At 49.7% G+C, this 127,335-nt stretch overlaps 35 protein-coding genes across 35 annotated transcripts; 16 read left to right on the forward strand and 19 right to left on the reverse strand.

Moving 5' to 3' along the window:
- Window positions 1–1,395: 1,395 nt before the first annotated feature.
- On the forward strand, window positions 1,396–2,649 carry T069G_02863 (uncharacterized protein; the record flags this gene model as incomplete). The annotated part of the gene is made up of 1 exon (XM_056170073.1): window positions 1,396–2,649. The coding sequence occupies one exon, from the start codon at window positions 1,396–1,398 to the stop codon at window positions 2,647–2,649; it is 1,254 nt and encodes a 417-aa protein (XP_056030965.1).
- A 5,508-nt stretch (window positions 2,650–8,157) lies between these two features.
- T069G_02864 (ABC-2 type transporter domain-containing protein) lies at window positions 8,158–12,640 on the reverse strand (the record flags this gene model as incomplete). The annotated part of the gene is made up of 2 exons (XM_056170074.1): window positions 8,158–8,187; window positions 8,249–12,640. The coding sequence occupies 2 exons, from the start codon at window positions 12,638–12,640 to the stop codon at window positions 8,158–8,160; spliced, it is 4,422 nt and encodes a 1,473-aa protein (XP_056030966.1).
- A 4,455-nt stretch (window positions 12,641–17,095) lies between these two features.
- On the reverse strand, window positions 17,096–17,512 carry T069G_02865 (lysine methyltransferase domain-containing protein; the record flags this gene model as incomplete). The annotated part of the gene is made up of 1 exon (XM_056170075.1): window positions 17,096–17,512. The coding sequence occupies one exon, from the start codon at window positions 17,510–17,512 to the stop codon at window positions 17,096–17,098; it is 417 nt and encodes a 138-aa protein (XP_056030967.1).
- Window positions 17,513–20,961: 3,449 nt separating this feature from the next.
- Window positions 20,962–21,668, forward strand: T069G_02866 (subtilase family domain-containing protein; the record flags this gene model as incomplete). The annotated part of the gene is made up of 2 exons (XM_056170076.1): window positions 20,962–20,973; window positions 21,042–21,668. The coding sequence occupies 2 exons, from the start codon at window positions 20,962–20,964 to the stop codon at window positions 21,666–21,668; spliced, it is 639 nt and encodes a 212-aa protein (XP_056030968.1).
- A 190-nt stretch (window positions 21,669–21,858) lies between these two features.
- T069G_02867 (thioesterase superfamily domain-containing protein) lies at window positions 21,859–22,691 on the reverse strand (the record flags this gene model as incomplete). Its single annotated transcript, XM_056170077.1, has 6 exons — window positions 21,859–21,931; window positions 21,983–22,061; window positions 22,115–22,180; window positions 22,241–22,355; window positions 22,534–22,549; window positions 22,612–22,691. 6 exons carry the CDS (start codon window positions 22,689–22,691, stop codon window positions 21,859–21,861), a joined length of 429 nt encoding a protein of 142 aa, XP_056030969.1.
- A 254-nt stretch (window positions 22,692–22,945) lies between these two features.
- On the forward strand, window positions 22,946–24,479 carry T069G_02868 (transcription factor tfb2 domain-containing protein; the record flags this gene model as incomplete). The annotated part of the gene is made up of 2 exons (XM_056170078.1): window positions 22,946–23,160; window positions 23,216–24,479. The coding sequence occupies 2 exons, from the start codon at window positions 22,946–22,948 to the stop codon at window positions 24,477–24,479; spliced, it is 1,479 nt and encodes a 492-aa protein (XP_056030970.1).
- A 584-nt stretch (window positions 24,480–25,063) lies between these two features.
- On the reverse strand, window positions 25,064–26,353 carry T069G_02869 (uncharacterized protein; the record flags this gene model as incomplete). The annotated part of the gene is made up of 1 exon (XM_056170079.1): window positions 25,064–26,353. One exon carries the CDS (start codon window positions 26,351–26,353, stop codon window positions 25,064–25,066), a length of 1,290 nt encoding a protein of 429 aa, XP_056030971.1.
- A 936-nt stretch (window positions 26,354–27,289) lies between these two features.
- T069G_02870 (transport and golgi organization 2 domain-containing protein) lies at window positions 27,290–28,339 on the reverse strand (the record flags this gene model as incomplete). Its single annotated transcript, XM_056170080.1, has 2 exons — window positions 27,290–27,540; window positions 27,598–28,339. 2 exons carry the CDS (start codon window positions 28,337–28,339, stop codon window positions 27,290–27,292), a joined length of 993 nt encoding a protein of 330 aa, XP_056030972.1.
- A 1,577-nt stretch (window positions 28,340–29,916) lies between these two features.
- T069G_02871 (uncharacterized protein) lies at window positions 29,917–30,438 on the forward strand (the record flags this gene model as incomplete). The annotated part of the gene is made up of 1 exon (XM_056170081.1): window positions 29,917–30,438. One exon carries the CDS (start codon window positions 29,917–29,919, stop codon window positions 30,436–30,438), a length of 522 nt encoding a protein of 173 aa, XP_056030973.1.
- Window positions 30,439–32,364: 1,926 nt separating this feature from the next.
- On the forward strand, window positions 32,365–35,972 carry T069G_02872 (glycosyl hydrolase family 47 domain-containing protein; the record flags this gene model as incomplete). Its single annotated transcript, XM_056170082.1, has 2 exons — window positions 32,365–35,588; window positions 35,654–35,972. The coding sequence occupies 2 exons, from the start codon at window positions 32,365–32,367 to the stop codon at window positions 35,970–35,972; spliced, it is 3,543 nt and encodes a 1,180-aa protein (XP_056030974.1).
- Window positions 35,973–37,122: 1,150 nt separating this feature from the next.
- Window positions 37,123–38,157, reverse strand: T069G_02873 (ca2+ regulator and membrane fusion protein fig1 domain-containing protein; the record flags this gene model as incomplete). Its single annotated transcript, XM_056170083.1, has 4 exons — window positions 37,123–37,492; window positions 37,558–37,885; window positions 37,943–38,011; window positions 38,076–38,157. 4 exons carry the CDS (start codon window positions 38,155–38,157, stop codon window positions 37,123–37,125), a joined length of 849 nt encoding a protein of 282 aa, XP_056030975.1.
- Window positions 38,158–40,429: 2,272 nt separating this feature from the next.
- On the forward strand, window positions 40,430–42,920 carry T069G_02874 (RINT-1 / TIP-1 family domain-containing protein; the record flags this gene model as incomplete). The annotated part of the gene is made up of 3 exons (XM_056170084.1): window positions 40,430–42,016; window positions 42,069–42,369; window positions 42,424–42,920. The coding sequence occupies 3 exons, from the start codon at window positions 40,430–40,432 to the stop codon at window positions 42,918–42,920; spliced, it is 2,385 nt and encodes a 794-aa protein (XP_056030976.1).
- A 373-nt stretch (window positions 42,921–43,293) lies between these two features.
- T069G_02875 (mitochondrial carrier protein domain-containing protein) lies at window positions 43,294–44,348 on the reverse strand (the record flags this gene model as incomplete). The annotated part of the gene is made up of 2 exons (XM_056170085.1): window positions 43,294–44,102; window positions 44,249–44,348. 2 exons carry the CDS (start codon window positions 44,346–44,348, stop codon window positions 43,294–43,296), a joined length of 909 nt encoding a protein of 302 aa, XP_056030977.1.
- Window positions 44,349–44,989: 641 nt separating this feature from the next.
- On the reverse strand, window positions 44,990–46,197 carry T069G_02876 (IBR domain, a half RING-finger domain-containing protein; the record flags this gene model as incomplete). The annotated part of the gene is made up of 2 exons (XM_056170086.1): window positions 44,990–45,150; window positions 45,225–46,197. The coding sequence occupies 2 exons, from the start codon at window positions 46,195–46,197 to the stop codon at window positions 44,990–44,992; spliced, it is 1,134 nt and encodes a 377-aa protein (XP_056030978.1).
- A 1,285-nt stretch (window positions 46,198–47,482) lies between these two features.
- T069G_02877 (sulfatase domain-containing protein) lies at window positions 47,483–49,451 on the forward strand (the record flags this gene model as incomplete). Its single annotated transcript, XM_056170087.1, has 4 exons — window positions 47,483–47,690; window positions 47,762–47,848; window positions 47,905–48,974; window positions 49,038–49,451. 4 exons carry the CDS (start codon window positions 47,483–47,485, stop codon window positions 49,449–49,451), a joined length of 1,779 nt encoding a protein of 592 aa, XP_056030979.1.
- Window positions 49,452–49,616: 165 nt separating this feature from the next.
- Window positions 49,617–50,720, reverse strand: T069G_02878 (uncharacterized protein; the record flags this gene model as incomplete). The annotated part of the gene is made up of 5 exons (XM_056170088.1): window positions 49,617–49,943; window positions 50,003–50,195; window positions 50,252–50,298; window positions 50,358–50,432; window positions 50,493–50,720. 5 exons carry the CDS (start codon window positions 50,718–50,720, stop codon window positions 49,617–49,619), a joined length of 870 nt encoding a protein of 289 aa, XP_056030980.1.
- A 765-nt stretch (window positions 50,721–51,485) lies between these two features.
- On the reverse strand, window positions 51,486–54,000 carry T069G_02879 (sec34-like family domain-containing protein; the record flags this gene model as incomplete). The annotated part of the gene is made up of 5 exons (XM_056170089.1): window positions 51,486–52,067; window positions 52,125–53,066; window positions 53,119–53,458; window positions 53,510–53,817; window positions 53,875–54,000. The coding sequence occupies 5 exons, from the start codon at window positions 53,998–54,000 to the stop codon at window positions 51,486–51,488; spliced, it is 2,298 nt and encodes a 765-aa protein (XP_056030981.1).
- Window positions 54,001–55,428: 1,428 nt separating this feature from the next.
- On the forward strand, window positions 55,429–57,216 carry T069G_02880 (regulator of chromosome condensation (RCC1) repeat domain-containing protein; the record flags this gene model as incomplete). The annotated part of the gene is made up of 1 exon (XM_056170090.1): window positions 55,429–57,216. One exon carries the CDS (start codon window positions 55,429–55,431, stop codon window positions 57,214–57,216), a length of 1,788 nt encoding a protein of 595 aa, XP_056030982.1.
- Window positions 57,217–58,733: 1,517 nt separating this feature from the next.
- T069G_02881 (protein-tyrosine phosphatase domain-containing protein) lies at window positions 58,734–60,265 on the forward strand (the record flags this gene model as incomplete). The annotated part of the gene is made up of 2 exons (XM_056170091.1): window positions 58,734–59,112; window positions 59,226–60,265. The coding sequence occupies 2 exons, from the start codon at window positions 58,734–58,736 to the stop codon at window positions 60,263–60,265; spliced, it is 1,419 nt and encodes a 472-aa protein (XP_056030983.1).
- A 1,002-nt stretch (window positions 60,266–61,267) lies between these two features.
- T069G_02882 (uncharacterized protein) lies at window positions 61,268–64,288 on the reverse strand (the record flags this gene model as incomplete). The annotated part of the gene is made up of 3 exons (XM_056170092.1): window positions 61,268–63,980; window positions 64,057–64,122; window positions 64,194–64,288. The coding sequence occupies 3 exons, from the start codon at window positions 64,286–64,288 to the stop codon at window positions 61,268–61,270; spliced, it is 2,874 nt and encodes a 957-aa protein (XP_056030984.1).
- A 1,871-nt stretch (window positions 64,289–66,159) lies between these two features.
- Window positions 66,160–69,250, reverse strand: T069G_02883 (uncharacterized protein; the record flags this gene model as incomplete). Its single annotated transcript, XM_056170093.1, has 3 exons — window positions 66,160–68,682; window positions 68,862–69,076; window positions 69,169–69,250. The coding sequence occupies 3 exons, from the start codon at window positions 69,248–69,250 to the stop codon at window positions 66,160–66,162; spliced, it is 2,820 nt and encodes a 939-aa protein (XP_056030985.1).
- A 411-nt stretch (window positions 69,251–69,661) lies between these two features.
- On the reverse strand, window positions 69,662–70,977 carry T069G_02884 (prefoldin subunit domain-containing protein; the record flags this gene model as incomplete). The annotated part of the gene is made up of 6 exons (XM_056170094.1): window positions 69,662–69,772; window positions 69,833–69,958; window positions 70,011–70,109; window positions 70,165–70,276; window positions 70,335–70,485; window positions 70,929–70,977. 6 exons carry the CDS (start codon window positions 70,975–70,977, stop codon window positions 69,662–69,664), a joined length of 648 nt encoding a protein of 215 aa, XP_056030986.1.
- Window positions 70,978–71,312: 335 nt separating this feature from the next.
- T069G_02885 (vanZ like family domain-containing protein) lies at window positions 71,313–72,050 on the reverse strand (the record flags this gene model as incomplete). The annotated part of the gene is made up of 2 exons (XM_056170095.1): window positions 71,313–71,899; window positions 72,026–72,050. The coding sequence occupies 2 exons, from the start codon at window positions 72,048–72,050 to the stop codon at window positions 71,313–71,315; spliced, it is 612 nt and encodes a 203-aa protein (XP_056030987.1).
- Window positions 72,051–73,135: 1,085 nt separating this feature from the next.
- T069G_02886 (bromodomain-containing protein) lies at window positions 73,136–76,682 on the forward strand (the record flags this gene model as incomplete). Its single annotated transcript, XM_056170096.1, has 3 exons — window positions 73,136–74,210; window positions 74,270–75,429; window positions 75,495–76,682. The coding sequence occupies 3 exons, from the start codon at window positions 73,136–73,138 to the stop codon at window positions 76,680–76,682; spliced, it is 3,423 nt and encodes a 1,140-aa protein (XP_056030988.1).
- Window positions 76,683–78,332: 1,650 nt separating this feature from the next.
- Window positions 78,333–80,018, reverse strand: T069G_02887 (serine hydroxymethyltransferase domain-containing protein; the record flags this gene model as incomplete). The annotated part of the gene is made up of 4 exons (XM_056170097.1): window positions 78,333–79,323; window positions 79,388–79,752; window positions 79,851–79,901; window positions 79,983–80,018. The coding sequence occupies 4 exons, from the start codon at window positions 80,016–80,018 to the stop codon at window positions 78,333–78,335; spliced, it is 1,443 nt and encodes a 480-aa protein (XP_056030989.1).
- A 1,219-nt stretch (window positions 80,019–81,237) lies between these two features.
- On the forward strand, window positions 81,238–83,161 carry T069G_02888 (ferric reductase NAD binding domain-containing protein; the record flags this gene model as incomplete). Its single annotated transcript, XM_056170098.1, has 2 exons — window positions 81,238–81,640; window positions 81,798–83,161. 2 exons carry the CDS (start codon window positions 81,238–81,240, stop codon window positions 83,159–83,161), a joined length of 1,767 nt encoding a protein of 588 aa, XP_056030990.1.
- Window positions 83,162–83,661: 500 nt separating this feature from the next.
- On the reverse strand, window positions 83,662–86,400 carry T069G_02889 (uncharacterized protein; the record flags this gene model as incomplete). The annotated part of the gene is made up of 5 exons (XM_056170099.1): window positions 83,662–84,836; window positions 84,925–85,030; window positions 85,085–85,104; window positions 85,188–85,379; window positions 85,437–86,400. 5 exons carry the CDS (start codon window positions 86,398–86,400, stop codon window positions 83,662–83,664), a joined length of 2,457 nt encoding a protein of 818 aa, XP_056030991.1.
- A 779-nt stretch (window positions 86,401–87,179) lies between these two features.
- Window positions 87,180–87,904, forward strand: T069G_02890 (RF-1 domain-containing protein; the record flags this gene model as incomplete). The annotated part of the gene is made up of 3 exons (XM_056170100.1): window positions 87,180–87,424; window positions 87,502–87,762; window positions 87,811–87,904. 3 exons carry the CDS (start codon window positions 87,180–87,182, stop codon window positions 87,902–87,904), a joined length of 600 nt encoding a protein of 199 aa, XP_056030992.1.
- A 1,033-nt stretch (window positions 87,905–88,937) lies between these two features.
- T069G_02891 (protein kinase domain-containing protein) lies at window positions 88,938–90,309 on the forward strand (the record flags this gene model as incomplete). Its single annotated transcript, XM_056170101.1, has 2 exons — window positions 88,938–89,114; window positions 89,233–90,309. The coding sequence occupies 2 exons, from the start codon at window positions 88,938–88,940 to the stop codon at window positions 90,307–90,309; spliced, it is 1,254 nt and encodes a 417-aa protein (XP_056030993.1).
- Window positions 90,310–91,719: 1,410 nt separating this feature from the next.
- On the reverse strand, window positions 91,720–93,148 carry T069G_02892 (PAP2 superfamily domain-containing protein; the record flags this gene model as incomplete). Its single annotated transcript, XM_056170102.1, has 2 exons — window positions 91,720–92,677; window positions 92,745–93,148. The coding sequence occupies 2 exons, from the start codon at window positions 93,146–93,148 to the stop codon at window positions 91,720–91,722; spliced, it is 1,362 nt and encodes a 453-aa protein (XP_056030994.1).
- A 7,151-nt stretch (window positions 93,149–100,299) lies between these two features.
- On the reverse strand, window positions 100,300–102,420 carry T069G_02893 (DNA-directed RNA polymerase I subunit RPA34.5 domain-containing protein; the record flags this gene model as incomplete). Its single annotated transcript, XM_056170103.1, has 2 exons — window positions 100,300–101,198; window positions 101,262–102,420. 2 exons carry the CDS (start codon window positions 102,418–102,420, stop codon window positions 100,300–100,302), a joined length of 2,058 nt encoding a protein of 685 aa, XP_056030995.1.
- A 453-nt stretch (window positions 102,421–102,873) lies between these two features.
- Window positions 102,874–105,349, forward strand: T069G_02894 (mRNA cleavage and polyadenylation factor CLP1 p-loop domain-containing protein; the record flags this gene model as incomplete). The annotated part of the gene is made up of 5 exons (XM_056170104.1): window positions 102,874–102,922; window positions 103,002–103,245; window positions 103,310–103,436; window positions 103,498–103,788; window positions 103,841–105,349. 5 exons carry the CDS (start codon window positions 102,874–102,876, stop codon window positions 105,347–105,349), a joined length of 2,220 nt encoding a protein of 739 aa, XP_056030996.1.
- Window positions 105,350–105,763: 414 nt separating this feature from the next.
- On the forward strand, window positions 105,764–108,494 carry T069G_02895 (FAD binding domain-containing protein; the record flags this gene model as incomplete). The annotated part of the gene is made up of 9 exons (XM_056170105.1): window positions 105,764–105,915; window positions 106,003–106,082; window positions 106,165–106,465; window positions 106,556–106,669; window positions 106,732–106,766; window positions 106,825–107,041; window positions 107,126–107,199; window positions 107,275–107,555; window positions 107,778–108,494. 9 exons carry the CDS (start codon window positions 105,764–105,766, stop codon window positions 108,492–108,494), a joined length of 1,971 nt encoding a protein of 656 aa, XP_056030997.1.
- Window positions 108,495–110,452: 1,958 nt separating this feature from the next.
- T069G_02896 (uncharacterized protein) lies at window positions 110,453–113,273 on the forward strand (the record flags this gene model as incomplete). Its single annotated transcript, XM_056170106.1, has 6 exons — window positions 110,453–110,587; window positions 110,869–111,132; window positions 111,178–111,301; window positions 111,412–111,819; window positions 111,871–111,961; window positions 112,022–113,273. 6 exons carry the CDS (start codon window positions 110,453–110,455, stop codon window positions 113,271–113,273), a joined length of 2,274 nt encoding a protein of 757 aa, XP_056030998.1.
- A 717-nt stretch (window positions 113,274–113,990) lies between these two features.
- T069G_02897 (tetratricopeptide repeat domain-containing protein) lies at window positions 113,991–116,430 on the reverse strand (the record flags this gene model as incomplete). The annotated part of the gene is made up of 4 exons (XM_056170107.1): window positions 113,991–114,790; window positions 114,980–115,267; window positions 115,328–116,120; window positions 116,194–116,430. The coding sequence occupies 4 exons, from the start codon at window positions 116,428–116,430 to the stop codon at window positions 113,991–113,993; spliced, it is 2,118 nt and encodes a 705-aa protein (XP_056030999.1).
- Window positions 116,431–127,335: the final 10,905 nt, after the last annotated feature.

Raw genomic sequence — 127,335 nt, forward strand, 5'->3', positions numbered from 1 at the left:
TGGTGGACTCCCCAGCCGCAGCGGAAGCTAGGATTCATTACCCCTAGGCTCCATCATTTCGCTTATCCAGTCCCGGTAAATTGGACTGGGGAGCGCTCAGTCGCATTAGAGCCAGGGCCACGAGTCGTCTGTCTGCAATCGATTCGAGATACGGTACCAGCACGAAGCACACAGCTAGGGCAACCATCGTCAAACCCTGGCACATCCCAAGGCCGCACAGCGTGCAAACCCGGAGCATCTTTTCACGCCACTCGGAGTGCTCGTGCTTTTCTGGGTGAGCGATACGAAACCGAAAGGCTGGCTCGGTGGTTGGTCGTCCACTAAAGAGTCATACTCGCAACGGGCTTCTGGGAGCCCCTAGAGCCCGTTCAGCTGCGCAAGCCGGCTGAATCGCCCCCGAGCAAGATCCAACGCCGGCAGAGTGCCGTCAAATCAAGGCCAGGAAGCGCAGTCGGGCTGCCTCTTGTGCGCGGAAGCTGCTGGAAGCAACAGCTCGCTGGCCCCGGTCTGCGCTTGGGTGCAACCATACAAAAGTGCAGTACGAGCGAGGAATCCAGTCCAGGTCCAGTCAGCAACATCCATCATAGGCTCCGTGTCGGGCGACGCTTCGAGCACTGTGTGGCATCCACGGGAAGGTTCCACAGTGACTAAGCCCCGATAACACCACGCCCCCTCCACCTCCCACCGACCTCGTTCAGGCCCCCTGTCCCCTGTCGCATGCCTGTGGCTGCCCTCGTCTCTCACTAAGAGGCCTGCTCCCTGTCTGGTTCTGGCTCAACGCCCACCAAGGCAAAATTTGTTGCGGCCACAATATATACCTCGAATGCATGCCCGCACACCCGACTCTTGCTTCTTCCTCTCTCCGACTTACGCATCTGATCGTTTTGGTTCTGGCATCTGCCAATGAACCTCATCTCCACCTGCAGCATTGCATCGTCCAACGCCGACGACATCCACCATCACCTCACCAGCTGTCACGCTCTTCACGGGCCCCCAACAATTGCCACAGCGCTGGCATTACCACTACCACCCAAGGGGGATACGATAAAAACGATCCTGTTGTAGATTGGTCATGTTTGACGCAAGACGTAATAACTCTTTCAACTTTTACTCTTCCGACTACATACCAAGGTGACGGGCTTTTTTTTATTGCTTTCTCTCTCTCACATCTTAATATCATACACCCATAACCTCCCACGTCCCCCATTCCCTCACCGAGAGCAGACAAGGCTTTGAGCAAAGGAGTCTCGAATCTTGTCCACTTTCAGTCTTACCTTGCGTTTCGAACGAAGCACAGAAGCATATCCATTCAACGATACGTCGCCAGCTCCTTCATTGGAGGAGAGGTTGAGGAGCGAGTGTCACAGTGGACATTGCAAGAGGAGACGTCACAGAATGAACTACCCATCACCACGAACACCTGGATCGACTCCGATCCACGAGTGGGAATATACACGAATGTCATCCGCCACTCCAACCCCATCACCGCGGCCAAGCTGGCTCGAGACGACGCCTCGACGCCCGGCAACGCGTGCAGCTCACAGCCGGGCCAGCAGCTATTCTCAGGCCGGCGCATCTACGCCTCGGGCTCCAGTAGATTCGCCCCGATACAACAGCTCCGGCCAGTATGCCACGGTTGATGTGAGTCCCAAATATTTTTCGTCGTCGCGCGGGCCCTCCGGGTCGTTTCAAATTCCTGCCTGGCACGACCGCCGATTCTCTCACACCTATGTCCGGGCTACAACTCCGTTTGGAGAATCCGACGAGGACGAGATCTTCGAGGCTTCGGGGCGCACCTATGTGTTGCTTGCCGAGTCTCGAACAAAGGGTCGCAGGAATTCGCATCATGTTCATGATTATGAAGGGATACGGTACACTAATCACGACGACTACCCACAGGGTACCGCCGCTTACTACGCCGACTACAGCCGTGATGCCTACGACTCACCGCAGTCGCACATCCCCCCTACACATGTCCGACCTCCCACCAGCCACGGCCACGCCCGCCGCTCGTCAGCGGCCAATGTTCCCCAAAGACCATCCACCGTCCGTCCATCGACTCAGGCCTACCGCACAAAGGCGGCTGCTGCCGCCGCGACGACACCCAAGGCTACCGAAGCTGATGCTCGAAAGCACCGGATTCCCACGGGCTACTCCCTCAAGAACTGGGACCCCTCAGAGGAGCCCATTCTGCTCCTCGGCAGCGTCTTTGACGCCAACAGCCTGGGCAAGTGGATCTACGACTGGACCGTCTACCGAGCGGGTGCCAACTCTCCCATTGCCGACATGGCGGGCGAGCTCTGGCTCTTGCTGATTCAGCTCTCTGGCAAGGTCAAGCGTGCGGAGGACATCGTTGGCCGCGTTCGCAGCACCGAAAACCGAGAGATTATGACCGACTTTATTGACGCCGGCGAGCGTCTCACAGAGAAGCTTCGCGGATTGCTCAAGGCCTGCGAGGCTCCTATGCTCAAGGCTGCGAAGAAGAAGCAGTCGGGTCTGGGCAAGAACTCTGGCGTTGAGTTCGTGGACACCCTCTTCGGTCGCGACCGAGAGCTTGCCAAGACCGAGAAGTTTATGCAGAGCGTGAGACTCTTCAGCCTCAGATTCGATGCCAACTGTGAGGGCATTCTGCAAAACCCATCTTCCTAAAGGCCATTTGCTGGTTATTATTTTACTTTCACTATCTTACTGTGAGGACACTATCAATTCCCACAATCCAGGATAATCGATCCCCCTACAGAGGACTGTTCCGGGAGCGACCCATTAAAGAGGAGATGCATATGAATTTGCCCTGGACTATGTTTTTCATATGACCAAGCGTCTCACGTATCCTTTTTAATATTTCCTTTAATTGTTATCCAATTGGCAACTTCCCTAGGATCCCGGACCATCGAAGTTGAATAATGGCCCACTCCACCGGATGGAATGGCCCAAGAAAGACGCAAGACTGTACACTAATACTATTGCCTGTTTTTGTTCTCGTCCGGAGATTTCCTATGGATACCCAATCTTACGGACTCTTTCATTTCTATTTCCTATGTTCTGAAACTCGGTCTCGGAGCGATGAATGGCTTTCCTTTCCTTTCTTTTCGGTTATTCAAAAGACAGATTTCTTTTAAGGGCGACCTGTACTACCACCAATGCACACGGGGAGGAGACACCGAGACACGGGGCATTTTTCCATCTAGAGATACCCAGCGTTATCATTTCGGGCGCGTCGCAAGCAAGCGGGAGGAGACGAGGCGGGAGGAGCAAAAAACAAAAGCGACAGCAAGGTGGCGAGGTTGTCTGTTTTACATGACTTTTATTGACTGATTATCTTTCTTTCTTTTTTTATTTCTTTTCTTGGGTTTAATGTGCTGCGGCAGCAACGATTTTACAGAGTGTTTTTTTATTGAGAATTTTGAGATTGGGAATACTAGATGGAGGACTTTAGTTTACTGCAAAATGATGATGGCTTTGATGAGCTCGAATATTTATCCCCCTCTATATGAACTTTTCAGGCTCCATTCGTGTGATACTGTGTATGTCTACGACGTGTCTTTTTTCCCACTGCAGCCTTTTGTGGAGTGATGCGGTAGGGGTTTGCCCTGCATGTATGTAGGTAAGAGTGTGGATAGCGGTCTATGTCCCCTTCATGTCTCAATGTAAATTGTAAAAGCCAACGGCTTGTTAATATGAAACTGGAGGCCACACGATGTGTATCCATCCCCATAGGGCGATAAAGCTCCGTAGAAGAGACGTGTTGGAATACGGCATCAGCCCGCCGTTACAATGCTGAAGAGATGTCTTGGCGATGACGTCTGTCCACGTCTCTCCAAGGGCGGTTTGCCACGTCTTTCGTCTTTTATTTTACGTGTACTCATGTTTTTAACTCACTACGTGGAGTTGTATAACGAAGGGGCTTTGTAGGTGATAGGTAATGATGCTTTTAAGATGGGTTTTGTGCTATTCTATCTTTCTGGGGAATGGAGCATGATTTGGGATTAGGCAGACGAATTGAATGCTACAGGATTCTCTTTAGGTATACGCTGTTGCTGCTTTTCGTTCTGGTTTTTACGTTGCTACTGGGTTGGGTTGGGGGATACAAGTACGAGGATTGGTTGGGAACGTTGTGTGTACCTGTATGTGGCTTTTATGGTGTAAGTTGGCGGTATAATGAAGGTTTACTGCTTGGGAAGGCTTTAGATGGATGCTGTAGAATGGCTGGTGTATTTGGTGGTAGGTCAGGTCTTGGGATGAGCTGCTTCGTGCAGATCTGGTCTCAATCTGTGACTAACCATACGCTGAATTGAGCACCTGAGACGTGCTTAGACGACACACAGCAGTAATGACAAAGAAGAAGGTTGGTGAATTGCTTGAAAGGCGGCATGAACTCGTCGTGCTTATTCGGAGGCTGTGCTTGTCTCATCTTCATGTCTCATAGTAAGGAGCTACAAGTGCCCGTCTTGTCTCGCGGGCAATGGCCAAGTCAAGTATGACAGCTGTAGACGTCCCCTTCAATAATTTTCTTTCTCTGTCTCTCTCTCTCTCATGTCTCGGGGTTTCAACTGGAATCATCACCATGGGGGTTTTCTTAGCTACGGTACGACAGTCCATGGCGCAGAACCAGCCCCCCATGTCTCAATCATCAGCCTCGTAGTGCGCATCAGGCTGGAATGCCGGCTCAGCAAGAAGCTATCCATGCGTGCATAATGGATTCCCGTCCTCAGCCTCACTTGACTCATTTTTTTCTTCCTATCGAGTGGCAACCTATCAATGCAGCTTCTGTATGGTCGACGTCTTTTGGGGGAGAAAAAAGAAAAAAGAAAAGGTAGCAGGTTTCAATCGAATGAAACTGGCTAATCCAGCCGCCCACGTCCGAGCCGAAAGAGCCCTGCACTGTACGACGGGAAGATTGAAGCGGATCCCATGTCGTTTTTTTTTTTTTTGCGCAACAGAAAGAGGGGAGAGGAGAAGAGTCTTGCATTAAGCACACTCCCCCTCCAAGTTTGTTGTGTTTGCTTTTTCTTCTTTTTTCCTTGATGGTGCTGGGCTCTCGTGCGGAGAAGAGCATGCGTTTGCCTAGGTGCGTAATGCGGTAGGCAGTGGGTTTTTTGTGGTGTTCTTTGTCTCCTCTCTACTAGGATGTTTTTCCTTGTTTTCTTTTCTGGGCGTTTAGGTGTGCCCAGCTACTATTACTTCGGGGCCATGTCATTAGGACAAGCAGGAATGGGGCTGCATAAGGCGGCGGAAGAAGAGACGAAAGGCCTCTTTGTCCTTTGCGTATCACCAAGAGCTGCGTACAACAAAGCGTCTGGTTCTATTTCTGTTGGAGCCACAGGATTGTGTCACCGAGAGACACATCACATCACATCACTCTACATGGCACTGGCCGCTGCGCTGGCTGAGTATCACAGGGTCTCAAGCGGCTCACTCTCAGCCCTGTCTTGGGCCCACGGAAAGATAGTGGCCACGGCATGAGATGAATGTGAGAGTATTTGCGCATGGCATGGGGGGCATGGCGTGTGTCTCTTCTTCTTCTTTTCCTTCACCTTGTCGAGACCCCCTCACTTTCAGCCCGATTTGGGGCCTGAACAATTCCCACTAGCCATGTCATAAAAATGATGATACAGTTGTTACCTGGCTAAGGTAGGCAAGGGCGGCGCTTTGATAGGTCGTTGGCTCCCAAAAGGCAGATGCATAAGTTAGGTTGGGCATCTGTATAAAAAAAAAAAAAACCGACTGGGATGGGTCCATTTGGATTCGGAGCGCCCCGAAAGCCGCGATTAACCAGCGCAGCCACCACGCGGTGCCTCAATAGCGTGGTTTGCAGTATTGCTGAACTGCAAACTGTTTGGGCGCTTAGGATTGGACCGTGGAGGATGACTTGCATAATCCGACTCACCTGACGGGCTCTGCAGCAGCGAAAGAGGGATTTGCGACTGGCAAGGCCAATCACGGCCGGGGGGTGGTTTAATGGCATGCATGTGTACGGTGGGAGTTGTTCTGGGGACAAAAGTCTTCTCTCGTCATCATTGCCTTTTTCTCTGCTTCTTTGCTCCATCTGGCGGGAGGAGAAAAAAACAGGGCTGCGGCCGTGGTTCATGCCGGGGGCTGTGTGTTACATGATGACAGGAATCCCAAGACATGGAATGAGAAATGCAGGTCCATGTGCGCCGTAGGGCGATGGGACGAAAGGCCGGAAGCACGCAAACTGCCCCAAACGGTGCTGTCTTCCATGCGTGACTGCGTTGAAGGAGTCTGACGTCTTACGTGCTCACTGGCTGAGCAGACATGTTGCATGTAGTCATCCTCAAGATCACCATCCCATACAGTAACGCATTGTCAGCTCTCGACTAGCACACGCACAAGCGGGGGGGAAGAGAAGCACGGTGTATTCCATATCTCCCCCTCCTTCTCCCCTCGCCCGCATTCGACTGGGAATGTAACCTGGAGATACCGATGTTGCACAGATGCCAGATTTGCTGAGAAGCCCTTTCGACTTGGGACGCATATGCGCACGACACGCTGCATATATTGGCCTCAGCCTGGCGCAGCACATGTCTGTCGCTCGATGCCGCTAAACTGCTGCGGCCAGCCAGACAGGGCCCCCTTTTGCGTCGCCCAGCTGCAAAGATGATGCTGAGCGATTGTCCTGCGCCTACCCGTATCCAGGCCATTATTGACGACCGACATCAATTTAATGTGGTAAGCAAAGCGAGTGGACGCTCCACTTGTTCGGCTCTTCTCTCTCTCTCTCTCTCGCTTGTGCGCCTCGTATTCCGTGATACTGCTTCCTTCGTGTATCTTTACGAGCGTCTGTAGTGTCGAAAGAGCCGAAATTGGAGCGAGCTATTGAGCAATGCCCCGGCGCAGATCTTCGGAGGTGCCGGTGGGCGGGGCCGGATCGGAGGTGAAGGCGCCGGCTGAAGTCGGACGTAGCCGAGATGGGAATTGTGACGCAATGGAGCAGTTGTAAGAGTAGAGCGGCATTGACTCATATCAGCAGATATGTACTATAATCTTGTATCACAAGAAATGACTCTCTAGTAGGGTCTATCTATTAACCACATTTTTTTCAGACTTGGACTGTCAGCAGAATGTGTGGTACAGCCTCCATTGAGTTAGGTAGTATTGGCCAATCGACTAACAACTTCACAATCTACTTTTCAATCGCCTTACGAGTCTATCGGGGTATAAGTTTGAAGCCAAGGGACTTCTCTTACTTCGTGGATGATATATCATAAGTAAAATTCGTGAGCTTCAAGGCGCATATATAGTGAATGCAATCAGCTCGCAGCGAAATTACTTGGCCTGTATACTTGTTGATCTTCTTCCAACTTCTTCAGTCTCCCAGTTTGGCTTAAAAATAAGTATTCTTGGATAGTTCTCGCAATTATGTTGTGAACTCCTATTAGTAACAGAGTAATATGCAAAAGCAAGATTGAAGTCATTCTCAGTTCCAGGGAGAAGGGTTGTAGACTAGCCTTACATTTGTACGCAATCCCTTTGTTCCCAAATAGCTTTCCTAAATCTACCAGTAGTTATCCATAATATCTGGTATTTGTTTTCGTCACACTCTCTTACTTCTATAAGAACTTGCTCATATGAGTACACTCTACTTTCATTGTCGCTCGGGAGGGAAATTCTTGGAGGTATCATATAACTGAAGTGTGTTGATATGGTTAGTCTTGCGAAGTGTGCTATGACTAACCGTTATAGGGTTGATCACGTCTGCTACTTATATAACTAGATTTAGCTCACGCTCTCAACATAGACGTTTGTCCTTGTAGTCAATGGCTATAGGGTCCTGATATCTAAGCAATACTCGAGACGAACAGGAAAGACAACCTCGTTCCATCAACTAGCGAACAGAGGAATTCGTCCCTTCTATTCCACAAATGTTGGGAGTTGAGATAAAAATGGTAGACATTTACTAGACATCTAGGTAGACTTAACCACATATTGAACTCATTCTTTGCTTCATTATTAAACTATTTACATCTAATTGATATCATTTAATTTCAAGATCTAATGGCTCCAGAAAGCATAAATCATGGGTTCTTGATAACTTTTGAAACTTTTCTTCATGCGATGCGAAATTCCTTCACTCATGTGCTTCAAATCGTACATGCGCAGACATGCAAGTCGTCGCAAATATCTTTCCCATCCCCTTTACCTCTTGTTGTAGTTGACGAATCGGCTCTAAAGAAACAGAGTTAGCAAACTGGATCAAATCGTAAAACGGAAAATGAGGAAAACATACACCCAGATAGAGAATGGTAATGTTGCTGACGACGAAGCAGAGGAAGATACCCAAGTCTCTCCAGCGATGGTCAAAGCTCAAGCTCAATGGTGTGTAGAACTCATCGCCAACCTTGTATGAGCAGTACTCGCAGTCTGAGGTGCTGTTGGAAACGAGATATCCCGGGGCACCCCTTTCGAAGAAAGGCTGCATGTACTCGCCGCAGGTTGTACCGTTAGGGGCGGTGAATCTGTTCAGCTCGCTGGGCTTGCAAACGACTTCGAGTCCATGTAGTGCAGTGGTAACACAAGCACCGATGAGACGAGTGAAAGGATCGAGCTGGTAGAGCCAGACACGCCAGCCCTTGGGCATCTGCGCATACGGAATGGTAACACCACAGAAGAGAGCGAAGACAATGGTAATGAAAGGATCAAACTGGGTAGAGACACGAGGTGAGGGAGTAAGCGCGGAGAGACCTTGGCCCAGGGTGACAGCGAACAGTTCTGTGATGAGAACCATGAAGAACTGGAAACCGGCACGCGAGGGGTCGGTTTGGAAGCCAGGCATGAAGTACAAGGGCAGGTAGAACGAGACCGCACAGAGGACAGAGTAAGGCATCTCAGCGAGAATGATGGCCGTGACGAACGAAGAGGTTGAGTACATCTTGGACGAGGATTCGCGGAAGAAGAGTGCACGCTTCATGGCGTACATGATTTCGACCTGCGACATGATGATGGCGGGCAACACTGTGATCTGGAACATGACGAAGACCTTGTACTGAAGAGAAGACTTCGAGTTGTCCAAGTTGAGATACGTGAGACCAGTGATAATGGCGACAGCAATGTGGGCAAACAGGCGAGTAAACAGGTAGTTGGGCGAGCGCCAGAAAGCTCGGAACATGCGTCGGACAACAACATTCATCTGGTGGTAAAGAGGAGAGGCGTACTCCTTTTCAAGTCCGGGGCTTGCCTGGTTAGCGGCCATGCGCTCTCGCTTCAGCTCGATGATGACATCCTTGGTATGAGCAAATTCAGGGCTGTCTTCCCAGATATCAGCCCAGTCACGGTCACCAATTCGGGGCATGCTACCGGCACCGACGGCATCAAGCATATACTCTGCAACGTTGTCGGTAGGGGCAGCTTCGGCACCATAGCGTGCCAGGTAGGCGCGCAGAACAGCAGCATCCTTGCCAATATCGCCAAAGTAGACAGTGCGTCCTCCTCGCTGCAGCAGCAAAAGACGGTCGAAGTTTTGGAAAAGCGCAGCGTTGGGCTGGTGGATGGTGCAGAGAATTGCCTGCCCAGCGGCAGCCAGCTTCTTCAGGAAACGAACAATATTGAAGGCACTCTGACTGTCCAAACCGGAAGTAGGCTCATCCAAGAACAGGAGCAATTCGGGCTTGGCGGCAAGTTCAACTCCAATGGTCACACGCTTGCGCTGTTCGACGGTCAAGCCAGCTTCAGGGGATCCGATGATGCAGTCGGCAATGTTCTCCATTTCCAACAGAGAGATGATCTCTTCCACATATGCATGGCGCTCGGGGATAGGGGTTTCGAAAGGTTGGCGGAGTTCAGCAGAAAATCGAAGAGCTTCACGGACTGTCTGAGTGGGCTCATGAACATCGAGCTGCTCAGCATAGGAGGTGGATCGTTGGAATTGCTTTCCGGGCTTGGCACCATCTACCAAAACGTCGCCATAGATGACACCAATGTTCTTTCTAGATGCCAAGACATCGAGGAGTGTGGTCTTTCCAGCGCCAGACGCTCCCATCAAGGCGGTAAGTTCACCTGGCTTCACATATCCAAAAACGTTGTTGAGAAGACGTCGGGTACCACCGGGGACAGGCACATCGTAGTTGAGGCTCTCCCAAGTCAAAACGCTAGTCGAGTTAATGATCAACTCAGAACCTTCCTCGTTAGATCTATCCTTGCGCTTGGCGTCGCGCTTGTCGGCCAAGGCTTTGTTCAATTCTTCTCGCTCCTTGTTAGGCTTTGCGTAAACCTTGAAGCTGTTTCCACCCATGCCAAACTTGACGATCTCACCAAGGAGCACGTTTAGGAAGAGGAAGAACACAATCAGCGCCATGACAATACCCCAGTTGCGCCACAAGTCGCCAGGAAGGTAATCGAAACCCTGAGAGATGTAGTCACGGCCTCGGACAAAGGTTGTGCCAGCGTTTGAACCAGGCAGAACACAGACTTGATGGTTGATGTCAGTATATCCAGGACCGGATGGAATAAGCGATTCGGCGGTACAGGTGAGATCAATTCTCTCAAACTCATTCTCCATCAAAGAGCTAAATGCGAGGCCCAAAATATTGATCCAATAGATCCAGCGAAGCCAGACTTTTTCGGATTGATACTGAATGAGATATCCGGACGTGGTGATGAAAAGCGTGATAATAACGACGGCAAACTTGATGGCAGAGTCGAAATCAGGGCTGACACAGCCAAGAATTCGGAAAAAGAGCGTCATTCCAATGTTACCAGAGAGAATCATCAGATAGAAGGTGAAGAATGCGCCGGCATCTCGAACTAGGCCTGTCATGAAATAGACGATGATGGAGAAGACAAGAATTTGACTGGCTGCAAACGCTTGATCCACAAAGATTTGGGCAATCCAGAGAGCCGAAGGTCGATGGAATGCGTATGCCTTGTGTCTTGCGACCAGTGGACGCCCCAACATTGTTCCTCCTAATTCTGAGAAGGCCTGGAAAGCGTTAAACAGGAGTGCTACAAACAACAAACCACCCTTGCTGAAAGCACTGGCGGAAGTTTGACCGAGATTCAGATACAGGGTTCCGAGAACGATGGCGACGAGGATACTGCGACTCCAGCCCACGATCAGGTTAAATCGATCCTGGAGCTTGAGAATAAACTGTCGTTTCATGATAGACCAGACTTGGATATGGAAACCGACTTGATAGGGGCTTCGCTTAGATGTGCCACGTTTGCCTTCCTTAAAGGCAACCAAGAAATCGTCGTGCTTCTGCTTTTCATGCTCAAGGTTTGCCTTGTACTCGGCAATTTCATCTTCAATCATTTTCTGGTAAGGCGATGCCTTGAATGCATCCCTGAGTGAGTCTGGGCTGTGAGGGGCGTTTTCTGCAGATCTTCCAGGTTGATATTCACGCTCGAATTCGTCAGTACAGCCAGTAACATAGTCAGGAGTCGTCTGTCTTGGCTGCGGCAGGAAACCAAGGCCTTCGAAATAGGCACGTGCATCCTTTGCAGGGCCAAAGTAGACTTGTCGTCCCTCATCAATCACCATGACCTTGTCAAAGAGCTTGTAGATGTTCTCGGAAGCTTGGTACAGAGAGACAAAGGTGCAAGTTTTGTAGAGATCCGTCTGAATCCTCAAACTCTTTGCAAAGTCAAGGGCAGTACTGGCATCGAGACCACGAGTGCTGTTGTCCCAAGAGAGAATGCAAGCGTTTGTGATCATCATTTCCGCGATGGAGACACGCTTTCGCTCACCACCAGACACACCACGAACGAAGGCATCACCAACAATGGTCTTTCTAGTGTGTTCAATGTTGAACATCTTGAGTAGCAGAGTGATGATGTGCTCCTTGAATTCAGTCTTGGACATGTTGCCAGGTCGCTTAGCAGGCATCTTGACATCCAAAGCGAATCCCAGAGTCTGCTCAACAGTCAACGTAGGGTGGTGCACATCGTCTTCAGCATTGTAGACGGCTTCACCACGGTATCGCTTGAACTCTTGCGCAGTCCATGGACCATAAAAGACATCTCCATGGACTCCAGTGTATCCATATCGCTGGTTAGCAATGGCCTTGAGGAAGGTGGTGCAACCAGAGCCTGGAGTTCCCAGAACCAGAATCATCTCTCCTGGCTTGCACACGCCCTGAAAGCCATCAAGCAGCGTAGCCTCAGTAAACTTCGGGCCTAGGCCGACCATGCTTAGCAGTGGAGAGATGACGTTGAAGGTGTCGATGATGGCATCGGGGAAGGTTTTGACAAAGTTGGTGAAGCCGCCGATACCCTTGACGGTCAGACCATCCCAGCAGGTTCCGATATGTTTCGATCGAATTCCGGCCTCGGTGCTGGCGTCAAGATCGCCTCGGAGAGCAGTCTCTAAGTCGAAGAGAGAGACGTCATCATCCTCTGCTGTGACAGTGGCCCCCTTTTCGGGGTCGGAAGTAGATTGGTGCTTGTTCTTGCGACTCGCTCGAGAAACACCAGTAAACTCGCGCTGCAGACCGGCAAAGTGAGCCTCAGCTTGCTCAACAGAGACGCCCGTCTGAACTCTGGCAAGTTCCTTAGAAGAGCGATCACCTTCAACCTGAGTCTCCACAGAGTTTGAATCCAATTGCTCACCAAGCTCCTTTGCCGTCGCCGAGTTTGCCGTGCTAGGCAGCGACTCCTCCTTGAGAGGAGGCTGCTCCCCAGCCATTGTGGTTACTTTTTGGAGAGTTGTACGAAGCTGCTATTTGTATAGATGCTTGAAAAGATGAAAGTCGTTGTCGGTATTATAGTTGTCCAAAAAGGATCGTCGCCGAGAATTGGTGAACGAAGGATACTTTGGACGTAAAGTATGGTCAAGTTCCAATAGTCCAGACAGAATTATTATTGAGGTTCTAACGACGAGTGAATGCAATTATTTCTTTGGTCGTTTGTATGGTGAGATCAGATGAAGCAAAAAGAGTAAGCGGTGGGCTCGAGCGGTGTGATTCTACCAGACGAAAGAAAAAAAAAATCACAATGCAGAGATTAGTAGAGAAGGAGGATATCAAACAACCCCAACAGAGAAAGACTCTCGATGACAACCAAAATTGGTTATCAAGCGATGACCAAAACAACAGCTGAGCAAAAAGTAGGACGCCTAGAGTTTTTATTCATTTCCTCACGGCTAAAGAAAAGCGCAAAGCAAAAAAAAAATCGGGGGCCTGCGGAGCTCCAAGGGGGTTCTTTTGGCCTGCCAAGATTTCTGGGGCCAGATAACGGCATCCAACCTCGCCCTATGACAAGGACAAAGCTCTCTGACATACTTCCCACTTCCCGGCCAACAGACTCATGGCCCACCTGCAGGGCGGCAGCTCGAGTTTGCCAGCACAGCTTGACCGTCAAAAGTCCGAAGGCGAGGGGCAAAGCCGGAGCTACAGCCGTTCACCAGGTAAAACCCGGCCAAGCGGCGACAAGAATCCACTCTGGATGCACAGATTGGGGGTACCGGAGGCAGTGGGGCATTCCAGGAGAGCTACTGGAAGTTCTTGTACAGCTGGACTATGGATCATTGCTACGATGAGTATCCGATTGCTTACTCCAAGTACGTACGAGTACATATGACTAACTACGACGATGTTGCTGTTTGTTCATGGAGGCAATACAGACAGTCACGCAGACGACAGGTATCCGGAGGAGGAATATTCAGCCATCGCTGTGACCGATACAAGTTCCACAGGCCAAGCTGTCAGACTTTGACGTTCTTCTCCAATATTGGGGCCGATGAGATGACCAGTTCCCTATTTCATGCTCTGGAGCCGGAATAACATGTTGACGCATTCTTATTAATAAGGTTCATTTCCGGAAATCGGAAATACGGAGTTAGAGCCGCAAGCCTCTCGTCAAGCTGACTCTTCTATCAAAGCAACAATGGCGGCAGTGGCCAGCCGTGACAATCTCATCGGTGGCAATCTGTTGAATATTCAACTGATGGGCTTCTGTGTTTCTGTGATTGTACAGCACAGCGTTGAACTGAATTGCTATACGCTGGTGTGAAAGAACGGATAGAACATGGCATCAATCGTGTTCGGGCATTTTGAGGATGCCTAAAACGGCAATAAGCCAATAAGCCAACAGCACGATGGATCATGGCGTGCGACCAGTGGCGCTGCGCTTGGTCAGAATCATGGGGCGTTTGGTGCTAGAACGACTCAGCAACTCCGAGTTTTAGGATTACGGAGCCCCGAACGCAAGGGTCGTGCTCAGCTGGAGAGATTTCGATGAGAAAGTTACCCATAGCAAATCCGTCGATAAACAGCTTACTCCCCAGACTTTTTTTTCTTTCATTCTCGTTTTTCTGATGCCAAGCATACAGCTCCCTCCTGGTGGTGGTCTGGTCCAAGAAGCGGTCGAAACGACCTCAATACATCACCGCTTCTCTATCTCTAGCCCCCATCATGTAGGGGTTGACAGCCCATACTACAATCGATCCACAACTCTCCTTTGATCGGCTACGAACGACATAGAACACAGGTTCAATCACCGCCTATCTTGATTCGCGACATCCCCTCTCTTGTCACTTCTCAACTTGGAAATGTCACCGGATGTAACACGGCACCACTGATATTTCACGGCGCGCGTGCCAATATAAAATCTTTTGATATGGGATGAAACAGACCAGCACGGACTGTTAAGCCCGCCTCACGGCTTGGAGGGTGCGGCGCTCGGCGCTCGCTGACTTTTCTTTTTTTGCCCACTTCTTCTTCCTACAACCGGGGGGTTGCGGCCCGCGCCCCTGTTGGCCACGCCGTTCGTTGTTTGCCCCGTTTCGGTCCGCACTGGTACAATGTGGTAAGTGGTCACAAACTGCCATGAGGAGACTGAGACACTTTTCAGCCATCCCGTCCTTGTCGCAGCAAAATCCATTGTTTTGATTGTCTTATACAAGCGCATGTTGTCTATGACATACATACGAGTACGAATCACCGTTAATACGCCAACTCTCGTTTGTGGCTTACGAATTCGGCCTCCTCCGAGCTAGTTCAGCATATGGGTCTTTCATCAAGCCGGCGGGCGCGGCACCCGCCGACCCTGGGCTCGTTCCTTGGTTCCTACAGGCTGAGATTGCCGATCCGAGAACTGAAAATTTCGACGTTTGGGTGGCGAGCCTTCCCTCAGTGGGAAATTGCAATTCTTGGGATTCAGCCCCCGCCATCACCTCCGCATCAAGAAAACATGCTCAACGGCGTGTTGAGGTAAACCGACCGTGTTTGCGTGTCAGGATTTAGAACATGTGCGAATCAACGCGTGGAGAAATAGTCGGCCTCTCTCTTTGCACTAGCCTTCGTAATACGCCCTCCACCCACCGTCGGTCGGTTAATATGCAACTTGCTCGCCGGATGACTCCCACTCAAAAGGAGGCGCAATCCGGCACAGCGTTATCCCGCTTGTTACTAATAACAACACCTCAGTCGTATAAGTGGCTCCATTTTGCTCAAGACAAGGGAGCACACCAGCTCCGATGCAGACACTACTCGGCAATTATCATTACAAGTATGTCTGCGTGTCATCAGAGAAACGGACCGCAAAGAGCGCTTTTCGCTTTATCCGCAATATCGTATCGTTGTCGGATTTGGGATATTTCGAGAAAGACATCAGGCATCAACTCTCCCATTTGATAGGCGAAGTTCCGACTTACTGCACAGCAGCCCTTCCCATGTCTGGGGCATCTAGATGGAGTAAGGCTTCCGTATCTCGTAAACGCTTAATTCCATTCTTAATTCCGTAAACAATCACAATCTCAACCACAGGAAAGACCCTCTCAAAGATCGACCATACCAGCCCCCACACGGCAGAAACAAGCAGAGGAATGGAAGAAATGCTGCCCCTGTAATAACACATCACGAAATGAGAATTTGTACGGTACGGAAACAGAGTGTCTATTCGAGGTAGTAGTAGCAGTTCTAACAGCACCCTGGCACCAAGAAGATTACATCCTTGAACCATCATCCTGCTTGGGTATCAAACGAACAAGGAATGAAGGCCAGGATTATCAGCGCTGAAGCCCCAAATGCCAAGATTACGCCACATCACCAACCATCACCGAGCAATACTACATGCAGACGGCTGTACTCATACTTACACGTGCAGGTACCTCCTTCATTTCTCCGTGAAAGCCAAAGTACATGTAGAAAGCGGATAATGGCACAGCTTCGAAAGCAAACAACGGCGCTACGATCCCTTGCATCCCTCAACCTGTACCATCATATCTCAATTACTTGGACAAGGCAATCAAATCGTCAAACTCCGCAGCCCCAGTGGATCGAAATATTCCGCAGATACGGAGCCATCAAGTCACATTACGCTCATTCCTCACCGCAACCTATCCACAGGTCAAGGAGCCACCCGGAGACATAAAGTAAAAAGACAAACGCAAATCTCCTGAGGGGGCGAGTAGTTGTTGCGTGTTTCGGCATTCGCTTTTGCCTTGTGTGATTGAGCGGGTGCTTCAATTCCGTCAGAATTATTCAGATCTTCTTCGGAGTATTGAACATCGTTATTATTCAGCTTCTTTGTTGGGTAACTAATGCTTAGTGATCTACTCTGCGGAACTCCGATAAAGCATGACAATGTGACCAAATACAGAATTCATTAAGTGCGTTTGTCGTATAATCTTATGGCGCCATCTTTGACTTTTACGCAACGGGCGGTGCTGAAAGATCCACGGCCAGGTGCCATCGCCTTCTGCCTCGCTACAAGCTGGGCGCTGTCATCACGAGAGAAACTGAGGTCCTGACCCCTTGCTTTGGCTAAACAGACCGAAACTCATGTTTTGCCTCGTAGTGTTACTATTCATATACATGTGTGGGGTCCTTAAATACTCCAAGAATGCTAGAGTCAGCAGGACAACGATGCTCCCTTGCATTGCGACTGCATCCAATAGATGGGTATACTCCAAAATCACTCACGAATAGCCCCCAAAACACTCTGTATCGTTTGTAACAATTACTTCAGAGCAGAACATAGAACACAAAAGTCAAGAATCTCAACCAATCTTTGAAGAGGCAGCAGTTAAGGGGACGCAGATTAGCAATCCCGTCTAACCATGACACGTTGTATCCGGAGGTGTACCGGCTTAAAGGGGGAACTGCCAAGTCACCAACTGCATTTGCTTCAGTATTTGTTATCACGCCTTTTCGTAGAGATACAGTTCCACACATTGCGTCTCAGCTCCAAGAACGGGCAGTGGCAATGTCTGCCTGTGTAACTCCGTCCACCCCTGATCTGATAAGAGGCCAAACAGCGCTTCCTCCGAAACATGCCGCGGGTTTGTCGCCAGAAAGACTTTTGTAAACTGCGGCTGCTCGCCGGTCTCTGCCGTGTTGGACTCGTGCAACGCGGAAAGCGTCCCGAGCAGGGCGGGAAGCATGTCCACGTTGTAAATGCAGTCGCTGAGTAGGACAAGGTCCCAACGGTGACTTTGTGCTTCCGGGCCAAACACTCCCTCTCGTCCTTGCTCCCAGTCGAGATTTTCGGAGAGAAGCCTTGCAGGAGGAGCAGTGTTGGACTTGTGCCCCTGTCGGGCTTGAAGAAGCTGGGACATGTTTGATCTAGTCCGACTTTCTGCTTCCTCCAAGTCCGTCATGAGAATGATACATCTACGGCTAGGGGGCGGTCGTGTCATTGGAAAGACGACACTCAAGCCTCCCCCGAGAATTCCCACGCCGCATTCTCGTTCTAGTGCGTTGGTCGGTTTTCGCCCTGTGGGTAACCTCTTTAAGACTTTTAACTCAGAGGGCTCTGTATCCGCTGGCGTCAGCAATGTTCATGACTCTTCAACTGCACACAATGCAGGCACACCAGCATCCCAAATATGCCTCGCAATGCTCTCGCCAATCTCCTCTTCAAACTCAATGTAGAATTTCTGCTCGGAGGTGCCGGGTAGTGACAGTCTTCTTGTAGAAACTTAGATGTTGGCCTCATCATGGCTCAGAGTGATCCAGACTGGCATCACTTGTCCAGCCAGCCCCTCTTCTGAAGAACTGTAGTGGCAAGAATATCGCGTATGCTAAGCGCAGAATATTTCTCTGTACTAATACATACGTTGACCTTGAATTCTGCTTTCGGTGTTTGTTGCTTAACTGCGGTCGACAGAAGGCTTTGCAACACGCATCCCAGATCGCCGTCGTAATTCGCTGTGCCGGACAATGGACCTTCTTTTTGAGCCCGGAGCTAATGTCTTTCTGGCATAAAATGTCAAGTCAATTGGTTCGTCTGGATATAGAAATGAGTCGCCCAGAGCTGTAACTATTGTAGATGAGATCTAGCGTTTCTTTCCAGACTGAGATTAAGCCGCGGATTTGAGCAGTCGTATATGTATGTAGTACTAGGTACCTGTACGTTATCGCCAAGTACCTTACTACTTATTTCGAGCACCAAATATCTCTACCTATTATCTCTTGGCACCAGAGCGCACTTTACTGACAAGGATATGTATACTGATGCTAAGTATGAACTCGAATGAAGTTCGTCATCTTCAACAGAATTTTATTATTTGCTTACCCAGTCACCCAACAATTATCACAACCACGGTTTCAGAAGGACATAACACGTATTTGGGTATATTGAAATGAGATCGCGAGAAAATATGTAATATTAAGAAAGGAAACTTCGAAATTACAAAAGTTAAAGAAATAGCCTATGTGAAGAGAAGAACTAAGTATAACAAAGGAAACAATGCCTTCTCAGTATTATAATGCACTCAATAGCTTGGTGACCACAATGTAAGTACGCCTCTTCTCTTCACTCAACGTCCACTCGTTTTCATCCTGCGTAAATATGAAAGAGAACGGTGCAATGAAATATCTCCTGAATTATGTACAGACAGATAGTGCTGATAGCATTCCACTTCTTTCTGCTACTCTAGGTGCTCTTCGTAACTGGGTAGAGATACGAGAGCAAGGTGAAGCAAGTGTCTCGCTACGTGGTCTGCCCTGTTGCCATCGATTTCTTCAATGCCGCACAAAGGACAATGTTGGAACATAGAGATCGATGGTCGCGCAATTCTGATGGCTAGGACACTGAGATGAGTATCTGTAAATTTGTTCTGGTGAACAATTTTCATGTGGTCAATGTATTCACTCTTCGTGGTGCTTTGGAATTCTGCGTGAGATTTAGAAGCACAGCGCCATCGCATATAATGTGAGGACATATGCTTGAGCCATGCTTTTTTATGGCTATACACTTCTTCGGGTGAGTCGCAACCTTCAAATAGGCAGACATAGGAATCGAGATCATTCTCAACATGTAATTCGCTGCGATAGTTAGCACCTAGATACAACGAATCGGGGTTGATTGGAGTGTTATGATGTCAACATGTTGCTGATATAAGACTTACTCCCACTTGCTCTCATCAACGAGGTCCCCGGCTGATAAATTTAAGCAACAAAAAGGACAATCAATTTCCTCAGCAGCTTCCAAAATTTCATCACAGTCCTTTTCCAAAATCTCCTTGTGTTTTCTCACTGCTTCAGGACCAGAATCTTCGTTTTCAGGTCGACTTGCTTCATTGCGGCCCAATGATTGTGCTATTTCCACAGGATTTGACGGGCTTTTACTTCTTTCCAAAACTTTACCGCAGCGAAATTCCCGATAGAGAGCTTTTTTGTATCGCAAAATCATGGTGCTGATGAGACGTTGTTGGATAACATTGCTCACCCCAGGAAATTGAAAACGTATATACTGGGCAAAGTCGTCTTTTAAAGTAGGTTCTAAGTCGTGTCCCTTGTCGTCTGTAACCTTGAAGTCTGAGATAGCTTGAGGATCTTGAGTCTCTCTGCCCATTCTGAGAATGATGAGTGAGAACTTGCGAAGGAGTGCAATTTGTTTCGTTATGTCTTGAAGAACTGAACTTGGCATTTATAGCAGCCAATGGCCTAGCTAATCCCACCGGACTGGATGTCTCGAGTATCGAAGTGCCTAAAAGAGTCATTCTCAGTACTTTTCTATTGTTTGTGAAAGTATGGTGACAATGATTCGCTAGAAATACACTTACAGTTTAGAACGCTGTAGTCTAATGCCTCCATAACTCCTATAATGGCGTCTTGGAGATCGGATGACCCTTGCAGACGGTAACCCCACGATTCTCGGCCCGAAGCAAAAACTCCATGAAGGGAGTTCAGAGGGAGAATTCTCCGAGCTGCATTTCTACCTTGATCATCTCCCGGTCATGAATATATGCTGCTTTTGTGCGGCACTGTTGAAGAGATTGGATGCATCGGGTGGCACAGTTAGAAATGATCAACCTTGTGGATTCCGGATCCGATGAAGCCATGTCTGGCTTCATATTGATATCAAGCTCTTTCCAAAGTAAGAAACCGCGTTCCGAGTGCTCAGGCTAGATTAACGTGCGTTCGAGTGAGGCCTTTTGGTGATATCGATCTCGCCCGAATTCTGCAATGTCGCATCTATTATCTGCTTTGGGTAGATATACTCTGAACCCCATACTACGACTGAACACTTAGGTAGCAAATTTCAGGTATAGAGACAAGTGTTCGGTATTGTTAGTGAGGCTGGAGATGTTTTGTAGCAAGCATTTGTTGAACCTTCCCCGCACATGTTTTGATGCCTTACGGACAAAGCATCTCTGAAGGCAAAGTTTGCATTGCTACAAAATTCGCTGTACATTCAAATTGACACAAGTACTGTAATATAATGGATCAGCAAGCTTACCAGATAGTGGACGTTGAAATCCCATCTGGATAAGGTCCACTGGAGGCGAGATGTCTTCGTCTTCTGTGTCTGCTGACCCTTTTAGTTCATGTAGTGTTCATTTGTTGACTACGGCATCTGAAACAATCATGGGTGCTGCTAGGGTTCTATGGAAAGGGGAAACTCATGGCGAGCTCAAGTCATTCTACGAAAGCATCAAAGCCCTTTGTTTTATCATGAACTCCCCATTGGAAGAACGTAAGCGAGGTGGCGAATGGATTATGCACCTGATGCCCAACTTTTGTTGCCAAAATAACTGAAAAGGCACCATCAAAGGCCATCATGATCGCCAAAGTAAGCTTCCGATGCCAGATACTGTTGAGATTCGCCACGAGTGAGCCTCGTTCTAAACCGTACCCTAGGCCATTAATTATGCAGTCTCTACTTGGGAAGTGGACATCATCTCAATGTCATTTGGATTTCCTACGTGTAATATGGATGATTACCAAGAACTTGAAGATGCTCTTGCAAATGCTCATGCGAAACGTGTATTGCTTTTTGCCGCTGCCTCGAATAGCGGAGGGAAGCTGGGCCGCGCATATCCAGCTCGCGATCAGAATGTCATTGCCATTCATGCGACTGATACAGATGGTAATCGGTCAAGATTTAGCCCTACGGCTTTGTCTCACGATATTAACTTGGCGACGGTCGGCGAAGCTATTGAGTCGGCGTGGCCAGTGTATCTTTCGGATAACTCCAATTCCAAGGCTCTTAGATGCAAATCTGGCACATCGTTTGCGACTGCTATTGCAGCCGGGATTGTTGGCTTCCTCTTGTTGTATGCAAAGATACACTTGCCAGAAAAAGCTGACGCACTGAAGAGTCGGCGGAGGATGCAAGCGTTGTTGAAGCGAGTGGCCGAGAAAGAGGTGGGACAGACGGCGAGAGACGGTTATTATTTCGTCGATGTGAGCTTATATTCAGACAGTTTGTTCGGCAAGAGCAAAGAGCTTATTAATGAGACGATACGGGATGTCTTGAATACATAATATGTAATTGATACTGAAGGAGGTACTGCATCTTGAGTAGCGTTACGACAAGCTCTAATGATAAATGTATTCGAAATGTAAAATATCGAATATAAAATATCATACATGGGAAGTGATGAGTCTAACATCGTATTCGATCTCATATTTATCTGTCTATATCTAGGTTCTATCGCTGGGTCTACGCCCTCGTCTAATCAACCTCATCCGCCCACTGCGCGGGGGCTACAAAAGCCCCATCCGGACCCAAAGTTCCCGAAACAAATCTTGAGTCATAGTCAGTAACGGCACTTGAGAAAGGGGGTTGGGTTACATGCTTGGTATGACTTCCTCTCGCAGCGAGCTGGCCCTTGCTATTGTAAAACTGTACGGTTGTGTACGCGAGCGTCTTTCCGACTATTTGAACTAATTAGAATCATTCATCATTTAATTTTTCGGTCATTACATACTCTTTTCACAGATAGCCGTTCCCTTAAGGATATCTCCTGGTCGGCCTCCGGGGCTGAGATAGGTGACTGAGTGAACGAAGTCAGTGATGTGAGCACTTACAGCTAAAGAAGTGAGCATGTCCTTACCATTTAAGTCGGTTGATACGCCTGTTGCGAATCGTCCAGTAGAAGCAACTGCCAGGGATCCCCCGAGATCGACGAGACTAGCTATAGTTCCTCCATGTATGGTTTGGAGTCGGTTCTAAAGGTAAAAGTCAGTGAGGAGTCTTGAGCGATATGGAGGGTCAACTTAAAGTGTGGTCTTTATGGATGTCAACTTCAAAGTCGACTCTGCCCTCAGAAGCATCTATTAATCGAAACTAAAATGTCTTGTCAGCACCAACTGAGGTTGCTGGCCGATCTGGAATAACTATGCATACTCGATTCTGCAGGAGTCTTATATCCCGTTGTTAGTGGCTTTGCCTCGGCAAATGGCCCTCGTGGGACTCTACTCATACCTGGGTTCCAGGCCCGATTCGGCCATGAAGGACCGCATGACAGCCTTTGTAAAATTGAAAGGAGAAAGCTTTTTAGTCATGATTTCCCTCGAATCGATTCAATTGATTGAATATTCCAATATGTTGGTCTCGGGAACTGAGATGGCCTCAACTGCTCGATGGGCGACGCTATCCGCTATCGCTCCCGTTACCCGATAATGCGCCGAGAAGGTGTGACGTAATCTTCACGCGCCGCGCTTCAAGATCGTGAACTTCTCAAGATCGAATCATGAGGCAGCAGCGCCAAACATCATAACCGCCCTTTGACGGCTCACGACCCTCGCATCCGCCCAACATGTCTATAAATCCCTCCCTTCATCTCGCCGAATACCTGGAGAGGCTGCCTGGTACAACGTTCAAGAAGTTGTACCAGCAGCCCTCGACGACGTTTGCAATCTTCCGGCGCATGCTGCCTCACCTGGCAAAAACATTCGTTATGAGAATGCTTTTCCTGCCTCACCCGATGGCTCTCACGGATCTAGACACATGGGTGAAGCCGGAAGCCAAACGGTTCGATTAGCACTGCTCTTGTGGCGGCAATGCACAGCATCTAATAGTGGCACAGGAAGAAAGACCAGTCCCTCTCCATCTTGCGAAGCCTTCACATTGTCCAGATATCAGCCCCGTCAAAAGAGAAACCGCAGGAGATTCAGCTCATGTCAAATTTCAAGAAATCTCTACGACTAGCCCTCACAGGAGGCGGAAACCACAACTCGTTTGGCGTGCCTTCTTCGCTACTCGTACCGCCCGAAATTGACTTGGCGTTCCTCGATCGATACGCGCGTAAGAAGTGGGAGGATGTGCTGCATTTCGTCGTATCTAGTGTCGGTTACAAAAGCAGCTTAGGCGACGGATCTGGGCCCAACAAGGGCGTCAAGGAGCTTCTCATTGCAGGGCGGTTGGTCGACAGGCGGCCGAATGGAAGTTTAGGCATCACCCAGGCGGGCTTCACCTTTTTACTGCAGGAGGCAAACGCGCAAGTTTGGACACTACTTTTGCTATGGCTGGAGGTTCTGGGCAATAACAAGAGCTCGGGGCTGGATCCCGTCGACATGCTTTCGTTCCTGTTCATGCTGGCGAGCTTGGAGCTGGGGCGGGCCTACGATACGAATGCGCTGACTGAAGAGCGACGGAATATGCTTCCATCTCTCGTTGATTTCGGCCTCATCTACATCCCCCAACATAAGCGCTCCATGTTCTTCCCAACCCGACTGGCAACAACCCTTACCAGTGGAGGAAACAGCCTGCGGACAATCAGCGAGGGCGTCACAGCTGCTACTCAGTCCGCCCAGACCTCGCAGCAGTCCCTCGGCCCTCTGGGCGGCGGCGGCGAGCAGCAGGCTGGGAGCGTCGTTATCGAGACCAACTACCGTCTCTATGCATATACCCAATCTGCCCTCCAAATTGCAGTCCTCGCCCTCTTCGCCAAGCTCAACATGCGATTCCCCGACATGGTGGCCGGCCGCCTCTCCCGCGCATCTATCCGCCAGGCCATTAACTTTGGCATTACTGCCGACCAAATCATATCCTACCTTGCCGTCCACGCCCACGAGCAGATGCACCGCACTGCTGCGTTGACCAACAAGCCCGTCTTGCCCCCCACCGTAGTCGACCAGATCCGCTTGTGGCAGCTCGAAAACGAGCGGATGAAGACGACGAGTGGGTTCCTGTTTCGGGACTTCACCGATGACAAGGATTACCTCGATACCGCGCGTTTCTCAGAAGAAATTGGGGTGCTGGTCTGGAAAAATGACCATGCACGGATGTTCTTTGCCAATAAGCATGAGCAAATTAAAGATTTTTTGAAGACGAGGAAGAGAGCGGAATGAGCCTTTCTTTTTTTTCCCCCTTTATTATTTATAATTACGGAACTTTTCTGCCTTTCCCCCGCTTATCACCGACTGGCAGTTGAAGATTGATAACATGTTGTGAATTGGCGTTTGGCGCGTGGAAATATGAAAAGTATAGTTGGAAGCAACCTAAAGCATAAATCATTCGGAGCTCCCAGATGGGCGCTGTTACAAACATCAGCATAGATACGAAATAGTCAATCAAATGAATCAAACATTTCATATTAGAGTACCTCGAGACCTGTCTATACAGTAGTTCTACATCATCTGCCATACCCTTGTGACTCTCGTATCTCTCCAATTCAAGCAACAGCTACTTCATTCAAACCATTAGACGCAATATTTTCCACGTATACATTCCAGAGTCCCATTTCCAGTTCCATTCCAACATGCTTCCAAAGCCATTAGTATATCCCAGGCTCATTATCCCAAGGCTTCATTGGGTGGAGAAGGGGGAAAAAAAGAAAAGAAACATCGCCAAGAAAAACAAGACCATTTGGGCGGTGAGCCACACTCTGATTATACACAGCACAAGCAATCGAGACACGGAATTAGGATGATTCTCACGACATTGTGAGACGATTTCCCCGGGATGATCGAGAAAGGCTCCCAGATAGAAAACTCTTGCTCTTGTTATCATGAGCATAAGAGCCATGCCGCAGTCCGGTTAAGCTGTGCCTCTCGCCCTTTCTGATGACTGAGCTGCCGAAAATCTTTGCCATGAAGCCTTTCTCTTCCATGGAGCCACCTTCGGGAAGTAGAGAAGGCCGGCCATTTCGACGAGCGTAAGCTTGCTGCCAGGCATGCAGGGAGCGCCGTGCTTCGATTGTGATGCAAAGTGAGTCAAGATAATCGAACACGCGACGGCAACGTGTGTCTTCTTCAGTGACTGACGGAGTATTAGATGAGGTCATGAGAGTCCTCAGAGCTGAAGTAGTGGTTGAAGTAGGGAGGTGAGATGTTCGCTGATATAGGCTGCTATAAGGAGTTTTCGCCTGGGCTGAACACGAGCCGGCCAGAGATTGGCGAGATTCACGGGCATCTGCGGCAAGGTTTTCAGATGAAAATCGGTCGTGAAGGGCCATAAACCGGCCAGACCAATAGGCGGATGATTGTGCGTTGCTAATCCGAATGGACGGAGCCTCAGAAGAGCAACTTTGGACCGACTTGGCCAGCGATATTGTAGATGGTTGCATGAGGTTTAATTTTGAAAGCTGGGGAGGAGTTGTAGCTTTTGCAGTAGAAGATGGGGATATCTTGGCAGAAGTGCCACTAAAAGCAGAAGTGTTGATAGAGCGAGCAGCCAACGATGGCCGAGAAATAGATGTTTTCAAGTCCTGGAGGGCACTCATAGTTCGAGACTTTGGAAGTTTATTGACCAAGCGTGGTGTTGGTGGATCTAAACGGGAAAATCCATCAGACGCGGGAGGGATATTCTCATCCTGCTGGGCAATGATTGGCACCGACAGTGGCGTAGTCGTTGATGCTATTTTAAAAGATGGCTTTGGTATGGATGAGGTGGAGGATAGCAGGCTTCTGCGTAGCTTCTTTGAAGATGTTGGATCAGGGCCGGCTTTGATGGTTGGCTTGGCAGCAATGTCAAAGCTTTCGAGGGTAGGGCTGCTTTGTAAATGTCCGTCAATGTCAAAGCCGTCGGACATGCACCTCATATTCTGCGCTTGCAAACGGCTGTGGCTTTCGAGAGTCGAGCCAGAGCTGTCTGTTTCGCAGTCTTTGATGGCATCAACAATGACAAGCCTCTCGCTTCGGATAAGATCGGCACCTCTGGAGTTTTTGACAGGACCTATGGGCGCAGAGATGAGGGGTCGTCTACTTTTTCCTCGTCCTCGCATTTTGCTCAATTTCGTGGCAACGGTTACCAAAGATGACGTGCCTGATGTAGTTGAACGATTGCGTTGCAAAGGAGATTACTGGTGTGAGCTCTGGAGTCGAGAGCATTGAGTGGTGATGATTGAGAGACAAGCTGTGAGCAAGGTGTCTGTGTCGATTATGTTCTAATTTCTTCGGAAACTCTTCCAAATTCTCGAAGAGATCCCTAGATAATGGTAGCGGACAACCGGTGTTTGGAGAGGCAGCCGAGTATCGGGAGAGGATCGCCCTTGTTCATGCAAGATGCCGATGATTAACTGCCAGATAGATATGGCTTCAAAGAGAAAAGCGAAGGCCGATGGTGAAATAGCCTCGAGAAATTGGTAGAGTCATATCATCAAAGCCCCTTACAATAGATGGTGATTCGCGGTCAACATCAGGTCGTTTGCTTCTTGAGCAACACAGCAAACAACGAAGGGAGGAGGCTGAAGCCGACAACAGGAAGAGAAGAAAAGACCGTCGAGGACGCGCTTTATTCCAGAACGTGTCGTGTTTTTAGACAAACTTGCGCGTGGTAAAGTGATGCAGAAAAAAAAAATAGGTACACAACAACTGACAGCAGAGTGATGGGCACCTCTTGTCAGGTGCCAGGCAGAACCCACCTGCCAACTGGCCGAATCCTCGGTTGCGCAATTATTCCGCGAAGCAGACACATCTGATTCTTCATCAGTTTATTTCAAGTATTAAAATTGAATATTGGAGGTATCATGAGCCCCAAGATATCTCATCCCTCCCTCCGTCCTATGTCGAAAGTTCTACTGTTGATCATCTTCCACCATCTATTGCTTCGACTTTGTACCTCGCTTGCTCATAGGCCTCAGTCCCGTGTCGTCGTTTGTGCCAGTGTATTTCCCCAAATCTATCCGTTTTCCACCTAAAATAGAGAAAGCGGCCCAACTTTATTCGTCCCAGCCGTCGACCTTGAAGCGAAAAGCGACGTCTCCCTCCCCTCGAGGAATCTCGTTCCCATTGGCATCCCAAAGAGCACGTTCGACATAAGTTACGTTACCGTCATTGTCGACCAATAGAACCGTCTGTCTCTGTGTTCCGTACATGCCCTCCTCGAAGCCCATGGATGGGTGTGGGCTCGGGCTCGGTGTGACATCCGGCCTTGATTCTGCCTTGAGCTCTTCGACAGCCTTTAGGTCGTCTTTCAGATGCGCCCACAAGATCTTCCCCTTTGCAGTGGCCTTTTGCATCTCCTCACGGTTGACGTCGTCGCCGACTGGCGGTACGAAGATGGTATGCCTCATCAGGTTCATGTAGTCTTGTAAGCTCGATCCCGGAGGTCGCTCTGGCATAGATTCTGTGTCGAGAATGGAGAACAGATTTGCGACGAGGTCGTCTTCGGATGAATTCTTTGCTGCTGCCTCCAGAGCCACTTCTTTCAAGAGTCGTTTTCCTGTCGTCACCTTGGGCCACTCGTTGGGGTCGTTGTAGACAGTGTTGCTGAGACCCCAGACGCCATCTGGTTCCAATCCGACTATCGGAACGTCGCTCACATCAGCAGCCCTGTTGCTCACGATGGCGATGCCTTCGTTGTTGCGCCTCAGCTTGCCACACACCATAGAAAAGCCCCCCACACCTTTGACGCCGCCGTCTTTGACCAGCTCATCCACGCCTTTCTTTATACCTTCATCAGGAAGTCCTCCAAGCCACATATTGACCATGCGGCCTCGGCTTTTGATGCCGTGTATCGGGTGTTCAGCGTCATCATTGACGAGTTCCCGGTAGTTGGTCAGCACAGCCAAGCTTCCGGTCTTTGTTATGCCGAGCCAAGTGCCTTTTGCCGCCCTCTGGAGGTCTCGCGATGAAAGAACCTCCCCGCCCGACTCTGGGTGCGTCCACCAGTGCGGCCGCGACGTGGGCCTTAGGATGAACTCATCGCGATTATCAATAAGAATGAGAGAATAGCCAGGATGTGCCGTTGTGAAGAGCACGATACACATTGTGGTGAGTTTGCGTTGTTGGATATGAACATGTACAGTATGTTGTTCGTTGGTGTGGATGGACCTGAAGCTCAGGCGAGTGCCGTTTCACTGCCTGTTATAAGGGCGAAGCCAATACGGTGAGCCGACGTCGGCGCCACAAGAATGAGGCTTGTTGAACAACGCACAAGGCAAGCCCGATACGAGCGCCTCCTTTAATCACAGAAGGTTCGGGATATCGCCAAGTCCAGGGATTGGTGCCAAGTTGCCAACACATGCCACTTCAAACATCATAAGGTCAAGTGCAGTGATGCAAGGCGTGGGCTGATGGAGCTGCGGAACCCGCCACCAACCGGCTTACACACAAGCCCCGCTGGTACGATTGCCGAGCCAATGCGCCGATGGGCCGTTGAGATCGGCTATGAGGAAGGTTTGCCATGTGCCCGCATTATATTCTTATATTCCGATGTGTACCTACGAAAATGCTTAGGAGCCGTGAAGTGAACATCAGGCAATGTTCTTGGCCAATTCAATTGCCTGCCTAGGTGTCAATGCCAGCTTTCTTACGCTGGAAGACAAGATGGGGCTTAAAAAGCCGATCAGCATACTGTGCCTTTCACATGAGACTATCTCACTTCCATTAACGGGATCCCGATACTGGGTAGGTACATATCGAAGCCTCTGAGCATCTCATCTACAGTCCTTGTGCTCTTTTAGCTATGGTTGTACTTGCTCCCTACATAAACATGAATCTAGTACATTCACGTGCTTACAACAAAGCAATGAGGAAGGGACTAATCCATGGTCCCATCCATGCCTGCACCGAGACATCGGTGGCGCCCGAGCAACTTGCAACTCCAAGATAGTCATAATCACATGTATTTTCTTTGACCGTAGTCTTCTGCATGCGTTGCTTCACAAAGAATGCATGCACACAAACATCTCAATTAAGTCGCTAGAGCCATGACGGTGATGAGATGTCTTGCGTCCAAACAATGGATCAAAAATGTCTTTGAGAAATATGAGCATAGAAATCGGCCGCATCCAAGATGGGAATGCCGATTATAGACAACTCAATTACTGAAGCACACTTGAATAATAGTGGGTGGATGAATGAACACAATGAGCAGTCGCTGAACAATTGTGCACGCACCTGCTTGCTCATCAACTTGGCTTTGACGCTCAGACATCTACGCGGCTAAGAGACTTTTCTGCATTCATAGAGCATCCAAATGTAATACCAATGAATAAAAAAACAATATATTTTTGATTGGTCAAATCGAATTTGTTCATCTCAGATTGTTCGCTTTCATTCAATATTGTTGAACTTTGAACAGGTAGGAGTGATGCAATGAACGGCACTATATCAAGCTTGAACATATTACAGATGTTCTTTCAAATATTGTGCTCCTTTGTTAAACAAATGAGACTCTTGAGCATAAATAAGTAGATCTGGCAGGCTTTTGCAGAAACAGTCCTTCAAGCATCTCCAAATTCATTTGCTTCTATTTCAGCTAGCCATCATCCGTGACCAGAATTGCACTGCCTGTCTACAACTCTAATAGTTCTACAACAATACTACGAGACAATTTAAAACAATGGCTTCACGGGCCGATCGGATATACCAGCTGGAACAGCAGCTCGAGAAAGAGACTCTCACAGGTATAACAAATGCCCTCCTCATAATAAGCGGACAGAAGGTTAACGCGGTTCCGGTTACACCTGTTACAAAGCCAAGCATACGCACAGCGTCGTGGGTCTATGAACGCTCAGGATTAGGAGCCAAGATTATTCAAGAGCCTGCATCCGAGGGTTATGTGTCATGGAGGGAATACGATCCTAATGGCAGAGACCGTGTGCCCATTGTGGTTCACTACTCCGCTAAGATGAACGGGGAGACTCGGGATTGGAAGTTCCAACTCGCCATTCATGATCCTGATCAATTTTGGGTGTATTTGCAACAAAATGGCGGTACAAAGACCGATATAGAGGAGTTCGAGAAGCTTCTAGCCACCCTCTGGTCACAGACTTATAAGATTTCGTTCAAGCCCAAAAGACTCCATATTTCCATGACTATTACCAGAATTGAAACGGTGAACTTTCCAAAGGCTAACAAATAAAGCCGGCACTGGAGCAAAGCTCTGATAGTTGGGCCTGAGACATATTGATGACGTTAGATCGATGGGTTGTGGTTATGTTTGGATATGCTATTTCACTTTGTGGGAGGAATAATGTCTAGCTTTTACTGTCTATTGACGGTTTGTGCAGTTTATGAAAATATGCCCTTTTTCCACATTGTAAGATTGAAAGTGCTGATGGATTCTTCGTGATGTGAGTACATGTACATGTAGGCCAATACCTCTTCTATCCTAGAGCAAGAACTAAACCTGTGGAATAAAAGGCATCGCCCTCGTGAGTAAGTCTTCCTCGGCAGTAGCAGTCACCCTGATTGGCTTAAAGACGCAAATGTCATCCGGCTTGATTCAGTACCCGATCCCCGGAGAGTTTACGTGGTATGGCGTTGTAAAAAGCCTGGCTTCAGTTGCAGAATATGCCTGCCCGTTCTATACTTGTAAGCCAGTGCTGTCTTTTTCCCTACAAGTATCATCATGGCACCTCTGTTAATATTCGCGAGCCAAAAAGCATGCCCTCTTCCCGAACGCAGATGCTCGCAAACTACGTGTACATGCGGGTTAGCCTAGATCGTCGATATTAACCCATGAGTAACTTTTGGCTAAGGTTATTCTGCCGGCCCTTTGGTATTTGCCGACAAACCGCAGGGCTTGTTGTGTTGCTTCGCCGTTTGCCAAGCCAGAGCTACTGTATGGATGCTGTTCTGCCTTGTCCGTGTGGGACATTGAACGGAGGAGACGGGAGTGGTGGGGAAGCGGGTTTTTTATGCTCCATCCAAGTCAAATAATAGTCTAGTAGCAGCACGCCTTTGTCTGAAGCCTGAGATTGCTGTATCTTGTCTGTTTCGCAGTCTTAAAATAGGTCCATGCGATGAAATAGTGAATGGAGCCCGGAGGCTAGATTTAGGTGTGAGACGGATGTGGTATGGGCAAAACCACCTCCAAAGTACCCATACCGGGGCTCTAGGGCTAGCTTTACCGGAGTACGGATAGAGAATCCAGCAATAAACTGACAATCCGGCAACTGGACTCCGAACGGACTAGGGAGTCTACATGCTGCCTACTATATTTGATCTGTCAGACTGATCACTGGCTCACCAATGCGAGGCCACCCACGAGCTGACCTTCCTAAAGGGAAAATAAGACTATTGAATCCTTATTTTTTAGTGCCATTTTGCATCTCTCGCCGTTCGGAGCCATCAATTGTATTTGGAGCATGTGTGTACCAGTTACCTTTTATGTCCGTATGGCTGGAGCTTCACCAGTGCCGTTTCAGCCGCTCCACTGCACCGTCCTATTACCCCGTCTCCGTGTCTCTTCGATCAATCAATCCCGTAGATACTGTAGGTACCCGTACTCAATACTTTGCGATCACATACTTCGCATGATTGTACATGCATGCTATGTTTTGGTCTTGACAGGTACCAAGGACCGAGGTAGCAGTCGGAATTGGCTCGGATTTTTATGCTTCATGTGCTTGCTTACTTCAACGGCTGCACAGGCAAACGGAGTACATGCGGAGCTGCTGATTGGGGGCGCGTTGCCGTTGTACCTGCTTCAGCTTCTGGTCGAGATGCCAATGCCAAGACAAACCCGCCACTAGTACGGAGGTGCGATGCTGCCAACTCGCCTCAAGGGCAAAAAGTCCCTGCAGCTCTGCTCCCGGACGCTGCGAATCTCCTCTCGCGCTCATCTGGCCGGATCGCCTTGCTGGTGACCCTTTTTGGCCGTCGTCTTTTTCGTATCTTTCTTTTTCCTTCGGCATTTCCTAGCCTGGAACTTGCTCATGTGCTCGTGATACCTCAGCCTTGGAGCTTTCCTGGCCAATTCACGTGAGGGCTGGGGGATTCGACCTGCTCCCTCAATCTGCCTCGCTTCTGCTCCTGTCTGCGTTGCTTTACATCGTCCGTCACGATGGCACGACGCAGGTACAGGCTGTTTATGGTCTGTGCCGTCGTCATTCTCTTCCTCCTCTACAGAGTCTCGCAGAACACATGGGAAGACCCTGCGCAGCATGCCGGTCTTTACCGTCCTCCCACCTCGAATTCGCCTGCCACGGGAGTAGAAAGCCCACCGAAAACACCCCCGAAGCCTGCGCCTGAGCCCGAGAACATACCTGAATCAAAACCTAAGCCTCAGCCCGAGGCCGAGGCCAAGCCCAAGCCCGAATCGAAACCGGAGCCGGAGCATGCTCCTAGTCAGAGCAAGCAGAGCAAGCAGAACACGCCCGATGATGAAGATGATGGGCTGGGCGTCAAAATTCCAAAGCTAAAGGAGCTGGACGACTCGAAGCCAGCGGCCAATGGCGAAGCGCCTGGCCATGCGGGTTCAAAGACTGCAACCAGCACGTTGAACCCCACCGACGAAGATGAAGTGATCGAGGATATTCACCAGAAGAATCCGCCAAAGAACAACCCTGGAAAGCCAGTAGACACTCGAATCCATTGGAGGCCGGTTCCCGAGCACTTCCCTGTGGATTCCCTCATAAGCCTCCCTACTGGGAAGCCGCAAAAGGTCCCTCGAGTGCAGCACGAGTTTGGCGTCGAGTCACCAGAAGCCAAATCCCGACGAGTCACTAGACAAGAGCGTGTTGCCAAAGAGATTGAGCGGGCGTGGTCGGGCTACAAGAAGTTCGCGTGGATGCACGACGAGCTCTCACCCGTCTCTGCCAAGCATCGTGACCCCTTTTGCGGCTGGGCTGCTACCTTGGTTGATTCCCTGGATACCCTCTGGATTGCGGGTCTCAAAGAAGAGTTCGACGAGGCGGCCAAGGCTGTTGAGGAGATCGACTTCACCACTACTCCTCGCAACAATATTCCTGTTTTTGAAACGACCATTCGATATCTTGGCGGTTTGCTCGGCGCCTTTGATGTCAGCGGTGGCCATGATGGTGGCTATGTCATCCTTCTCAACAAGGCTGTTGAGCTTGCTGAGATCCTCATGGGTATATTCGACACGCCAAATCGAATGCCAATATTATACTACCAATGGCAGCCAGAATATGCCTCCCAGCCTCACCGCGCAGGCTCTGTCGGCATTGCGGAGCTTGGAACGCTCTCCATGGAATTTACGCGCCTAGCCCAGCTTACCAGCAACTACAAATATTACGATGCCGTGGATCGCATTACCGATGCCCTGGTTGAGCTCCAGAAGCAAGGCACCTCCATTCCGGGCCTGTTTCCTGAGAATTTAGATGCCTCTGGGTGCAACCATACCGCAACTGCCATCCGTAGCTCACTTAGTGAGGCAGCGCAGAAGCAGATGGATGAAGATCTCTCCAAGAAGCCGGATAACTTTATTCCTGGAAAGGCCCCTAAGAGTGAATCTCAGAAAGTCGAGAAACCCCCCAGTCAGAAACAAAGTGCAGACGGCAGCGAGTTTGTAGTTGGAAAGCTCAGTGCTGATGAAGCAATTGCAAAATTGCAAGCTGCTGATGAGGCCAGGGCAAAGGCTTTGGATGAAGCTGCGATCAAGCCTGCAGGAAAATCTGACAGCTTCGTTATTGGGAAAATTGGTAGTGAGGACCCAAGGGACGACCAGACACCAGCTGCAAAAACGGATGCCTCAGACAAGGGATTTGTTGTCGGCAAGATAGGGGCGGAAGATCCAAGAGACGATCAGACGCTCACCGCAAAGACGGACGTTTCAGATCAGGGATTTGTTGTCAGCAAGATTGGAGCAGAGGATCCAAGAGATGATCAGACACAAGCTGTGAAAACGGATGCCTCAGACAAGGGATTTGTCGTCGGTAAGATCGGAGCAGATGATCCAAGAGATGATCAGACACAAACTGTGAAAACAGATACTTCAGACAAAGGATTCGTTGTCGGCAAGATCGGAGCGGAAGATCCAAGAAACGACCAGAAGGTTCCGGACGCATCTGGGACAAAATCTTCAGAATTCCCAGTCGGCAAAATAGGCACCGAAAATCCTGAATATGCGAAGCAAGGGCCCCGCGAAGATGATAAAACGGAAACTCGTCCGCTAGATTCTCTCCGTCGCCGAGACACCATTCCTGGTGAAAATACATCTGTGGAAAAGCTCAGCCAAGTGCCCCAAGTGCCATCCCAACGGACAGCGAAACGAGGAAAGCCACCATTTGCGGCCGATGGCTTCACAGCTAACTGGGACTGTGTTCCTCAAGGTTTGGAAGTAGGTGGATACGGGTTCCAGCAATATCACATGGGAGGCGGTCAAGACTCAGCTTATGAGTATTTCCCGAAGGAGTATCTACTTCTCGGCGGTCTGGAGTCCAAATACCAGAAGTTGTACGAGGACACTGTCGAGGCAATCAACGAGTGGCTCCTCTACAGGCCCATGACAGACGGCGATTGGGATATTCTATTCCCCGCTAAGGTCTCAACAGGTGGAAATCCTTCTGAAGACCTATCCGCCACATTTGAGGTAACTCACCTCACGTGTTTTATCGGTGGCATGTACGGCCTGGGTGGCAAGATCTTTGGTCGCGAAAAGGACCTTGAGATAGCCAAGAAGTTGACGGACGGCTGTGTCTGGGCATATCAATCGACCGTCTCCGGTATCATGCCGGAAGGTTCCCAGGTTTTGCCCTGTCCGTCACTGGAGAAGTGCGCTTTCAACGAAACCCTCTGGTGGGAGAAGCTAGATCCTGCAAAGGACTGGAGAGACAAGCAGGTGGCTGAGTGGGAAGAGAAGAAGGCGGCGTTCGACAAGCAACAGGGAAGCAAGGACCCCAGAAAAACTAGCGACAAGGATAAAGAGGCTGCTGGCGAGGCCCTGAAGGAAACTGCCCAAGACCATGGCGACTCTGCTGGTAACTCCAAGGCTATTCACAAGAGGGCAGCAGTTCCGCCGCCAAAGTCGAGGGCAGACGAAGATGTTGGTTCAGAGCTGCCGCAGTCTCTCAAGGACAAGATCGGTCTCAAGGGTGACGAGCAGAAAAAGCCAGCAAAGAGCGGCGTCGGTATCCAACGAGAGCCTGGTGACCCAATCGACTCAGTATTGGAAGCCCACCGTCTCCCTCCTCAGGAACCGGAAGAGCAGCAAATCATCCTTCCCGAGAAACCTGAGACACACGAAGAGTTTGTAAAGAAACATATTGCCGACTATGGTCTCGCCCCTGGCGTCGTCCACATCACTTCGAGACAATACATCCTTAGGTAAGAGGGTCCTTTCTGTATACCGAGTTGCATCATGACACCCTTTGCTAACTTCTCATCACTAGACCCGAAGCCATTGAATCCGTGTGGTACATGTATCGCATCACGGGTGATCCCATCTGGATGGAGAAGGGCTGGAAGATGTTCGAGGCCACGATCAGCGCCACCCGCACAGAAATAGCCAACAGCGCCGTTGATGATGTCAACAGCCCAGAACCCGGGCTCAAGGACGAAATGGAGAGCTTCTGGCTCGCTGAGACGCTCAAGTACTACTACTTGTTGTTCTCGGAGCCCAATGTCATCAGTCTGGATGAGTGGGTGCTGAATACCGAGGCTCATCCTTTCAAGAGGCCCGGTGGTAGCGTGATTGGACACAGTATATAAAGAGGATGGCGATGAATGAATGGGATGGGTAACCACTACAGGAAGCAATGGATTTGTTTTATTTTTATTTCAGCATGTCTATGTTCTTGCCTCTGGGGTTTGTTTCTATTTTTCCCTACTTGTTGTTTTGCAAAATCATGAACAAAGCATCCGTGTTGCATATGGAGTCAAATCACGACGGGCGTTGGAAGAGTATTGCTTAGGAAATATGAAAATACTAGAATTCTATAACAAACTATATGCATCTGGTCTCTGTAAAACCAACTGTTGCGCTTAGACACTGTTCCCTGCAAGACAGAAAAAAAGAACAAAACCGAGAAATTCCCTTATAACACAACCTGCTCATATCTTGCGTCCTCACCTAGTCTCGCTGCATCGAGAAAAACTAAGCATCCTACCTCCATTCATTCTCCAATAGCCACTGCATCTGCTGTTTCATATAATACACAGAAACCACTCATTTTTTTATATGTCAATCATTCTGCACGGAAAAAGGAAAAAAAAAAAAAGAAAACCAAAAACAAAGACATCAAGGTCGATAAATAGGATATATATACCCGTCGGTCCTTCTCTCCAAACCATCCCCTATTGTATTTCCTCCCAAGGCAAAAAAAAGACAATGAAAAGCATAAAAAAAAACATTGATCCATAAACAATAGCACATGACAAATACGTCGTCGAATGCCCAATGCATTATCGTCGTCTATAATTCGCCCAGTGTGAGATTCGACTTGCCGTTCCTCAGGCTTCTTCTATCCAACAAATGCCGTCTTCGTCCTTTGTCTGTTGCTTCCCATCGTCGTACAGCGGGCGTATCGAGAAGAGGCAAATAGATCGATCGTTCGTGAAGGCCGGGCTTTGGTAATGTCGTTTGTCTCAGTTGAAAGCAAGATATTTTTTTGGTTCTTTTTTCGGTTCGGTTTTTTGTCGTCGTTTGGACACATTAAGTATTCTTCGTGAACGCCGTCGTAACTCCGATGCTGATGCCTGTAAACCAACCAACCCCGTAAAGTCGAAAGTTGTGCCGCCCGTTTACACGCCCCTGGTATCGCCCATCACATATACACATAGACTTCCCGTCTCATATCTCATATCCACCCGTCATAGCCGCGTTGTTTTTTCCCCTCACATTAAACCCATCCATGTTTTATCACACCATTGAACTCAGGACGCGTATGCTCAATATCATTACGAGCAAACCAATGGTGACGATGATGAGTAGTGTAAACGAGAACCAGCCCATTACCATGGCGCTGCTGCCCACGCCACTCTTGACAACACCATTGCCAAAGTCTTGAGCGATAACGGATGCTGCGACGGATGCAGTATGCTGCCAGAGAACCGAGACGAGAACGAAGATGGAAGAGATGAAGATGATGGCCAGTGCGATTTGCGAGACAGGGCGAGAGGGGAATGGTTTGACTTCGCGCTCGGATCCTTCAGAGTCCTCCTCCTCGTGCCATCCGGGAAAGGTAGCCAAAAGGAGCAGACAGATGAAGGCGAAGATGATGGCAATAATGCTAAAAGACGGCGGTCAGTAAGATGCACATGCGCGCGCAATTTGCCTGGGGAAAATGCCACTCACATCAGGTAGGGAAACACAATCATGTCTTTGAATTGGGCCGCCAGCCAAATGAGGTTGAGAGGGTCCTGGTCCACTGAGACTTCCTTGGCCAAGGCTGTCGCATTGTTACTACACAGCCACGAGCCGCCATCCGGGTTGACGCAGATGCCAAAGTAACCAACTCGAGCCTGCAACTGGGCGTTTCCAGCAAAGCTCTTCAGGGCGCCGTAAAAGCTGTAGTCGACCTGCGCCGTGTCGGGGTGAGCCTCGTAACCCTTGTAGTAGATGGATAGCAGGAAAATTCCGGGGATCAGAGGCGACGAGGACGAGCAGCCGGCAAGCAGCAGCGCTAAGATGAGGCGGTCAGCAAGACACACGAATAATTGAGCTGAATAACGCGACATACAAAGTAAGATGATTGCGACGACGATCAAAATCATCAGCACGTGGTGGTAACCCAGAAAGGGGACGAATCCTGTTGAGACACAACGTTAACCTTTTACCGCATTCCAGAGCCGCGTGGCCATAAGGTAACTCACGATGCCATCCCAGATGAAATTTGCGCGCGATGATCCTCGTGCTGGAACTCGAACTCGAGGTGGTATGGGTTCCGCTTGCCATTGTTGCGATCTCTACAGAGGGGAGTTATCCCTCGCTAGAATCGAGACTGGTTGAGCGTCGAGATAATATCAGGAGAGAGCAATCGACAGCCGCGATGCTCCAGGACAAGAGGCGACAGTCGATAGATTAAGAGCGCCGGGAGCGCAAGCCGTTGTAATCGCGCACGCAATACTGCTGATTGCCCCACGCAAGACGCTCTTCGTTCTGCAGCTGAAGCCCGTCGCGATACCCCTCGTCAAGATGTTCGAATTGTCGCGTGGCAGCGAGACGGCGCAAACGCAGGCTGGAATGTGGATAGCAAGCCCGGTCTATCGATAATCGTCAAGAATAAAGATTCAAAGCGAGCGTAGAATGCGCTTGGACCCTGCAATGTCGAGAATGCGGATGTCTTGCTGCGTGCTATCAGTTGTCATGGACGACGTGCAGGACGAGACTTAGCTCAAAGAAGAGAGCAGCTCCCAAAGAGGAATTGGAATCGACAAGAAAGGGCACGACGTAACACGTAACACGTAGCCGGGAAAACGGGGAGGGGCCTTTCTCTCTTCCCAAAAGTGACCTTGATTGAATTCGCTTTCAAGCTTTTTTTGGGTAATTCAGATGGCTGGGGAAAATGCTCGTGAGTGACCAACCATCCGAATTTCGCAAACCTGCGGTCGAGGCAGGGACAAGCTCGCATTTTGGTTGGCCCAGCCACGCCTTTTACGGTATTGACTTTCGTTGGCCGGGCGACCGGGGTGACGTTGGCAAACAGTGGGGCGCCGGGGCCGCGGGGGCGCTTCAGTGGCTGGAAATCGCCAGGTTCAGGTTTAGGTCCTGAAGAAGCCGCTGAGGCCATTTGGGCTGCACGGATTACAGGGGCCGCAAAGCGCTGCTGAAGCGCCTCCAGGACCCGGAAACAGTGGGGGAGAGTTGTTTTTCCAGCGGGTGCCTTGCAGGGGAGCCAGTGCGCTAAAGAGGCAGCTGGGCCTTTTTGGAGAGCGCAGTGGCGATACACGGAGTTTGGCGAACAATCTGGATTTGCACGCGATCGATCGTCGGTGAGGCTTCAGGGCTCAGGCGGGTGGGTAAGACACGCATGGCTTTCGAGGACCTGCAGCATCGGTAGATTGTACGTTTGGGGCTGTTTGGCATGTGAATTACAGGCGGCTATTAGATCCTGCATGCTGCTGGTTTGTCTGTCTCTTTTCCTCTCCGATTTGGACGCTCTTTTAACAGAACAGATACGGTACATGCGTATAGCAAGAGGCTGGTACTGGGCATCAGCGCTACATGACAGAGAAATCCTCGTATCTTGGCGGGTTGCCATGACAATCCATTGGCTCTCGCACCCAAGGCGAGCTGGCCGAAGCTAATGCTTAGGGTCGTGTCAGGCATTAATTGGCAGCTCGTGTGTCGCGTCCGCTCCAGTACCAGATCCTGGTGTAGCTCTTACGAGTACATGCACCATACATGGATGGACGGACGTGCTCTGAGGCGCAGCCCTACTGACCGCCTGAAAGAGTTCAAGTTTGAGCTCGGAAGCCATGGATCAACAATGGAATCGTCAACATTTGTAGCCTTTGGCAGAAGGCGTCTATATATAGCAATGTTTATTTCACGCATATCAACATAAGATTTACTTTTAGCTACATTTCTTACAATTGAGAGATGCCTCGGCAGTGGCAGTACAGTAATCCAAAGAACTGATTGCAGGTGGTAGACATGCCTATGCTCGTACTCGTATGCAGCCAAAACATTGAAGTCAATCCGACAGAAGACCTAGAGCCGCTACTTGCCCCCTATTAATGCAGACATGCCTTGCGCCATTTAGAACAGTTCTCCGTAAGCTATGCATGTCTGTGTTGTTTTCCAGTCATATAATTGCTCAGCTTGGCGGCTTGCCCCCTGCCTTTGCATTTTGCTGTCTGCAGCTCGTTATTAGTACGGAGCACCTGTTCCGCCTGCTTCCCGTCATTACTCCTACACGACCATTTTGTCGAAATCATCTTAATCCTACTACTGGTATTGCTTTTAATTTTGCAAGAATAAAAAGAAGAAGAAATTAATAAAAAGAGATCTAAACGCGCTTACCCTTCGTCGATATTAATCCAAGATGAATATTGAGTCCAATGTGTCGTGCAAGTTCGATGCATCCCATCTCGGAAACTCTTCGGTAGACGCATATCGATAAAGGGCTACCCACCAATAAACATGGCCAGCTATCTGCAACGTACATCGTCATACCTTCCAGCTTCGACGCAGCTCTCTATGGCTGCATGCAAATATGACGACCATGTCCGGAATTACCAATGGCGTCTCCCTCGATACTCGAGTTGAAGATTATCTCGAGGATAAGCTTCAGTCCACCGCTGATCTTGAACATCTCGACGAACTGCTCACAAATGTCGAATTACAGCGGAACCAGCTCCAGTCGCAGCTCGACGATGCCGTCAAAGAGCTTGAGGAGGCGCGGCGCACAGCCGACGAGCGCCATGCTGCGCTCCAAACCCGCATTTTCGAGTTCAACGAGTTGCAAGAAAGCATCGACAGACGTGTTCAGATAGCTGCCGCATCGGATGCGCCGAGCGAAGCCATCGCGCGATTGCAGAAGCCTATGAAACAGCTTCAAACCGTCGAGCTAGCCGAGAAGTACTTCATGCTGCTCCAAGATGCTGAGAGGTTGCGAAAAGAAGCTCGGTCTCATCTTCCGGGTAGCCCTAAGGAGGCTCTCGAACCATATGCGCAGCTAAAAGAGCTTGTCATTAGGCTCAGGTCCTTGCCTGGGAATGACGAACTTCACCTGGTGGATCATATCGAGAAGATGACGGAGAATCTTTGGAATGAAATGAAGCAAATCATGTCTTCTGAGCTGGAGACTGTGCTTAATAAGAAGCACTGGCCCAAGGTTGACCCCCAGTCTGAGATGGATGAGGAGTGGGTGGCCTGCATCGAGAAGCTCCTCGACCTCCAGATGCCAGAGGTGATTCATAGTACAGGCGTTGTGACCCTCTTACCATTTGAAGTCATGGCCAGAATGTTTGTCGCCGAGTTTCGCTTCCACTTTATTAGCGATAAACCGACCAGCAGCCCTCAATCTGTTGGGACTCACTGCTTCCCCTGGGTTCTGGCGACTCTGGAAAAATGGGAGGACTTCTTTCGCGACAATCTTGGCCATCTCCTGGCATCCAAATTTCACGAGACGCCTGTGGCTAACAAGACGATATACGCGGATCCTGCATGCGCTCTTATTACGGCGATGCTGCCAGTCATTCGGGAGAAAGTTGATGCTGTAGTATCGGAGACGAGCGCGAATCCTGGATTCTTAAGCAACTTCATCTCACAGATCATGACTCTTGACGAGACAATTCGATCACGATTCAACTATGACGGTGGCGATCCTGAGAACGGTTGGGCAGGACTGTCTGAGAGCGTCTTAGAGAATTACTTTGATGCGTGGTATCAGGCCGAGAGGAGCTTTGCGCTGGAGAGATTCGAGGTGATTATGGAATCACGAGATGGGCGCAAAATCGACTACGACTACTCAGTGTCCGGCAAGATGAAGCCCACCTATGCGGCCGTGCAAATCACCGATCTGTTACGAGTAGTGACGACGAAATACGAGCGTCTCCGCAAAGTCAAGCAAAAGCTCAGATTCCTGACCGATATTCAACTGGATATTCTTGACGGATATCATGACCGTCTTAGAAGCTCGCTCGAGGCTTACCAATCTCTAACCTCTACATTGGGCCGAACCATCCATGGTGTAACAAAAGAGCAACTGGCTGCCTTGGAGGGGACAGGGGCTTTGGAGACGCTGTGTAAAGTGATTGGTAGTGCCGACCACATTGCGAACACATTGACAGAATGGGGAGATGAAGAGGTAGGCTACACCCATCTATTGAGGGAAGAAGAAATGCTAATGAAACTCATAGTTCTTTGTCATACTATGGGATCAGCTGCATAAACGCGAATCCAGACAGATTAGGCCCCAAGGCTCGACCATTGCCAGCATGGTCGGACACAGCGATGATATTAAGGAGCGCACTGTTGCCGCAGTTGATGGAGGCGATGAGAATGGAGCCATCTTTGATGAGACTATTGCGGCATACACCAACCGTCGCAAGGCAGGCGAAGAACTTCTCGTTGGCGCTTTGGTCGAGTCTCACTCCAAAGCGCTGCGTGCCTACACTCACAACGTTCAGTGGACCACAGTTGGCGAAAGCGCAACTCCAGGTAAGCTCATCCCCCTATACAATATGGTGGACCTTGCTAATTCCATTATGAAAGATGACTCTTCAGCCCTCTCGATCACGCCAGAGCTAGACGAGCCGTTGAGCGTCCTCAAGAGGAATATGGAATTTTTGAGCAAAGCTCTGTCGGCCGCCTCCTTCCGCCGTGTCTGGCGGGATGCACTTGACAGGCTCCAGGACTTGTTGTGGTCCAGCATTCTTACCCGCCAGTCGTTTACCGCTTTTGGGGCTGCGCAGCTCGCGCATGATTGCGCAACCATCTTTTCGCTTGTGGATCGCTTCATTCCCAATGGCTCCGCGGCACTAGAATCTCTTCGCGAGGGGCTCGTCCTACTCAACTTACCAGCGGCGGTAGAGGGCGACGGTGTTTCGAGTGCTGCCATGACACTTAAACAGGCTAGTGACCGAGCGTTTACGAATAATGACGAGGCTCGCAAGGTCCTTGAAGAATTAGAGCTGGTGGCGCTGACACCACCAAATGCAAGACAAATTCTCCAGAGGCGAGTAGAGAATGACGAGAATGTCGGGTGGTGATATGATAGAACTCCGGTTTTGTATAGATCTGAATTGACAGAAAATGGACGCTGTTCATCAGTATCATGATGCATCAAAAGCAGCACATCATATAATAAGATATTATCTAAATGATTAATTCCATGTTGAATGCCCAAACTCTTCAGCCAACCAAGAGCAATACGGGATGTCTAATGTGTTAAGCTATCGAAAAATTCCGTCTCTATCAGATATGTTTCGCCTTGAACTTTTTGTCGGCTCACGCTCATCAAAAACCAATGACTTTTTTATATCTCTTTTCCTTGACCCATAAACGCCCCCCTCCATCATCCAAAAGAAAGAAAGAAAGAAAAAGTTGTCCGCTCATCTTCTTGACTTCAAATCCCCCCTCTCCTTAGTTGATAGCACGCATGGTCATTTCAACCACGGCAAAGGTACCTGCACTCACGGGCATGGCCCTGAGAAGCGTAGGTCCAATACCCTTCCAGAAGCCCCTGACACCATCAGCGCGCCATGTGGCAGAGAAGCAGGAGCGCATGGTCGGGTACTTCTGCTGGGCGCCGAAGCCGTCCGTCTGCATCTTGCTCTTGATGACATCGAAGGGGTAGCTGGCCAGCCAGAGGGCCTCGCCGGCGAGACCTCCGTACAGGGCGATCTTGTAGCTGGGGATCTGCTTGCGGTCGATGCCGTTGCGCGCAGCGTCGGCGTTCATGAGGTACTCGAAAGCGGTGAACCAGGCACCGTAGGCAAAGGACTCTCGCCAGACAGTCACGACCTCACCCCTGTACAGGCCGCTCAGAGCGCCGTTGTGGGAGCTGACCTTGCGGATGCAGTCCAGGGGCCCGTTATACAGGCGTCCCTCGCCGTGCGGCTGGCTCTGCAGGCGGATACGGATGTGCTCGATGGGCCCGGACAGAGGCGCATTGGCTACACCGGCAAAGGCTCCGGCCAAGAAATACTGGCCGTAGCCAAGTTCGGAGGCCCTGCCCTGGGCGGTGTTGCGAGCCTCAAGCCACCGACGAGCAGCGTGGAAAGCGCCGAACTGCACGGACACACAAGCGCCGATACCGATGAGGGGCGTCAGCGTGCCCTTGTAGAAGGCCAGGGCGCCTTCATTCTTGTAGATGGAGGTAGCGGCCTCGAGAGCGCCAGCGTACTGGTTCGACGTCTGCAGACGGACTTTGACGATATCGAAGGGTTGGCCTGGGAGAAGAGGGTCAGCAATGTGGGTTTCTAATGAGCCGCGAGAAAGCGCTTCGGACCGTCGCCAGATTTGCGACTGAGTCCCGCCTTTCAACCACAGGGAGAAGATGAGGATGATGGGATAAAAGGCAGAGGAGAAGCCATACCAATCAGGACTTGGGCAATACCGCCAACAGCGCCGGAGAAGAGATCCTTTGCTGTCTGCAGCGCACCGCCTTGGTGCTGTTCAATCTCGGCGGCAGCCATCTAAAATTTGGTGGCCCCGCGGCCGGAACCGATAACGGAATTGAGGTTCGACGAGAGAGTGTATACCAAATTGAAGAGGATATGAACGAAAATAACAGAACTCAAGACAGAATATTACGGCTAGGGGAAGAAAAGGAAAAGGAAAGGAGAAAAAAAAAAGAAGCTGACCGACCGATGGCTTGTCGAGAGGGACCCCGATGACCCGTCCGATATCGACAATGTCGTGATTTGATAAGTCGAGATAGCGGCTATACAAAAATGGTTAGGAGGCACGGATATAAGGATTCAATGTCTTGTTTGGTGCATCCCCCACGAATTGAGTGGGTAATATTTTGTTTGCTCCGTATGGGGTAATTACCCTGAAATCTAATAACAGAATGCGAGATCGGTCCATGATCCAACAAGATTAATTGAAGCTGCGCCGGAATGAGTATATACGGTTATATACCATCAAAACGAAGAAATGGCTAAATGGAACTTCAATTGCTGGACGGTGTATCCTACCGTTTGTGGCATCTTTATAAAGGCCAACTCGACCTTTTGTTCATATCAGATCGCTTGCTGATGGTTAGTATATATATAAATAGGCTATATCCAATCTCAACCAATGCAATCATCGTTTGCTTCATCTCAAAACTTCGTCAAAGGCCCCAACCTGGAGCCGCACGCTGAGCAGGTGCAGCGGCAGCTCGATTCATCCCACCATTTCGAGTGACCAGCATATCTTCACTCCACAACTCACATCCACAAGTCTTCCAAGGCTTCCCGCAGGTGTAGCAGAATTCAGCCTTGCAACGGCAGTCTACAAGTCACAATGTTTCAGCAGCAAGTTCAAAATCAAGATTAGTAAAAGAAAAGAAGAAGACGTCATCTCACATATATGATTGCACCCGACTGCAAGTTCCACAACGCGGCGGCATTTATAGCATCGTTTCCAGCCACGATCTCCCGCCACGCGAAGCAAGTCGGCCGTTGCCGTATCCTTGGGACAGTCTCCCGTATGTGACGCGCCTTTGCAGATGACGCACGTCTTTCTCCCGCATTTAACACATGTGCCGACTTCGTCTTTAATGAACTGCTTGGGAATAAACGTCGAGCAAGTCGGGACGTGACAATACTCTCTCTTTTCGGAATTGTACTCGAGCTCCTTGGCGCGATACTTGCCGAGGATGTCTGGCGATAGGAAAATCTGGTTGACGCCAGTGAGGGGGATAGGCTTGTTGCAACACTGAGGAGGGAACATAGACTCGTCGTCGATTGCCTTTTTGACGTAGTTTGACAGGCATCCTCGGCAATAGTCGTGGGAGCAAGGGCATCGCAGCGTGTCCGCGAAGGGGAACTCGTCGGTGCAGACAAGGCAGCGTCGCCGTTTGCTGGCTCTGGTCACTGCTCGCTCCTGTCCTCCCTTTCTCGACGACTCGGCAACAGTCAAGGCCTCATCGCCGCCATTGAACAAGACGATAAGTTTGCTAGTCATCTCATCAGACATGGTTCCCGACGACTCCCCATTTTGAGGGAAATCATCTAGGGGGAATCCGCGTTGATTAAAGTCGTCCGAACCGAAACCATTGAGTACAAGCTCCCTGTCGCGTCTGGCCTGGTCCTCTTGGTTGACAAGTTCCCTGATGATGTCGGCATCACTGACGACCGCGCGGGCCACACTACGAGTCAGTGCTTGGTCATGAAGCAAGGTATGAAACGACTGGAGCTCTGCGTTAAAGCATTCGAGCGCGAACTCGAAATCAGGAGCCTCGCCCTCGCGATACTTGCCCTTGATCATGCTCTGGGCATCTTGCAATTGAAGCTCGATGATCAGATCAAGGCTTTCCTGGTCCATTTCGTAATCCATGATTTGTGCAATGAGCTTTAAGAAATCAGTGCATGGATGAATGAATGCCGTATATCGTGTTAACTCGACGCCAACTGTCTAGAGACCACGCCTAGTTTTGGGACATTTGCCAAATTGAGAAGAGAAAAACAAGGGGAAAATGCACATGTACTACAAGTAGGCCAGTCTGTATCCCTCTGCCTGAGTATGTAATCCGTACCTGGAATGTCATTTGCGCGAGACATAATCTTGCTTGCCACTCGTCCCCTCACTTATCACTTCCTGCGGGAGGCCGACAAAGAGTCACCTCCGGGATAAGATACTCCGCATGTACAAAAGACTACTTGATGCTTGTGGTTGTTTCAAGCAAAGTGCGGGGATATCATCAAGACATACTGTACCGTGCATGTCTACAGAGTATATGGATATGACAGAACTTTTATGCACAATTTCATAAACCAGTCGATGAAACTTGAACTCCATTTTGACGATTCATAGCATCTTCATACCAGATTCCGGACGATCAATCTATTGTGAAATACTCCGTATATGTACCTTGCTATGCTTATGTCCGCCCATCCGCAGTGGGGTCGGTGCAAGCTCCGGAATCTCTGCCGCATTTATAAGACCGTTTGTTCAATATCCAGAAGAACTGTGAGCAACTCATATAAAAGCGGCTCCCGCTGACATCTATCAACCAATATCTTCTGCTATTTTCTGAGATGATGCTGTTATTTGCATCATAAGATGAAGTCTAATATCGGGGATGGATTTGTGTTTGCTTTATTCCGAAAGGGTTGTGGAGAAGGTTTACAGCATTGCCCATAAGCAGTAACTACAAGGAAGATATTTGACCTATCATACAAAGTTTATGTACTTGTAACTAGACAAATTAATCTGAATATAAGCTTGATTTACACACGAAAAACAAAAAACCAAGATCAAACTGTCAAGCTCAAAATAATTGACCTGGGTTCGCTGCTTTTACCATTACGATTCCCGGGTAGACGCCAAATCTGCAAGGCACAATAGCCTATGTGGACAAGAGCGAGCACGGCATGCGGCCTAGCCATGGCGCAAGCTCGAGTTGCACTCGGACTCAGCACCGGCGATCACCATATCTTGGACAAGACTATATGAATTGGTATTTTCCGTGGCTTTACCGATAACCGTTTATAATGTAGACGAAAGCAATTGGCTTCCTATCTTTGTAGGTGCGCTCGTTTGTGCTCAACCAAGATAGAGCGCAAGTTGGATACAGAGACTACTCGAAGCACTGCGATTTTGGTCAATCAAATCACAAAAAATGGCTCTTAGGTTGAGCCGTTCGCTCCTTGCATCGTCATTGCTGTTTTCAGCAATTCTTCTAGCAGATGCGGCTCCAAGTCATCCAAACATCGTCTTCATCTTGACAGACGATCAGGATAACCATATGGGATCCCTGCAACATATGCCGTCACTGCAGAAGCATCTAGTCCACCAGGGCACTACGTTTGAGAGACATTATTGCTCTAGTATGTTTCACCAAAGTGTCGCGTACAAAGTGAATGTCCCGTTCAAGGCTGACCTGAGTCATTTCTCTTAGCTGCTATATGCTGTCCTTCGCGCGTTAGCCTTTGGACTGGACAACTGGCTCACAATACCAATGTAACAAATGTGAATCCTCCATGGGGTGAGTGTTTTCAATAGCCATCATCAATTAGAATTTCAAGTCTGATTTATAAGCAGGAGGATATCCCAAGTTTGTCCAAAATGGCTACAACGACCACCATCTAGCCCTCTGGCTGCAACAATCCGGCTACAACACTTACTACGTGGGGAAACTCTTCAATGCTCATACCATTTACAACTACGACTCCCCTCATGTTAGCGGATATACCCAGTCAAACTTCTTTCTTGACCCCTTCACGTATCAATACTACAATGTCAGCACCACTAAGAACGGGGCACCGCCAACCAACCCTGTCGGCAAGTATTCTACTGATATCGTAGCTGAGAGCGCCAATGAATTCCTCGACCATGCTCTCCAGGACGACTCTCCTTTCTTTATAACTCTCGCGCCAATTGCCCCTCATGCACTCGTGGGTGAAGGTTCTTTGGGGGGATTCGACCCTCCGCAAGTTGCGGAGCGGCACGAAGGCCTCTTTCCTGAGTACAAGATTCCCCGGACGCCAAACTTCAATCCCGATTCTCCAAGTGGTGTTAGCTGGGTATCAAAGCTTCCTAAGTTGAACGATACCGTCCTTGATTATAACGACGAGTATCAAAGGCGGCGTCTCAGGTCCCTTCAGGCCGTAGATGAGATTGTTGAATCCGTTGTCGATCGCCTTGAGCAAGCCGGCGTGTTGGGAGATACCTTCATATTTTACACCTCCGACAATGGCTACCACATTGGCCAACATCGATTACATCCTGGCAAAACATGTGGATTCGAGACCGATATCAATGTCCCTCTAGTCGTCCGTGGTCCTGGAGTCCCCGCTCAGAGAGTCACCCAAGTTCCCTCCTCCCACACAGATCTTGCGCCAACAATATTGCAAATAGTCGGCATCGAAATTGGAGATAAGAAATTTGACGGGACACCCATTGACATTCATGGCAAGGACACCGAACCTCGGTCGGAGCATGCTGCTGTCGAGTTTTGGGGATTTGGACTTGCAGAGAGTCTCTTTGGCAGGGAGAATGGTCCACCCATTTATCTCAACAATACTTACAAGGGGCTTCGCATTGAGGCAGAGAGTTATGGCTTCTATTATTCCGTCTGGTGTAGCAACGAAAAGGAGCTTTATGATATGAAGGTATGATGAACCGACAAGTTTTGGCGGTTTAAAAAGGGATTTGCTGACGCTCAATGACCATAGGCTGACCCAGGTCAACTACACAACCTCCTCTCCTCCAAAGAGAGTGATATTGACGCCACGATTACCATTGATGGTAAACAATGGCCCCTTGAAAAGGTCGCTGACCGACTGGACGCCCTGATGATGGTCCTCAAATCCTGCAAGCAGCAATCTTGCACGCATCCCTGGAAGAGTCTTCATCCATCAGGCGACGTTCGAAACTTTCACGATGCACTCTCCACAGAGTATGATGATTTCTACAATGAGCAAGTGAAAGTGAGCTTCACCAATTGTGAAGCTGGCTACATCATTGAATCGGAAGGGCCCCAAGGCTTCCATACTTTTGAAGTTGGAGGGGGCCACGCTGATGGTGGAATCTATGATACATCGGAGCAACAAGTTTTGATCAATCCTGACTGGAGTCTCTGGGAATAGAGTGTATAGATTGAGGAATGGCCACGGTGATGATTGCATACATCCGCACGCATATATATAACTGTAGGATAGTAAAAACCGCTAATGACAGCTATATACCGGTCTCAGTAATAGAATACTCGAATAAAACTGGTAATTTTTTTCTTTAGCTGGCAAATTCCAAGCTCAAGGATTCACATAGTCTCCTGGAATCTTGTCTCGTCCCTCCACCTTCACCGTCGTGAACTTGTTCACATCCACTCCGTGCAACGCCCGAGCGTTCACCCCCGTTCTCGTGTGCTGGTTATCGTACAACCGGCGCATATTCCCCGGAAGCGCAGCAATTTCTTCCTCAGACAGTTCGTTATTGAACTGATTCATCAAAATGACACCGCATATCTTGCAGAAAACCTTGTCCAACATGCCCGTGTTGAATCGGTACCTTCCGATGTTGGCTTCGTCACCGGATAAGATGACGAATTTATTTTCGCTATATACCCAGATAGCGGCATTCTGAAGTTTCTCCATTAGAATAGCTAGACTCGAAAATGGATTGAAATAGCGATACTTACGCGCTCGCAGCTGCTGCAATTGCATTGAATAGCTCTTTCAAAGGTCTCATCCAGAGGCTTGGCCGTTGTGGCTATAGTGAGTGCACCACAGTGGCAGCTGCCTGTATATACAACATCTTCGCCCTCAGGCTTGGGAAGCTCTCCCTTGTGAACTGGAGGCTGATATGGTTCTCCTAGGGAGGCACCATCGTATCTGCCATGTGGTATTAGCTTGCTTTCAGGCAAATTGAGGGTGGGAAGACGACTTACGGGGTTCTCTCTAGAACCCAGGTATCCAAACCTTGAAAAGTATGGGCCTATAAATTCTTGTTACTATTTCCTGTCCTCCATATGATGCGGCTTATATATGACTGACATTAAGAGCAAGTTGAAAGTCTTTCTTCTCATCCTCTGTCGATCCAGCTATTGCTGTAGCGCATGTAGGGCAAAACTGTAATCGGAGAATAAGTAAAGGAGCGTGTGATTCTTTCAGATTCAGCCCTTCTCATACCAGATGCTTCAGCTTCTTAGGACCAAAGGCGTATGTCGTCAGGTCCTCTAAGCTGCCCTTGATAATCTTCACATTGTCTTTACCAGGAAATATCCAGAGATAGCCCTTTTTGTTACAGATGTTGCAGTTGCAGTCGGATGCTGTCTTGATTTCAGGCAACTTTGTCTCAAATACAAACTTGCCGCAGTGGCAGTTTCCTCGGTATATGATGGTCTCCGCTTCAGCCATGTTGTCTTTACAACTTTAAAGTTGTGGTGGGATATGAGTTGCAATTCTGTTGAATCGAGTAAGACAAGGGGAATTGATGTTGAAGAATGGTTGTTATAGTTGTCAAAGAGAAAGAGAAAAGTCTCCAACTCCAGGTCTTTAAATGCAAACTGGGTTACGAGCTGCGGCCTGTCTTATCTGTCGCATATCAACTTTCGGGCTATCGCTTCAACTGCTCAGCCGCAATCAGGCGAATAAACACAACTGTTCACTTTTAATAGGCTTTCAAGGCTTACGATTCACACAGCATGAAGCAAATACCACATCACGCTAATACCCCGCCTCGCATTCGTCGCTCCTCGTTTATTTGTTGGGGTTTGGGGCTACCGCTAATTGTGGAATAGAGTGGCATTGCAGTGTACGATACACGACTGCCTGTTATTAATAGCCTATGACATGAAGCGCTTTGTAAAGGATCAGTTTCATACAAATGAAGTTGTCGGGGAGAATAGGCATTACCCATTACGTCTTGCTTCGCCGCAGAGGATTGAAATGAGACTTGACGCGTGGTTGTTGAGGCCTGGCCGATTGGTGGGATCGGCCGCAAATGTACTTCCTTGTCCGAAGATTGAAAGAGCCATCATAAGCATCGTCATCGTTCGGAGCAACATCAAAGTATCTTACAAGCAATTAAAAAGTGGATATCTTCACTCGGATCATTGTGAATGGGAATCATTGTCATCATTAAAATAAATTGTGCCTCTCTGATGCCTAAAAGTTGTTCTTCTAATATCTCCGAGTTCCGTTGTCTGGGGTCTTCGCCTCGTTTTGTGCCTGCGCGTTGAGCTGTATGGCCTCTTTCAGCTTCGCAATCACTTCAGGTTGGTTGCTGAAAGCTGTGTCAAGTATGGTTTCGAGCTCGGCCTCTACCTTTGCGATGGGTTTCACTCCGGCTTTTCTGCTTTGAGAGTCATTGAAAAGGGACCCCCAGCGCTTCGTAAAGGCGTAAATGGACTGGCGCAGAAGCTCATCCAATTGCTCGCTCATATCCTCAACCGTGAGCGTCTTTGCGGTGACTGATGGCGCCCCTCGAGACCAAAGATTGCCGCTGATGATGCTCCCGAAAAATCCCACCCAGTTTTGGGGGCTCAGTGTGTCCCAAATCTGGCCAAAATGCTGCATTGCGGGCTGGCTCCGTATATCCCCAATCTCGAGTGATACCAACTCATTCTTAATGATGAGCAAGTTCTTAACCATGAAGAGATCCGGGTCAGTGTCCGTTTTAAGCGACTTGATTCTTGCTTCAGCTCGCTGAAGTATCTGAATTGTCTCCCGCACAATCTTAAACACTACCGGACTGTTCTTCGCCTGCGTGGAAGAATGTTAGATCTGAGCAAACACACATTGACTTTATAAGTGACTTACAGATCGCTCTTTGGGCATTGCTTGGTCAAACATGGCTAGAAGCTCAATCGCTCGCTTGACTAGGGGATATGCGTTTGAAGATGCCACTCCGCCTACAACAGGACTGATCTTTAAGTGACTGTCTTGAGCCGGGGCTTTGGTGAGGGACTTGGTAATCTCTGCTTCAAATAAATTGTCTGTGAATGGCCACAAGTGGTCCGCAAGCAGCCGAGCGGCATATTCCCTGTACTTCCTGAAAGACGGGGACTCTTCCTCATCAACTTCCACCACACCATACTCATTGGCCAGCCAGCCTACCACATTACACGTTTCTTGAAGTTGAGCGGTTTGGAGTACAGTTTGCAAGTTGGTAGCTAACGGCACAATATTGCCTGGGTGAACCATCGAGGTGTTCACTAGCTTAACAGCCTGAAAAGCTGACTCTGGAGAGGGGCTCCAAACGAGTTCTATGTTGAAGATTTTGGTAAAAAGTCCATCCTCGCTATACATGCGTTCGAAAAGCTGCTTAATGAAGTTTCTGGAAGCTGTCTCTATTGAAAGGCTCTTAACTTCTTTCTGGTATTCGTCCATATCATGTTGCGTCATCAACTTCATGTCCCTGTCACGGGTAGTGAGATATGTTCGGAAGATGGTAGTAATGGCATTGACATATGTTGCAGTTGTAGTTGTGGCTTCCACTGGCTGGCCATATGCATGGTAAGCCGATCGGACTACTTTTCGAATGTTTGGTAGGAGAGAGTAAGATTCTGCCATCATCTCCTCAAATCTGCCATAAGCGAGAGCATAGCGAGCGGACTCTGATTTCGTGGCGGCAATCTGGCGCGCAATATCGCCGGATACTTTATCCAAGCAGCTATTGAAGCCATGATCAAGAAGATGCAATGCCTTGGTAAGTAGGGCGTTGTATCGTGCTAAATACGAGTCGCGTTCGCGGTAATTTTCCTGCAGCCCGTCAATATCATGAGCATTCAGCCCAAAGCTTTGGTCTTCTTACATGAGCGGTCATGAATTTGATGCAAGAATCAATGTTTTCCACCATTTCGCCAAAGTCATCGTCTTCTACCAATTGACTGGCGCCGGGGGCGTTCAGCCGTCTTGTAGCCTTCTCCAGGTATGCGTAGTAGTAAAGGTCTGTGCCAACCTCATCCGCAAGCTTTTCCAATCGTCGCTGCTCCGCCAAGAGCTCTTCGCATTGAGCTTGGAAAGTCGAAGTCTGAGCCTCAACAGAGAGGAAAGATTGTGATAACGTTGTCAGCAGCTTCAGTGTATCGTTGGCATTGTCGATCAAGCCTTCCAGGTGGCGCTCGGTCATTTTCAATTGATCGCGGTAAAGTCTGGTTGTTGGTTAGCTAGGCTCGAATCGCGCGTGTGTTCCTGAGGCATACAGATACTCGCGCTGACTCTCCTCCAGGAGCCGGCTATCTAGCGATTCTGAAGACACGGTTTCCTTCTGGGGATACTGAGAAGCTTCAGAGCCCTCATGGAAGAGCGTCAAGGCCTCCCAATTTCTGCTCTTCCTGTCAATCTTCCGCCGCGGCTTGCGCTGAGAGTCTTTGAGAAGCTCCGCCTTGACAACATCGTAAAAGTCGGAGTATGAAGCGGCTCGGCGAGATAATGTGGGTTCGGGAGGGTCGTTTGTATTCTCTAATTCTTCTAGAACATCCTCGAGTGTCTCGGCGATATTGTTCGGCTCCTAGACAGAGTAAGTCGTCTATAACATGCTAATGAAAGGGCGATGGCCGACACCAACATTTGGCTGCTGTAGGAGCGATTCCTTGCGCTGGTGCCCACGGGCCCTGCCACTAGACGTCTCGGCTCTGCCATTGTTACCGTTTCCAAGCTCTGGCACGAAACTGTACCAGCCGTCCTCGTACATGGCGGCTCGAAGCTCGAAGCAAGACTCGAGTTATGGAGAGTGCGCCGATTGCTGCGTGGTCACTATTTGGGAACTGTTGCACCACCCCACGGTACTTGGCAGCAACATGCAAGGCCCATAGAAAAGTAAAGTACTGCTGCGATGGCTGCGGAAGCTAGCTGCTGACTAAGCACTTCCTCTACTTATACCGCGCGACGATTCCATTCAGACATGATCACTCTTCGGCATTTCTTAACCTAGTAAATTTTCTTTTGCCAATTTTCTAATTTCTGTGAAGGTTTCATACGATTTTGAAACTTTTATTTATTGTTTAGGGCCGATATGCCCATAAATCAACAATGAAACATTGGGCACTACATGATCTCACTATCCTCTAACTCATTGACCAGATAGATGTCTCTGTATGATTTCTTCGAATTTATGCAGTGATTCGAGAAAAAAAGTCGTAACTATAAAAATAATCATAATTCAATTTACAAGATCCTTACTTTAGGCTCTGTCACGTAATTGAGTGTTTGGATGATCAAGATTATGAGTTATAATATACATCGCGGTGCTCGAATCCGATATAAGTGGCACTGCCGCGCACCAGCTTTCGGCCTACCCCAATTGATCGTCAAATAAGCTTCCCTCTCTCCTACTTTCTTCTAAATCTCTAACATAGAGATGGCTATCAGCTTAATGTTTTCTTTGTCTTAGAGCCATCCTGTGTAAGCCACTTCAACATCTCCTGCACTTGAAGACCTTGCCGGCAAGCATCTACTTTATTTCTCTGCTTTCTACCGAGGGTGATGGAACCCGGCAGAGTATACCAAGTACATGATGAGAATTACTAGCCGCATCGTGCTGGCAGAGATAAAACCTTGGGCGTTTTCCTTCCTCCATTCCTTTCTCAGCCTCCTGGGGAAGCAAAAATGACAGCCCCCTATCTATCCTTGTTTAGGTGCTAATTTCCATAGCTGACAAGCTATCTACTCCATGAAATATGGAAATGGATCAAGTGCCTCAATGACTCCGTGCATGGTGTAAATCTTGTAATTACTATTCATGGTATCTTCAATACCCCAAGATAATTTCTCGATTTGCGTCTTGGATACGTTGATGCATCAACCTTTCAATGTCAAGAATGGGAATGGTTGATGGGTAGCCAATAGCGTGGATGCTATTGGCAGCTCGCAGCTTGGACCAGCCAATTAGCGGCATGACATCATCGGTTCGCCGAAAGCTTCAGTACAGGGATGTATGCACTAAAAGCCTTTTTACTTTTGCATACATGGATAGTGCATGATCTCATGGCATCTGCGACCTCACAGTCGGTCGCTGCACTCATACGCGGATCAATCCAGTCCACAGCGGGGCCATCAGGTATACTCCGGTATTGGTTGTTGAGCATCTAAGCAGCAATACCTAGATCAGAGACCCGTAGCTATGAATGCCTCTCAGTCCGCCCTTCGGCGAGCGTCCCGTCTTCGTCTCTCAGCTCGACCACATCTCGCCACGAATCAGCGCCAATGGGTTCGATACGCCAGTGACTCAGCCGAGGGGAGGCCCAAGCGGCGAGGAGGGAAAGCCGTGGGATTTGCGGCTGTTTTCGCCGTGGCGGCAGTAGGAGCGTACTACTATCCTAAGCTCCAAGCTCGACTGAGCTCGGCTCCTGAAGCAGCCCAGCCAGGGTATCAGAAAGCTGACTTGGAATTCGAAAAGACTCGCAAGCACGCTGCCTCAAAGGAAGAGAACCGCGAGCTGATTAGCTCCCAGCACATGCAGGTGAAGAAAAGCTGGGAGCATCCCGGAGTCTATGCTTGGGGCTCGAATACGGGAAAAGTCATTGACCCTACTTCGAATGAGAAGAACATCAAGCTTCCCCGTAGAATATCACATTTCGACAACCAGCTTCTCCGTGACTTGAAGCTCACTCAGGATTTTGGCGCAGCCATCACGGAGAAGGGCGACCTTGTGCAATGGGGCTTGGGATTTTCCAAGGTAGATCCAACGCCGGTGACGACTCTGAAGGGCAAGGATCTTGCCAAAATTGAAGTATCAGAGGACCGGATTATTGCTTTATCTCGCGGCGGCTCAGTATATGCCATACCGGCCTCCCGTGATGATCAAGAGGGCGGCAAGAAGCTGGAGCAGGAGAAGAGCTCTTGGTCCCTCTGGTCTTCGTCTGGCAGCGAGGCTATCAGCTTCCAAAGCTTGACCCCGACAGGGCTCGGATGGGGTGAGCGCGTTGTCGATATCAGCAGCGGACAAGAGCATTGCTTGCTGCGAACTTCAAACGGACGAGTTTTCTCCTGTGCCTCGAGCGCTTCATCCTTTCCAACAAAGGGACAAATGGGCATTCCGGGCCTCACCTGGGAGACACGCCCCAAGGGGCGTTATGATCAACCACATGAAGTCACTTCGCTCAAGGGGTTTGATATCAAGCAAATCGCAACGGGAGACTACCACTCGGTTGTTCTAGATAAACTCGGACGCATCTTTACGTTTGGTGATAACACTTTTGGTCAACTTGGCTTTGAGGCCCAACTGGGAAGTCCTTTTGTCTCTACGCCTACCATCTTACAAACTCACAAGCTGTACGGAAGTAGTGGGCTGGTATCCAAAGTTTCGTCAATCGCTGCCGGTGGTTTGAATACCTTCTTCGCCTGTGAAGCTGATGTGCCTGACGTCAGCAACAATGCGGCCGGTGTCACAGCACCTTCGAGGAGATTGCCCCATAGCACGTTTGACATTTGGGCTGCAGGGCAAGGCACCACTGGCTCGCTTGGCACTGGCAAATGGACTCATGTTTCTCTCGGGCCTACCAAAATGAAGGGGCTTTCAGGACTCTCTGAGTTTGATGAGAGAAGCAATCAGCTAGTGCCTATCAAGATCAAGACTCTGAGCATTGGCGCGACTCACGGCGCCGCAATCATGGACAATGTGACACAAACTTCTGTGTCGAGCCGGTCCTCTGAGAATGAGACGTACTGGGGATCTGACGTGGTTTTCTGGGGAGGCAACGAACACTACCAGCTAGGAACAGGCAAGCGGAATAACTTGAACACACCTACGTACATTTCACCACTGGATGGAGACGCGGGACGGCACAGATTATGTCTGACACCTCGACAAACTGCCCGGCTAGGAGAAGGCGGCAAGGGCCGCAAAGTGACTCTAGAACAAAAAGTTGAATGCGGAAGATTTGTCACAGGGGTTTACTCTGCCGTTTGATGGAAGCAAGAAAAAGGGGGAGACGAAAAGCCATGTACAAGTATGGAGTGATGGAGAAAGTAATAATAGGTCGGGGCTCAGCTGATGTAGGATGTTGGATGCGCATATCCGCCTATTGCTGAGCATACACATACGGGATTTGTATTGGCTTATAAGTTGTTGGGTGTCACATGTCTCACATGGTGTGTTGAAACCAAAGATGGCGGTGCGAAGAACTAATGGTTGAAAAGATGAGGGGAAAAAAGGAAAGGGGAAAGGGAAAGGGAAAAGAGAAAAAGAAAGGGAAAACAAGGAAAAGAAAAGTTGATGCAAGGGAGTCGGAAGGGAAAAAACATTGTGGACTGTGCCTGAGATGCATGTACTGTAAGATATTATTAGGATGGATCGATCTCTCCATTATGATTTGCCCCCGTTTTGGGAACATTGAGTGATGTGCACACACAGACGCAGATGCAAAACACGCCGAGCCGAGCACAGTCACAAAAGGTGGCGACACGAGCTTCAGCTGACGCGAGCAAGCCTCTGTCCCAGGGCTGGCTGGATGACGCGCTCAGGAGGAGGAAGCGAATCAAATGACCACACCTTGAGTTTGAACAAAAATAACTGGCAGCGTCTTAGTGGTGGATGCAGCATGCAGGTACTGGGTGCACTTACACAAGTCGCGTGCTTGGAATCAACGCGATGCGCTGCGGAACTCCACTGAAGAAGTTGGCATCAATGTGACGGCGCTAATCCCGGCCTAGTGCGCTGTGATGTACATGTATATGCATGCATGCAATCAATATCCCAAGCCTGGCGCTCTTGGCCTGGTCAGATGTTTCAATCGCAACAGCAGATATATCATTTTTTTTTTGTCCTCACGGAGTGTTGTCCTTGTCCATCCTTATTACTGTTATTACTGTACCGGGGATTACCTACCGGGTGCCTACCGAAACTACAAGGCACTACTACTAATACACGTATGTACCCGGTGCTAGTATTACGATTCAATCTGGTACCTTCGTAAGCAATCCATCTTCGCTAAAGCATCGGGCAATCTTACAGCCCTCAGATTGCATGCATCAAATCCAATATTGGCTTCATTAGCAGGTACCGGTACCACTTCCGTCAGCGCCGCCTGCGCCGTGTGCTGGGAACCTCTACACCAGATCCCCTCGCACTTTCCCGCGATTGCATATTCCTCTTCTTGCCATCGCCTCCTCTTCCAGACTCCGGACTCATCATATCCTTCTTCTCCCGCTTTTTTTTTCCTCTTCTCTTTCACTTTCGCGCGCTCCTTGACAGAATCTTTACTTTTCTTCTTCTTCGCAAACCAGGTACATCCATACCTTTGATATTACTATTATTTTTCTCTGTCGCCGCTCTCACCAACCAAACCCGCCAACGATCGAAATCCGAAATCCAAATCCACGGCGACAGCGACAGCGACGGCTAATCCAGCACGCTTAGTTGTCTTCTTGGCCAAAGCCGTGAGAAAGGCAGCCGCCAGGGCTACCAAAATCTCCTCCCTGGCTGTCATGGATAAGATCCCCAAGTTTCGCCGGAAACCCAAACCTCCAGTCATCGAGACGGCCCTCGATCGCAATGCCGCCGTCGCATCGGAAAACATGAGCGTCAACGATTCGGTGCAGCGAACGCACCACAAAATGTCACCATTCAAGAGCTTGCGACTGCGAGGCCCGTCGAAGCGCGCTAGAGACAGTCCTCCTTCAGACCTCACTCCAACCACACCGTCAGCCGTCGTGGTGGCCCAGGATGGCATCCAGTCGCCGCCGAGGCCTACACGACCAGCGTCTCAGCCAGCGCAACACAAATCGCCGCCTGTGCAAGATCGCCGTAGGAGCGTCAACCAGCCGCCACCAGTTTTGCCAGCCTTCTTGACGCTGTCGCAGCAAGGTGCGTCATATCTCTCACCAAGATAAGCTAATATGCAAGCCGAATGCATATGCACGTCATATCTACTGGCGCTACAAGTACTCCCGCCCCGCTAACATCGCACGCCATTACAGACATCGACGTCAAATATCAGGAACTCACCTGGGCTGAGCGAGTCAGAGTTGCGCAGGGCATGCGAGACGACAACATGGGGGATGCACGATGGATCATCTACAAGCACGCCGATACGTACGAGAAGATGGATCGCTACATTAACATCAAACCCTGGGCTTATAACCGGGTCAAGCTTCGGGTCCCAGAAACCGAATTCGACTATGTCAACGCCTCTGCCATTACTCTTACGTCCCCGACTGACCCGAACAAGCCGCCGTTGCGTTACCTTGCCATGCAAGGCCCTACGGTATCCTCATTCGACCATGTCTGGCGCATGATTGCTGAACAGTGTCCCTCCCCCGCTGTCATTGTGCAGCTCACAAACATGATTGAGCTTGATGTGATCAAGTGTGATCAGTATTTCCCCATGGGCGATGAACTTCCCACAGGCGGACAGGATACCGTCTGGGGTGTCAACGACTACAATCTGTGGAACGACAACTGGAGGGCAGACCTCACCTTTGTTTCGGTGGAGGAGCTTGCAGGTGGCGCAATTGAGAAGCGCAAACTTCTCCTTCATGTCCAAGGGGAGAAAGAACCCCGCGTTGTCTGGCATTTCCTCTACAGACGCTGGCCCGATTTTGGTGTACCAACTTCAGATGACTTGGACAGCTTTCTAGAGCTAATGAAGCTATCGCGATCGTATTGCGCACCATCAACCCCACGCATTATTCATTGCAGCGCGGGTGTAGGTCGTACGGGTACATTTATCTGTCTTGAACATTTGATTAGGGAACTAAACGCAGGGTACCTGGCAAGATACGATTTGCCTATGGAGCGTGCCGATCTTGTCTTTCAAGCGGTTGATAGCCTCCGCCAGCAACGCCGCGGCATGGTCCAAGGCGAAATCCAATACCGGTTCATCTACCAAGTCATGCGAAAGCTCTGGCAGGACAAGTACGGCACTGTGGACGAGGAAGCCAGCAGCCGTGAACCAGCAGCTAAGAGACTCGAGGTTGCGAGTCCCTTTGCTGGCAACTTTCGGCCGGCAACAAATTAGCGATTTAACCGCGGCAGAGCAGCCTCGGACTTTACAGCCGCGATTCTGCGAAGTAAGAGCTCAGCATCAGCGGGTTGAGCGATGGGGTTGTCCTCACGCTTTTACGCTCTTCTTTGTCTTATTCTTCTTTGGAACTTTTTTTCTCCAACTTCACTTCAATATTACTACGCAGGGATGTCTTGACCTGACGCAACTTGGACATGAGGTTTTAATGGCTGCTTCTTTTTCCCTCTTCTTTTTTTCCCATGTCACCAACAAAGGTGGCAATCAACCTTGCATACATTTCTGCTTCTACTATTATCTTGTAGTCCTTTTTTACCCCTTCTTTTCTTCTTCTTGAGTGGTACCATTCTACTCTATGTTATGGTCTCCCATTGTCGGAAACCTCGTATCACGAAGTCTTCATAGAAGGATCACAGTCGGACATACAGCATTCGGGGCATGAAGCGAAACGGAAACCCCGGAACTAGCATTGATTCACGAAAGGGTAATGAAGAAACAATATGCCCTTTCTTTCTTGTTTTTTTTCCTCTTTCATAACATAGCGATGAAACAACATTATTACGGGAGACGTGTTGGAGATTGTACGTATATAGATACTGAGAGCAAAAAATCGAACTAAATGCATGAGCGAAAGGATAAACAGACAGACAGACTACCTCCCGACTTTGGTATTAAACTCCACGATGTGTTCGTTTCCCTTCCCCATTCAGTATATATACTTCATTAAAACGTGGTCTTTCCCTTTCCCGTATGGGTCCAATTCTCATATAAATCAATTTTGATCCCGCACCAAAGCATTATTTTTATCCCCTGTTCCCCTGTTGTACGACCGACTACAAGATTCTTTGTAGATTGAAACATAGGAAAAGAACGCGGAGACAAAAGAAAACAAAACAAAACGTTGGATGGATTAAGCGAAGTATGCAGTTGTAAGACAAACCCAGCCTATTGTAAACCTGCCCGTGTACGAGGTTCCCGTGTACAGAATAACTCGCCCTCTTAAGCGCTGACAGTGACAGTGACAGTCTCCTTCTCCTGTTGAGTGACAGTAACTGTGAAGAAGACCGACACGGTAGGAGTCCCGTTGACGACCGCGGTAGTACGAGGATTGCTATCGAAGCTAGGAATGGCAAGCTCCGATGGGGCAGGATCGTTAGGGATGGGGATGAGGACGAGGCTCGTGGGGTTAGGAGGGGGGAGAAACGCAGAGACGGGGGCCGAGGGGGGCGTAATTACGGGAGCGGGCTGGCTGGTCTTGATGGTTTGAAAGGTTGTTGGTGCTGGCGGCGGCGAAGGAGGAGGAGGAGGAGGAGGCGCCGCAGAGCTGGTAGCGGCAGGTGGAGGGACGACGGGGTCCGGAGTCGGCTGCTGAGGCTGAGGTTCAGGAACAGGCGTCGACGTAGGCTCCTGAGGCACAACTGGAGTTGTCGAAGAGGCCGATGTAGTTGCAGGCGGCGAGGGCGGCTGATCGCTGATGGTGATAACAGTGGTGAGAGTTATCGCCGGAGGATCAACCGGGTCGTCACTAGGGGCAGCCGATGTAGGGGCCGGCGTGGGGGCCGGCGAGCTGCTCTGAGGTCCGCCCGTGGCACCGAGGATGTTCTCTGCTTCAGAAGTGTCATGACATCCCACCGAGACGCCCTCTGTAACTGTCATTGGCAGAGCAAAGCACTTCATTCCCGGGATGGTGCATGCCTCGAGTGTGAACGCCCCGTTGGGGCCGCACTTGGCAAGCTGGCCGTCGATGCAAGCCGCTTGGGAACCGGTGCAAGCAGAGTTGGGGGTCAGAGTCTTGAAAACACTGTTGTACTGCTGGGCTTGGGCGAGATTGCTTGCAAAGACCTGAGCCGGAACGGTCGAGGTGCCTGTGGGGAAGGTTTCGAAAGCAGTAGGGACAGCAAGGTCAGGTGTTCCCGTAGGCTGAACGGTGACAGTAGCTGTGAGTCTTGTCGTAGACGTGGCCGTTGTTGCAGGAGGTGGGGGCGGAGGTAAGGCTGACGATGACGGGGAGGCCGCAACGGTAGATGGCGCAGAGCTCGATGAGGAGCTGGAAGTAGGGAGCTCAGGGGTAGGGAGGAATACAGGCTTTGTCAGGGTGGACTGCTGTGTGCTCTCCGATTTTGAAGCTGGCACAGTGGCAGCCTGACTGGAAGTGCTAGCCTTAGATGAGGTTGAACCTGAAGTTGACGAGGCTGTGGAGGATGTAGAGGTTGGGGGCGCCGTGACTTCAGTTGGGGTTGAAGAAGTCAAGAACAGCGCTTCGCTCGTGGCACTTGTAGCAGCGGTAGGCGGGATTGACGTGGAGCTAGACGATGTGTCACGACTTGAAGCAGTCTCTGAGGTTGAGGCTGCGCTCGTTGGCGACTCAGCTGAAGATGTGGTCTCGGACGTTGCAACAGTAGTTCCAGGGCTGGTAGCACTTGAAGTCAGGCTACTTCCTTCAGTGGATGTAGCGGCCGCACTGGTAGTAGAGTGAGGTTGAGTCAGACCTGTAGAGTCAACTGCCGGCTTTGAGGGGATAGAGCTTGTAGTAAACTCGGCAGCAGTGGTTCCTGGGGCCTGAGTCTGCGATGCCGAAGTAGCTTCTGTAGTAGGAGAAGTGGCTTCAGTAGTAACAGAAGTACTTTCAGCAGTAGAAGAAGTGCCTTCAGTAGTAGCAGAAGTACCTTCTGTGGTGGAAGGGTTAGACGGAACTGTCGTGCTGCCAGCACTTGAGCTCAGCTGCGTCCGGCTAGTAACACTCGTCTGCGTTGTCGGAGCTGTAGTCTCGGAGACAGGGCCAGTCGTCTGAGTCTGGGCTACCGTGGTTGAAGCAGTAGTGGCAGGCGCGGTGTTTGTAGTGGCCGAAGCCTCAGTGCTTGCAGAAGAAGCGGCAGTATCAGTAGTCAGAGGTGCAGTTGTAGATTGTTTAACTCCGGTTGTCGCCGTCTGAGACTCTGTGTTTACAGTAGCAGAGCTTGAAGCTCCAGATACAGTAGTTGAAGCACCTGTTGATGCTGTCTGAGAAGTTGCCTCTGCCGACGAAGGCTTAGCAGAGGTTGTCGTTCCTCCAACAGAGGTTGTCTCTCGCACAGAAGTTGTTGTCCCTTCCACAGAAGTTGTTGTTCCTCCCACAGAAGTTGTTCCAACAGAGGTTGTTGTTCCTCCCACAGAAGTTGTTGTTCCCACAGAGGTTGTTTCTCCCACAGACGTACTATGGGCTGCGGCCGAGGTAGCAATATTGGTAGAAGTGCCAGCGACGGTGCTAGATCCCTCTGAGGAAGCAACGGTGGTAGCTTTATCATCCGGGAGCGCAATTGTCGTGGACTGGTCAGCCACATGGCTAGTCGCACTTGTACTGGCAAGCTCGGTAGAAGTAGCTGGGGTAGCACTCGTAGTAGGAATGCTAACGGCAGTACTGGCCGTAGTTGGAACAGAAACTTGGGTAGAAGTCTCGACAGCACTGCTAGACGTAGTCGGTGCGGCGACCGGAGCCGACGTTTCGATGGTATTGTCAGCTGGAGCACTCGTTCCGACGGCTGCAGTGGTTGAAGAGTCTACAATCGGGATGACCGTGATTCCTGGGGCCGAAGATGTGGCTGGAGCTTGGCTCTGAACCTGAGAAGGTGTGCCAGAGATGAGAGAGTCGGGTATATCTACTGACGAGCCCGTCAAGGTTTGAAAGATGGGGCGAGGAGTCGAGGCTGAAGACGCAGCGGGTTCAGAAGAAGGCCTGAAATTAAATATGTTAGACATGTATATTTTCTTTACTATAAGCCTTCTCCTTTTATCAGTTCAAAGCGACTTACCCTGCCTGATTAGGAAGTGCCGATGTCTGAAATACGGCAGTTGTGTCAGCCCGCGCAACGTTGGGCCTACACAAACACAGAAAAGAGTTAGCATGATGCAAGAGTACAGATAAAACCATGGTATTGAAAAGACGTACATTCTGGCTCTCAAGCGCGGCAATGGACCAGCCTGTGCAGGCTGAGCAACCAAGAACATGCCCAGCGAGGCGCTGAAGAGTATATCGTAACGCATTATGAGACTTTAGGAGAGAGATCGCGCAGCGATGAAGTAGAAGAAAAGAAAGTAGAGAGGGGTTCGAATATAGTAAAGATCAACAATCGATGCAGTTTGCTATACCATCAAGTGTGAACAAAGGATTGAACGATGATTGATAATAATTATGCGTGTTCAACACACAAGAGATGGTTGTGTGCGGACTGTGTCACGATGAACTTGACAAAGAGCGAAATAAGACGATTCAATAGACGAAAAGCAAAAAAAGGAAAGGGGGAAAACAGATGGTGAAAAAGGAAAGGATATTAGATAGAGGCAGACTGAAAGCCCTAATAGCAGTGAATAGAGATGGGAAGGGAACGTGGTAACTCAAACAAAGGCAGCAGACAACTGCAAGTGAGCGTGATCGGCAGACAAATAAGGAAAGGGTAGAACCTCAGAGAGAAGAAACTGAAAGAAGAGAAAAGAAAAGAATGGAGAAAAGAGATGACAGTAAGAGAATGAATGAGAGAAGTGGTGGGAAAAAGGAACCCAGGTCAACCAGAGCACCAGAAACACACACACAAGAGACACAACATGCAACGTTAATCATCAGATCGGGAACCAAGAAGAAGAAGCATTGGGAAAGGATCGCCCCGTGTATTATGTATCCGCCGCGAACAAAGAAAAGTGAAAAAAAAAAAAAAAAAAAAAAAGAGCCCATCAAAGCGTTTCCGCCTCAAACGATAGACGCGCATGGTTCAATGGCCTTCGCTCCCCCCCAATCCCAATCCCAGCATCAAAGTAAGTCCTCGTAAACGTCTCCCCCAGTCGAACCAGGGCCTTTCGCTGCAGCCTCCCGCCTAGCAAAAAATCGCCTTCACGCTCGCCGTCTGAGAGCTCTCGGCCGCATCCGCGCGGTTGGTCACCGCAAGACCCCCAAGAAAATACTGGATATTGGATGTAACTTGCTCGAGCTGCTGTGCAGCCGCTGTCTGAGCCGGCGAGGCGTGCTAGCCTATCAGCGCCGCCCCACCGATGCCACCTGTGGCTCAGCACCAGGGGGAGGCTGCAACGGTAGGCTTGGATTAAGCGCCAGTCACTGGCTTTTGCATGCCTCTTTTCCAGCGGGCTTGTTTCGTATTACACGCGCCGACTTTGGTGGTGAGGATAAGCTGGTTCGTAGCCTGGTTTTCGTTTTCTTTGTACCATCTTTTACTCTTTTTGTGGGTTCCTTTACTTCTGTTCGGATGTGCGTCCCGTGAGCATGGCGTGGTTTCAAAGCATCCACTGTCAAAGGCACTCGTTTGCTTATTCAAACAGCCAAGTCCCAGCCTAGCAAACTGTTTCAATTCTCTCCGATCCATCAGATCAACTTCTCTAAAATGGCACAATTTTATTCTCTCTTGCTTGTGCATTTTCTTGTATTACATCTACCTTGTTTACCAATGTACTTTGTACCACCCGCTGAGCTTTCCAGGTCGGGATCTGTACACCAATCGGAAGCCCATGCGACCCCCTGCACTCTAGATTTAAGATGAGACTACGATAGCCGCTCGGCCTCAGAATAGAAGCAGCAGAAATTAGACTACCTGACCTGGTAGTACCAAATGGCCAAGTTTTGTTAACCAGTTACTAATATGTCCACCTTTGTGTTCCTGCATGTATCACCCAAGGCACGATACGATATCTACTTTAACCTCATATGTGAGTAGTGTTAATTCTACCATCTATTCTCCGGGATGATTCACAGGCCCCGGTTCAGTTCCCACCTTTCCAAACAGGAATATATACAAATCATAGAGTGCTAGCTTCATATACTGTCGTCAAAGCCGATTTCTCCTTGCAAACGCCCCGATACCATGCTCCCTGTTTCAAATATTGCTTACATGTAGATTCCCTGGCCCAGCTTATACATGGCTTCTCCATTCACTGCCGCGCTCCACCTCAGCAGCCCTGCTTGTATCTTCTGTCCGTGAGAAGCGCACCCGCTCCAGCACGCGCGCCAAAACATGAAGAGATTCATCTTCTTGCATATGGACGTACGCCTCCACAGCCTCCTCGTCAGGCCATGTCCAGTTCAACCCAGCCGCGCCAATTGCTTCCCGCAAAGACTCCACCACCCCTGGTTCGAGCATCGGCTCGGCCAAGAATCGAAAAGCGCAGAGTGTCTTCACAAAATCAGCATACGGCGGCGGCTCGTCCAGCTCCGATAATGCGTGAACCACGTCAGGCTGCCCCCACACCATGATTAACCAACTAAGCAGCTTGACCATCTGTTGAAACTCGCCCAAGTATGCCAAGGAAATCATATACTCGTAAGCGTGCTCGCTTCGAGCTGGGTCCCTTCGCCACATCATCTCATCCAATGGTGCCACTTTCGTCGTACCCAGTAGTCGCCGGCTTTCTCTTTCATATGAAGCAAGTTTGTCAAACAACTCATTCATCCGCAAAGCGGAAGACCGGAAGTGGCGAAACACGCCAAGCGCTCCCGGTCTGTTATCGAAAGTATCCCATTGCATAGCATCCCTGTGCCTGGATTTCTCGTCGTACAACGCCCACAACGCGTGGTCTCTAGCCGTCGGCGAATCAGATTCCAATTCGGTGGAAAGCTGTTCGAGTTCGCGCTTAGCTATCTTTCGTATGGTCTTACTGAACTGTATGAATGCGGGGAGTGGAAGACCATCAGGTCCATCAAGTTTTTGCATGACATGGAGAGATAGCTTGAGCTGCTGGTAAACAACTATCCTCAACCCGTGATGGTGTTGTGATAGGTTTTTCAGAATCGTTCCCCAGATGAAATTGGACCACTGTGTCTGGTTGGGCCCTAATCGCTGCTCTGCCAATTCAATAGCCCGTATCATGTATTTTCTTGCTCGTTTGCCCTCTTGTCGTGTCATCACTTGGATATATGCTGAGATGAGGCCAATGGGCACCTTCTTCAGAGCTTGGGCATCCATCTCTTGAGATACCAGACGATAAAGAGCTCCAGTTCGATCGAAATCGTATAGATATTTCCGCGCCATTTCCATTGATTCGGTGTTGGCCACCAGGATTGCAAGACAGTTACCACTTGGACGAATACCATCCAGTAGCATCCTCTCGTAAAGCTGAGAGACACTTGGCGGGCGAATGCGAGCCCTTTCAAATTCGGTGAGATTGGCCTCCTGAGGAGTAGGGAAGTTTAAGGCTCTGTCACCAGGGAGGGCTCTTGTATTCTCGTCGGCTTCTCGCATCGTCAACTTTTCAAACATCGCGGTATACTCAGCTAAGCCGAGTTCAAGCCCCTCTTCGGGAGGATTCTGGAACCTCTCCCAAGCTTCTTGTGCATTGCGCGTAGCTCTGATGGAAGCCTCCCATAGGCCCACCTTCCGACTCCTCGCCAGCGACACCCGTTGCTGGATAGTCGGTGTACCATCCGGAAACATGCCCTGTAGGATATCAACAGCGTCATCGTGCGCGTCCTTTGCGAACCCAGCCTCTTGCATCAATACTCCCGCTCGCACGGACCGGCTCCAGCTGTCTTCGGGATCCATCTCTTCATCCATGCCATCTCCAGGTAGTAAATACGGGGGCCATGTAGGCGCGTGTCTAACCGAACTGTGTATTTCGACTTGGTTTTTGGACATGCCTGCCAATACTTTTCTAATTGCACGGAAACCCTCCACGTCTACCAGCAGCTGCCGTTTCAACCTGGAAGAAACAGCAAGAAGAATTCTCTGTGCTTCCCAAAAGAATGAATTTGGTGATGACTTCTGAATCGAGTGTCTGCGGTAGTCCGAACCAAACAGTCGAAGGCCGTGGTTAAACACCAAGCATTGAGCTTGGTAGATTTCTTCCTGTGGTAGGGATGATTCCGCTAATGTCTCGATATATTGAACAGCTAGTTCTCCAAGTTTGACCGTGTGTCTAGCATCAAGCCGTATGCAGTGGTGCGCAAGAAGGGACATGACGAAATTGAAACTCGCCGGTCCATGTGCCCGCTTTGATCTCTTGGTCCGGACGCTTGTTCTATCCGATTCGGCTCTCATCACATCCAGATATGAAGAGCGACAATGGCTAATAAGACGATCGAGAGTCTCGAGCCTGGTGAACTTAGAAGATTGCCGGAGGAGAAAGTGTAGAATAAATGGTGGCTTATATGAATCGCGCTCAAGAAACCTTTCGCAGCGCACGTCATCTGTCTTGCCTTCGAGAATATACAGATAATAAGCCAAGTCAGTATGTGAATAGCCATTTCGCCGTGCGACGTCCATTGCCTTTTCCCATTCTTGAGAAGATGGAAGGAGATCCAGAAGCTCATTCTGGCGAGGTTCTTGCGATGCTGTCTTGCGAATGATCATCTGCAGCAGGATTATTGGAAGACGAGCGCTACGACTCGCAGCAGCTTGTATCCTCCAACTCTCGGTATCTTCATTGGCTTCCAGTACCCGCTGCAGTAGGAAATTAGGTGATTTATAACGCCATGATGTAGGAGACGTAGAGGAAAGCCCAGCTCTGCGACGGCGGCGTGAGGGAGAGGACGGCTTCGACGAATCTAGAGAGCTTTGAAGTGTGTTGGTTTCGGTGGGTTCGGCATTGGTATCTTTATGCTGCCCATGTTGTGAGGAACTGTTTGTAGGAAATTCATACTGGCTAGTTGGATGGTTTTCGTAATTATGTGTGGGAGATCGAGGTGTGTGTCTGTAAAAGCCGGTCGATGTTGTAGCTCGCGGGATGCGTCGAGCGGATTGCGCTTCAAAAATACGGTCGTCTTGGTCAAATCTGGAGATTCTTCCGGCCTCGCGCCCAACAGCAATAGCGGCTTGCGATGCGAAAGTTCGTCGGCTATAAATTTGCAACGGCGATCCATGGACCATCTGCAAAAAGGCAAATATGAGATGCCAAACTCCCCTTCGTCGAAATTCATGGGCACTTACCAAAGATGGATGGAACAGTTGGCGCGGCACCCGCCGCCTTTGCTCCAACTCCCGTGTTGCATTTCTGAGCATTCCTCCTCATATCTCCAACACGGCCAGCAAGGGTCCGTTGAAGAGGCCTCTGTCGTGAAAATTGGGCGGTTGGAGGGAGTAGCTAAAGCGCTGTCGCGAGTCTGCCAAAAGTTCAAATTCGGCCTGCCATACAAATGCAACAATCGGGGCGTGCCCAAAAGTGGGCCTCTTCTATTATGGGGTAGACCGGATAGAGTCCTACTAAAGTAACTGTAGTCAATCATTCATCAAGCCTCATGAGGTAGCTTGCGATCAACTTTATCGCTGGAAAATGATCCAATTTCAACAAATCTCTAGAAATCATCACACAAGATAGAAAAAACGCCCAAGTATTTTTTTGCACCTATATAAAAGTCACCTGTTGGAATAGGGCTCCTCGTGGCCAGCCAGAAAGAAATTTGAAACCTTTCCAAAGTGTCTATTACGCATCACTGTCCTTCAGTTTCTTCTTCTCTGCTTCTTCCTCTAATTTCTCTTTTCTCTTTTGTACTACCTCCCAGTTGTAAACCCTCGCAGTTGCAACCTCCATGGTCTAAACACATTGTCAGCAACCCAACTAAACCAGCTTCTCAAAGGCCAAGAGGCTACTCACGGTAATCTGCTCTCGGAGAAAGTCCAAGTCTTCCTCGCAGTTTGCCAGGCTTGTTTTAGCGGCTGAGAGTTTGGAGGTTAATAGCGTCTCTGCCTCATCGACTGGGTAAGACAGCATGACATTGGCCTGTAGTACAGTCAGCTTGACAGCCCTAGTTTTCCCAGCACGCCCATCATACCCCTAGCCAAATGTAAACCTCCTCAGTCGGTGGGATATTTGCTCTGGCATATAAAGTATCGTTGAGCTCAAAGGTTGTCTCAATGGGATCGGTCTCCTCCTAAACTCAGGCATGAGCAAGCCGTTTTCCTCGGAATTTCTTTGCAAAGTCGAACCTTTCGCAGCTTGAGGAACTGCACGGTATCCAACGTCTTCTGGATATCAGGAATCTTCTCCCTCAGCCCCGTCATTCGACGTTGCAGGTTCAGCTCCATGAACTGATACTTCCTACCACGGGCTCATTAGCCCTTTTGCCATGGCAACAGTCCAAATTGTCGCAGCTCACGAGATCATTTCTTGGAAGTTCCGAAGTGTCGGCTCGACATCATCCCGGGTTGATACGTAGTCCTCGACCTTGTCGACGAAGGGAGCGTAGGGAATTCCCCTTGGGTTGGTCGGAGTCTCATCTTTACCACTGCGCCCAGCTGTGTTAGCACCTTTGTAGATCAAACGTCAGCCCTTTACTGCCGCTCCACTTGCCTTACGACTAGCTGTTTTTCTGAGCTCGCCATCTTTGCTGCAGTGTGTCTCTCAGCGCATAGAATTGGAGATTTTGGACACAACTCCAGGAGGTCATGCCGCCATGGGACAATTCGCAGGAATAATAGTGGGTACCTCACCTTCGGTGAGGTGAGGGGCAGATGGAGGGGTTCCTTTACAAGAATAATGTCACAAATATTTTACATAGCCAAAATGCAGGGTAAGTCAAGGCCCATCTACTTGTCCAAAATCAAGATGTGCTCTATTCAGGCCATCATTGTGCCTCACGGAAGATGATAAATTACATCAACAAAAAAAAACTAAATGGAGGTAAATTTTTATATGGCCTAGCCATGGGTCTCCATCTGGAGCTCCCTTTGTCGTGGTATATATAGCTTACGCGTGAGCCATAAATCACTGCGCAGTCTCTGATGCATAACGTTGAACATGATGTGAGCGTTGTTTTCAAGTAAACCTCCTAGGAACGATTTCTTACCATGACTCTTTTCATGGGTAGACTGTACTCGATGGTAGGCAAACTTTTATCTTATTCTTGCTAAAAAAATATGCAGCTGAATGGCGTTTTATCCACCATGCCTAGAGAGACATATAGCTAAAGGGCATGAGCACATATACATCGTCTACCCTCCCTATTTCATACTGTTGCGTCTGGATGACACATTTTCGACACGAAACGCCAACAGCCCTACCCCGTCATCATACTTGTGTACATATATGAACCCCCCCAGATCGACCCAAACTCCAGATACTAAGCCAAACCATGTTAATCTGTTCGTTTCTTAGCTTCCCGAGCACCGGCTGCCTCTGCTTCTTTGGCGATTGCAGGCGATGGCGTTTCGGGAATCGATGCGTTGTCATCATCCCAGTTGTCTTCAGCGTTTTCATCCCAGTTATCGACTTCTTCTTCAAGAGTCCTGCTTCGACTTGAAGCGTCGGTGATTCCAGACTCCTGACCTTGCCCCAACTCTACATCTTCAGTGTCCTCACCTGGGACAGCGTCATAGTGTTTGCGTTGTCGTTTTCTTTCAAGCATTCGCTTGTGATACCACGCGCAGATGCCAAGTCCAAGTAAACTACCAACGATGTTTGCTACTATATCGTAGATGTCGAAATCTCGATCGTTGGGGAGGAAACTCTGTACGAACTCGGATCCGACACCAAGTATGAGAGTGCAGACCACCAGGGTCATGTGTAGGATTCGCCGACGATTGGTATCAACGACCCAGTAAAATACGACCGTCAGTAGGAAGAACGTTACGAAGTGAAGGACCTTGTCGTTGACATAAGCGCCGAGTTGTATAGTCGATAGACCAGCATAGCCCGCCAGGAGCAGAAGAAGCAGGAAAACACCTTGAAACTACTATTAGCATCTTCCAGCGAGCTAACAAGGCCAGCGCATGCGCTATTCGCAGAATGCAAGGGATGAATTTCTGAAATTTTTTTGGGTGATGCGGTCTGGGCTTATGACGTACGCACCTGCAAAAGGCAGTCTTATCCGCATGGCTAGATTCGGGGAGTCGAGGAAACGGCTCCAAATGTGACAGAGGTCTGAGCAGTATGACGGCCTGGAGAGCAGCAAAGCTCCCTAGACCAAATGACTAGATACAAGGCAGCGTATCTGCATACAATTGGCGTGGAGTTGCGAGGAAGCTTGTCTTGAGCTGGAGAAGCTGTGGCGCAGCCGAATACGTACCGACTCAGCAGGTGGTGCTTACCTGGGCGACTAAGAAATGGAATGTCTGAGCTGGCACGGTTCACTCTTGGGTACAAACTTATAGACAGCAGCGCTAATTAATCGTTTTATATTCAAGTACACAAAGAGGATATTCAAAGCAAATCTAGCAATATCCTTTGCTTTCTACTCCTTGTCTTTGCAGCTGTGTGGTCACTGTGCTGTGTAAGCGTGCCTGGTCGATGTGCTCAAGCAAGTGAGCTAACTATCACGTGTGGTCTCACGTGTAAGTGAACTTGGCTGGGAAAAAAAAAGGTTCCAGGTTGTCCCTTACTACAGAGCCTTACTAAGGCAAGAAAAACACTACACTGGCACAGTACGGGTGGAAGTACTTCGTAATGCTCATGCCTCTATCCGTGAGATGTACACGCACGACGTAGGCCCATGCCCCCAATAACCAGCAAGCAATCATTGCAGCGGCATGCATAGAGCCTGTCAAAGCAAAGCAAGCCTTATCGATATTTTCATGCAGCATAACCTCTTGCGTCGCCCTGCTCCAAGAGTCCGGTAAAGTGCCCCATAGCGTGCTGGTACCACCGGGCCCAGCTGCCGCCGAACAGTGACCCAGTGCAAAGTCTCCGCTTTGGGGAAGGGTTCCCCATACGTACAAGCCTCCCAAATCCTCAACCTCACCTCTCGATCCGCAGACAAACCAGGCGATCGCGATCCATCGAAACTCGGCCAAGTCATCTCCGTTCGTCGCGATTTTCTGGCTGCCATCTCTATCGATGCTTCTCCTTTGGCCCATGTCGTCTTGAGGTCCTCATTCGCTCCCGGTCCGGCCGCACGCGAGCGCATTTGTTGGCGCATGGCGAAAGGGGCCCTGCTGTCGCTTTCATCGCTCGGGGCCCAATATGACTCTTCCTAATGGTCAGGCAGCCTGGCCGCCGCCAGGATTGCATCATTCCAACAGCAGCAGGAGTTTGCAGATTGTTGACGATGGGTTGGCGCGTATCGCGACCCCAGTCGACACTTCGCTGGTGTTGATGCCTGAGGCAACCCTTGATATCGAAGACGAGAGGCGACGCGCCCATTTCGCAGACTTGTTTCAAAAATCAGAAGAAAAGATCGCCCTGCTCTTTGCGGACGATGGATCCTATAATTTGAACGCGATCGAGGCTCTACGACGCTCCCCCCCCACCCCTGCCGTTACCCTCCCTCCAACCACCGACCACGAACCCATAAAAGAACCGCCACTAAAGAAGGCGAAGCGTACAATAGACGAAGATGATTATGACGACGATGACGAAGATGAGGAAGACGAGGATGTACCGTCTGCTGCTCCCAAGCCTCAGGGTGCGGCAGCTGCTTCGAACTCGTTGTTATCGCCGTCCAAATCCGGCAGTTCTCCGGTTCAGTCGGTCACTTCTCCTAGCAGAATAGCAGATAAAGCGAGGTCCCAGGATGGATCGCAGACCAAGGGGAAGCCTGAAGATGATGCCATCAAGCAGCTGGAAGATGTGAGGATGGCAACAGAAGCCGCCGCCCGGCGAAGCTTCCATACGATTATATATACACTAGAGAACGACCGAACAGCAATGCTTGAGCAGCAGCAGCTAGAAGATTCCGAGAAGCAGCTCCAGGCTGAAATGGAGAATAATCAAAGCGCAGGTGCGACTGGATCACAAGTTGCGAATCAAGGCTCTCTCAGCAGCGCGAATCTTGGCGCGTCAAGTCTCACCCTCAAACATCTCATTGCAAGGATAGACATGAAGAGAGATCAGGTAAAGGCTTCTGATGCCGAGCTTAGGCTCTTGATGAACGAAGTGCGGAAAAACCGCAGCAAGTGGGCAAGCGAAGAAAATGTCAACCAAGAAGAGCTGTACGAAGCTCTAGAAAAGGTGTTGACAGAGCTGAAAGCCCACACGGAGTACTCAACGCCGTTTCTCACTCGTGTCAACAAGAGAGACGCTCCTGATTATTATAATTGTATGGGCAGATTCTATATTTCGCCCTCGAGCGTGTAGCCTTACTAACTTTGCCCATAGTTATCAAAAACCCCATGGATCTGGGCACGATGACCAAAAAGTTGAAATCGTTGACCTACAAATCCAAAACCGAGTTTGTGGTTGATCTTAACCTTATTTGGGACAACTGCCTCAAGTATAATCAAGACATGAACCACCCGCTCCGCCGAATGGCAAATGGTATGCGGAAAGAAGCCGAGAAATTGATACCTCTTATTCCCGATCTCGCCATCCGATCGCGTGCCGAAGTTGAAGCTGAAGAACGAAGGAAGCAAAATGGCGGCGAAGATGACGGCGGCGAGGACTCTGATGATGAGCCCATCATGTCTTCTCGTGGTCGCAAGGCCACTGGTACCAAGGGAGCCAACAAGTCCAGGAAAGCTCCCAACGATCCCAAAGAGGATACTCCTGTTGTTGACCAGAAGCCAATCTTACAAGTAAACGGATTGTTGGGAAAGCTTGGTCGTGAAGGATCAGAAATGGACGGAAGCAATGGGTTTGCCACGCCTCCGATTGGCGGTTCCATCACGCCTGGTGCGGCCAATGGCCCGTCTGGAATTACAAGCAACGCTGATGTAATGGACCTTGACGGTCCTAGCATCAACGGAATGAGCCTGAACCAAGCCTTTGGCCAAGCTACCGAGCAAGCTTATGAAGACGAGGAGTATAAGATATGGAAGCAAAGTACAAAGAAAGACCGAGCTCTGACAGCCAAGGAGCGGTTTTTGCTGTTCAAAGACAACAAGCTTAGCGTGGACGCTCCAGCCTTACTCAGAAGCAAGGCAGGCATGCGAAGATTCCTGGCTCGCCAAAAAGAGGCAGAGCTGACCAACAGCACTGAGTTTGATACTTCCGCAACTACTGCCAAAGCCGCTGGAAGCAAAGCACCCGAGACATTGGCTGAGGGCATCGAAGAGGAAAAGGAACAAGTAATCCCCGACTATTATACCCCCCTGAGTACTATTCCAGATATCCCCTCAAAGCTGCAATGGGTCGAAGATGGCGACGGCCAAGTTATCAACCAGCATGAGGAGTTTCTTCGACTCGTTTCGCCCGGCTCGTTTGTTGCACCACAAAGTAAATTGACCAAGAAAATGGACGAAAACATCCATCAGATACAGGAAACAAGAAAATTGGCTATGAAGATTTCTGTCATCAAGCAGATGCAGGTACAATCCCAGGTAAGAAGAGCTCCACTCGTAGATTTTCTTCTCATGGGTGGTTACAAGCTTACACTTTCTCAAAGGTTTATACGAACCAATTTCCAAAGTCAAATTCGGAACCGTTCAGGGAGCTGGATATTGAGCCGCATTTCATCGCAGACGATGGCCCAGTGATGGCAGCCGAGACGTGCCAGAATACTCTAAAGCGTTCCATTGCGAAAATTCTTTATACCACTGGCTTTGAGGAGCTGCAGCCATCCGCCATAGATACCTTTACGGGCATCGCAGCTGACTATTTTCAAAAGCTAATCAGAACGTTTAACATCTACCGAGAGGCTGAAAAGAAATCAGTCCAGGTTGGAGGCGAGATGACGCTACAGCCACGCTTTACACCAGAGGAGGTGATCCTTCATACACTGGAAGAGAACGGCCATGATGTTGCCACTTTGGAGAACTATGTCAAAGACGACGTCGATAGATTGGGTAGCAGGCTGGGTGCTTTGCACGATAGGATGAAGTCCCATCTGGCTGACCTTCTCCGTCCTGCTCTTTCGGCCGAAGCAGGTGAAGATGGAGCCGGCGCTTTCAACGACGGCAGTGATCAGTTTACCAGTGGAGATTTTGCCGAGGATCTTGGAGAAGATTTCTTTGGCTTCCGGGCTCTCGGACTGGACAAGGAAATGGGTCTCGACTTTGTTTCCGTGCCATTCCACCTGCTGCAGAGTAGAGTGCGCAACCAGTACCAGATGCAAACACAAAATTCTGGCGGGTCAAGCAGTGAAATATTCGAGCCGCTTCTCATCTCTGAGCCTGTCACCAAGGAGAACATCCAGCACCAAGTTGGCTTGGTCAAGAACTTCTTCCTGGCCAAGCTTCACGCTAATGGCGACACACCACTGGTTGAGGATGAAGATCTACCGACTAAACAGCGAAAACCGCGCCCTCGTCTTGGTGCCAGCGGCAAGATCATTTCCGCGCAGAAACGCCCACCCAAGGAACAGTTGGCACTCGCTAAGAAGAAGAAGAAGCTGGAGGCCGCTGCGGCTGAAGCTCGATTGAATGCATCCCCTCAGAAGGGGGGAGCAGCAAATGCAGCGGCTGCAAAGAAAATGACTACACCTCTACCGAACGGTGCTGTTCCCAATCCTGCGCTCTTGGCACTTGCACCTAGCATGGAGCGGACGGACAGCATGCAGAGCCAGGGCGGCATGAGCCAAACTGATAAGGACGACACTACTGGCATGATGAGCCCAGAGAGCATTGCTCAGTAGTAACTCTCAATAGCAACCAACCATTTGGCTTCGGCAATTCAGAATCTTCACCCTCTCTGCTCTCCTCCTACCAATACTGTACATATACGATGCACCTTATGGGTAGTTTGGTGCACCGCAACAATATCTATATGGACCACTATGCCTGCATCCGTCGGCATTCTGGCCAGCCAAGTCTTTTCATTACTAAATGTATATCTGATGCTCTAATGCTTCCCGACTACTAATGATTTCTATCCTTGCCCCCAGCTATACCCCTTCTCGGACTTGGGGGGCAGGGACCGGACCGGCCTCTTCTTTCTTCGTTCTATTCCCCCCCTCAGCTCTCGACATGTCTTTCCCCTCCGAATTGGCCGGCCTTGGAACTTTGTGCGGCGTTTTATAGGATATGATTATGGAAAAAATAAGCCTTGGCTCTCAACGAAACGGAGAGCTATGACGAATATTGCGAACAATTTGGTGGTTTATTTAAAGAAAAGACGAAAAGATGAAACCCGAAATCGGATTGAATCTCCTATCCAAAGAACAAAAAAAGATTCGCTATATTTTCAGTTTGTGCATTGCGCTCCAACCAAAAAGGGGCGGCCATTTGCCATGGCCATGGGGAACAAATTCCCTCCCAAAAATAAGACTAGGAGAGAGACGTGTGGATGATTTCATGTTATTGATCTGAGGCGGCAAAGATTGTTTCCCTTTCCCCCTAGGGGTTATACTCTTCTTCTTCTTTCCTTCTCCAAACTCTTTTTCATTTTACCCCTTTTCTTTTTCTTTCTTGCTTGTCGGTTCGTGGTTAAACTGTCCTTTCTGGTACCCGGTTTCTAGATTATCGAATTCTATTATGAGATTTCGGCTGCGTGGCCATGGTTGTTGATCTTGGCGGCTTAGATGAAGGGCCTCGGTCAATTGATTTGTTTGATTGCTTTCTATTTCTCCCTTTTAACATTGTGTTTCTTTTTCTTGTTCGGTTTTATGCGTCGTGCTATGCCTGATTCTTCGGTTGAAGGCGTGGACGAATGGATGGTTTGAATGTGAATGCGAGGACGAACGGGTGAATGCGGTTGGGTGGTGGGCGTGGGAAAAACGAGATAAGAATGCTAGGTGATAGGCAATACACAGCCTTTAATGAGCTTGTTTGACATGAAAATGTTTCACTTGTAGACAAAAGTGAATACGTAATACCGTGCAACTACTGGCAAAAGTCCCATGGAGTAGAGTACCTCACACAAAGCATCATCAGGCACGTGTACACATATTGGTTCGGAGAATAATATTGTTCTCTTACTAAGCTTGCCTACTTGTTGAAGCAGGACAGGACATACCCATACCGACGTTGAATACCTTTGATATCAATGACCAAAAAGGTTCGTATGCCCCTCAATCCCCCAAGATATTCCCAGTCATAAACTCCCCTCACTTCCGGTTGAAATGGAAACAATCGCATGCGCCAGCCCTCATGAAAAAACTAAAATTGCAAAGTTGTTGAACCTTTTCGCCATTCTTTTTGGCTTTTGTCCCATCCCATGTTAAATGCCTCCCTTGGTGGACTTGATCTTTTTTGATTCTCCACTTTTTCAATTATTTTGGTATATGATTTTTTGGAAAAGAAGTTATATAAAGGAAATTGTTTTTGTTTTCTGCAGCATCTTGCACTTAGATGCCGGCATCCAGGCGCCAGCCCTCAACGGGAAGAGGGAAGCTGCTAGCCCAAGAGGCAATCTCCTTCTGGAGATCGTTGATCTTGGCGATCTTGCCAGAGGCAACCTCGGCCTTGAAGTCCTTGAGCTTGTTGGCGGCCTTGGGCAGGGAAGCCTGAGTCTCGACGCAGATCTTGATGGCCTGGTCAATGTATTGGGCAACACGCTCAAAGTCCTTCTCTCCGAAGCCACGGCTGGTCATGGCAGGAGTACCAATGCGGATACCGCAAGGGGTCAAGGCGCTCTTGTCTCCGGGAATGGCGTTCTTGTTGCAAGCAATGTTGATCTGCTCGAGAACGGCCTCAACACGGGCACCGTCAAGGCTGAACTGACGAAGGTCGAGGAGGACCATGTGGCTGTCAGTTCCATCAGCAACAAGCTTGTGGCCGAGCTCCTTGAACTTGACCTCGAGAGTCTTGGCATTGGAGACGACCTTCTCCTGGTAAGCCTTGAACTCGGGGGTCTGAGCCTGCTTGAGGGCAACAGCCAAGGCAGTGATGGTGTGGTTGTGGGGACCACCCTGGTGACCAGGGAAGACAGAGAAGTTGATGGGGTCCTCCAGGTTGTAGAGGGTCTCCTTGCCGGTCTTGGCGTCGACGGAGCGGACACCCTTGCGGAAGAAGATCATGGCACCACGAGGGCCACGGAGGGACTTGTGGGTGGTGGTGGTGACAATGTCAGCCCACAGGAAGGGGGAGGGGATGGCCTCAGCGGCGATAAGACCGGAAATGTGAGCCATGTCGACAACGAGGTAGGCACCGACAGAGTCGGCAATCTTGCGCATGCGCTCGTAGTCGATCAGACGGCAGTAGGCGGAAGTACCGGCAACAAGCACCTTGGGGCGGTACAGGATGGCGTTCTGCGCAAGCTGGTCATAGTCGATGATGCCAGTCTCGAGGTTGACACGGTAGGGCATGGTCTCGAAGTAGGTAGAGACAGCGGAGATCCTGCAGGACGCTGTTAGTCAAAAAGCTTTCTTGTCGGCTGGCAATTGCTCGTTCTGTAGCTTACTTTCGCTGGGGAGTCTGGTAACCGTGGCTCAAGTGGCCACCGTGGGGGAGGTCGAGACCCATGAGACGGCCGTGGGGAGGCATGATAGCCTGGTAAACCTGAAGGTTGGCAGGGCTGCCACTGAGGCACTGGACGTTGACACCCCACTTCTCAGAGTCGAGGTGGAAAGCCTCGAGGGCACGACGCTGGCACAGCAGCTCGATCTGGTCAATGTGCTGGTTGCCACCATAGTAACGAGCGCCGGGGTAGCCCTCAGAGTACTTGTTGGACATGGGAGAACCCAGGGCATCGAAGACGGCACGAGAGGTGATGTTCTCGGAGGCAATGAGAACAATGGACTCGCGCTGACGCTGGACCTCATCTTTCTACAAGCTCCATTAGTTGACTGAGTCACAGAAAGATGCTGAATGAGGGGAGAAGGCGATCCTCTGAGAGGATGGAGGGGCAAATCGTGACAACTTACCATGATGGCAGCGACCTCAGGGTCAGACTCGAGAAGAGACTTCTCAAGCATCTACAAAGCAGTATATAGTCAGTACATTGGCCTCGTCAAATCAGGCAAGCAAGCCCAATGGGCAAAATACGGCAGACGAACCTCCTTGTGAGACGTAGACAGGGCGTAGGTAGACATTGTGGATGTCGATTGTGGGATGAGAGTCGAAGTGGATGAAAGTGAAGAGGGCAATTGACCAAGGGAAGAGTGCCTTTGGAGGGAAGAAGGAGGAGGAAGAGTCCAAAGATATGGAAGATGGTGAAGAAAAGAAGAAAAGGATGACAAGAGGGAAAAATGCGCCGACTAAATTTTTCCGTGGCGCCCAGGAAGAAGCACTTTCAGAAATGCCCGAAAAAAAAAGCTACAAGAGAAATGCCAGACGGGCGAGATCGGATAGCGGGGAGTATCAGTGGGGCAAGGCGGTGAGAATCAAGATCCCTGTGCGCATCCTAGCGGGGCAGCCAGCAGGCAGAGTGCCTAGAGACACTGAAAGAGGCACGAAGATCAGCCATATATTCACCCGCCGAGAACTAGGTTTGGCCTGGCGTGGTGCAACTTTTGAGCACAATAGCGAGCAGCGCCACCTAAAGCTGGTGTCATTCCCATGTGTCGCGAGTTGTAGCAAACTCAACTAAGAGTCATTTGTCGCTGTTTTTTGCCTGCTACTGGCACAAGCTGCTGCCGATTACGCCAACAAGGGGGCAAGCCCTGAGGAGGGCATTAATGGCTCAGATACTACCAGATGTTTCGTCCTACCTTATGCCGTCAGACTGCTTACCGCCAGATGCGGAAGTAGTGACAAGGACATCAAAAGGATTTGAGCAAATCACCGAATGCTTGCTTACCAGGTTCCTTAGATATGTATGCTACGTACAGGTGCCTATCGTATCTGAGTAAGCTTCATGGATGTCGCACACGAGCTTGGCTTGCATCCTGAGACGGCTGCCATGGCAAAGGATTCCATGGGATACGGATACGAATCCAAGCCTAGAGTAAACCAATGGATGGAAAAGACACTAAAAATCATATTGGAAATGAGAATTTTGGTCCAAATAGAGTATCAAACCAACAGGCATACAGCAAGTCATCCCACGTACGGAGCACCTTGATGACTACCTAGTACTGATGGACTACAATAATTGCACATGCAAATATGCATGCCCAACTGTGGCTAGAGTCCCCCCAAAAAGCCACATCCCTCTTCCCTCCGTGGCGCATCCTCCACGCAAGCGCCATAGCCGATCAGGATAGCATCAAGATAACATGTATCCTCCGTATTAGTCGTCATCACCAGCCTATCCAATCTCACCCGAAAAAAAATCCAAAAAAAGAATAAAAATAATAAATAAATAAAATTATGGGCTGGCCGTACCACTTCCTAACCCTCTCAAAGGAAGACGTCCTGGTCCGCCGCCATACCATCGACCACTATGCCCGCATCGCGCTCTTCTCAGCTCTCGCCCCGGCCTTAATCGCCATCCTCGTCCGCCTCGTGCTTCGTGCTGCCAGGCCACTTCTACGTCTTGGACGAGATGGTGGTGATCGTGGCCGGTATTCTCATATTCCCGGGTCGCCCACTGTCAAGGCTCAGCGCAGCAGTGGCTTTGGCGCCTTGGCCTCGAGATGGAGGGCGTTGATGTGGTGGCTGGGAGACGATGTTGTTTTGGGAGGCATGATCTGGGGTCAGAGAGATGAGTGGGTGCTGGGGCTTTTTTGGACGAGTTGGTTACTAGTTTTGTGCGTTTTGGGGACTGGAGAAGGTGAGTCTTGTTTGTGTCTCTTCGGGTGATGCTTCTTCTCCTGCTGGGAATCTTCGTGTAAATCTCATGTGAGATCTCATGATGAGCTCTTGTGACGCTCGCCTCAAAATCTCTTTCATTCCAATATCGTCATATATCACGACTAACTCAAGCATAGACTACCTCCATCTCACAAAACGCTTCGGCACCATTGCCGTCTCCCAACTCCCCATCCAATACCTCCTCGCCCTCAAAGCTCTCAATCCCTACGCCTACGCCTTCAACTCTTCCCACGAGCACATCAACCGCTATCACCGCACCCTCGGCCGCATCATCTACGCCCTCATCATGACCCACATCGTCTTCTACAACGTCTTCTTCATCCTCTCCGGCATCTGGCTCAAGCGCTTCTTCGCCCCCGTCGTCTTCTGCGGCGTCCTCGCGGCCCTTAGTTTTGACGGCCTCTTCGCCACCGCCCTGGTCCGCGCAAGGCAGTACTCGTACCGCCTATTCTTTATCACGCACCTGGGCGTTGCACTGCTTGCCCCGGTGCTGCTCTTCTTCCACGCCCATTCCGCTCGTGTATACGTCGCCGGGAGCGTCATTGTGTTCCTCGCGGACATCGCCTATCGCAGATTCACCATGACCCACACGGCTTCGACGTTTGAGACTGTCCCTGGAACTAACCTCATCAAAATCTCCGCTCCTATGCCCGCGGAAAAGATTGAACAATTCCGCTCTCGACCGGGCTCTCACATCTACCTCAGTATTCCTCCCGAAGGCCGGACTAGCAAATACCCAACATCCAAATCCTTCGCCTTTGACCTCCTCTTCAACCCCTTCACCGTTGCCTCCGCCAACCAGGACAGCCAGAGCATCACCCTGGTTGCCAGAAAGCGAACAGGCCCCATGACCAACATACTCTCCCAGTTCGCTGACCCGACCTCTTCCCCCCCCTCCCTAGACGACAACAATAACATCACTCTCGCCATCGAAGGACCACACGGGGCCATTGGCAAGCACTTCCAGAACCTCCTTACCTGGGGTGCCTCCCGCATCCTCCTCGTTGCCGGCGGCGTGGGCGCAACCTTCGCTCTCCCGCTCTTTCACGCCCTCCAACGCGAACTCCCGTCCGCCCACACCCAGTTCGTCTGGGCAATCCGTTCTGCCGCCGATGCCACCTGGGCTATGACTGGCAACGACTCTGACAAACCCCTACTTGACGACGATAATGTCCATCTCTATCTCACAGAGAACATCGGCATCTCCACTGACGCAAACGGCAGAAGCCGCGATGCATCCATCGAGCTCCAGAACATGGGGCGAGGGTCTCACTCACATCGCTCTGCCGCGGCCAATAACAGTAGGCGCCCCAACTTTCAAAAGATTGTGGACGACATGTTCCGCCACGGCGTAGAGGAAAAGGTTGCCGTTCTGGTCTGTGGCCCGGAAGGAATGTCGAGGGAAGTACGACGACGGATAGGGCCATGGGTTCTCAAAGGCCGTGAGGTATGGTGGCACAACGAGAGCTTCGGATGGTGATGATTTGATGAGAGACGAAATCATGTATATAGATGGGTACCCAATCATTAGATACACACAGGGGTATAAAGGGCTATTATTCTTGTTTTCAACATTCATTACGTAGTCACGAAACCTGAGAGTTTCAAAAAATGTTTTATTCTAGGCTTCATACCCCTTTACAAGTTGGTCATTGCCCTCTGCAGGGCTCGTTCTTTGGTCCTGTAAACCGCAGAACCAAATCGATAGATGAAAGTGCTAGCAAATCCAATGAGGCATGCCTTAGCCCATTCTCCAGCGGTGTCTATCTATCCTCTTCGGACGTACTTGCCAAACTCCACAATGCCGTCATATCAAGTTTAAAAAAAGCAATCATGCCAAGCCTCCATGTGGTATCAGAATCTGAAATGCACCATCGTCAAGAATCATTCATGTAGCCCCAGCTTCCGGAAGGTAAGCGGAAGGAGGCGGCAGCAAAAGCAAGTTATTAGAAACGAAATCAAAGAAAATCATAAGCTGCATCACTGCCGATAACGAGCCAGCTGGGCCATGATATTCTGCACCTGAGCCGCCGCGTCGCCGGTGCCTGCCGCTTGTTGCGCAACTCCGACGGACGGCTGGCCACCGTATGGCGCGCCGTATTGCATCTGAGGATGGTGTTGCTGCGGTGCCGCTCCTCCATTCAGAGACCCCAGGATTGCTTGGATATCAACAGGCGCATTAGCGGCTGGTGCAGCCGGCTTCGCGCCGCCATGTGCGAGTCCGCCAGGCACCACTCCCGCAGACCCTGCCTGAATGGTGGACAAGAGCCGTTGTAGCGTATTGTTGTCCACTTGGCCGATGAGACTCGCGAGGTCGGCAGCAGATGGTGCAGGTTGTGGTGGATACGAGCCGGGCTGCTGCATACCAGGGTACGCAGCTACGTGAGGAGGTTGCGGGGCTTGTGCGCCATACTGCGTGGGATATCCACTGGCGCCTCCGTAGGGTTGGCCATAGTTTGCCGCGCCAGAAGCTTTGGCTCGCAGGATGACTTCTGCCGCTGTGCTTGGCTCCAGGTCGACATATTGCTCGAAACGGACATTGTGGATGCCGCCGGACCGGTCGAATGAGTGGACGGGAATTCTAGCCACACCTTGAGCGCGGAGGTCCAGGTCTACAACCCCGTGCACGCCCTCGGCCGCTTGTCTTTGGATGACTTGGTCCTTCGGAAACCGCGGGTGGAGATACATGACATTGGTTCTCAGACCTTTCGCCTTGAAGGCACCCTCGACCCAGGTGCCAAAGTCTCGATTGACGTCTGGCTGCATAATGATTTGGACATCCGGAACGTCTGCACCATATCGACGCGGCAGGTCGAGCTCTGCCTCATGCCGCGATCTGTTGTAGGGGCTGGGTGTCCTCCTGCGGTAGGAATCTTTTTCATTCCTGGCATATCCGCTGGGAGATCGGGAGCGGCCACGACCTCTGCCCGAGTCATAGTATCCTCGGTCCCGGCCGTAGCTCTCGGCCCTATCAGTCCGGTCGGCTCTATCGGTTCTGCCATAGTACTCATTACGACGAGGCGACTGATTGCGCGTTGATCGATTATCATCACGATACTTTTCTCCTCTACGGCCACCATCACGTCCGCGGGCCCGCTCAGGACTACGGTTCCTCTCTTTTTTAGATTTATCTTGGAGCCGAGAGATTTCCAAATCTGGATCAGGGTTAGCAACAAGCTAATTCGTGAAAGTGAAAGGGGAAAAAAAGGAGGCTCAGATCGGTAGAGCCAAATAATCACTTACGGATGCGGCGCCCCTTCACTTCCATGCCCTGGAGGTTTTCTAGAGCACTACGTCCTTCCTCGACGGTGTGATATTGTACGAATCCATAAGCTGACTTGAGAGAAATCTGGGCCAGCCTGCCATATCTGTGAAATATATCAAATACATCACGCTTGGAAACCTTGTCGCTGGAAAGATTTCCTACCAGAAAAGAGTCACATTAGCACATGTACGCTTGTATATCTTGGAAAGTGGGAACATGAACTCAAGGCGGAGTCACTAACCGATGAAAATACGCGACCCCTCAGGGAAACGATCCCATTTGGCCTCCGACATGTATTGTCGCTCATCGGCCATGAACTGGTCCCACTGGCGCTGATAGTCGGCATCTTGGGCTCGATCAGCAGGATATCCGGATGGGTTGGAAGGATATGGAGCAGGGTTTATGGATGCTGCAGCAGCCGAAGGATTCATGGCTGTGGCAGGAGGGGGTGGGAGGTTCCCCAAAGCTTCAGTTGAGGTTCCAGGGGCACCAGCAATTGCAAAAGTGGAGGGCTGTCCCGGCGTGGGCGACACCCCAACGCCTCCTGGGACATTGGGATTGGTTCCGGGAGGATGGTGCTGAGAAGCATACGATTGGGGGGCGACCTGCGGCAATGGAGGGCGCGGTGGGAGAGAGGAAGATGATGGCAAAGCAGTAGGAATAGTGGTGGCGGTTGAGGTAGCAGTTGAAGGAAAGGGGTTAGAGGCCACCGGGACATCAGCCGTTGGGTCAGGGTTCCCGGAGCTAGATTCAGCGGGATGGGCAGTGAGGTCAGCCACGAGCTGTTGGATGTCAAGAGATGAAGAGTTCTCGGAGTCTTGCCGGGCAGGGCCAGTTCCGGAGGGCGTGGGTTGAGCCACAAACGGGATGGAAGAGGCGTGCGCATCGCTAACTTGCAGCACGGCGGGCTTAGGACCAGCATCGGGCTGGGCGGTAGAGAGAGATGGATTCTGAGCAGCAGCTGGGGCAGACGCGGATGAATCAGCAGCGATATGAGAGACGTCTGATGGGCGACTAGTCAAAGGATCGGATAAAAATGATGATGAATTCTCGTTGGATTCTCGTGGTTCTGATGATACATCTTGGTCTTCCCCTTCCTCGGGACCGATAGGAGAATCAAACGTCTTGGCGTAGTCGTCGTTGTTGTCGACGAGCTCCTGCCGCGGAGGCTCTACGACCACGTCTTCCGTCTCCTCGCCGTAGGCATCGCTGAAGCTGTCATCATCTACGACATCGTCGGTTTCACCAGAAGGCGCGAGGGAAGGGTCGACGACGGGGGCGTCGGCCGTCCCATTAGGAAGCGAGGCAGCAGCAGCAACCATGGCGTCGATGGTATCGACCGTGTGCTGGAGTGCTGGCACCACAAGAGGCGCGGCCGTGTGGACAGGCGAGGGAGAGACAGGAGAGAGGTTGGCTGTAGCCCGCAGAGCTGCTTCGGGCTCAGGCTCTGGCATGAAGCTGGACTCGCGCTGGCTAGAAAAGGTCTAAGGGGGAGAGGCTGGGCAGTTGCATCCGTGCAGAGAGGCTATTATGGAGTACCTTTTGCCGGCGGTTGAGAGAGGGATTATTATAACCTGCTTGTCGACGATGGTTCGATGTGGGGCTGATTGTGCGGCGGGCGCGCAAGGATTCTTTGAAGCTGCAGGCAATAGCAGGAGGACGATTGCTGCTTGCGACACGAAACACTGGCCGGGCTACGAGAGGCGGCTTCGAGTACGGAATTCGGGAAAAAGGCCACGGCGCGAAGGGACGGGAAACAGAGACAGGCTGCGATCCGTGACAGGACGCGCCAAGACGTGGTGAGGCTACGTTGAAGAGATTTCGAGGGTTGACTTGATGGGAGTTGGTTGGAGAAGAGGAAGCAGAGCAGCCGGGAGGCTTATGGCAGAAGCCGCCTCAAATTCTGCCATGCGGCTAGTCCTCTTTGGGTCAGCACTTGGTACAAGGCAATGCGGGGCGCGAGCGAAAACTCGGCAAGGCAACCAGCTGGGTTTATTCCCGTCCGTCTGATTGGAATGAAGGGACCCAGCTTCTTATCTATTACTTTATTGCTGCATCATTTTCAACTGATACATACATACGAGGGATAAGACTAAGGAAGGTAGCGCTGGCTTCCAGTCATCACCGTGTGAGCGAGGGGAGCTGCAGCTTTATTGTACGAGTAGATACATAGGCAAGACCACGATCAAGCGTCTTTTGCCATGGGATGCCCGACACCTTAGCCGGCTTCACGATGTTACTGTGGCATCTGTCAAAGAAAACGGTGCTACCAGCAATCGTGTCTCGGCAGCCGAGGCTGTCGCTGTCCTTATCTCAGCCGGTCAGATTCAAACGCTACGAGGCGTATGATGCTCAACTAGACCAGGACGCCTTGGCCGAGGCACGAGTGTGGTACAATTCATTTGACGCCTCTCAGTTGCCCAAGGGCAATACCACATATGCCAGGTCTAGTGGGCCTGGAGGGCAGCACGTCAATAAGTATGAAATGGCCCAAGGCCTCCCCCTCTTTGGTGCTTGAATGGGGCCATAAGAACTAATTGTGAGGTCGGTTGAAGAACTGAAACCAAGGCAGTCACGGTATATCCCGTGAAAGACCTGCTCACTGTTCTCCCCAAATATCTTCATTCCGCAGTGCGGTCTTCCAAGTACTACACTGCCGGCAATGACTCTCTCACATTTTCGGCGCAAACTCATCGGTCCAAATCTGCCAACCTTGATGAGAACAAACGCAAGCTCATAGACGAGGTCATGGGCATCTATCGCGAATTAACACCTGCCGAGACAAGTTCTGAGAAGAAGAAGAAGCACCAGGAAATGTATGCGCGCACCCCGTAATCGAGTAATGAAAAATTGGGTAACTAAAGTAAAGACAGTGAAAAGCGATTTCACGAGACACGAGTTCAGGACAAAAAATTCAACAGCGCCAAAAAGCAGTCACGAAGGGGGCCTTCGGAATAGTATAGATATTCGTCAAAGAGCTGGCCTCGCCATGAGCCATCAGACGTTGCAGATAGGTAGCTATGTCTTTAGCGACAATGCCTTGGATCTTGTCCCAGGGCAAGAACAGACTGCAACAGTTACTATAAAGAAATAAATATAGTAGCAGTTACTAGGTACTGTAAAAATATAGATATAATAGCAGTTATTGGAGAAGGGATTTCAGCTGTACCCCAAAAAAGAAACCGTGGGTACCAAAATGGCTGATTTCTCATTCTCCATTGTCGCATTGCACATAGCCAAGCGCTCTCTCACATGCTTTATTTGGCACCGTCATCTCAACTCAAGCTTCGTGTTCGGGAATCAACTTTAGAGTTGGTAGCTAAAAATAAACCGCATCTCTGCCACTTATTGCCACCTCGATTTAGTTCATAGGGGTTTATCTCTTGGCAGCTGCCATCTCCAAACGTGGCACATCTTTCAAAATGAATACATACCTCTGTATTACACACATGACAAACTTCCGCGTGTAAAAAAAAAAAAAACCTATGCCGTGGACGGCGAATTACGTGCAGGTACTGATGTTTGCGATGCGTTTGTTAAAATCCTTGGACTAGACTAGCTAGACTGTAAGTGGTTTTTTCTTTCTCATTGTCTTCCCTGATTTGCCCGCCTCGTTTAATCAGCCTCAGTCATACTGGCAACCTCTGCTCAGGTCATCAGCTTTGAAATCGCTGCTTGATAGGCTGCCGAGTTGGACCATGCATTCTAGGCTCCCCCTAGGCCCCTCCCCCACCTGGCGTTGAAGACCGCCTTAAACTCCCCTTGGCCGTCACAACTAATCAATCCCGCCCCCAGAATCCTTTTTCTTGGTCCAAGGTCGCAAGAATCCATCTTCTCCCGAAACTTGCTTCTAACACGTCAAAATAAGTGTCGCCCTTAATCTACCGCTATCCTCCTGCTCGTAGCTGCCCACTGCCGCCTTTCCCGCCCGGAGCACCTCCGCCATTCTTCTTCCAAGCCTCTCCTCTCCGGCATCGCGGCTCCGACCACGATGAGCCGCCAGCAGCCTCAGCAGCAACCTCAGGTTCAGCCCTGCAGATACAAAGTCGGAAAGACACTGGGAGCGGGCTCGTACTCCGTCGTCAAGGAATGCGTCCATATTGATACCGGGCGCTACTATGCGGCCAAAGTTATCAACAAGCGACTCATGGCGGGGCGAGAGCACATGGTACGCAAGCCCTCTTACTACATCACCTCCATCAACTTGGCAACCCTTGGTGCCTTTTCGCTTCTTCTATTCGCAATAATACAAGAATACGTGCTGATCAGATGGGAGGAGGGAATAGGTTCGCAATGAAATCGCCGTCCTCAAAAAGGTGTCCATGGGGCACCAAAACATCCTAACGCTAGTCGACTACTTCGAGACAATGAACAACCTCTATCTTGTTACGGACCTGGCTCTCGGAGGCGAACTGTTTGATCGCATCTGCCGCAAGGGCTCATACTATGAATCCGATGCGGCCGATCTCATCCGCGCAACGCTGTCCGCCGTCGCATACCTCCACGACCACGGTATTGTTCACCGCGACTTGAAGCCCGAGAATCTACTCTTCCGCACACCCGAAGACAATGCAGACTTGCTCATCGCCGACTTTGGTCTCTCCCGCATCATGGACGAGGAACAGTTCCATGTCTTGACCACCACCTGCGGCACTCCTGGCTACATGGCTCCCGAGATTTTTAAGAAGACGGGCCATGGTAAGCCCGTCGACCTGTGGGCCATAGGCGTCATCACCTACTTCCTCCTGTGCGGTTACACCCCGTTCGACCGTGACTCCGACTTTGAAGAGATGCAGGCCATCCTCAACGCCGACTACAGCTTCACTCCGGTCGAGTACTGGCGCGGCGTCTCGTCGTATGCCAAGGACTTCATCCGCCGCTGCCTCACCATCGACCAGGACAAGCGCATCACTGCCCACGAAGCCCTGCAGCACCCCTTCGTCGCCGGCCTCGCGCCCTCAGATGGCGCTGGCGAGAACTTGTTGCCCACGATTAAGAAGAACTTCAACGCTCGGCGCACGCTTCACGCTGCCATCGACACCGTTCGCGCCATCAACAAGCTCCGTGAGGCGCAGAATCTGATGATGGACGGCGCCCGCTCCCAAGAGCCTGCTCGCGCTCGTGGAGGTCCCAACGCTGCTGCTCCGCCCATCAGCGGTGCTCGTAAGGACGACAGCGCCATATCTATGGGCTCTAGTCAGGGCAACGACGTCGACACCAGCGCTCACAGACAGGCTGATGATGTAGTCATGGGCAACACAACGCCCAGCTCCGACGTGCCTGCGTTGCTACAGCCAGGCAATCTAGCTAACCGTATCGTGCAAACAAGCAAAGGTCTCTGGAACCCTGAAGCCGCAAGGTAGCAGTGGAGACGATATGATCAATCACACCAAAGTAGTGATGGAGGAGGAGAGCCCCATGTCCTCTCCAAACAGAAACATACAGTATACTATCTCTGGCGCTGGCAGCCGTTGATGAGCGACTTGTTTCTGATATAGAGTCTTCTAAGCTTCAACTGGACGAGAAACGAGAATCATACGGTTGTCTCTTAGAAGTCCTTCTCCATCTCCATTACCCATTCACTCAAATAAACCGAAAAGGAAAAAAAAAAAAATCGAGCCTCGCATTTTTTGAAGAAAACCCCTCCTTTTGCTTATTTTCATTTGCTTTTTCATTTCTTTTTTTCTATACGTCTGTTCGAGCCATGGGAAATATTGAAGGGTTTTTTTTGTTCACGATGTGCCGGAAATGGGAAGAGGTAGAAAAGGCAGATGTCATGAGATATCATAAGACATGTATATGGCTACATAGCAAGTGAAAGGGGCGCTTAATATCACGTCACGAATGAAGAACTGATTTACCATCAGACCATGATACGCAATACACCAAAGACTTAACGTAATTTAGTTTTCATTATCGATGTCGGGACTTTCCCTACTTGACTATCACAAGCAGTTTGTAAATACATGTAACAGAATGTCATTCATTCATTCATTCATTCAGTCATTGCCAGTACACCATATAGAGACAAAGGTAGGTAGGTTTTCATCAATTTTTTTGTTCTTCATTTGTGCCTTTTGTTCAAAAGGTTGAGCGAGCGGCATCTTTGGTATTTGCGACAGTGGCCTAGTTAACTCTCCAACACCGCCCTCTCCCTCCATCCTGAATGTTTCTCTATCCAGTAATTGGATATGTTCGTCCATCCAACCCGATTACCCTCCGGGTTATCCTTCATCAGTGCCCCAACTCGTGGCTCACTTAGCGAGCGTTCAGTGCATGTACTCATCCCATCCATCTCCCATGCACGGATTATCCCCTTGGTATGTATACATTACGTACTCTATCGTTTGAAGTAGTACCCTCCCGTGTCGAATATATGCAGTCGAATCATTTGAAAGGTTCGAATGGAAAAATGTTATCCTTTTCTTTCCCATGATCCCCCAATCCAGACTCCCCTCCCCATTATTAAATATTCAGTATCCGGTTTAGCCATAACGAAGCCGGACGTGATTCCCCCCTCACCAATAAGAAAATGAAATCAACACCACATTGCGCCATTTCGCTGTGCCGATGAATGCCAAAGATGTTTGGAAAAAGTTAAGGCCTTCGCCAAATATTAATTACGAATTTTGAATCGAATCATAAGCGGGTTCGTAACGCTCAGTCACCCGTCGTAAGGGTGATGAGTTTGTGTGATATAGGAGATAGAAGTAGGAAAATTTGTATCGTCGAGCAAGCGATGCCCGGCGGCATCGTCGGATTCCAACATGCCATTACCGTGATACAACAACTTCGCTCAAATCAACGTCTCTGGGTGGGATCTGGCCATCCCAGGCCTGCCCGTCGCTAGTCAAGTCCATGACTAGCATTCCGGGGATTGAGGCTTCTGAAGCAGTGGGGCTGAGGGTGCCACTGCTAGAGCTGCAGCTGGAGCTGCTGGCAACAGTCCATCCGTCGCTAGAGTTGGCACGGCGGTGGTCGATGAAGCCCAAGCTGAAGTACTGGCCGGACTCTTCGTCTACGACCTTGTGGTGGTCGCCGGTCTCGACATACTCGTATTCCCATCGTGTCAGCTTGTCGGCCTGGCGTTGGGGCAGCCACCTAGCACGAGAAGAGTAGTAAAAGGCAGCAGCAATGAGACCGCCAGTCACCAGGTCGATGGCATAGTGGTGGCTCAGATACATGGTGGCCCACCAGACCCAGCCAGCGTAAGCAGCAAAGAAGAACTTGAACTGGGGGAAGCAGTGGCTCATGAACAAGGCTTCGAGGACAGCATTCGCAGCGTGGAGAGAGGGGAATGCGCCAAATGGAAGCGGGGCATTGGTGAAGTTGGTTGTATACAGGTCAATGCCGAAAATCGCGTCGACACGAGCCAATCCAGCGGGAGATCCGGGCATGCCGTAAGCAGCAGGGACGAGTCCATGTTCATTCTCATACCATGGTGGCGTGCAGGGGAAGATGAGCTGAATAGTAACGCCAAGAATGCTCATCCAACCAAAGGCACGGGCGAAGACGGGGGTGGTGCCAGGAGCGGAGAAGATGAAGATGATTAGAGAGCACACTGCAGGCGCTCCGAAGTGCATGATGCCATAGGGAAGCCAAGCCAGAATATCCAGAATGGGATGCTTGTGGGCCGAGAGAATGTTGGAAAGATTGGCGCCGTAGAGAACGTTTTCCAGGGCGGGCAAGATTCGAACCCAAATATGAGGACGATACTCGGTAGGGATAAATCTAAACAAGACAGGGCAGAATTAGCAACACAGCTCGCGGGAGCCAATTGACAGACGGGCCAACTCACCGACTAGTGAAAAAGTAAAGCAGCCAGACCCAGATGGGAAGCGACGGGAGGAAGAACTGGCGGGTGGCCGGCATGAGGAGAACCCATGCGGCGCCCATGAGGGCAAACAGCTTGAGGGCCGGAGCCGGAGGAGCCATGTAGAGCGAGAAGAGCGTCAGACCGGCCAGGACGACGTATTGCAGGTCGGCAAGGCGCCATTGGTGCTTCTGCAGGTCTCGCAAGCCGTCCCAGAAGTTGAACGAAGTCTGCAGGCTCGTGATGTCCTCGCCGCGATGCGTCGTGTTGGACTTTGCCCGAGGGCGCCGGCGAACGTAGCGGGCGGGAAGGCGGTTGAGGAAAGCCAAGTTGACGTGCTCCGTCAGCAGCGCCGGCAACTTGGGCTTTCCCGATCCAAGATCCATCATTGTTGCTAGAGTTGTTTGCCCAAAAAAGTAATGTTCAAAAAAGAACTAAAGGTCGCCTGGTCGTGCAAGGGCGGAGAATTGTCGCGAATCTTTGCAGCAAAAGGAAAAAAAGCAACCCGTGGTGGAGAATTGGGGGAGAAAAGGAGTCGGCAGCGATGCTGGTCCAACCAAGTACCGAATACAGCGGATTGTCCCAAACACTATCTCATAATACCCAAGGACGAAGCCAAAGAAGCAGCAATTTGCGTGCACTTGTCGCAGCCGAGGCGTGTCGAAGCACGTGCAGTTGGGAAATTTGTCGACGACGGAGACGAAGAGACGACGAACAGGTTCCACAGGCCGATGGGACAGGATGTCGTGGGCGCTGTAGGGCTTCTGCGTGCGTAACGAGCAAAAGGCCGCTTTGGATGGTGTTCTTCCAAGGGACAGAGAGGGCGGAAGGCCGGGAGCGCCAAAGAGGAAGGCGAGGGAAGAGGAGAGAAGAGGTCAAGTCGGATAGAGAGGACAAAGGAGAATGAAGCCAAACGGAGGAGGAGGGGACAAGTCTAGTATGTAAAGGTCGAGCAAAACGCAGAGGGTCTGGTCGTAAGTGGCAGCAGTAGGTGAGGTAAGACAGGGAATGATGACAAGGTGCAGGAGGGCGGTACGAGGCGCTGGGTACCTCCGAAGCGTGCAAGTACGAGTACAAAGGAAGTGTGTCGTGTGGCGCAAGAACCTTGCACAGGCATGGCGACGGAATTAGTGCGGACAGCGGCGCTGTGTGTGTACGAGAGCAAGCACTCCGAACGGGTACCCTTGGCGGCGGTACTTGTACCGTAGGTACATGGCGGGTGTCTTTTTTTTTTTTTTTTTTTTTTTTTCTCCTTCCCTTCCCTGCTCTGTTCTTCGTCTAACGGCTTTGTTCCTTAGCGCGCGTGGGACGGACACCCGGGCTTTGCGCTGTTGCGGCGCAAAAAACGATTGATGGGTCGACTTCAAGCGCTGTGATTAGACAGGGCCCGGGCTAATTTGGGGACAGCCCCGGAAGCTGCGGCCCATGAGTACCGATACCTCGCAGCGCGGTACCATCGATTGGCTCTGGACGCCGTGCTAGCGCTCGTCCCACGTCCCGTAGGTGCCTTGGACGCAGTGGTCGTAGTGTGAAGATTGAGTGCTCCGTTGGCCAGCCACCGCGCGCGCAAGTACCGGTACTCGCACCGAGGCTGCAGCCGCCCCAGGCAAGCAATCCCTGGAGCTCTTGGCGGCTTGGCCCTGGGCGCCTGATGGTGAAATTGCACCCGGTCTGCGAGCGCTGTGAGTGGCTGCGGCGGCTTCTGGTGGGGGACGCCCACTACTGCTGGCCGAGAATGCCGGGATGCATGGCGATGCGCACAATTAATGCGTGCCATGGCAAGGGCAAGAGAAATTGTGCTCGGTGACGGAGCCGCGCTGCTTCCGCCCGCGAGAGCATCAGCTTCAGTCGATCAATTTCACTTCATCTCATCTTACCATTGCAGCTACCACATGGCAATTACCGTCAGACTTGAATGAATCAGCTAATACGCGTACTCTTACCTTCAATCCCGCCTTTTGGGACGAGTTTCTGTACAAGTACAAAAGGTACAAGATCGGGGGGACTCTCCGCCTCTACGAGGCTAAAAGAATGTGGAATCGGGCCAACTCGACGATGACGGACTGACGAATCTTTCCACCACAAAAGCTTCTTTCAATGGAATAAAACGGTCCAGTCTACGAAAGCTTCTACTAAGCACCTAATTAATTATAGCAGTAGCAGTTCAATAGTATTGAACTTCAAGCGTCCATGACGTCTAATCTATCGCAGATGAAGCCATTTGCTATGTGTCTACAGTTGGGTAGTATCCCGCACTCTGGATAAGGTACTTAGGTAAGGTGGTCCGTTGATAAGTCGGGCTGCCGGAGGTTAGAAAATGCCGATAAGAGATTTAATTAAGCATTTGATCCAAAGTGGTCAGTGGATTCTCTATTGCGGCATCTTTGGCGGCGCAAGGAAACAGAAGAAGAAAAACGGACGTTTCGGTGCCGGGTCCCTCTTCAGCTTCGACCGAGGGTCTCCTTGCACCTGTTGAGAGCCCAACTCGGCAGAGAGGGGGGACGGAAGTTGAAATGCATGCAAGTCGAGGCACTTGAGAATGCCGGCTGTGGCGCGTGGATGGCGCCGCTGCGACGAAGAGAAGAGCCGAGACCCCTCCAAAATAGGAAGAAGAGCAAAAAAGAGCAAGATCAAACGGTGCAAACAGGGTTCGATCGAAGCAACGAGTAGAATCATAGCCGGGTCACGCGATGGAAGCCAGTGGACGTCGACAGAGCACACAAGCGAAGCTCGTGGTTGGATCGTGGCCTCAAATCCAGCTAATGCGCCAAGGTCAACTAGCGCACGACAGTCACACTTTTTTTTTTTCTCTGCATATCGTCTGTTCCGTGCGGTGAGCAAAAAGCGCCTCGGCAGAGCGGGCCTCCAACGTGTTCCGTGGCCGCAAGAACATCCAGAACATGTCGACTAAACAGAGGGGAGACTTGGAAATTGCAATGATGAAAGGCTCCCGGGAGCCGTCATCTTACTGCTTGTCACATCCCGTGTAATAGAATCGAAGTGTTACATACGATGCCAGGAATACTTGAACCCTGGGCTTCTTGGCTCAGACCATTTCAGGCGCTTACCTCTCGCTGTTTGTCCCAAGTCCGCGAAATAGGGATCGATGGATTGGCCCCGAGAATGGTTCACATCACCCCTAGCTGCATGGAGCATGGCCTTTTCCTGGCGCCCGAAGAGTAAGAAAAAGACCGCCGTTTCAAACGGGGCCGAAAAAACTCAAGCCCTCATCCAACGGCTCTCCGGCAGTACTCTTCCAAATAGCATTGCTCCGGAGTCCGCAGACGCTATCAATTACCGCTACTTGATTGCCAATAATAACCGCGCGCGCGCGTTGATTTCTCTTCTGGCCTCTTCACCTTTTTCCTCAACCGACCTAAGCGGCGGGCGTTGGCCGCATCGTAGCCCCGATTCCATCGTCACTTGGTAACGTTCTGTGGAGTTAGGATATGCCGGGAGTGCAACCCTCTCGGGCACATGGCGAGATATCATGCAGGCATGAGCGAACTGCTTGATAGCGGTGGAGAGGGCAGGTCACAGGAAAAGTCGGATGACAAAACAAAATCTCGCTGCTTGTTGTAGCGACTTTGCCGACTTGCCCAGCTCAGTAATTGCTGCTCTCTCAACTCCAAAGCGCCCAAGGATGTGGTGTAGAGCGACAAGCGCACTAGGCGGTCTCGGCTCTCTTCCCATCTCACCCAGCAATCTCATCTCAGACAAATAGATATGATAGTACTTGTTGCCTCGTACTGTATACTGTATTGGTTATATTGGTGAATGGGGTATGAGTACGCGTAAGCACGCTGTTTGATCGAGACTCTGTTTCATATCAAGCTACTTTTTATGCCTGTTTAAGGGACCACGAATCAACCCAGGCGTGTCAAGTAATTATAGAACAAACAAACTCAAAGCCCAGGTCCGTATGCTGCTAAGAATGTCCCTCTTCAAAAACGGCAGCCGTCTTATCAGTTAGATGCGCTTGGAGATCTCCGCCAAGTGACCGACTGCAACTCGGAGAGTGGTCGCGTGGCCTCCACTCCGCTACATGCGAGAGATCAATACGTGTACTCGTATCAGCTCGCTTGACTCGCTGAAGCTGTCCACGGAACATTGAACAGGAAGCTCGAGAGAAGCACGGCCGTTGATCCCCAGAGACGGATCGGCCATAACCACATGTCCACGGACACATCTCTCGCGTGACCCCTGCTTGAGAGCGGGAATCTCGGGCGGCATGCAGCTCCCAACAACAACCTAGACCGGGCTGCTGTCTTTCTTCCGCATGTGCCAAACCCGAAAAGAAATGGTGAGCGTGTTAGCTGCGACTGCGGCTACTGCAGTGCGAGCTAGGAAGAGAAACAAAAAAGTAATATGACGACATTGAGCAGCCCAGCTCCAATCCGGACAATTCCAGCCAACTACCTACCTAGTAGACTACCCTTTTTCTTGCTCTACCTTTTTTTTCTTCTTCTTCTCTCTTTGCTGGGCGACGAACCAGATTCCGCGGAGGCGGCCTTTTTCCATGCTACTTCTCTTTTTTAGCGCCTGTGGCTCCGATGGAGAACACCTAAAAGTCTCTGTACCAGTACGTCGGGCGCATGTACTTCCACGCATGTACCTTTTTGGTCTTGTGCCTTGCTCGAATTGTCATTTGTGACGGTGTGATTTTCTGCTTTGATTTAGTGCACAGGCGCGTGCTCTGACATGTGAGTTTTTGCCGATTCTGTGATCGCACTCTATAATTTCCCTCCGCAAAATTGGGAAATTGGCCGCTCGCTGGCGAGGACGAAGTCTTTTCGGCGGCTTTTGCCTGTCGCACTTGTTTTCAGGGTTCCTTTTAGCGACGCATTTCCTCGGGTATGTGCTCCGCAACTTTCATCAAAGAACCAGGTCCCATAGAGGCATACCACGAGTACAAGCATCAAGCTCTTCGAAAACTCAGTGACGACACTGCGGCTAGTCCTATCCAGATCACGTCAGCTCAGCTCAGCAGGATCGGGCCTCTGTTGCGCTGGAGCCAACCAAACTCTACTGCGCCTCGCGTTGCCCAGCTTTCCCAATTGCGTCTTTATGTTTGTAGCTAGTTCTGCCTAATCGAGCCTATTCGTTGGTTGGCTTTGCAACACCATTTCTCTGTCAAAGAGCTCCCGGATAGGGTGTGGGAGACGTTTGGTGATGCAATGCTTCTCTGCTGCAGAGCAAGAGATGGTTTTGTTCTTCTTTCAACAGGTCATCACTCGCCTGTATAGATTAATCACACCACTCGCCAAAGCTGAACGAACCAGGTCCGCTTAATCCGATAGGCTAAAAAAGCCATTTGGTAAAAATGCAACGAAGAGAAAAGAAAAAAACGCAGACCCGTCTAAGATCTCTGATGGAGATGATACGAGTACCTCGGCTTTGAAGTAAAATTTCTTTTTCTTCTTCTCTTTCTTCTTTCTTCTTTCGCTCGTTCGCAGTAGTGCCTTCAACGGGCCGAGGCCTTAAAGCTTTTCTTTGTTTCCTCGCGTTACGCCTCATGCAAGGGCAGCACCACTAACATCACTACCTCTCGCTTTTGACTTTTGTTTGATCTAATAAAAGAATCTCCTCCCTTTATCACGCCCGTATGTACTCCGTAGCAAACCTCGATTTCTTTAATTTCTTGGCAAGGGTACAACACCCAAAACACGCGGCGATCTGAGGCCATCGTCCGCGCCAAAGATCCCTGCCTCCAGAAACTCTTTTCCCCCTGTTGTGTTTATCGCCTGGTTACGGATACAGTATTTGCTCCTCCGAGTCAGTTTCGCGGGACCCTAAATGCTGATGGGCTCCGTATCAGCGCGACTCCCTCTCCCCCATCGTATCGTATTCCGTGTTGTCCTTAGCCGTTCCCCTTGCAACGAATTGCGTGTAAGCCGGCGCTTAGTCAAGCGAGCTCAATCCAGCAACAAAGCTGTCATCAACCGTAAGGGTACATGATACGCGAGGTAAATTGCGATGCTCCATAGGGGCGGAATCGCCCAACAAAGTGCGAGAGCGATGTCCATCACACCCCACGAAGCACAGCTTAAGATTAAAGTCACCCACGAGGAATAGCTCTGTCTCACCACCACGAAACGAGCCACGCAAACTGTCCCTGGATGACGAAGCCTTTTTTTTTTTCTTTTTGCCTCTCCCTCAATTTCGCGCAGGTTCACAAGTAGGTACCCGTACATTAGGTCCTATCGTGATGGGTACGCGTACAGCAAGGCGCAGAGTCAGCCCAGTAGAACGCCGCCAGCTCAGCCAAGAAGGATCGCATCTCCGCCAAACCAGCCACCCGTCCACGTATCGCCGTCTTTTGTCCAAAGTAGCAGTACAGAATAGTATTGCCAGGGGGTTTGTAAACTGCGCGGCCCAAGATCAATCAAATCTTGACTTTCGCCCTGCCGACGGCCGATACCCCTGCATTGCCGCTGCCGCTCCGTCCACGTATGCATGCTTCATTTTCCCTGTACGACAGCCTCATTCATAACCTTGAGGTTTGCTTGCATGGGGGCAACCTGGTAGCTGATTTTGCTGGGACAAGTATGTACCCGTAAGCCCTCCGTAGTGGTACCTGGAACGCATGCAAGCATGCATGGACAACGCCGCCGCCAAATCGATCACCGCCTCTCTAAGCCTCGTTCTCGCTCGCTTCTCTCTTCCCTCACCGATGGTTAGACCGATCGCTGCTCGTGCGCCTCCTATCTGGTGTCCGTATCCACTCCGCGAATCGGTCCTGTCAACCGACTGCCAGGTCACGATTTCTGGGTCGACCAGGGTGAGTATCCGGATCTGATGCCAACGGTGCACAGATAATATTCCGTTTGCTCACCCAACAGTTGGTGAGTGTATGACAGAGCGTTCCTATCTCTGCCTAATTCGGTGTCATTCATGAGATACTAGGTATTGTATACATTTCAAACATCTGGATGAAAAAAAAAAAATGAGAATATATCCACGTCTTCCAGAGTCTCACATGTGTTACTTGCCCGCAAATCATTCATCTTCAACTGCACTCTATTAGTTTCATACATACGTCAGACGATTCTTTACCCTACGCATGTCCATCCAGAGACTCTTCTCAGTGAATAGTGCTCCGCATCGGTAGCATGTCTGCGAAATGTGAGATGTACATGAAAAAATACAATAAAATGCCCGTCACATATTGGCAAATTGTCTCCCCTCTCCGAAAGCTTGGCTTCATATCTCGTCCACCCCCTGAAATGCAAATAAAACCTCTCTCCTGATTTTTTTTGTAGACAAAAAACTGCTTCTTCCTAAACGCCAATGTCTCCCAGTTGCGAGAATAGCTCTTCTTGATGAACAGTCCAGAGAGCAGATAGAAATCGAAAGTTAGCAGTCAAGGTCCCATAGACCTTACAGCCCCTGTGGAGGGTGAAACCTCAACAATCACCACATCCCACACTGCTCATTACTTTCAGCAGGGTCATGGTAGCAACCTATGCATCCTCAAAGGTGCACTTCGGTTGCCCATGCTCAAATACACTCAGCAAAACTTGTATGGAGATCTAGGGCCCTAGCTCGATCCCTTGGCTTTGATCGTGGATTTTTTCTTATCCCCTCCCTGAGCACTTGGTGGAGGGCTCTGCTGTGACGAACCAGTGGCATTGACCTCATCTTTGCTCTTCTTGCTCTTCTTGCTCTTTGACTGCACAGGTGTAGCGAGGAGTGCAGAAGAAGGCGGGAGAGGAACCGGCGATTCTTTTGGTCGGGAAGTCAGGGGAATGTTTGGCAGAGGAACCGCTGTTTGACGCGGTGCGGGCACAGGAGTCTCGGGCTTTGTCTTCTTAGTCGACTTCTTGGCCGTACTAGGAGTAACTGCTACGACCTTGGAGGGAGTGGCAATAGCGGTGGCCGATGACGAAAATGCCGACGACGGGATGGCTGGTGGTGCGATAGGAGTTTGCTTTTTGGCGGCTGAGGGCAATTCTGCTCCGAGATCAGGACTGCTGACCCTGGCCGTCTTCTGCTTCTTGCTCTTGGTCTCCGCAGATTGATTCTCATCTCGGAGTTGCTGCTCAGCAGTGATGGCATCATCTTCTGAGGTGGTGTGTTTTCTCTTGCCCTTGCGATCGGTCTTAGAAGACTTCACATCCGTAGTATTGCTCTCCGCAGCAACATCAGCGTCCTTCTTCTTTTTGGCATCTTCCTTCTTGCCCTTCTTCTCTTTCTTGGTAGATTTGGGAGTGGCTAATGCCGCAGGTGCTTCGGCCATGTCAACATCTTCGTCACCAGGCGCATCTGCTCCGATATTGCCCATCGGGGTATTCACGCCGAATGGCTGATACCTAGCCCTGAGACCCTTTGGTTGTGGTCGAGGGGCGCGACGAGGCGCGGGACCGACAGAAGAAGCAGCGGCACCTCCGAGATTGGCAATTCTCTTGATGTGCATGGTCTGGTCGATTTGTTTGCGGGCTAAAGGGAACATTAGTTAGTATGAAGTAGATAAACCAGGGGCAGCTTAGGAGAGCAACTGACTTGGTTGGTACTTGGAATCGCTGGCTGAGGGAATCAAAATCTGGATCGAGCTCTTGGTCGCAATCGTGTCGAAGGAGACGCCATAGTCTTGGCCGTCATGTGAAAAGACTCGGTTTCCAATCTGCGATCGGTCCATGGGGATCTCTATGTTCTCGATAACAGAGATGGGGACGTTGGAAGGAACCGTAAAGTACCAGAACTGCTTGCCCTGCAAATTTGCTTCATTGCAGATGCGAGCCACATCCTGGCCATTGGCTCCGTCGTCTCCCTTGCGAAGTGCGAAATCGGGAGCGATGAAATTCGGCGTTCCGACTTGGTTGTTCATCTCGCGATCTGAAATGTGCATGGAATCGTCGACTTCAGCATCACTATCCTCTGAGTCGGAAGAAGATTCCTCTGCAGGCTTCTTTGAAGCGTCCGCCTGTTCAGGCACTTCTTCCTCATCCTCGCTTGATTCTTCTTCGCTTGACTCCTCCTCGCTAGAACTGCTCGAAGTAGAAGCTTTGGCAGGTACCTTGGCTGGTGTCTTGGGGGTGCCATTTGTAGCGGCAGGTGCGGCCGGTGTCTTCGAGATAGGCTTGGGGGTAGGCTTGGGGGCTTCTTCCTCCTCATCGCTAGACTCTTCTTCCTCCTCGCTTTCTTCTTCGGAGCTGCTGCTTGAGGATTCCTGGACCGCCGCAGCTTGTTTGGCGCCAGCTCCGTTTGTCTTCTTGGGCTCGCTTTGCTCCGATTCGGACTCGCTGGATGACTCGCTGGAAGATTCAGAAGAAGACTGCTCTTTCTTCACAATCTGCTCTTTCTTAGCAGCAGCGTTGCGTTTGGCAGAAGCGTTGCGCTCGACGTCGCTATCGGCGATCTCTTCGTCCCTGCTGCGCCGTTTGGGAGTTGTCGAAGCTTTTGCGCCATTGGCACCGATCTTCTTCAAAAAATCGGCGCTGTTACCTTCATCGCTGTCACTATCACTGTCGCTGCTTTCGCTCGATTCGTCGCTGTCATTGTTGTTCGGGAAAAGGGCGACACCGGGCTCATTCTTGATGATCGCTGCCGCTGGCTTGGAGACAGGCCGCCGATTGTACTGTGCTGAGGCGCTGAGGCCCTTCTTAGTATCTTCGACGTGCTTGCTAAGCGAGTGAATCTTGAAGGGCTCTTTAGGCGCCATTTTGGCGGGTTTTCGAAGTGCAATGAGCCTGGTTGGATGCTCAATCAGGTGGGAGAGATTGGAGAGGAAATGCTGCTCTGAACTTTTTTTCGAGGCCTGGATGGAAATTTTGAAGATGCACAAGCAGAGCCCCACCATGACGCGCCTATTTTGGGGAAAGCGCGCGATTTGGCGGGACGTGTTTGGCGCAATTCGAAAACTCTTAGTGCGCTATATCTTATCGATAAGCGCATTTTCAGAGCTGTAGCGCCAAATGCGAATCATTGCCAGCATGCCGGGCTTATTACATCTCTCTGAAACTTGACCTTTACAATGCATTTCTTGTTATGCTAAGCCGGTGGATGTTTGTTGCGAGGAATCATTGATTCTTCTTTGAGATCTTTCTTGCCCGGCACCGAATCTAATTAATTTCTATTCTCATTTTGCTCGTTTCCAACTCAATATTGCTCAGACATGTCCTCCAACAAGCGTCGTAAACTCGACACCCAAGCTGCTCCTTCATGTAAGTCAGCCAAATTTCATCATTAGAGGCCTGCTGTGAACAATTTCAGAATAATCCAACTCACTGAACTCATTTTTAGCAGCGGTAAGCGCATTAAGTGCACTCGCAGCTCGCCGGCGCTTAGTCACCAATGTACCAGCCAAAGAGCCCAGTTCATCTCCGGAGCCTGAAGAATCAGCTTCAGCTAGAACCAACTCCTTCAGTGTCCTACAAACTTTAAAGCGTCAAAATGAACCCCCCAAGTCTCCCAAGAAGAATGGGTCAAGAGGGCCACTCAATCGTGGCGACACCAGAGCTTCTACCTCGCAAGGTGGTAAGATGAGGTAGGTCTGCTTGATCCTTTAATGGTGCAACAGTAGACTTACAAAAGGTTTTCAAATTCAAAAGCGATCCATCTACTCCAGAAGCCGGTCTTTTAAGTTCTCGAGTCATGTACTCGTCTTTCTTACTAAATAAAAACAACTGCCGCACAACAGCAAAGGGCACCATCGCGTTAAAGCTCAGAGATAGCGAGGTATGTTTCTAGCATCTATGTAAATTTGATTTCGTGTAGCAACTAATCGATTTGTGCGTAGCGATTCATTGCCATTGGTAGCTTTGGAATCAAAGTCATTGCCGGCGAAGCGACTGTGTTTGGAGCCACTCTTCAACCATCAGATCCTATACACTGGATTCACGCTCCCCACTGTCATGCAATTCCAGTTATCAGAACCTCCGAGAAGACTAGTCTGGAGCTTCACCATGACCCAAATGCCGACGGCTTGCGACGGTTAAGTCGTTTGTCCCCCCTTTTTAGAGGCATATGGGGAGAATCAAAGGATGACTCTACGGAGCACAGCCTAGGAAAGGGACGAACGTTCCAGATTGTGTGTCCAAAACCTGACTCTACTTGCGCGACTTACAGCTAACTAGTGTCAGGTATGCAGTTCTGATGATGCTCCTAAGAAGTGCGTCATACAAGAACTTTCATCTCCTCCAGCATGGAACAAGAAGCTAGCCGATCTCGTATCCGTAGCCAAGGGTGGCCCTTTCACAACGCTTGTATGCGGTCCCAAGTCTGCGGGAAAGTCAACCTTTTCCAAGATGCTCGTGAACCGCATCTTAACGAGTGAAGCAACACGAACAGGGAGTCATGGCATGGCTATTCTCGACTTGGATCCCGGCCAGCCCGAGTATGCACCTTGCGGGACGATATCCCTCGTTCATATCACCCGACCCAATCTAAGCGCTGCCTTTACGCATCCAAATCTAGACGATGAATCATACAGAGTCATCAGATGTCATGCGTTGGCATCCATGACACCAGCGGCGGCCCCAGAACACTACTTGGAATGCGTGCTGGATCTTCTTGACTACTATCGAAGACTGCTGCGCAATTGCCATCTTCTCATCAACACTCCAGGTTGGATTCTGGGCACTGGACAGGACCTACTAGTGGAAATTATCTCTCGAGTCAACCCTCCAGAAGTGATTTACATGTCTGAAGACGGCCCTGCAGATGTTGTTGAAGTTTTACGCGGTGCAACGAAAAGAACTTTTACTACCCTGCCCTCGCAACCATCCGAGTTTGCGTCCCGCACCGCTGCTCACTTGAGGGCCATGCAGGCTATGTCATACTTCCACTTGCAAGACCAGAAACAACTGATCGCAGGCTTGAGGCCGAGCTGGAACCCTTCCCCACTGTCGTCCATCCCTCCGTTGCAGGTCCGGTACTCTGGCAATCAGCGGGGAATTCTCGGTATTCTACTATATGACTACCAGTCTCCATCGGAGCTGCTCTCACAAGCAATCAATGGAATGATACTTGCTGCGGTGGATGTGGAGGATCCCAAAGCATTTCGCAATCTAGCTTCCACTGCTCAGTTGTCAGTGGATGGTGGCGGCAAAGACGGGTATTCCGCAATGGAAGACTTCATTTCAAGGACCACGGAAGGGCTGCCGTATATTCCAAATGCCAGCGACATCACTCTTGACCCTTGCTTCTCTCGCACCATCGGCCTCGTCCTCATCCGAGGTATCGACACCACTACTCAAACACTTCAACTCCTTACTCCTATCCCACTACAGACAATAGAGCAGATCCGGTCGCAGGGCCGACAGATCGTGCTCGTTCATGGAAAATTTGATGCACCGACATGGGCATACACGGAGGACTTGTACGGGCGTTCCCAGCAGGACGATATCAACGCAGACAAGCCCCTTGAAATAGTGAATGAAGACCCAAATGAGGATGAGGATGAGGATGAGGCTGAAGATGTGGATGAAGAGGAAGCTTCAGCGGAATCCGAGGCTCCTTCGGACCCAAGTGCCGGGTCTTCTACCGCCCTCCCGTGGGTCGAGGTGCTCCGCGGCAGCCAAAAGCGGCCAGTCGGCTCGCGTGTGTGGAGAGTGCGGAGAGACCTGGGCCGTAATATCGGCGGTGACTGAGAAAACAGTGTGGCAAAGAAAATCGTCAGCCAAACGAAGTAGTGTGCAGACCACGAATTCTGGGGTACGGGGACGAGAAAAGGAAAGCTGACGAATGGACATCAAATAGGGTTTTCCATAAAGAAATCATAACGAGTCAACGCTGCCCTTGTCTTTGTTGGTACTGTGGCGGATGAGGGGAGCGTTGGTCAGAGATGACCCATGATTACTTAGGCCCAAAATCGTGGAGCGATGAAACTTTGTCATGTCTTCGTAAACAGGGTAACACATATAGATCCTGTATACCCCATATTGACTATATAAGAGCTTTAGATGCAGAGCGTAGACTATTTAATTCTCCGACAAGATTACCTTTTTCTTTCTGATACTATAATTCACGAGGCACTAAGCGAATATTGGTGAATTAAATCAACTATGGAAGCTGCTGCAACATCAAAGGTCGATGTGCTCATTATTGGAGCCGGCCCCGCAGGCCTCATGCTCTCCCTTTGGATGGCCAAGTTGGGTGTCAAGACGAGAGTCGTGGACAAGCGAACTGGCAAAATCGTGTCCGGTCAAGCAGACGGGTAAGTCGCCACACAAGGCTCGGAGACGGGCCTAGAGTGCATTCATATATAGAGGGTATAAGTCTAACATAGCGCGACTCGAAACAGATTTCAGTGTCGTACCCTAGAGATTTTCGACAGCTTCGGTATCGGACACAAAGTATGGCACGAGGCAAACCATATGCATGGTGAGTTGCATTATCTTTGTTGTGCCACATAGACAGGACGTGGGAGGTGTCAAAAAGAAATAACCTAATTGTCCGGCGATAGAGGTCAGTTTCTGGAATCCAGACGAGGATGGCAAGATTCGTCGCCACCACCGTGGTCCCAATACTCAACCGAATCTTTCGCGGTTCACCGAGGCCGTGTTGCACCAAGGTCGTGTCGAGAGCATTCTGATCGATACAATCCGGGCCTCTGCCTCTCCTAAACACCCATTGGTCGAGATTGAGCGGAGCGTTATGCCAACCTCGCTGCATATTGACGAGAGCTGTGTTGATGACGAAGATGCCTATCCCGTAGAAGTGACGCTGCGCCATCTGACTGAGGAAGAAGCCACCCCGACGCAAAGGTTAAGTAATTTGCAGGACGGGCTGTATAGGAGCAACCTAGCGGAAGACGATACAGAGAGGCTGCTTGCGAATACTGTCGGGGTTGGGAGAGAGGAGAAAGTTCGAGCCAAGTATGTGGTTGGATGTGACGGAGCACATTCATGGGTGAGAAAGACGCTTGGTGAAGAGTACCAGATGAAGGGTGAATCAACTGATGCTATTTGGTAAGACTTTTCCGCATCAGTTGGGTTTGCATCAGCAGGAACGCTAATGGCCTTTCAAATAGGGGAGTACTGGACATTATTCCTATCACAGACTTCCGTGAGATCTTCCAGAGTCCCTAGCTGTTCCATTGAAATGAGACTAACATGTATGACAGCGGACATTAGAAGCAGATGCATGATACACAGTGCTGAGTTCGGCGCCATGATGATCATTCCGAGAGAAAACAAGCTTGTCCGAGTTTACACCCAACTTAAACAAGTATCCACAGGCACAGGACGCGTTGACAGATCACAAATTACCCCAGATGTCATCTTGGAGACAGCAAGAAAGATTCTGAGCCCTTACACTCTCGACTACCACTACATTGATTGGTAAGTCTCACAAGGGGTGTTGTGTTCCACCGACCGGAGCAAGCTATTGGAGTGAAGTACAAAGGCTGAGTGAAACATCCGCAGGTGGACAGCATATCAAATTGGGCAACGAGTCGGCGATCGTTTTAGCAAACACAATCGTGTCTTCCTTACAGGAGGTGAGGGCAAATCCCTGTAACCGTCTGAATAAACAAGGTAGCCTGAGAGACGCCGGATTTACTAACGCAAGGCAGATGCGGTGCATACACACTCACCCAAGGCCGGCCAAGGCATGAACGTTTCCATGGGAGATACGTACAACCTTGGCTGGAAACTCGGCCTCGTATGTAAGAAGTTGCTGCAGCCGCACGTCCTTGATACGTACGAGTTGGAACGGAGGCAGATTGCTCGGCAGCTCATTGCCTTTGATCACAAGTTCTCCAGGCTCTTCTCAGGGAGGCCGGCCAAGGACGCCTCTGACGAGGCGGGATCTTCCATGAGTGAATTTCAACAGGCATTCCGAGAAGCACAATTGGTAAGTGTATTCCTAGTGCTCCCATTACCCGGTAGATAGCTAGGGTGTCCCTTGCACTGAGTCGCGGTGAGTGGGCGACCAGCTTTTATTGGAAATGAGACCCTGTGTAGGGGTCTACCTTGCCGATTCGGACAATGCCATCTTGGTTTCCAGATCGGGCGGCAACTGGGGATCGATATTGGCCGTGAGGCTTATGTTACTCTTTGCTAATTGAAACCGCAGTTCATCACAGGTGTCGGCATCCGCTATCAGCCCAGCGTCCTTACATCAGAGAGTGATTTGAAAGGAGGCTTGCAAGGCACTGAGACACCGTCTCAAAGCCAGGTCACAAGCTCAGCCGAATCTGCCGCGCATTGCCAGCCGGGCAGACGCTTTGCGTCGCAAATAGTGCTGTCACAGGCAGACGCCCGGCCATGGGAGCTGCAGCTGCATATGCCATCCAATGGCCGCTTCCGCGTCGTCGTATTCGGTGGTGACATCTCGCAAGCCACGCAGCTGGCCACAGTCAACAAGCTTGGCAGCTGGCTCCAGGCCAATGTGCTGTCGCCGGCCAAATCGCCTCGCATCAGCCTGGCTCCTGGGCCAGACCCGCGTGGAGGATCAGGATCATCGCAGTGGATGACGGATGAGGACCCGTCCATTGTCGACGTGCTGCTGGTGCACTCGGCGCCACGAGACAAGATTGAGCTGCTGCAGGATCTGCACGAGGTCTTCCATCCTTTCGATAAGAAGCTGGGTTGGGACTATGGCAAGGTGTTTGCCGACGACCATGGTAAGGTACACGAGTATTACGGCGTTGATCCAGACAGGGGGGCCGTTGTAGCGGTGCGTCCCGACGGTTACATTGGTCTGGTGACGGGACTGCAGGCGGAAGATGGCTGGACGCGGCTGCAGGCCTGGTTTGGCGGGTTGCTGAGGCCAAGTCCAAGCTCAAGCTAAATGAAGGCGGAAATTCCTGAGATGGAGGAGACAGGAAGCCGGGAGGGATCCGCACTTGTGAGATCTCAACTGAAATCCATGGCGGTGGAGGTTGAGGTGATCTCTGGCTGCAGATGCTGCTGCAGGGAGAGGATTTGTAGTGACCTACCGTACAGGGGATTTATGTACAGTGGAATGGCGCTAGGCCTGCCCAGGCCGTTTCATAGGGATCTGGACTCGACTCGATCAGTGAAACAGCAAACGGGCGGTTGAGGTTCTAGATGGATGCGAGATGCGCTGTGCTTTCGCAGTTTTGTTCAGGTATGGGGGTGTTGATGAATTGATCTAGATAGAATGAAATGGACTGTGAAATCTTCCGCATCTGCCTAGAAACGCATGTAGCATGCGTACATCTGTTAAAGTGCTTGAATATGGATGGCTTGATTGGTGAATCCCTAGTATACATGCTAAGATGCGAGATTGCGTCGCCTCCATCTCGGTAGCCTCGACTGCCCCTGTTCACCGCGAATGGATCAGGGGCCATATCTCTGGATTCCGATACAAAGATGAAATACCCCGAGATCTTGTGCTTGTGCTCGACTGCTTTGTCGTCTGTATTACACGCTCCATGCCCCATTCAGACAACTCAGCCGTTGCTTGGGATAATTCCCTGTCTCTGTACTCCGTCAGTGTGTGCTAGATGGGCTGTCTAGTGCACAAGGCCGGCAATTTGCCAAGGAGGGATCGTCAAGCGGCGCTTGCAGTGAGACTCGGCCAGGTTGATTTGGGACAGGATACGAGCCCAGTTTGGGCATTGGGGAGGGATTGGCTGGGATGGTTGGGATGATCGTGGTACGAGAAGCCATCTGAGAAGATACAGCTCTTGCTCACTATATCCTTTAGAGAGGAACCTGGCCTGCCTCACTAGTAGACAGCTCATCAAACGGATGAGATACCGTTGAGATACCTAGTGGTGTCTTTCTGCTCTGCTCTGGGGCTGTAACGCATTGGCGGTTGTGCTGCATCACACAGGTGTCGATTTTCTCAGGCACTCACCGCGGGCATGTCACACCGATCTGCCCTGACAGGGTTCCTGGGTTCAACACGCGGAAAATAGCAAATTACGACGGGGAGCAAGAGCAGCAAATGGAGCTAGAATGGGGAGGCTAATATCAAGTCAACTGGGGTAGATTCAACGTCGCTTGCCGAGCTAGAGATTGGCTACTGCACAGCGGCTCCCGCTTTGACCTGAATTGCAGCCAAGACAATGAGGCTACCATTTATAGGGATTAGATCATATATGGGAAATGTATCCAGAATGGGGGCCGTCTGGGCAAACAACTCGAAGTTTTGAGGCTTGAGAGCGACGGCAGATGCTGTTGTGAGAATACATGTAAAAGGGCCGCGAACAAGAGCTACCAAGTGAACCAGATGGCTGGGCGGCGCTGAGACATGGCTTGACGCAGGGGATGGAAACGGGAACCCGGGCAAACACCAGAGTGCTCAGCTTCTCTCATTGCTTTTTCCTTATGTAGTAATATTACTGATACCTTGTCCAAGTGAGCGCTGATGTGATGTCTAGTTCCGGTTTCTTCGACTTTTATAAAGGCGGGAGGCTGCCGCCCGTGTCAAGTGACTCGACTCGGTGGTGCCTTCAATCGTTAAGAGTCCAGTACACGCAAGGATCTCTCAGCCTTTGTCATCTAACCTCCGCTCTTTTTTTTCTTCTTTGGCATTCAATGGCCTTTTGCTCATCTGCAGCACGGACGGGTCCGCAATTCCAGCTTGCCCTAGCCGTTGCCGCTGACACCATCAACTCCACCACATTTCGGGCCATTGCCGAAGCGCCGTTATTGATCCTTGGTCTCCGCCGTTGAATCGGGAGCGAGCAGCTCCAGCTCCCACAAGGCCCCGTTTCTCCTTCTCTCTCCCCCTTTATCGGAAGATCTTCACCAGTCTCTTCTTCTCGCAATGTCATCATGGCGGATCCGAACGAAGACTATGGAGAACATCCCTGCATTAAGGCGCAGAAGGCTTTGATGGCACAACAGAGCCAAGAGGCTCAAACTATCATCCGCTCGGCTTGCTCCGAGTGTAGACGCCGGAAACAAAAGGTATGCCTCTGAACCATTCAATAGCTTCTCCAATCTTCTCATACATGTGGAACATTGTTATATCCTGTGCTTAGTTGCGGCACAATTTGTAATCACTCTTATTACACTGTTCCATTATTCTCACGTACATTTATGCTTGCCTCAATGAAGAGATGCAGGCAGAAATGTATGTAATTTCGCCCTCGCACATCATATATACCTAAACATTCATTTCTCCTACAAATCTCGCATCTCCAGCATCCCTCAATTGCATATTTGTCTAACATGTATATATACAATAGTGTACTCGGTACTGGCCATGTCTGCACTGTGGAAATAGGGGTTTCTCTACCAACTGTGTCTTTCAGACAGTTCTCGATATAAAATCCCCCGAGGAGCGCCGGACTCAACTCAAACAGTTGGTGGCGCAAATAGAGGGATTATGTTGCTATTCTCACGAGTTACTCGATCCAGTGGATGGCGATAGTGACGGCAGTGATGTTGATCTCGAGGCATTGGGCTACTCTGCTTCCCATGTTGCCTCGAGTTATAGCGGCCCTCGCAAGGTACTTTCAGATGTGCGGCATCATTAATACTCCTCATGTTTACAGTACCTCGCCTCCGCTAACACCGCAGCTCAGGAGAGACGGCGTACAATGCCAGATTCCGTAAAGCCTGGCCGCTCTCCTCATTTGCAAAAAGCCATTCAGGCTCTCCCGTCCAGATCATGCGTTGGTAAGTCTTTGTTTCTTCTCCCACACCTTCCACCTTCTTGGGGGGTTTTTTTTTTTGTTTCAAAAGTAAAAAGTTATTGCGTCTTATTGCCAAATTCTGACTCAATGTAGATGCCCTAGTGGATAACTTTCTAGACTTTGTCAACTTTCGTTACTACATTGTTCATCCGGTGATGTTCAGACGAGAGTACCGAAATTGGTGCAGCCTTGCTTACAATGATAATCACGTTGAGCTTCAGTGGACTGCTCTCCTCCTAATGGTCTGTGCGTATTCTGCTCAGTATCCCAGCGACGCACTTCATCGTGCTTTTAAGGCGGAGCAGAGCCACCCAATTCACCAATTATCCGAGAAGTATCACGAGACAGGCCGTAAGCTTGCAACGAGGATTCCATTGGGAAGATATGATCTACACGCCATTCAGACCTATCTACATTCGTCCCTCTTCTTCAAGACGAAGGCTCGGTATCCTGAATGCCGGCGTGATTTGACAACTGCCGTCCAAATTGCCAGCAAAATGGGTAAGCTAGTCTCTCCGGATCCTGTTTTTTGACCTTCTAATTCTCATCTAGACATCAGCCATGAAGAAACTACGAGTCCGCTTTTCGATTATAATATGGAAATGGGGAGTCGAGCTTGGGTAATCATGTGCGCATGGGACTGGTTAGTTGGTCTGCTGAACCCCGATACGTGGACGCGCATTCTAACTCTGCAAATATCTAGGCAGCTTGGAAACATGACCTCACACCCTCTTATTCTGCAGTCCAATCTCTACTATGCTAAACCGCCCGGAATCCTACTGGATGAAGAGCTAAAAGAGCCTCCACCCTCTCCCGGCTTGTTCATGTCGCTTCAATCCGAACTCGGGAGCGCATTGTTACAGTCGTTTGGAAGGCATAGGCCTCTGGAAGAAATAGAAGATGTTAGAAAACACAGTAACATCGTAGAAAGCTGGGCCGCGCGATTGCCGCCTCAATTCTTTCTGCGAAACCCCGACACAGGTCTGGATGAAGATTATCCATGGCTTAGATTCCAGCGATTCAGTCTTACCATGATGGGAACTTTGTCGTTGCTATCTCCTTTACGATATTTCCTTATAATACCGCTGTCGACGGGATCTCTAGCCGAGTATCTACATCTTCAAAGAGATGGCACATTATGGGCTCTCAGACACTTAAACAGACTACTCCGGTTTCTGCGGTTTGCTTTCCCCGGAGATGCAACATATCACACTATTTTATTCTTCATTTTCGATGTATCTGTGCTCTTGTGCTCTGCAATGATACACGATATAGATTCGAGCATGCCAATGCGCGAAGTGGCATTGAAGGCAGTTGATGGGTCCCTTGGCGTGATGAGAACTCTGGAGCGCCACTCGCCGATACCAAAACACTCTTACAAAATCCTCAGTCGCATTTATGAAGAGGTTTTGAGACTACCGGCAACAGATGATACCCACAGAGTTAAGAAGCGAAGGCTGGACCATTTGCCGGATCGAGTATTCCCTAATCGAAGAGTAGAATACATGCCTGAGCTGGATGAATTCTGGGATAATTATGACTTCAGTTTTACTGGTCCTGGAGAGAATGGTTCCATCGAATCACATGTTACTACCGATAACGCCGCTATTGTCACTTCATCAGCGAATACACGGTCAAGCAGTACGTTAACTGACCAACAGTCCACTCCATCACAATACGACGATGAAGATGCGGAGATCGTCGAAATGTTATCAGCTTGTATTAGGTCGTCCAATTTGGAAGATCGATCTACGGCTATCACACCATCGAATACACTCATGCATCATGTTATCAAGTCCGTACCCGAGCCGATTGAACATTCAGACAATAGCGGGACTACTTTTTCGGCTCACGATGCAATCGGCTTTGAACACTTAATAAGATATCTCAACGACGGTGTTTGGGATAGAGTATGCGGATTGGATCAACTCGAACAGCCAGGTCTTATGGACTGATGATATGGCTTCACGAGCACCCTAAACTGTGATTCATGAGAATGACGCAGTACTTTTTTTTTTTTCAAGATTAGCGTTTGTTTGACACTTTTTTGTCTGGCATGTGTATGCGTGTGATTAACAGATATGTTGGGAAACAACATGTTGGTAAAATGCTTCGGGTTACAACTACTACGATTTACACTTGGAGCAAATAGAACGATTTTTACTCGTGAAAGAAGAGCAAAAAATCGGTTAGAAGAATTCATAGGGCAGGGAACGAGAAATTCCTTTGGCCGCGATACATGATTGTGGGAATGAAGATATGGTTGTCAAGCTGCGCCATGTAGCGTTATTGTCAATGATTAACTTCCTCTCTTTCTCTCTTCCTCTCTGTAAACTTATGTGCTCCGTGGTTGTTAGATACTATTGAGGATAACGATAGTTCATGTGGTATGATGGCGACGAAGTAATTTCGATAGAGAAACATCGTTGAAGGTATGATTCAAGCATTGATGCAATGTTATAAGTTTGCTACAAGATCTCTATTCCGTAAAATGGTAAAACTGGGATGCCTCAAATCGTTAATAACAACTTTCGCCTGATGATATGTGACTAATCACTATTCGAAAGGTTCTGTCCTAATTCCAAGTAACCATCCTTCTGAAACTTGAGAATACCAAGAACCTGAGAATGCGAGAATGGCGGACTTGATTCGACGCTATCTTCAAGACAAAGCTAGTTTTCCTCAATACTCAGCCGCTCCAATTGGCGACGTGTATCTGCAAGTTGCTCCATGATCTTCATTGTTTCAGGATGCTCGTCGCCAAGAAATTCTTGTTGTAGTGCCAGTGCCTTTACTTGGATTCCCTCTGCCTCCATATATCTGCCAGATGCATGGTACGTTATTCCAAGATGTGCCATGGTACCAATTGTATGAGGATGCTTGTCACCAATGACCTCTCGTTGTAGCGCCAGGGCGTTTAGAAGCATTTCCTCTGCCTCTTTGTATTTGCCGACTGCATTATATGTTATTCCGAGATTCGCCATAGTCGTAATCGTATCAGGGTCTTTATCACTAAGAATTTCCCGCTGTAGTGCCAGTACCTCTACCCTTAATCCTTCTGCCTCTTGATATCTGCCGTCCGAGTGATGTATCGCTGCAATATTTGCCATGGTAATAACCGTAGAATGATCCTTGTGGCCAAAAGTCTGCTGCTGTAGCTCCAGTACTTCCATTATCATTCTCTGTCCCTCTTCACGTCTTCCAAGTGCTAGGTATGTTATTGCGAGATGTCTCATGGTTTTCATTGTATCACGGTGAGTGTTCCCAAGGATCTTCTGTAGTCGTGCTAGTACTCTCACCATTATCTCCTCTGCCTTTTCATACCTCCTGAATGTAAAGTGTATCATTGCGAGCCCTACCTCGCTCATGATGGTCCTAGGATTCTTGTCACCAAATTTGTCCCGCTGCAACCTGTAAAGCTCGATTTGCGTTTCCTCTGCCTCTTGATACCTTCCGAGCTTATAATATGTATCTGTGAGTATTACCATACTGCCAATTGCATCAAGATGGCTGTCACCTAGTATCGTCTTTTGTATTTCGTATGCTCTTTGTGCCACAATCTCGCACTCCCTCCATCTGCTGCGGCAGCTCAAATAACGGGACAGCCTTGATGATAATTTTGCATTCATTTGATCTCTTCCACTGAGTGTAGCCCACTCACACGCCTGCTGTGCGTGAGCTATGTACTTCTCGCATTTGTTCCAGACCTCCCGTCCATCGTACGGGGATCTTGGGAAGAGAGTGTACGCAATCTCAAGCGCTGCAGCTGAGAAATGTTTCCCCTCATTCTTCCGTTCCTTCCTGCTCAGTCCGTACCGCATTGCTTCTTGAACAAGCTTATGGACCTTGTATGCGCGATTTCCATTTTCGGCCACCTGTATGTTCAGAAATGAAAAGTCACAAAGACGGGCGATAGCCTCAGTGACTTTATCATCATCGTTATTCGAGGCTGATGAGGAGGCATCACTGGGTGTTTCATGAATATGATCTATATCGTTGCTATCGTTGCCGTAGAGAGCTGCTTGCTTGATCAACTCAATAGAGATATTCTGGTTGTCTAGGTAGGCGTGAGTGTGTAGAATCTGATATGCTGTCTTATTCTCAGCCTGAAGATACTTCATAGAAATGTTCCAGGTCTCCAAAATGCTGTTTGAAACTTCATGTCTCCGATGACGGTCGCTTTGTGATTGCTTTAGGATCCTCCATCTTTTTTTGCCATCTTTCAATTTTGAGACGTATTCCTTAACGCTTGTCGAGGTCCTCTTCACATAGGCCGCAGCCTGCGATATAGCGAGTGGTAGGCATTCGAGTTCTTCAAGGAGCTCTTCAACATCTTTTGTGTCATCGTTGTTCCTTTGGTTATGCCTGACACTTTCGAACAGCTTTTTCGCCTCACTTGGGGTCATCTTTGGGATTTTAATTGCCCTACGAGCAGCAACAACACTTCCAGCGATGCTCTTGTCGCGGCTCGTCCAAAGGACTTGTCCTCTTGGCCCTCGTGGGATGAATTTATCCAGGCTTAATTCATGTTCTTTCGGATTCAAAACACATAGTCCATTGTGGTTGACACCAAAGAGTCCCAAGTTATCCGCATTATCTAGAATAAGCACCCAGGGTGTGCTCGACTCGATACCATAACGTACGGCCATTAAAAATTCTTCATCATCGAGACTGGCTGAGAGACCAAGCTTCTTCGCGATCGATTTGAAGTCTTGCGTGAATGTCGTCTCGTTATCGGCGTGGACCCAGAATACGGAACAGGAGGAGACTTGGCACCGGCGATAGGCATAGTCAAGGGCGATCTGAGTTTTGTTGTGCTATTGCAGCTTAGCAACCCGTTGGTATCTCGCAGGGGCATCATAGCGCTCAGATTGCTTGCCCCGAGCCGCCAAGGCCATAGAGGGCAGCGGTAGAGTAGTCGTCTGATAGCGGCAGGATTCTATCCAGCTCGCTGACAATGTCTTGACGACAAACAAGCTCCTCATTGCGCAGAAAAGGAATCAGGATACATGGTTCGCGAGGAGCACTGGCGTAATTATGGATCACATTGCCCTGATGAATCCGGGCATCATTTCCAATGGTATTGGACTCGATGACACGGGTAGAGCTCATGATGCCAACATCGCTGTAATTGAAAATAGTAATAACAGAAAGCAAGGCTAAGACAACACTTTCAATAATAAAAGCATGGGAATCTATCAAGAAAAGTCATCACTGAAGCTGATCACCACTTTTGCTACCCTTCTCAAGGGCGTTGGGTACGATGCTTCAGGCTCGAATTAAAAATTGCAAAGCTCCCTTTCGTTTGCATAAGGCTGTCGTTTCGGACAGCGGTAGAACATATTTCCCTGGAAATTACGGAGCATGCGCGAAATTTCATATCCAATAGACCATTTTGTACGACATCACAATCCTGTAAGACTGCGGTAGCTGGTTCAATGAAAGACTATATATTACCTAGCCCTTGCACCCATACCAAGTTATATAAGCCAGTTCCTTTGTAATCACATGCATAGAGGAACTTTTAAGTCACTGGACGAGCCAACTTACAAACATTAAAGCTCTTGATAAGCCTGGGGCAGTTGAGCGCCAACTCACCAGGCTGGTCCAGAATCCATCAGCTGTCGGACATTAAGTTTGTACTTGATGAATCAAATTTCAAGGGTCAAACATGAAAGGAAGTACCTCCATTACATATATACCTGTATGTACCAATCGGGCGGTCCATGACAAGGACACCACGGCGCAGATTTCCAAATATGGCGAGCAACACAATAAATGTGCGAACCTCTGACCCTTTCACCGCCTTTGAGATTGCATAGCATCGTGGCGAAAAGCTCGCTCCACTGACCAACTCAACGAAGCCAAATTAGAAATTAGAGTTGCTGCACGTCATCTGTCCACTAGTATTGTTAATGTTAGTATAGTAAGTAGTACAGTACGGGTTTAAACCCCCACGAATGATCTACGAGAGACGGTAGTGTTGCCGTTGACGCCTTTTGTCTCCCGCATCTAGTCTAAAAAGCCATGGGGGATTGCTGCGGCTCCATCCTGTTGGTAGTAGAGGCTGGCGAATCAGCTCGCGAAGTGGCCATTTGGCGCTCTAGAGGTGAGACACGTTCTTAGTGATTCGACGAACCATGGCGTCTGTCGCAATTGCCTTTGGAGACGAGATTATGCATTTCGTGGCTGGCTTCGGAAGCAATATACGGCATTGTTTTATAGCCACTGTCGTAATAGACGTAGCTCGATGGAGATGAGCATGTTTCGACCGACCAAAGAGAGCAAAGGAGGGTCCAAAGGAGGCACTGGCTTTCAAAACCTATCCTGAAGACGTATTAAATAAGCATGAGAGCAAGCAAGGTATGGTGACGTCGCACAAGGATTGCAATATACTCTGACACTATGCAGCATTGAAGCTTCTCGCGTCGCGTTTCTAAGCACTGTCCGAAGTAGTACTTTGGGATAATCCGCGCCAATAGGTAAATGCTCCATTCTACCCAACAGCGTTAATATTCACTTTAGCATCGATGGATGGATGTGTTTAACGCTATCAGAAAGAGACTTGATGCCAAATTGTAGAAATATAATGGCGAACATTTGGATGGCACGATGAAATCGCGAACAAGGCGCATCGCAGGAGGAAAGGCGGTTGTTCCGAAGTACCACTGAGGGCTGAAAGAACAGTCGACCAGAGCCGGCAAATCATGCTCGCTGTCAAACCCCCTCGGCTTCTATCAGTCGACGAAACCGCAGTAATCCAAGATGCCGTGTTTATTTTGACAATGTTTTTTGCCTGCCATTGTATAACCGGTCTGTCAAGCTTGTCGGCTCAGTAGTCGTATGAACTGCATGCAGCTGCCTTCCGTGTCGAAAATCGGTATGGAATATTCTTGTTTAAGGTATAACCAGTATTAAATTGAGAACAATAGCACAGAAAATCATGGTTCTTGTAAAGTAAAAGGTACCTACGGACTTAGAGAACGACTCAGGCCTACTTTGGTGTTTCAATTTTCGGTGTGGCTGTAAGTAGGTACCTAAGCAATAGAACAACAAGAACCTGGAAGCCAACAAGTCCTTGTAGAGTAGTACTGAAATCTAGCGCGCGGTAATGTATGGACCGGCGATAAACATGCCCCAGAGCCGCTTCGGTATCCAAGCCTCCGACAATATGTACATATACCTTGGCTAATGGATCTCGTGTGAATCAAGCCAACGCAAGCATAGAACCCGTTCGGAGTAGTTAAAGAAGGTTCATTCAGCTGGCTTTTGTGTTTTTGGAGCTGTAGTTCCAAAAATAACATTCCTACATACCGCTTTGCCGCAGGAGAGCTTCTCTTGTTGGATCTGTCAAAATCCTTGTGCGTGAAGTAGTGCCTGAGTGTTGCACCCAGTCCACGTAGCCGAAATTATACACGTAAAGTAGTATCAGGGGAAAATTTAAATTGCTAGAATCTCAGTTACGTAAACTAGGGAAGTGGTGACGGCACCAGCGATCGCAGCGAAACATGACCAGTACGAGACTCCCCTCTCCAGCCCCCCCTTTTCAATCTTCCCGCCTTTTTTCGCCTCTTCTCTATCTCATCCTCCTAGGCCAAACTATCTCTCTTTGCTCCTCTAAATGAACAACAACAATGCCGCTCAATTCCATCATATTAACCGCCATCAAACGATTGTGTGGGTGATACGGAGTAGTCGCGCCTCAAAGGCAGGATGTATCAGTCAATTGGCGTCCGCATTGCCCATTTCAATGTCTGAATTCTCCAAATCGATGCCTGTTCTGCATTCACATCCTCCTTCCATCCGATTGACGGCATGAGCAACATAGCGTTGAAGTCGTCGAAGTCGTCGCCGCCGTCGCAGCTGTTGAATCCGTTGAATCCGTTGAGACCGTTGAGGCCATTGAACCCGCCGTGGCCGTTGATACATCCTAGAGTATGTCAGTCAATATTCTACAAGATAGGGTTCAAGGCGTCTCTACTAACCGACATAAACGAATCAACTCTCTATAGACGTGGACTAAGCGACGGTGAAGTCCATGGCTATAACAGGCGTTGCTTGACATTTTGAAGCGTTGAGGCTAAGCTTATAGCTTAGCTTTGCTAATATTTAGATGAAATTGTCGTTAAGTTATTGTCAGATATATAACTGCAATTGCTGAATGCAGATTTTGAGTCTTCAGGCTGCTAAGCATCTCGCATCGAACCTCCTACAGATCAACCCTTTATATAATACCGGACATGTCATCCCATCTTCGAGCACAGCAGCCTATCGGCGATAGAATTACATGCTGGCGCATCAGTCTGGACAGCCTGGCAGCTGGGGCTTAGAGGGCCGCACAACGACTGCTCAAGCCGTCATGCTGATATGCAAAGAGAAAATTTCAAAAGAGGAAGATAATTATGGCCAGGGGTGTTGGCAATGATGGACATTGTGTATGCTTAGGCGTGTAGTAATCCTACAATGCTCTAAGGATACGTCACTCGTGGTAGCAAATTTGGATCGTAATTGGTCAAAAGACAAGGCTACGAGCTGTCGGTAATTGTCTGTCAGCAGATTGATGCATCGACTATATTACATCTCTTTCTTTCGTTTCGCCTTGTCTATTTTATTTTGCTCCTAATTACTATGTAGTTGGAACGTCTCGCCAATCACGAAGCATGCATGCATACCTCCCTGCATGTGCCGCCTCAACAATCTCCCCACCGCTTCTTGAGTACCTGACCCGTCGACGCCTCACATTTCTCTTATACTATTCTTCATTCTTCTTCTGGGGATGAGAGAGCCCTGCACAAGGCCCATTTCATGTGTGTTTCTTGCAATTACAGGTGAGCAAGCCTCTCACCGCCTATGCTTCATGTGACCGTGACATGTCGGCCGGATAGGTCACTGTGGTCGGATCAAGTCTCTTATGGCTTATTATAGGTGCTGACCTGGCACACAAACCTTAGAATGATCAAATGAGAATGGCTAAGAGAACTTCTGCCAATGGGCCTCAAGGAGCTCTAACAATCCATGTCATCTGCTGGCTGCAGTAATATAGAGGTGCAGGAAGATTGAAATGCTCTGACTGTTCTTGAGAAATCTGCAGACGGCTGAGGCACTAATGTACTAGACGTGACCTCTATGAAGGTGAATGCGGCGAATCATCTGGTGTTTCGGTCTGCTGTTCACACCGATATCTGCCCGTATTTACATGTGGGTACATGTAATTCGCTGGTTACTGGCTTGTCAAAACACATGAAGCTAAGGTGCGGGTATGGCTGTATGGGGTGCAGCAGCATTACCTTATTTGCCACCGGGAACTGGGGATCTACATACGCGGTCTTAGTCGTGGCATACTATTTAATAGGTCCAATTTGAAAGCAGTTGGTTCCAACTCTCACTTCTTTGACTTCTCGGTTTTGCTGTCGGCGATGGCCTCACAGAAAGAAGATAAGTCTAAGAAAGACCCTTGTAAGGCATCCAAGAAACGTATTATTCTTACTCCCAGATGGGATCCGTTATGCCACGTATGGTTTTGAGACTTGGCATAACGCATTGAAAATGCACCCCTTTCAAGCTCCCTAAGCCGGCATGCCTTACTACCAATTGAAATCTGACTATTGGATTACCGTAAATATCTTATTCCTTAAAATACTCTGCAATGATCTTGATGAAGAGATCAGATGTATTCTCTATCATTTCCATATCCTTCTACTTCCATGAAGCTAGCCTGACCGCTGTGCCGTCCCTAGATAGACGGACCTATGTTCCCTTCGCTACGGTAACAAAATATTTGACTACCATTCACTTCCTCCACGGCGTGGATCATCTTACCCCAGGCGCTCATGGGACTTCTCGCCAAAGAAAGCTAGTCCTTAGTCTCTTCCCAGAATTAGCCCCTGTTTAATCTGCCCCTTCGACCGGAGTCTCCTCCGCGCCGTTACTGCAATTCTACTGGCTCAAATAAATATGGAAAAGGCAGAGAGAGGGTGAGAAGCACTATTTCCACACATCTCCACTCACCTTGAGTCATCAGCGCTATCGAACCCCGGCACTAGCTCCGTCTTCGTGAAAGGTCAACGGTACAATACAATTGACATGATAGGGCTTGACACACGGCCATGTGATATTCGCCTTATAGCTCCACGAGGCCGCTGCATGAGCTGAGCTTACGGCTCGTACTTGGTGTATCTATACCTCGTACGGAGGGTGTGCGTTATATGGGAGGCTTACCGCTCATCTAGATCGCCTTTCCACGGTCGATTGCAAGCAATCTTATCATCACAGGCATCTATAAAAGTGATCAGTCGTAAATACATGTCCACTGCCACACAAGATACCGACCAGGGATACTAGTTGCCGATCCGCTCCGCATGACAGATGAGAGCCGGCGTATCACTTTCGTTGCCTCTATTGCCGACCGCATGACTGAAATTGCATTCAATTACACCTGTTGAATAGTGGATGCACAAGGAATTACACTATAGCGGTGAAGATCAACATGAGCTGAAAATGTCTTCTGAAATTGACGTGATCAGCGGTCAAGTATAGGCACATACAGAGACTGTGCAGCGAACTTCAGATCCATAATGGACGATAAGGCTTGGCCTTTACTAAATTAAGTGCTGATAACACCGTTGAAACCGGTGGAAAGACGCTCGTCCCACACTAGTTGTTTTGAATCGGACACCATGCTTCGTAAAAAGGCGAAATATAATGGATAGTAAACACCAAATTAAGCCTAGCCAATACAGCCCACAAGACTGCTGGCATGAGCGAGGAGCGGTGGCACGTTGACTCGGCGGCGGCTATATTTTGGCGCCGTGTAACCACCACCGCTCGACAAGGGATCCTAGATAGTTCATCAGCCATAAGTATTTTCATAGGTCTCGCATGGAGGCAGTGACTGTATAGAAAGACAAAAAAAGAGTTGTCAAAAAATAAAATAAAATAAAAACAGAGCCTGCACTCGTCCTTGTATGACTTTGGCAGCATTGGTCGACAAAGTGTGTATTAACTTGCAGCCCAGGGCGAGTGTTTACAGACTAGACGCTAGCATACAGGTGGATTCCATAATGAAATAAACCTAGATGAAGCCAGCCTTGATCTTCTCATCTAGTCGCATTGACTGATTTTGAATTACTACTGTCAATACCCGGAACGGACGGGACGGGCCCTCAGCCGTCAAATCCGTTCGGGAGATAGACCCGTCCTACCAGGCAGAGAACAACGCCTGGAGAAGGGCGTATGCGCTACGTTAGGCAGCAGGAGCACAGCTGCCTTTACCTTGACCCAACAAGCGCATCTAATAAGCTTTGAATTCTCGGAGCAGTGCCTATATCAAGTAATTTGTGGACATACTAGCAGCTATTAGCCCTGTTTTCTCGACTAGGAGAGTACCAAGTAGTAGTATTAATTGAATGACCCTTGCTGATGGAAATAGTACCCATGCAATTGATATTACCAGGCCACAGGTACAGGGGCATCGGCGATCAGTGTGTGATTGTATCAATACCATTGGACTGGCATTGAAGAGACAAGTCTGTAGTCTCGTTCTGAGAGTTGGCTCAACTCGTAGTGGTACGTTTCTCGAGATTAGCGTTTGATCTTAAAGAGCCTCAATGTTGTTGACCGAAAGGCTGCAATGCTACGAAACTGATTTCTATTATATAGACTGCGTTACAATCCCGACCCGTTTTCTAGAATTTTAGGAATAAAAGGCCATGTTGTGTCGTGAGATCTTCCAAGTATTCCGTTACGCGACAGCATTTTACTCGATTCCGTGCGTATGCTTGTAGATCTACCACGCCATGTGTCTATCACGCTCAAAAACGGATCACGGCCACAAAGAGGAATCATTCGGTGGCAAGGATCGAGTATCATTTCTCATAAAATGTCACACTTGCAGGCAATCAGGCCCCGGTCTAGCCTTGGCGGTCTTCGAGTGCGTTGTCCGCTCGTAAAAGCCGTTTCCACCGTTACTGCGTGACCATGTCCGCTGTCGTATGCCCGAAGAGCAGGCATCACCATGGACGCGAATTTATCCTCAGTCCTTTCTTTTGGTACCACTTCATTTCTTTTTCTCTTGACGGCCCAATGCTAACCGAGCGAGCTCCCCTTGGACCATGGTTCTCTTGGCGCCTAGTTGAAGGGAAGGCTCTTGCATGTACTATGATGTACCATCTACTAATGTTATTTGAAGCAGGTATGTTTATGTCGTGTTAGAACGGTGAGTGACATAGTTGAGGTGGTAGACAAGAAATCTACACCTGATACAGGATGGTCCCGGTAAATTGTGGGTTGATGAGAGGTCGGCGAGAAAAACGTTGGGGTAATATCGACAGTACAATCCGAATACGACTACGAAATGAAGACGTCCTGTGGGATTAGAGCTTGACCGTCAACGACCGTGAATATCGGAGGTAGCTGTCCACTACAAGAGTCACGGTCCCATTATGTCTTCCGTCACCGGACATTTACAGGCATGACTCCTACCTGAATCCAGCCGGTATGCTGGTGTTTGGCAAAAGAAGGAGAGAAATCAAGGGGGCATGGTAGCACCCGCGTAGTACGAGTAGTGCGCGCAAAGTGGGTTTTTGGGTTGCCCCCCTTTCTTTTGCCTTTTTTTGCCTCTCTTACCAATATCAAAGTCAGCCTAGCCCAGTTCTCAGTAGGACCAAGTGTATACCAGGAAGCCTTGCAGGCAGAATGTACATATGTTCATTGCTCCGCGATGTATCTATCTACTTGATCAAGCTGCGCTTGCTAAATCATCCAATACTCGTCCAAGGCATAGTGTAGACGTAGATATCCCTAGGAGACTACGTTCGCACTAATACAAGTGCTTGTAGCCACTGCGTAAATCACCAGGTAGCACTTGGGTTGCATGTCGAATCTGTTCACAAGAGGCAACTAGTTCTTTGACTACAGTAAACTAAGTGCAGCTCAATGTAGCGCCTGCTGTATATTGCATGCTCTATTTTAGACCTTGAATACTCGTTACGGCTGGACTTATCGACCCAGATGACTGAAACCTCAGCAGTAGAGATCATCCAAGTCACTGTACGATCCACTTGTATCTCTTCCTCTTTTCACTTAACCACCCTAGCCGCTCACACTGCGTTATGCCAGGTTGAACTCAAAGACCATGGATGCAAACAGGATGTCATTGTCAGTATTGCAGAATAATTAGATGGGTAATTGTTGTTTACCTAAAATTACAGTCCTTAGTAAGATTTCCCAATTGCCTTTCCATCGCTATGTTATGATCTTGTAGATTTTCCAATAATTTCCATGTATTCTCTCAAAGACATTTCTTTTTCAGTAAGCTTACAATTAATTTTACAGTATTTAAACTAAATACTACACCTCTTTTCCTTTGACAAAGCATGCGCTTAGCCATATATATCACTTAGATTAAGGGCTAGGTTTAATCTTTTATTAAACTACCTAGCCATTATAGACTGCGTCTTACCTACATTTAGTGATAATTGACACAATATCTCAGGTGCCTACTGATTTAGGTGTTATATATATATAAACGAAAGACTCTGCAAATATTGATACACAGGCAGGTAATAGTAACTACATCCATACCTATATGTGCATGTCGGGTGTTTAACGCCAAGCACTTATCAGAAAGGGCTGTATCGTCACCTAGAAAAAGGCGCACTCAGAAAATATTAGTAATTGAATATATCAGATGCTACACGTAGGAAGAGATTGACGGGGAAAAAGAAAGAAGAAGTAAATAAATATATCGAAAACAAATCGGCTGACTTTTGGAGATAAGGAATGTAAAAGGAAGGTTTTAATTATGCAAAAGGCCGACTCTCAATGGCCGTTAATGCGCCGGGATACTGAGAGCCTAATTGGCCGTCCACATCGTAATCCGCCGGCTCTCGGGGGTTGATTCTGTACGGGGTAGTATATACAAACCTCATTGTTACCGAACCAAAAGAAATACTGTCTTTTACGGGTACCAAGCACTTAAAATCGCATTGCGCATGATAAGGATTCCAAGAGGACGAGATTCCAGGCATAAATGGCAGCATTGGACTCGGTACGCCTTCGCCGCTTCGAAATTCTCATCGCTGCAAAAGGCCCCATACCCCGACAAAAATGAAGTTGGAATAAGCTTTCCTGCGAGTCATCTAGAGCGCAGTTAGCTGCCGTCAATGCCATGGCATTTCGCGGAAGCTAATGAAGAGACCCGGCTTTTCAACCCCACAGGCCCCCAGAGAGCTGCTGCGCTCGGTGTTCTTTCGGGCAGGTCGAGATTATCGCGAATGGAGTTGGTGATCCGCTCGGGAAAAAGGATGTTCACGCCTAAACGCCGTGGGGCGCACATGGCAATGCTATGTCTCGCAGGTAGTATAAGCTTACAGAGTGGCAGCAGGAGTCCAGCCATTTGGCGCTCAAAGCGCGGAACTGGCCCCAATCAACTATCGGCCGATGTTGGAATGGTCACAGTGTGACGGAGATTATGCGCTTCGTAACGGACGTTGGAACCATGATGGGGACTTGACCGTCGTTGTCGCGTGTAACCATTAAGCACCAACTTCATCGAAAACGCGTTCCATGCGACCGAGCAATGGGAACTAACGAGGCTCCGTTTTGCAAAAGCTGTCCTGAAGACGCACAAGTAAGTATGGATTCCAACGGTAACGTAACATGAGGAGTTTGATACTGAACTTTGGCACCGTGCGTTGAAACTGCTTGCATTGCATTTCTAAGCACGATGGGACCTACAAGGTAGGCAATGGACACTAAGGTCAATCCGCTGACGCGGCAAACGCGCGTGAGGCCAAGGGAAGGGAAATCCTCGGATTTTCGTCATGTTGTGGGCAGATAAACGCGAAAAAGAAACCACCCGCACGAGTGTAAGTGTATCTTGACTCGGAATGTGTAAGAAGATAAAATGATGAAGAACGTAAACAAGGCGCGCCACAGAGGTGCTTCCTGGCAAGGCAATCTTGAGAAGCCCCGGTAAGGAAGCAGCCTCGGTGCCTCAGGCCTTATGGCCGACCCAAGGTCTCGTACCGATCGTATCAGGGACTGTACGGACCGGAGCAAATCCGCTCGGCATTTCATCTGACGCGATGGGCAATCTCAACTTTTGCTTCGGCATGGCCTGGCCCTTTACAGTAAGACCGGGGTTAAGATCCTACGTAAGCTGGGGACTTGATTGTGCTTGTCCTAAAAGAAGAAGAAAGAGAAAAGAAATGAAAAGAAAGGCAAAAGTCACCCGACGAGAGGATGGTTCGCATCCACCGTCCCACTACAGAGCACAGGTTTCATTTCCGGTAAAGGCGTTGTTGGCCGACCGTTTTCTTGCATGAAGAGTTAGCAGGGGTGGGGAGTAAACCCGGCCGGAGAGATTTGCACGCCACAGGGAGATGCTAAAACGCACAAGGACGAAAAAGAAAGGCAAGCAGCAAAAGCGTCCATAGTCTCATCGTTTGGCTGGGTATGTATTAGTATGTCATGGGGGTGTGGATAACAGCCGGGCTGACTCGTTGAATCGTGAACGCCGGCGACGGCCAATGCCACCGGCGATCCCAAAGCAGGCCATAAGGCGATACCACAACCTGCTTCGGCGGTGAAGCCTCTCTTTGTTCGGACCGGGGGCACTGAGTACATGTACCTGCTTGCATGTAGAGATGATCGTGTCATCTCAATTGACGGTCCAATCCACCATGCCATTAAGCCAATTGGATTTCATTTTCTCGGAGCTACAGAGACAAAAGCAAAAACTTAGACCGTTGGAGGGCTCAATGGTCCGGCAATGGCCACGTCGTACCGACTGTCCTGTCCGAGTGAGGTACTCCGCGGTAATTTACAAGTCTTCATCAACCTATACCGGTCTGAACGAAATTACACGCACAAGCAGTTGGTGGACAAGCAGAATTGTTGGGATGCTAATTAGGTGTATATCTAGGTACTAGAAGTAATATGTAAGCCCGACAGCGAAAGCCTAAGCAAATTACGAAGCAGTATAACAACTTTATTAAAAAAATAAAAGAGAGAGAG

The sequence above is a fragment of the Trichoderma breve genome, chromosome 2, assembly GCF_028502605.1.
Source record: "Trichoderma breve strain T069 chromosome 2, whole genome shotgun sequence".
Taxonomy (NCBI): Eukaryota; Fungi; Ascomycota; class Sordariomycetes; order Hypocreales; family Hypocreaceae; genus Trichoderma; species Trichoderma breve.